The sequence below is a fragment of the Castor canadensis genome, chromosome 6 (genome assembly GCF_047511655.1).
Source record: "Castor canadensis chromosome 6, mCasCan1.hap1v2, whole genome shotgun sequence".
Taxonomy (NCBI): Eukaryota; Metazoa; Chordata; class Mammalia; order Rodentia; family Castoridae; genus Castor; species Castor canadensis.
The window spans coordinates 2,822,431-2,940,288 of record NC_133391.1 but is presented as its reverse complement, the minus strand read 5'-3'; the positions used below and the strand labels follow the sequence as shown (position 1 = coordinate 2,940,288).

The 117,858-nt window shown below is 57.0% G+C and overlaps 3 protein-coding genes and 1 non-coding gene across 19 annotated transcripts; 2 read left to right on the top strand and 2 right to left on the bottom strand.

Moving 5' to 3' along the window:
* Nucleotides 1-25,420: 25,420 nt before the first annotated feature.
* Nucleotides 25,421-31,911, bottom strand: LOC109694865 (uncharacterized). 7 transcript variants are annotated; one of them, XR_012448737.1, is made up of 8 exons: nucleotides 31,827-31,870; nucleotides 31,640-31,734; nucleotides 30,917-31,253; nucleotides 29,620-29,721; nucleotides 29,405-29,489; nucleotides 28,022-29,043; nucleotides 27,171-27,888; nucleotides 25,421-26,678 (listed from the first exon to the last, which is right to left on the bottom strand). XR_012448737.1 is itself a non-coding variant. In XM_074075491.1 (7 exons), the coding sequence occupies exons 1-4, from the start codon at nucleotides 31,536-31,538 to the stop codon at nucleotides 28,851-28,853; spliced, it is 1,002 nt and encodes a 333-aa protein (XP_073931592.1). In that variant the 5' UTR covers nucleotides 31,539-31,911; the 3' UTR covers nucleotides 25,421-26,678; nucleotides 27,171-27,301; nucleotides 27,715-27,888; nucleotides 28,022-28,850. The 7 variants fall into 7 exon arrangements, 4 of the variants coding, with proteins under 4 accessions (XP_073931592.1, XP_073931591.1, XP_073931590.1 ...); XR_012448736.1 differs by having other exon boundaries at nucleotides 31,640-31,909; XM_074075491.1 differs by having other exon boundaries at nucleotides 27,171-27,301; nucleotides 27,715-27,888; nucleotides 30,917-31,911.
* Tnrc18 (trinucleotide repeat containing 18) lies at nucleotides 28,236-98,907 on the top strand. 8 transcript variants are annotated; one of them, XM_074075487.1, is made up of 29 exons: nucleotides 28,236-28,349; nucleotides 42,788-42,943; nucleotides 44,470-44,595; nucleotides 45,348-47,051; nucleotides 52,205-52,307; nucleotides 52,592-52,797; nucleotides 53,033-53,179; nucleotides 53,655-53,845; nucleotides 55,607-56,036; nucleotides 57,332-58,330; nucleotides 63,106-63,281; nucleotides 63,815-63,951; nucleotides 64,137-64,265; nucleotides 65,748-65,919; nucleotides 67,230-67,590; nucleotides 70,500-70,772; nucleotides 75,795-76,055; nucleotides 79,418-79,845; nucleotides 81,553-81,705; nucleotides 82,286-82,427; nucleotides 84,107-84,224; nucleotides 84,646-84,721; nucleotides 84,820-84,928; nucleotides 88,417-88,533; nucleotides 89,362-89,526; nucleotides 90,298-91,634; nucleotides 96,020-96,256; nucleotides 96,907-96,981; nucleotides 97,560-98,907. In XM_074075487.1, the coding sequence occupies exons 2-29, from the start codon at nucleotides 42,823-42,825 to the stop codon at nucleotides 97,764-97,766; spliced, it is 8,700 nt and encodes a 2,899-aa protein (XP_073931588.1). In that variant the 5' UTR covers nucleotides 28,236-28,349; nucleotides 42,788-42,822; the 3' UTR covers nucleotides 97,767-98,907. The 8 variants fall into 8 exon arrangements, with proteins under 8 accessions (XP_073931588.1, XP_073931583.1, XP_020032635.2 ...); XM_074075482.1 differs by lacking the exon at nucleotides 28,236-28,349 and adding an exon at nucleotides 30,604-30,775 and having other exon boundaries at nucleotides 55,610-56,036; XM_020177046.2 differs by lacking the exon at nucleotides 28,236-28,349 and adding an exon at nucleotides 30,604-30,775 and having other exon boundaries at nucleotides 65,748-65,910.
* Trnaa-ggc (transfer RNA alanine (anticodon GGC)) lies at nucleotides 88,933-89,005 on the top strand. The gene has a single exon. It is a non-coding gene; the product is annotated as a tRNA-Ala (tRNA).
* Nucleotides 98,908-100,174: 1,267 nt separating the features above from the next.
* On the bottom strand, nucleotides 100,175-115,404 carry Slc29a4 (solute carrier family 29 member 4). 3 transcript variants are annotated; one of them, XM_020177039.2, is made up of 11 exons: nucleotides 115,248-115,404; nucleotides 111,855-112,032; nucleotides 109,896-110,027; nucleotides 109,351-109,464; nucleotides 108,856-108,984; nucleotides 107,180-107,254; nucleotides 104,737-104,981; nucleotides 103,881-104,016; nucleotides 103,590-103,777; nucleotides 102,385-102,625; nucleotides 100,175-101,178 (listed from the first exon to the last, which is right to left on the bottom strand). In XM_020177039.2, exons 2-11 carry the CDS (start codon nucleotides 112,024-112,026, stop codon nucleotides 101,036-101,038), a joined length of 1,575 nt encoding a protein of 524 aa, XP_020032628.2. In that variant the 5' UTR covers nucleotides 112,027-112,032; nucleotides 115,248-115,404; the 3' UTR covers nucleotides 100,175-101,035. The 3 variants fall into 3 exon arrangements, with proteins under 3 accessions (XP_020032628.2, XP_073931581.1, XP_073931580.1); XM_074075479.1 differs by lacking the exons at nucleotides 100,175-101,178; nucleotides 102,385-102,625 and adding an exon at nucleotides 102,653-103,339; XM_074075480.1 differs by lacking the exons at nucleotides 109,896-110,027; nucleotides 111,855-112,032; nucleotides 115,248-115,404 and having other exon boundaries at nucleotides 107,180-107,249; nucleotides 109,351-109,461.
* Between the last annotated feature and the right edge of the window lie 2,454 nt (nucleotides 115,405-117,858).

The window sequence follows — 117,858 nt, the reverse complement described above, 5'->3', positions numbered from 1 at the left end:
GTTAACTTGAACAGCTTGCATTTTTTTTTTGTGGTACTGGGATTTGAACTCAGGGCCTACACCTTGAGCCATTCCTCCGCCCTTTTTGTGATGGGTTTTTTGAGATAGGATCTCTAGAACTATTTGCCTGGGCTGGCTTTGAACTGTGATCCTCCTGATCTCTGCTTCCTGAGTAGCTAGGATTACAGGAGTGAGCCACTAGAACCCAGCTACATCGGTTATTTTTCAGATAGGGTCTTGCTTTTTATTCAGGCTGACCTGGACTGTGGTCCTCCCATTTGTGCTTTCTTGTGAGCTGGGATGACAGACGTGCACCACCACACCCAGACATTGGTTGAGGTCAGGTCTTGTGAACTTTTTGCCTGGACTGGCCTCAAACCACAATCCTCCCAATTTCTGCCTCCAGAGTAGCTAGGATTACAGGCTTGAGCCATCACTTCTGGCCCTTGTCATTTTTTTTTTTTGCAGTACCAGGACTTGAACTCAGGGCCTACACCTTGAGCCACTCCACCAGCCCTTTTTTGTGATGGCTATTTTTGAGATAGGGTCTCAGGAACTGTTTGCCCAGTCTGGCTTCAAACCGCGATCCTCCTGATCTCTCCTCCTGAATAGCTGGGATTACAGGAGTGAGCCACTGATGCCTGGCTCTGCTGTGACCTTTTGATCTGCAGACAAAGAATGGAGGCCCAAGGGGCCAGTGTCACACAGCCAGTTTGCATCACCTAGACAAGTAGCTGGGGGTGAGTGTCACTTCTGTCCCCAGCGTCAGACCTGGTCCTGCATTGGTAGAGTGGGTGGAGGCCACTGAGAGCAGAGGCTGGGCCTTGGGGAAGCCCCAGCTGGCCAGGAGGAGGAAGGACAGGCCTTGCTGAAGCCTGTCAGCAAGGACACAGCAGCACCTCAGTGTGGCCAGAGTCATAGTTCCAGGCCACCTCTGCTGCAGGCCTTGTTAAGGGCTGAGAGATGAAAGGTACTGTGTGACCCTTCTCGGTCCCCAGAGGCCACCCTACGCTATGTGCCAGACTTGGCAAGTGCATGTGTCACCTGGGATGTGGACGGGGTTGGGAACCAGGGAAGGAGTTGCAGTCTGGTTTGAGGTCAGGGGAGGCCTCCGTGGATCCCCCCACCCTCAGCCTGGGCCTTTCTCTTGCTGGGGTTTCTCGTGCTTGTCTACCCTGTGACCTATGGTGACATTCACCCTGTCTGGTCTAGTGGCTTGCTGGTCACTCTGAACTGCAGGGTCCCAGGGCTGCTGACTTTTGTGTGTCCCCAGATCTCAGGCTCCCTTGGGAGTGAGAGGAGGGTCCAGGAGTGTGGACGCCCTAAGGCCACGCTGGGCACGGCTGCCTCCCATGGGGAGAGGTGGGTGGGCTGGTGTGCGAGGTGGGCAGTGACCCTTGTGGGCAGGGCACAGGTGCTGGCCCATCCATCAGCACTGTCTTCCCTGGCCACAGACTCCTAAGGGTGACATTCTGTCCCTGCTTTGGTGGCTGGGTCCTGATTCACCTGGGACTCGGCCTTTGGTCAGCATGGGGCTGAGCCAAGGGATCCCGGGAGAGGCCGCAGCCTGCTCTGGGAGACAGTGTTCCTGCCTGGTCCAGGTCCCTGCCAGGGTGGAGGGTGACACTCAGTGGTAATGTCCCAAGTGGACTCCCAGCCTGGCATGGTTGTATATAACTATAATCCCAGCAGGAGGTTTGTGAGTTCCAGGCCAGATCCTGTCTCAAAAAAAAAAAAAAAACCAAAAAACCCAAAAAAACAAAAAAAGACGCAGGCACAAGTGGCTCACGTCTGTAATCCCAGCTACTCCAGACGCAGAGATCAGAAGGATTGCAGTTTGAAGCCAGCCTGGGCAAATAGTTCAAGAGACCCTATCTCAATAAAAAATCCTCAAATAACGGGCAGGTGGAGTGGCTCGAGGTGCAGGCCCTGAGTTCAAACCCCTCACCAGTATAAACTGAGGCAGAAAAATGTGGTCAAGCAGCAGAATACACCAGCCGGAACAGAGCGCGTCCCTGGGGTGGGTCAGGCCCTGAGTGCTGCGGGAGTGTCACAAAAGCCTGGGGGACAGTCTTTAGGAGCACCGCCTGCTTTTCAACAAAAGAGAACCCATGAGCTTTGCGGAGGTTTCGGTGGAGGAGGTGTGAGGTGTGTGGGTCCGGCCACCACCTGAGCGCAGATCTGTCACCAGCAGGGCCTGGGAAACTTTTAAACTTCTGGGAAAAAGATAAATAAAATAAACAGCTCGATGAGTTGTTAGAAAGTAACCACAGGCAGAATGTGACAGCCACCGAAGCTGCTCCAACCCCGATGTGGCCTTGCGTTCTCCGATAGCCACTGCCACCGCCTGGCTGCCTCGTGACTGTCCCCTGCATCCCGACACTGCATCTGCTGGTGCCAGTCTGCAAGGTTTGCTGTTTTTGTTTTTCTTTTGGTACTGGGGATTTGAACTCAGGGCCCACACCTTGAGCCACTCCACCAGCTCTTTTTTGTGAAGGGTTTTTCAAGGTAGGGTCTCATGATCTATTTGCCCAGGGCTGGCTTTGAATCGCCATCGTCCTGATCTCTGCCTCCTGAGTAGCTGGGATTACAGGCGTGAGACACCAGTGCCTGGCTTGATGCATCTTTGAAGTCTTGTCTGGAGGTCCCCTGTCCTCTTTCTTTCCTGAGCAGTTGATGGTTTGCAGAGCCTGGCCACTGACCTGACGTCCACATTGACTGTGGCCCCAGGTCCTGTCAGTACCTTCCTTAGTCCTCCCATGTCGCAGCTGGACTCGGTTTGGTCAGGCTCGGCCTCAACTCTTCATTTTATTTTATTTATTTATTTGTATTTTTACGGCACTGAGGTTTGAACTCAAGGCCTCCTGCTTGCTACCTCCCTAATCCGTCTGCCTTTAGTTTGTTTTTCAGATAGGGGCTCCTGGTATCTTTGCCCAGTCACAATCCTGCCTCAGCCTCCAGAGTGCTGGGATTGCAGGTATGTACCACCATGCCTGACTTTGCCCATTTTTAAATTGGGTTGTTTGCCTCTTTATTGTTGCGTTGTAAAGGTTGTTTATATATTCAGCTGGGCCGGGGATAGTGGCTCACGCCTGTGATCCCAACTACTCAGGAGGCAGATATCTGAGAGGATCTCAGTCTGAGGCCGGGCTGGGCAAGAAGTTAGTGAGACCCCATCTCAACCAACAAACCACACCCGTCATCCCCTGTGTGAGGCATACCCAGGAGAACTGAGGCGACTCCAGGCAAAAATCCAAGACCTTATTAAAAAATATTAATATTAACTAAAGCTAAAAGGGCTGGGGCGTGGCTCAAGGGGTGGAGCAGTTGCCTAGCAAGGGCAAGGCCCTGAGTTCAAACCCCTGTGCTGCCAAAATGAAGTCTGTTGTGTTGAGTCCTCACAAAGAATAAGGTAAAATAAATAAAGCTGGAGGTTTTTGAAGGGGAAATCTGCATATTAAGATTTATCACTGCTGGCAGAACCACAAAGGCCACCAAAGCCCTGCACGAAAAGGACGTCCATCACTGGTTGTGTCCCACCTTGGGCTTGCGACGCCCTTGTCATTGATCCTTGTGGCCAAGGATCGTTTCAGATAACTTATGCAGCTCGCCTAGTTTTGCCTTTACAAGTTTTCCTCTTTGAATCTGTTTACCCGTTCTGTTTGGGTTTTTTTTTTTTTTTTTTTTTTTGTGGTGGGACTGGGGTTTGAACTCAGGACTTTGCTCTTGGAAAGCAGACGCTCTACTGCTTGAGCCACGCCCCAGCCCTTTACGGTTTAGTTATTTTGGGGAGAGGGTCTTGTGTTTTTGCCTGCCCTGGCCTGCGATGCTCTTACTTGAGTTTACTGTGTAGCTGGGATGACAGGTGCACACTACTGTGCCCAGCTTTATCCTTGAGATAGGGTCTCACCTACTTTTTTCTGGGCTGGCCTGGAACTTTCATCGTTCTGATCTCTGAGTAGCTGGGATTACAGGTATGAACCACTGAGTCCATCCTTACTTTCTTAAAGACAGGGTTTCCCTATGCAGCCCTGGCTGGCCTGGAACTCTCAATCCTCCTGCCTCAGCCTCCTCAGTGCTGGGATTACAGGCGTGTGTCACCATGCCCAGCTCACACATGCATTTATGTACACAGCAATGGGGGTTGCTTAGGACTGTGGCCCCCGGGAGATGTCACACTTGGGATAAAATGCCATCTTTTGGATGTGGCCATCTAGATCCTGCCCCCATGTCACCTCCCTGACCTGGTGACTCTGGTGAGACAGGCCTTCGCGAGGCATAGGCATGTCTTCACACGGGCCTGACTATGTTGCCTGCCACTAGCCCCTCTTGGAGACTGAAGTGCTGGACACTTGAGGACAACACCCACAAGCACGCAGGGAACTCAGTTTGCCTCAGTCTGTACCAGAGGCTCTTTCTTGGCTGTGGCCCTTGGAGACCTGAGCTGGGGACAGCAGGCCGGGTGCTGGGTTGTGGCATGGGAGGTCAGCGGGGACTGGTGGGCAGAGGGGACAGGGATCCTGGCACTGTCCTGTCGGCTCACAGCACAGCCCACCAGGCGTGCGCGCAGGCCCGCTGCAGGCTGGAGGCATGGCAGGTGTCTGGTGACCCCAGAACTGGAGTTCAGCCATCTTGCTCCTCAGCACCTCGACCTTTACCCCGTCTTCTGGTAGCACCCTGTTCAGCACATGGGCTCAGTGCTGCCAAGCCAGCAGCCACCTCCTCCAGGCAGGCAGTGGGGCTGCTGGGAGGCCTGGCCCAAGTCCTTCAGTGACCGAAGCCAGGGGCTAAGGACTGGGATCTGCAGGGAGGAGGGGTCCCCCACTTACAGCTCAGCCACTGTAAGAGCTGAGGGGCCTGAGGCCAAGCGAGGGACAGAGCAGGGATGGCCACTGGGGCCTAGACCCAACTCTGATGAGCCACCTGCCCCCCGAATCATTCACTCCTGGCCCGTGTGGGCCACTTGGGGCAGATTCTGATGTGACCTCGTTGTTATATTGCGTCTCTGCAGGAACTTACTCCTGTCCCTTTTATCTGGACGTGTTTGGTAGCAAATACAGAAAACGTAGCTCAGAATGGCTCAATGAAGGGAACGTAGTGTGGTGAAAAAAATGCAAGAGTAGTGTGGGCTTCAGGTCAGGGTTGATCCAGCAGTTCAGAAATCTTTCTAAGGACTCAGTTTAGCACGGCACCACTCAAATGGGCTTTAGGATTCCTTGTTCATTCCTTCCTCTGACCCAGTTGTACCGATCGGGAGGTGGGGACTTACTTACTCTGCTGAGTCAGGGCCCAGATCAACAACACAGTTGATCTGAGGTGTTCTCAGACTTCCCACCTGTAAGCCTGCTCGTTCACAGAGGGGACAAGCCTGTGACATATCTCAGCTCCAGTGGCATCCCCTTCCCAAGTCACCCTCCGCTCTGCCAGACCGGCCTCCTTTGTTTATCTATTTAAATTTTTGGGTGCTGGGGTTTGAACTCAGGGCCTCACACTTGCTAGGCAGGTGCTCTACCACTTGAGCCCCTCCGCCAGCCCTTTTAGCTTTGGATATTGTCAAAATAGGGTTTTGCTTTCTGCCCAGGCCAGCCTGGACCTCGATTCTCCTATTTATGCTTCCCATGTGGCTGGGATGACAGGTGTGGATCACAGTGCCGAGCATTTGGTTGAGATGGGGGGGTCTCAGTAACACTTTTTCCTCAGGCTGGCCTCAAACTGTGATCTTCCCAACCTCAGCCTCCAGAGTAGCTGGGATTACAGGCGTGAGCCACTGCACCAGGCTTGGCCTCTTTTCAATTCTTCAGATTCTCTGTACAGTTAGCGCCATGCGTGCCAGGCCCCTTGACGGATTCCAGAAAACGCGGACAGCGCCAATCCTCCAGGCACTGTGTTTTTGCCTGTCATTCATTCCTTTGATAAACTTAAAGTTTTTCACACAAAGGGAGGAGCTCACGGCTCCTCTCTGGCAGATCTGAGTCACTAACGGCATTACTTTGGGGCCACCGTAGGTAAAACAAGGTGACTTGAACTTGTAGGCTGTGATACCAGCGATCGGATCACTTAGATATCTGCTACGTGAATGACGGGCAGGTAGTGTATACCAGGTGGACACGCAAGGCAAGGGGTTACACCATGCTGCTCAGAGCTGGGTGTGATTTAGAACATGCAAATCATTTATTTGTTGAATTTCAATTTAATATTTCCAGACTGTGCTTATCCAGGTGAACTGAAGCCACAGAAGGCAAAATCGGGGACGTGGGAGGACTGTTGTCTCTTGCCCAGCTCAGGGCCACCTCAGTGCCCTCTACCTGGAGGACTCCCCCCATCACCCACTCACTTAAGGACTCAAGAAAGCTGGGCGGTGGTGCTCACGCCTGTAATCCCAGCTACTCAGGAGACAGAGATCAGGACTGCAGTTCAAAGCCCGCCCAGGGAAATAGTTCATGAGACCCCATCTTGAAAAAACCCTTTACAAAAGAAGGGCTGGTGGAGCAGCTCCAGTGGTAGAGCACCTGCCTAGCAAGTGCAATGCCCTGAGTTCAAACCCCAGCACTGCAAAACAAAAACCAAAACCAAACAAACTTTGCTTGCGTTGGAGTCGTGAGCTGGTGCACGCAGGCTGTGACTGTGGGGCCCCACACAGGCTGCCCATCCCTTGGACCTCAGTTTCTCCCTCTGTGAAGTGGGACCACAGCTCCACCATGGAGGGCTGCTGGAGGGGACCCAGGACGGCCAGGCGTGCTTGTGACCCTGCCCAGCACTCTGCAAGCCAAAACGTCCCTGTTCCGGGGGCGGAATGGGTCTTCCAGGCTGAGGGTCAGCAGCCGCAGCTAAGTGGATCTGCAGATTAGCGACGCTGATCCCAGCGGATGACGAGGTTTAAGGCTCGTCCCTAAGAAGCCCGGACAAAGACGTCTCGGCTTAGAGACGTCGGCACAGGTGGGGCTGAGGCAGGGGACCAAGGCAGGCCGAGATGCCCCACAGGGCTGGTCCATTGTCACTGGCCAGATGGCCAAAGAGGACTGTCCCATTGACGATGACACGAAGGGGCCAAAGCCCGCAAGGTCACCTTGAAGACTTCTGGGAGGGCCGTGGAGGCGAGGGTGCCATCCACGCAGAGGGATTGAAAGGGCGTAGCCTTCCTGCAGACTTTGCACAAACATGAAACATCTGACCCACCTGTAACCTGATTTTTGTGGGGTCTGGGGATCAAAGCCAGGGCCTCGTGCATTGCTAAGTAAGGGTTTTACTGTCAAGCCCTTTTAAGCAAATTTTACTCTGAACCAAGTGCTGGTGGCTCACGCCTGTAATTCCAGCTCCTTGGGAGGCTGAGATCAGGAGGATTGCAGTTCGAGGCCAGCCCAGTGAAGTAGTTCTCGAGACCCCATCTCCAAAACAACCAGAGCAAAATGGACTGGAGGTGTGGATCAATGGGTAGAGCGCCTGGTTTGCAAGTGCAAAGCCCCGAGTTCAAACCCCAGTCCCGCCCAAAAAAAAAAAAATCACTTTGAGACAGGGTCTCGATATGTAGCCCGGGCTGGCCTTGAACTTTCAATCCTCCTGCCTCTGCCTTCCAAGTGTTGGAATTACAGACCAGCCTCAGACAAATTTTTTTGGCGGTACTGGGATTTGAACTCAGGGCCTCACATTTTTGAGCCAGGCTCTCTACCACTTGAGCCAGGCCCTCAGCCCTTTATGCTTTAGTTATTTTTTGGATAAGGTGTTGTATTTTTGTTCCAGCCAGCCTGGATCTTGATCCTTCTGATCTCCACCACCTGAGTAGCTGGGATTACAGGCATGCCCAACCAGGACTGGCCTCAGTGGACTTCAATCTTGTCTGATGCGAAAGAGCTATCTTAAATCGTCTTCTGCCTGTAGTTCTTATGCCTGACACCTTTGAGCCCCATAAAAAAGGAAAAAGAAAAAAAAGGAAAGCAGCAAGCAAAGTCTCCATCTTTTCTCTCGAGCAGTCAGTCTTGTCCACCTGAGGGGCTACTGCAGGAGCTCCCAGCCTGCAGGCTTCTCTCCCCGGTGTGGAATGTTCCAGAAGAGTCCAGCACAGCACATGGGGCAGGCTGGGCCTGCTGTGGGGGGATAGAGGGTCCATCAGTGACAGAAGAAGTGAAGGGGCTGTGAGGCAGGCCAGAGGCCTATAGCTGGACGGTGTGGCTGCTGTGTCCTGTGCTGTCACCCACCGCAGGACCTTCCTTCTGCTTAGGAGAAACTAGGGAACAACATGGTCCAGAGAACCTGCCTGGGCTGTAACAGCGCCTGGAGACCTGGTGGTGGCCTAGGGCATTGATGGGCTCTGTCCCTGGGGCCACATTAGCCCCCCCACCCCCGCCCTGGCTTCAAGCAGGTTTAGCTTTGGTTCAGATCTGCACCAAATGGGGTCTGGAGCTGCGGGGGCCGGAGGGCTCCCCTGAGCAGGCCCTGTGGTTCCACACCCCACAGTGGGGCTCTGGGGCCCCTTGACCCCAAGTGTCCTTGGACACCTCCACCTGCTGCACGGTGCACCCCAGCCTCATCAGTGTCCCGGCTTGAGCTGGGACTCAGCCTCACTGGCTGCTTCCCGTCCTCAGCAGGAGCCCGGCAGGGGACAGACAGAGACAGAGAGACAGAGACAGAGAGACAGAGAGAGAGAGAGACAGAACAGAGGAAGAGAGACACACAGAGAGAGAGAGAGAGAGAGAAACAGACTCAGACGCAAAGAGAGAAGGGCAGAGAGAAAGGAGAGCACAGTGGCCAGGATTGGCTTGAGGTGGGCCATTTGTCTACCATGTGCAAGGCCCTGGGTTCCAGCCCCCGCACTGCAAAATAACCTGTCACCAGCACAAAACAACAAAACCCCAGATTAATGGGTGGAGAGAGAGGAGGGGGGCGGTGCAGAGAGGGGGAGAGCCGGGCGTGGTGGTTCACCTCTGTAATCCCAGCACTCAGGATGCTGATGCAGGAGGCCCCTGAGTTCCAGGCCGACCCAGGCTTCATAGGAAGAACTTGCCTCAGTCAACAAAACCTGACAGAGGGGAGGTGTGGCGATTGTGGCTGATGGGTCACTTTGGGCTAATGTGGCTACTGTTTATGTGACTGAGTTCCTTAACACCCTGGGTCTCTCTGGGCTGGGGTGGAGGGCACTCTGTAGACAGTGAATGACAGATCGGTCACCTGCCACTGCCCCATGGAGTGTGGCTGGGAGGAACGACGGCTCTTGAGCCCTGTCCCCTTTGGGTCAGCCTCTTTTGTGGCCAGCTAAAGTTTGGGGTTCTCAGTGACATTCCCAGTACTGGTACAGAGGCTGCCACCAGGTTGCTGGGTGTCCAAGCCCCCAGGGTGAGACAAAGCTGTCCCCAGGACATGACGAACATCAGAGGAAGGGCTGGCCAGGTGTCACCCAGTGGTCTGAGTCCTGTAAACCCACTCTGGGACACTGATGCCCTGAGGCTGGGGCCAAAGACCACAGGCCACCTTGGGACAGACAGGATGGAACCAGGACTCTGGCACCCAAGCACTGTCACCCCCCAAAAAGACTCACAGCATTGATGACTAAGTCCACAGCCAGTCCACCGCCATTCTGAGGACCGCTGTGTCTCTGTCACTGAGGAGGAAGGGGACAGGCAGCGGGCATTGGGGCAGGTAATGGGAAGCCATCTTGGAAAAGGCCTGGTACCCATGTCCTTCCCCACGCCCCCAGGTCACCCTCCCAATCCTACCCTCACTGGGGGAGGTTACCATGGTGATGGGATGCATGGCCAGCAGGTGTCACCAGAGCCTGCAGAATTTGGAGGAGCCTCGAGGCTAGGCTGGGGTGTGGCCAGGGCCACCTGTGCCAGGAGGGACCCTGCAGCCTCCCCAAGCCCAGAGGGGCCCTTAGAAGCCACCTCTGCCAGGAGCCAGGGATAGCTGGCCTGTCACTGGGCACTCACAACGGCAGTGAGGAGCCCCGGGAGGAGATAGAGGAGTGGCCCCTCGGTGACTGTCCCCATGTGGGGTCCCGGGCAAGGTGCTGCTCTGGGGCTTAGTGTCGCTCGCCCTGGACATCGAGCGCAGGGTACAATGACAGCCATTGCTTTAGTGAGACTTGTGTCTGGGAGACATGGCTGGTCAGAAGCCACTTGACACAGGAAACCAGGTGCTCACAGGGCCCACGCACGTCCACGAACCTTGGAACCCAGGACACTGTTCACACTGCGCTGAGCCATTACGGGGTCCTGGGAAGGCAGGGGCCTGGTCACTCCTGACTTCTCCGTTCTCGTCCCTCCCAGCTCTCTGAGCATCAGGTGCGTCTCTGGCCTGGGGCTCTTTTCAGCTCCCAGGACCAAGGCTGTGTGACAGAAAGATGGAGAAACTGAGGCTGTGCTAGGCAGAGTAGTAGAGGAGCCCACCCTGGGCTCCCTCCAGCCCTCTTTCTCCCCTCCTATCCTCCTCCCCCTCCTTCCTGTCCCCTTCATCCTCCACAATGCCACCAAAATCCTGAAACGCTGAGACCTGTTTTTTTTATACTGGGATTTGAACTCAGGGCCTCACGCTTGCTAGGCAGGCACTCCACCACTTGAGCTGCTCCCCCAGCCCTTTGTGTGTTGGGTATTTTTTGAGATAGGGTCTCTCAAACTATTTGCCCAGGGCTGGCTCTGAACTGTGATCCTCCTGATCTCTGCCTCCTGAGTAGCTGGGATTAAGGTGTGAGCCACTTGTGCCCAGCTGTTTATTTTCTACAGAAAGCAAATCAAAGAGGTCAGAGAGGGAAGGCTGGCATTTGGATGGCACGGGTGGCCTCCAAGAGTCCGTGCCCCTACCTGGGCACATCTGTCCCGATGGCCACTGTGGTCCCTGGGATCCAGTCTGGGACAGGGAGGATCTGCTTCCTGACAGCTCCGCATCCCTCCCTGGCCTCTGCAATGGCCTCTGCTCCCATATGCAGGAGGCTCAGGCCATGTCTGTCCCCTCCCCCAGCCTCTGCCCTATACCCCCCAGGTGTCCTCATCCCCTCCCAGGGACAGATTGGGATGGTGGGGGAGGAGACAAGTCCTGCTGACAGCCCACTGGCTCCTTGGCAGGTCCCCTCCATGCCCTGTCAGCAGGTCAAGGACCCCCTGCTCCTTCTGGGTGAACTGCTGGGTGTGGAGAGAGGCCCACCCCGAAGCTTTGTCCCAGGAAAGGCCCAGAAGAGACCCAGGTGGCTCTTGGCTGCCTCCCTCTGGGCAGGGAGTGTTGGGCTGTTTCATGGGGTCCCGGCTGTCTCTGTCCACCTGGGGAAGTGGTTCATAGACCAAGCCAGGGGCAGAAAGTGCGGGTCAATCCACCCATTCACCAACCACCTGCTCATCTGCCTCATCTCATCCACCCAGCCATCCATCCATCCACTCATCTATCCATCCACCCATCCATCCATCCACCATCCACCCACCCATCCACCCATCCATCCACCCATCCACCCATCCATCCACCCATCCATCCATCCACCCATCCATCCACCCATCCATCCATCCACCCATCCATCCACCCACCCATCCATCCATCCACCCACCCATCCATCCACCCATCCATCCATCCACCCATCCACCCATCCACCCATCCATCCATCCACCCATCCATCCATCCATCCATCCACCCATCCATCCACCCATCCACCCATCCACCCATCCATCCACCCATCCACCCACCCATCCACCCATCCACCCATCCATCCACCCATCCATCCATCCACCCATCCATCCACCCATCCATCCACCCATCCACCCATCCACCCATCCACCCATCCACCCATCCACCCATCCACCCATCCACCCATCCATCCATCCATCCATCCACCCATCCATCCATCCACCCATCCATCCACCCATCCACCCATCCATCCACCCATCCATCCACACATCCATCCACCCACCCATCCATCCACCCACCCATCCATCCATCCACCCATCCACCCATCCATCCACCCATCCACCCATCCATCCATCCATCCACCCATCCATCCATCCACCCATCCATCCACCCACCCATCCATCCACCCATCCATCCACCCATCCATCCATCCACCCATCCATCCACCCATCCACCCATCCATCCATCCACCCATCCACCCATCCATCCACCCATCCATCCACCCATCCACCCATCCATCCATCCACCCATCCACCCATCCATCCACCCATCCATCCACCCATCCATCCATCCATCCATCCATCCATCCACCCATCCATCCATCCATCCACTCATCTATCCATCCACCCACCCATCCACCCACCCATCCACCCATCCATCCATCCACCCATCCATCCACCCACCCATCCATCCATCCACCCACCCATCCATCCACCCACCCACACATCCATCCATCCACCCATCCACCCACCCATCCATCCATCCACCCACCCATCCATCCATCCACCCATCCATCCACCCACCCATCCATCCATCCACCCATCCACCCACCCACCTGCCTGTCCAAGCTTGGTTGACTGCTACTGTCTTAGGTCAGAGCCCAGGAGGGAGGGCTGTCAGGGACACCCTGGCAGTGAGGGAGCAGGACGGGACAGGACAGGGGAAGAGCTCCAGCAAGAACATGACCTCAGCAGATGTCCACAGAGCCACTTGCCTCTGGGATGCTGTCCCAAACCCTGTCGGGGCTTCAGCACTGGGTGACATTCCTTGGCTTGTGGCTGCATCCTTCCAGTCTGCCTGTGTTGTCACAGGACCTTCTTCTGCTGCTAAGAAATTAGTCCTGCTTGTTGGGGCCACCCCGATGACCTCGTATTATTGATCTGACCACCTCTGAAAAGACCTTGTTCCCAAATAAGGTCACATGCATGAGAACTGGGAGCTTGCCTCTAACTTGCCTTGGAGGACACAGTACAACGCACAACTCAGGCGCTGGGCTGCCTGGGCCGGGGGTGAGGCAGGGGTTTGTCCTGCCAGGAAAAGGGCTCCCCCAGCTGAGGGCAGGTTTTGAAGAAAGGTGCCCAGTGAGGAAGGGGAAGAAGGTCAGTAGCCCCACCAGAACAAAGAGCGAGCCGTTCCAGAGGGAATTGGGACCAGGTCATGGGGTGGAGAGGCCCTGGGTGGGGTGGGTGGGGTGACCGTGAGCCAGTAGGTCCACATCTGGTTGGTGGCCGCCCACCCTCCCTCAGATGGCTCCTCTCCAGCAAAGTGGAGGGACTGCAATGTCCCCAAACCCTGACTGTGCAGAAGGCTGGTCCTGGGGGATAGCCCCCCTCCCCTGGTCAGGCCCTAGTGGGGAAATGGGGACGTGGTAGAAAGCTGGGAGTCCCAGCCTTGGGGTACCGTGTCCCGATTACATGCCCCCACCAATCTCAAAGCCTCTGAAGTTCTGGAAACAGAAACCCATTTTCAGAATCTGTGCTCATAGAATAGAGGCAGTCAGAAAGGACAGGTAGGAGCCAGGCACGGTGGCTCGTACCTGTAATCCCAGCACACGGGGCAACTGAGGCAGAAGGATCATGAGTTCAAGGCCATCCTGGTCTACATAGCAAGGCCCTGTTTCAAACACCCATTCCTCTTGTCCCCAAATAAAGGACAAAGTGTCAGAAAAGAAGGGAAAACACCCAACAAAATATCTTACATCCCTGTGCTCCAGCCAGTCTGGGCATCTTCTCCAACGCTCTTGTTTTTGGGTGAGAAAAATGAAATCCAGTTCAAAAAATTGTTTATGGAAAACAGATTCAGCGTCCAACGCAGAAGCAGCTCCGAGGGGCCCCGTCCATGTCTACTGATGGGGTCAGACGCTTCGAGGTCAAGCGTCAAGGTTAATGTCATCCCTGTCCTCTGAGAGCAGCCAGACGTCCTGGGGAGACGGGACAATTGGTGTCCCCGGACTGCCAGCCATGTGCCTGCCCAGGAACCACACACCCTCCTGTTAGCAGGACTCTGATCTCAGTGACGAAGGCTTCCTTTTCCCCTTCTTGGAGCCAAAGTCTTGCCAATCATAGGAGCCTGAGAATCAACCCAAATCAGAGACAGTGTCAGGGGAGAGAAGCTAGAACTGGGTGACATGGCAAGAGCCTGGATCAGACTATGCCTGAAGTCCCTCTGTCTTCCTCCAGACACGTGAGCAGATGAAATCCCTTTTCAAGCCGTTTTGAAATGTGTGCTTTCACCTGTATTTGTGAGAGTCCCTATGCCTGACAGAGGCAGAGGCAGGAGGATTGAGAGTTTGAGGGCAGAGGCTGGGTGCTGGTGCTCACGCCTGTAATCCCAGCTACTCAGGAGCAGAGATTAGGAGGATCGTGGTTGGAAGCCAGCCCTGGGCAAATAGTTCAAGAGACCCTATTTCAAAAAACCCTTCACAAAAAAGGGCTGGTGGAGTGACTCAAGGTGTAGGGCCTGTGTTCAAATCCCAGTACTGCAAAAATAGATAATAAATAAATAAATAAATAAATAAGGTGGACCTTACGGACACTGATCTGGGGCTGGAAATTGGGGTTTTACACACCCAGTGGTGGACAGTCCTTCAGGCTACAAGTGCTGGGGTCTGGGCAGAACATAGGGTCTCTGCTTCCCCAGGGGTCGCTCCCCCGCACCCCATGGAGGGCACGGACTAGAGACCAGGCCTGGCTCTGCCACCCGAGCGTGTAGGAGACTCCTTTTCCTTCCCTGAGCTGTGGGAGGGGTGGGTGGTGGGGACATCGGGGGACTCAGAGCTGGGGTAGCCACTTCCAGACATGGGGTGGGTGCCCGTCCTTCCTGTGGCCACCCAGGGAGATGCCTGGGGCCTTTTGGGAGCCTCCACCCAGGACTAAAAATAGTTCCAATTGAAATGGGAACTGGCACCAGAGCAGGCCAGAGCGACTTCTTCTTTGGTGGCATTGTTTAAATCCCCAGAGTGACCAGGTCTCCAGGGACCAGCGGGTTCCAGGAGGAGAGGAACCAATTCACCTCCCCAGGGTGCCCTTTCAGGTAGATGGATTCCTGGTTTTAGCAAGAGGGAGACCTGCCCCAGTTCAGGGTGAGGGACACAGCTGCCCCCTTGGTAGGGACCTTGGGAGATGTCTGTGAGGGACAAGGGTGGGACGGGGGACAGTGACTGCCGTGCTCTGTGTGAGATGCAGTGAGGTCCTGCCAGGAGCAGGCCCGTGGGGTTAGTGCTGCCCATGGAGTAGAGAGTCCTCCAGGGCTCCGGGATGCACCACCCCCTTTTTTTTGCACTTAAAATATTGTGAGCCAGGGCTGTGCGTCAATCCTTAACACTGCAAAAGAAAAAAAAGTGAGCCGGGAGTAGTGGTGCACTTCTGTAATCCCAGCACTCGGGAGGCTGAGGCACGAGGATCTCGCCAGCCTGGGCTACATGTCTCAAAAGAAAAAAAAAACCCCAAACCAAAAACATCAACTACCAAAAGCTGTAAGATAACACCTAAGTTACCATTTCAGCCATTTTTAATTGCACAATTGAGTGACATTAAGCACAGTGACACTCTTGTGAAGCTGCCACAGCCGTCCACCTCAGAACCTTCCATCTTCCCAAAGTAGGCCTCCGCACCATCACATGGTAAGTCCCCACCCCTCGGCCCGGACCCCATAACCATGGGTCCTAACAGCTCACCCTGCCCTTGGGTGACTGCAGCCATTTTGTGCTGTGTGGTAAAGCCCCACCTTCCCATCCCCCAGGGCACTGACGATGGTGTAGGAGTTGGGGAGCCTGGACAAGGTGTGGTTTGCCTGAGGCCTCCTGGTGGCAGGGCCTGCTCCACCTCCCTGTCATGTCCCCCATAACAATGTCCCCTAATGAACCTGGCGCAAGTCACCAAATGGAGTGGACCAAGTCCTGGTGGTATCTGAATACCGTAACCTGTCATTGGTTCATCGATTGGCTTAGAGCCCCCAAGCTGCCTGTCATGGAGCATTCTGAGGCCTCCTGCATCCACCCGTGGGCCTGGGATGTCTGTCCTCTTGTCACCTGATGTGTGTCCAGGTACCCAGGGGGTCTGGGATGCAGAGACAAATGCGTCTAGCCCCAGGTGCTCACAGACGGGGAGTACAAGAGTCCAGATTGCAACTGGGGACAAGGAGGGACCCATGGAGGCCATAAGAGTGTTCTGAACCTAGACTGAAGAAGGGTGATATCTGGGAGGGAATTCCGTGAGCCCCAAAAGATACACTGACCTCCTAATTCTTGGTACCTGTGAATGGGACCTTATTTGGAAATAGGGTCTTTTGTGATGTGATCAAGTTAAGATGAGGTCATTAAGATGTGCGCTGAACCGACAGGACTGCTGGCAGTTGTTTGTTTCTTTCTTTCTTTCTTTGAGATAGGGTTTTGCTCTGTAGCCCAGGCTTGGCCTGGGACTCTTCATCTTCCTACCTCCTGAGTGCTGGGATTACAGTGGGCACGACCCATGCTGGTAGGACTGGTATCTTGTGCAAAGAGAAAAAGAGAGCTCCACAGTTAAAGGGGCCGTGCACCTGTGCAGTGATGCACCTGCAGGCTAAGGTGTCTGTCACCACCTGAAGCCGGGGAGAAGTCGAGAATGATTCTTCCGAGTGTCAGAGGCATATGGCCTGACCGCCAATAAATAAATAAATAAATAACCGCTGGCCGCCCTGTCCTGACCCTCACAGCCCCTGTCCCAGGCCCCTCCGAGCAGCCCGTTTTTTGTGATAGGGTCTCAAACTCTTTCCCCAGGCTGGCTTTGAACCACGATCCTCCTGATCTCTGCCTCTTGAGTAGCTGGGATTACAGGCGTGAGCCACTGTGCCCGGCTTCTCTTTTGTCTTTCTTTTCACAATGTGGCCCATGGAAAGAAGGGGACAGACTCCCCCAGCTGGGGCAGAGAAAGGCGCTGGGACTCTGCTGGTGACCCTCCACCCTCTTAAACAATATTCCTCTGGACTCGGGGGCTGCCTTCCCCAGGACTGCTGTGCAACAAATCCCTACTAAATGTAGCGGTTTACAGGAGCGCGCCATGGTCTGAGGTTTTCCTTTCTGTGGTTTGCAACTCACAGCCTGAAGATATGAAATAGAAATTCCAGAAGTAAGCAATTCCTAAGTTTTAAGTTGGACACCGTTCTGAGCATCGTAGTCCATCCCGCCAAGATGTCAGTCACTCCTTCCCGCCGTGTTTCCGTAATGCATGTTACCCTCTCCTTACTCACTTAGTAGATACATTGTTTATAAGCTGACTGCTGTCCTGTTTGTGTTCAAATAATAATTATTACTTTTTGAAACAGGGTTTTACTATGTAGCCCAGGCTGGTCTTGAACTTGTGATTTTCCTGCCTCGGCTTCCCAAATGCCGGGATTACAGGGGTATACCATCATGCCAGCTTTCTCTTCTCTTCTTTTCTGGTGCTGGGGATGGAACGCATAGCTTTGTGCACGCTAGGCAAACACACCACCACCAAGCTACATCTCCAGCCCTGAGACATTTTATTTATTTATTTTTGATTTGGTGGGACTGGGATTTGCAGACGCTCTACCATTTGAGCCACACCTCCAGTCCATTTTGCTCTGGTTGTTTTGGAGATGGGGGGTCTCCCAAATTATTTTCCTGGGCTGGCCTTGAACCATGGTCCTCCCTATTTCAGCCTCCCATGTAGCTAGGATTACACTGGTGTGAGCCACCAATGCCTGGGCTCAAAACCTCATTTTTTTAATGGGAGTGACAACAGCGTTGGGGCCATGTCAGGAAGTCACATCCAGGATTCCTGAGGCTGTGCTGTTCCCGCCTATCTTCACCTGCCTTTCCCGCGGAGGCCTGCAGAGGGCGCTGGCATGCCGAGGTTGGCCCAGCCATGGGCGACCCCCGGGATACCAGGTGGGGATGGTCCCAAAGTCCATTTAAAACACTTTTTTTGGTCCTGTTTTGTGTTGGATACTTTTTGAGACAGGGTCTTGAAACTATTTGCCCAGGCTGGCTTTGAACTTTGATCCTCCTGATCTCTGCCTCCTCCTGAGTAGCTGGGATTACAGGCGTGAGTCACCTGCACCTGGCCCAAAACCCATTTTCCAGATTAGAAGACGGAGCCCAGAGTCAACAGATTGCCTGACTCAGATCCCAGAGGGCAAGGGACATAGGTGAGACATCCCCAGGTCACAGCCCTTGTGTCCCTTCCCCTGCTGACTTTGGGGACTATGACCCATTCGGACTCCGCCACCTCTGGCCAGACCTGACTTCTAGGACATCCAGAGGCTCGGCTGCTTGCTGCTGGGCAAAGCCCCGACTGAGGGTGAGCTCATCTGATACGTCGTCATTTGTACCTTGAGCTGGGGGAGTGGCTCGAGAGGTAAGAGCGCCTGCCTAGCAAGCGTAAGGCCTGAGTTCAAACCCCAGAGCCACCAAAAAAAAAAAAAAAAATTGTCACTCGAGTACCAAGACAACAAAAAGAGCCACAAAGAACTCCTGTGCCTTCTACAAAACAGCAGTAAAGCAAAAGTTTGAGTAAATACCACTCAACGAACAGCTGTGAATGGGAAAGAAACGTTAAAAGCAAAGCTGGGCTCCAGTGGAACAGGTCAGCAGGGCCACAGTGGGCAGCCCAGGCCACTGCTGCCTGTGTGGGTGGACAGTGACAGGTCCCCTTGTCTCTCTTGTTCCAGGCACAGGCAGACCCTGCTGTCAGCTCAGGCTGATTTTTTTTATCTGTTGGGAATGCCTTTCTGGGCTTCCCTGATTAATGAACTCCTATTCATCCCTGAAGACCCTAAAATCATGGCCCTTCGTTCAGTGAACTAATGTTCACTGAAGCCTATGCTGGGCTTGGCAATGGGAGAGTGAGGATCGGGGGATGAGTTTTGTCCTCTCCAAATTCCTGTGTTGAAATCCTAACCCCTGGGGCCCAGTGCCTGTGGCTCATTCCTGCAATCCTCCACCTCCCGAGTAGCTGGGATCACAGGCATGCACCACCACGCCTGGCTTCTCTGTTCGCATGGAGTCTTGCTAATTATTTTTTTTTTTTGCCCAGGCATCCTGATCCTGCTAGTCTCCACTTCCAGAGTAGCTGGGATTACAGATGTGAACCACTGTGCCCTACTTACATTTCACGATGTTTAAAAAGAGTGTCAGTGCTAACAAATGAGATGTCGTCCTGCAACTGCAGTAGAGACTGACAGGACTCCCCAGTGCCTGGTTCCCCCCACACAATCTTTCAGTGACTGAGGTCACCTGAACTAGGAGAGCACCCTTGACCCATGGTTGCCTCACATCTAGGTGGATGACGTGAATTCTGAGTGGCCTGGCTGCCCAGGCCCCACACGGAGGAGGCCAGCTGTCCTAGGAAGCCAGCCCAGGACGAGCAGACACCATACAGGGGAGGGGACAATTTATCTTTAGGTGGCCGGTCAGCGTTGGGGTGAGGGGGATGCTTGTCATTGCAGCGTAACCTGGTCCACTGACGGATGTGCCAGCCAGGGGATCCCTGGCTGGAGCTGCAGGGAGCTGTCCCCTCTACCTGCTTCCCAGATCTGCTCAACCTGGGACAGTACCACCGCCACGACAAAGCGTCACTGAAGGGTTGAAAGTGTAGCTAAGTGGAAGATGGCTTGTCCAGGTTCCGTCCTCAGTACCATAAAACGAAAACAAAACGGGCTGGCAGAGTGGCTCAAATGTAGAGCACCTGCCTAGCAAGCACAAGGCCCAGAGGTCAAATCCCAGGGCCAGCAAAAAAACTGAATTTAAAAAAAGCCAGGTGCTGGGGGGGTCACACCTGTAATCCAGAGATCAGGAGGATCGTGGCTCGAAGCCAGCCTGGGCAAATAATTTGAGAGACCCTATCTCAAAAATATCCAATCTAAAAAGTAAAAGAAAGAAGGGGGGGGGGCCTCGAGTGGTAGAGTAAGCATGAGGCTGTGAGTTCAAATCCTAGTACTGCAAGGTGAGCAATCTCAGCCTTCAGGAGGCAGTGGTCGGAGGATTGTGAGTTTGAGGCCAGCCTGGCTTAACAGCATAGTGAGAACCTGTCTCAAAAATCCAACTTCTGTGATGGTGGTGACAAGTGACAAATGCCGAAATACCAAGGGCTGGGGACATAGCTCAGTGGTAGGGCGCTTGCCTACTATGGGCTGGGCCACAGGTTCGATCCCCAGAACTGCAAAACAAAACAAAAACTCCAAATACTATCTGGGAGGACCCTACTTCCAAATAATGTCACTTTGTGCTGTTGGGGGTTAGGACGTGAGCAAGTGAATTTTGGGGTACACCATTCAATTCCCTAATAGATGGCCTTCCAGAGCAGGCAGCTAAACAGGGGCCCAGGGGCTCTTGGGGGAGAAGGACCCGTGGGAGGGGCTCTCTACAATGTTTTTGGGAGATTTCGGGTGACCACCGAGGCGGGCTGTGCATGCTTTGGGGGACTCCTGTCTCTGGGTGAACGCAGAGAAGACGGGAAGACAGTGCAGGAACGGGAAGGGGCCGCCAGGTTTGATCTGGGTGGCTTTGTTTTTGACTTTACGCTGACTTTGGAAATTGAGGTGGGGTGGGCGGATGGCGCAGATCGGGAGGGAAGCTTTCAAAGCTTCAGCTTGAAAGAAAATGCCAAAGAAGGATAAAAGGAAAAGAAAAAGACGAAAACAGGGAGATAGAGATTGTGTGTGTGTGTGAGAGTCAGAGAGAGAGAGAGAGAGAGAGAGAGAGAGAGAGAGAGAGGAGAGAGAACACCCAGGAGCTGGTGGCCCCCAGGAGACTTGGGCAGGGTCAGGCGCTGCTGTCCCTTCCCTCCTTGTCACCTTGTCACCTAAGCCATGGAGCTCCAGCCTGCAGGAGGGAGCGGTTGGGAGTCATGTCTGGCCTGGCTGGAGGTGGCTTTGGTTTAGTTCCCCACTTCCCTGAGTTGTGGGTGACAAGTCCGAAAACCTGGAGACAGGAAGCCAGGCGCCCCACTTTGCCCTCACCCCATCCCTAACCCCGGTATACATACGTATTTTTTGGCAGCACTGGAGTTTGAACTCAGGGCCTTGCACTTGCCAGGCAGGCGCTCTATCACTTCAGTCACTCCATCTGCCCTTTTCACTTCAGTTATTTTTCAGATAGGGTCTCGTCTTTCCCCCAGGTTGGAGGCGAGCCTCCTGTCTATGCCTCCTGTGTAGCTGGGATTACAGACATTCACCACCATACCCAACCTATCTAACACCCCATCTGCCCCAGGGTCTGTGGACCAGGATGGGAGCTCCTAGGCTCCTGAATGAACTCCAGTAGAATATGCCCTGGGGCAGCCTGGCCTCACCCCATCCCTACCCACCCCAATCCTAATCAGGGACTTCCACTGCCCTCTGACCTCCATGGTCTTACCCTCCCCCAATCAAGTTAGGAAGGAAGGTCCCTAGTGCCTGGAGTCAGGGCTGATGGGAGGGCAGCAGATGCAGCAGGAAGGTGTGTTAGAGTGGCTGGGACATTTATCTTCTTTGGATGAGGCTGTTTCTTTTTTGGCAGCACTGGGATTTGAACTCAGGGCTCACACTTGCTAGGCAGGTGCTCTACCACTTGAGCCACTCTGCCAGTCCTCATTTATCTCCTTTGAGCCGTGCTGGGGAGGTCAGTGGTACTGTGCATGTGGGGGACCCTGGGCATTGTCTCCTGCACAGCAAAAAAAACAAAAAAAAAACCCAGAACAGAGGGGGTGCTGGTGTGATAGTTTCCAAAGAACCCTGCCTATCTGGGTTGACCATGCCACCTCTGAGCTATGTGAGCCTGTCATCTCCAGGCTCATCTGTTAAATGGGCAGGCCACGACCCAGATCCTGGGTTGCCTGAGCCTGCTTTGAGCCTCCGGAGAGAGGCTGGGAGGCTCTGCGTGGGGGGTTGGGGCAGCCTGGATTTGAGGGACCACGTGGCTTGGGGGAGGCGGAGGCCAGGAGGCCATCTCTGGGGCGGGGCCAGGCCAGGCGTTGGAATTTGCTCCTGAGTTCTTAGCAAGTGCAGGCTTGCCAGGAGAGCCTCGCAGAGGCCTAGCCAGAGCTGGGAGCTGAGAGGGAGGCGGGGAGGCAGATCCTCAGCCCCCTGGGGGGCACCGACTCCCCAGCTAGGTGCAGCGCCCCGCCCCAAACACACGTGCTGCCAAGGTCTGCATTAGTCACCCTGGCACGACATACATAAATCGCATTAGTCACACCCCGCAAACTGGCTGCGGAGCACACCCGGTCACACCCAGACAAAGACTCAGGCCCCCAAAGAGGCCTTGTTTGTCTCTCGTGGTTTGTTCCCCAGGGCCTGGCACAGTGCGGGGGGGGGGGGGGGCGGGAGGGGAGACACGACTCTGAAAACCCCTGGACACAGCCCTTAGCAGAGAAGCCAAGCCCCCCACTCATCTCAATCCCCTACAACTGATCGCTGTCACCCCCAGACTCCCCCACTCCGAGCTCCCCCATTCCCTTTGGGTACGCATAACCACAATAAACCCCCACCACTGCCCCTGGCCACCCTTTTCCCCCCGCTGGAGGGGGTGGGGGTGGGGGTCTAACATGGGGTCCCCTCCTCCACTGTCCTCCGATGGATCTGGCAGGAAACATTCCCTAAGGTCACCGGAGCTCTTCAGCGGGCGGCCCAGAAGCTGATTTATTGCGGTTTATTTGGAGAAACGCTATCGCTCTTAGATTCCGAGGCGGGGAAAAAAAAAAAAAAAAAAAGCTGGCCGTGGACTTTAACCTTGGGCTGAAAGCGCAGCGCTTTGTTTTCCGAGGCGCTTCCTGGGGCCTCGCGGGGACCGCTGGCTCGGAATGTGACTCTGCAGCGGCGCAAATTCCTCTGCGCCGGCTGGAAACCTTCGGCCTCTCCAAAAAAAAAAAAACAAACAACCCTCCTCGCACGGCATCTGGCACGAGGGAGTGAATGCGCCCCCCTCCCCGCCCTTGGCGACGGTCCCCTCTAAAGCCCCCTACGAAGGCCTTTCAGTGGTGGGTGGCACCAGCGCGCACGGCTTGCTTGGCTGATGTGGGACACCAGTGCGAAGGCCTGTTTGTCCCTCTCCCCTCTGGAAAAGATAAATAAATAAATAAATAAACAAAAAAACTCGTGGCACTGAACGTTTAACAATGCTCCCCCTCTTTGGGGGCTGTCCTCCACTATTTGGGCAAAATCGTGCCACCAGATCGCGCCCCATCTTTTCCTGCCTGTCCGAAGGTCGGGGTATTCGCACCTAGGCGGGCGGCGGACCAGGGCATGGAGCTCCGACCCCGCTGCGCAAACTTTGGGAGGTGTCTGTCCTGGGCAAGAAGGGGGAGGTGGGTCGCGGGGTGGGGATCCGATGAGCCCCCTCTTCTGGGTACCGAGCCTGCAGTGATCCAGCTCGGTTCTTGACCACCCCCCACCCCTAAAAAAAAAAAAAAAAAAAGAGTCCTACGTGCGCCCGAAAAGCGCTCCAGGGATTAGGGTAGGGTCCGCGGAGGTGGGTGGCCGCTGAGTTCTGAGAAGCTCCCTCGATGGTGCGAGTAACCGAGCACCCATACCAGCCTCACCAAGCCTTCCTAGAAGGAAGTGCCCGGCTCGGGCGCCTCTATCCCAAGCGGAGATCGGCGAGGCCCAGGCCACCTCGGGGTCCGGCATTCGCAGGGATGGATGGTGGTTGGCATTCAGTGGCGAGGCCGTCCCCTCTCTTTTGGCGAACGGGGAAATTCTTGGCTTGATTCCCTGAGCGGTCTCGGGGTCCCCCAGGCCGTGATCAGGAGAGCATGGCACTTGGCGTGGCCGGGGACACCAGCGCGTGAGCAACAGGAATGAGGGCAGACGCGGAGATTTATGACCGCAGCGGGCCCCAAGCGCATCTTCATCCTCTCAGAGCCAAACAGTGGAATGGAAGACGCGACCCGGGCCGGAGGAAGAGGCCAGGGTCGGAGGCGGGGCCGGGAGGAGCTGGAATCCGCGGCGGCCCGGCCTGGCACAGCGGCCCCGGCTCTGCCCGCCGTGCGCCCGGGTCGTCGCGGCGTGCGAGGCGCGAGCGTCGCGTCCTTGGTCTTCCTGGCCGGTCCGGGAGGCTCTCGGCAGGGCTGGCTGAACCTCGGCTGGGCGCCGAACAGCCGCCGGATCAGTGGTAGTGAGAGATGTCGAGCATGGTTGTCCCGGGTGTTGCCTCTCCGGGTTTTAGTGGCGTCCGGGCCGGGAGCTCCTGGGGATGCCGGATCTAGGACCTGCGGAAACCCGCGCTTAGGTGACCCGGCCGCGGCCTTCCGATCGGACCGGAGATGCCGGCGATCCTTTGGGGTCTCCTTCACCAAGACGCTGGCAGAGAGTCCCGAGGCTTCGATTCTTGCCTACCCCACCCCCCGGGACAGGCGGCTCAAGGGCGACAGCTCAAGGGGGTGGCTTCCTTGCTTTCCAAGGAAGGGATACTTTTTTTTTTTTTTCCGGGGGAGGAGCACGGGGAGAACTGTGTCCATGCGGTCAGCGACACCAGGGCTCTGGGGGAACAGGGTTCAACCTTGTACTTGGGCAGAAGTGAAGGAGGCGCGGGCTCCCCCAAGCCGGCCCTGCCCGTGGTTCACCCGAGCCGACAAAGGCGCGGCTGGGGAGGCCGCGGGGCTCAAGGTTGGTCCGTCCTTTGACTTTACAACAAACAGGCACAGTTTGGCAGTCGGGACGTGTCCTGGGTGCCGAGGACGGAGCCGGCAGCCTTGGAGTAGACTAAAGGCCTCCGCAGGGGCGGCTCCGGGTGGCCATGGACAACTGGGCCAGGAGGAGGCCGGCCTGGCTGTGTGGCTTCTCCGGGAACTGCGGTTTGGGGCTGCGTGGAGGTTCCTCCACCCCCCGGCCGATTTTCCGCCCAGTCAGTACAAAACACACACACACACACACACCCACTGCGTCAACACAGTTTTTGGCCACCGATCCCGCCGAGTAAACAAGCACGAGGGGTGGGGGTAGGGCGCGGAAGATGGCGGCTGGACGTGTGGCCTGTGCGGTTGCCACTCCAGCGCCAGGCTCGCGCGCCTGATCTTTTTAAGTGTGGTCCACCATGGGAGAAAGGGCATCTCCCCAGACCCTGAGGCCAGGCTAGGCTGTCCAGAGGCCCACCCCCCGTGTGTGATCGTGAAATAGAGGGGTCCCCAAGGGGGCAGGGCAGCAACCTCCGCTCCTCTTGGGATGCATCCCACGCCCCAAGATGGCTCCTGGCCGCTGTTTACCCAGCGATTGTGGGGACGCCAGGGTGCGGGGCTGGAGAGGGGTCAAAGACCAGGACGCGCACCCAGCCGCCCCTTGATGATCGGTCCGCGCCCCACGCATGAAAGCAACCCGGAGAAGCAGCGCGGGCAGGATCTGTCCTGTGCGCCCTGCCGCGTCCCCAGGCCCCGCACTGGGTGTCTGCAGGGCCGCTTGGCGGCTCGAGCGGGTGCGGGTGGCAGGGGGGACGAGAGGGGGCCCAGGCGCCCAAATTCCATCGGGGAGGCAGAGCCACGTCTACACCCGGACCGCTGCCCTAATGAAATGCCGGCTTGGTTCACCACGCCGACAGGGCGCACATTTGAAAAATGCAAACGCCATTGGCAAATCCAGGGCAAATAGGCAGAATTTTTATTAGCAACTAAATGATTTATGGCACACATACCCCGCCGTCACAATTACGGCGTCTGGGAGCATCCAGGGGTGAAAACATTAAACATTTATAAAAATAGGCCTTTGTTGTTTTTTTTTTCCACCCCGCAAGCCTTTTGCGTTATTCTGCAACTCTCTCAAGATACATATTTTTTCTTGAGCTATATTAAAATAAGAAAAACATTCCAGATCCCGGGCGGGATAAGGGGGTGGAGAATCAGGGCCTGTGCTCCGAATATTGGAGAGAGATGGGGGTGGGGAAGCGATGGGACTCCGGCGTGGGAGGGTTTACTTGGAACCCACAAAGGCCTCTGGATGAGACTCAAGGGCGCTCGGTGCCCCCCTCCCCAGCCCCTTCTCCTGCCCTGGCTTCCAGCAGCCTCGCGCAGATCCAACTGCAGTCACCCCCCGCCCCTTTCCCCTAAGGCACACAGACACAATACCTCCTTTCTCTAACACCCCCCTCTCTCGGTCTTTGCTCCTTGTTGTCCCGGGGCTGCACCGGGCGCCTCCCGCCGCCCAGGTTGCCACTGAGACCCGTGCGCCCAGCTCCAAGCGCGGCCACCACCGCTAGTTCCCTTCGGCTCCGGCTATTTTCGTTCCTTTTCTCCCCTTCTCACTTCTCCCTCCTCCCCCTGCGGAGCTCCAGCTTCCAAAAGAGGGCGGCCTAGAAACCAGCGCAGGAGCTACAGAAGGGCAACTTGAAACTGCTCTCCAGAGCCCGAACTTTTTTTTTTTCCCTCAAATTTATCCTGGAATTAAATTAGACACCCCCAGTTCGTTCCCGAACCCTCCCTTTTATTTCTAAAAGTGAAGAAAATAGAACGAATGGGCGCGCTAACTAAGCTCATCCCTCCTCTCCTCCAGTAAAGTTCCCTTAAAAATGGATTTTTCTTAAAAAAAAAAAAAAAGATAGGAGCAGTGCTAAAACGCTGAGTCCGCAGAGCGGGGTGAAAAGAGCGGGCTTCTGTTTTAATTAAAACCTTATCACCACGGTTGTTCTCCAAGGCAGGATCGCCAAGGATTTGTATACTTCCAAGCGTCCTTTCGAGGGTAGGTAAGCCTAGCCGGGCTCGGGTGCCTGCGGGGCTGCGGATGGGGTGCGGGGTCCCTAGGACTTCTCCCTCTCGCAGGGTCCGCGCGCTTCCTGCGCCCCCAGCCTGGTAAGATCTGCAGCGGGCAGCTCGCAGAGACTCAACCCAGAAAGGATTTTGCTGAAAGCGCAAAATAAAAGTACAAAGTCTGGGGGATTGGAGCTCCCCTCCCCCTCAGGCTGCCATGGCCAGCCAAGCACTTTTGGGCTTGGCTGCTGCTTCCTCTGAGCTCAACAGATTTTTTTTTTTTTTCCCGGTCTCGCCCTCCCTGGAGGGGGCGCGGCGGATGGAAGGCGAGAGAGGCCCCCAGCCAAGAGGTTTTTAATATTACACTTTAATAGGTTTCAGAAGGCCCCGTGGAGAAATGCTAATAGGCTGAAATGTCAGAATCGAGAAGGATTCAGCTTGCACTCAGCCGATCTAATCCTTTTTTCTGCTCTGATTTTTTTTTTGGGGGGGGTGGAAGGAAGAGAAAGGGGACGCCCACGCCAAGAGGGGCCTTTGGGGAGGGGCGCACGGCGCAGGGCGCTGCAGCCCAGGCTGGGGCGGAGCTGGGGGGCGCGCCCCGGCCGCGTTTCTATAGGAACCCCTTTTAGAAGATTATAGACTCACCGCTGCCCGCCGCCGCGGCCTCTCCAAAATATCAACGAGTAACCATCTGACACCGCATTTCAGGGGAGGGACCCGCAGGCTGGGGCAAGGGAAACGGGCTTCTCGCCTGCCCATCCCACCCAACCGCGCTGCTGGGGGAAAGGGGGATGAATTGCTGCTTTGTTTTAAAAGGAAGGAAAAAAAAAAAAAGAAAGAAAAAGGGAAAAAGCAGCCCTTGTCCACCGCGCATTCTAGAGGCGCACCCCAGGGGAGGTGGGGGGCCCCGTCTCGGGGCGCAGGGTGCAGCCCGCCGGGCTCCAGGCCCTTCCCGGCTCTCTTGGCTTGTCACCTCCTCCTGCTAGCAGGAAGCTGACAGGCGGCCCATTAAACCGCGCCTTGCAAAGCCCTGGATTGCGGCGACAACCATCTTCCTCTATTTTGATCACTGAGCCCAGACGCTGGAGGAAGGGGGTGGGGGGGGAGGAAAAGGGAGGAGAAGGAGGAAGGGGGGGCAGAGCTGGTGGAGGGGGAGGGCTGCCTAGAAACGGCTCGGAAAAATTCTCACCACCAGTTTTGATCATTCAGCCCCGCCGAGGGGAGCCTGGAAACTGCTGGAGCCCCGAGGTCCGTAATTGGTTTTATAGGAATGGCTGAGGGCCAAGGTGTTTACATGTGCGTGATGGGCAGCGCTCTGGGCCAATCCGCAGCGGACGGGGGCCGACCCAAGGGGGGGCGGGCGCTGGGGAACAATGCGTGTTTCTTAGCCTGGTAGGGCTCCCCTCCCCCAGCCCCCCCCCCCGCTGTTTTTTTTTTTTTTTTTTTTTTTTTTAGATCCAGCGAGAGGAACTTGAAAGGGGGGTTGTGTAACGTACCTTTTCCAATCCCGGGCTGTATATGGAGATTTGGGATTCTTTAAACCGGCGCTACCTGGATTTTATTAAAAAGCTGGGAGCTCGGCGCGAGGAAAGCTGGCTTTTCCGGGGGCTGCGGGAGCCGGGCCGCGGGAGGGCGGAGGAGTTGGCGCGCCGAGCGCTCGGCCCGGGGAGCGGTTTTCTACCAAAAAAAGGAAAGGCGGTCAAAAAGTGTGAGGTGGCCACGGGATGGCGGGCGGCAAGGGCGCATAGCTGCGCCGGGAGCCGGGGCCACCACCGGAGGAGTCGCTGTTGCCGGAGCCCGGAGCTGGGAGCCCCGTCGCGCCAGGTACGCCTGCCGGCCCTGCGGGGCGCGATGGTCTCCAAAGTTCTGCAGATCGCCTCCCCCAACCCCACCCCGCCTGGCCCTCGGGTGCACGGGGTGGGGGAGGCCCCCAAAGCTCCCCAGCTCCCCAGCACGGGATCGGGGAGGCTTAGGGATCGCAGGGACCGAGCGCCCCGGGGAAGGGTTGGGGGCGCGCCGTTTGCGCCCCGGGCGCCCCATCGTAGCCCCCAGCCTGTCCCAGCTTGCGGGAGGCGGAGGACATTGGCAGAGGGGCGTCGGTTCCCCGTTCGGTTCCCGGCAGGCGGCTGGGAAAGCCAGGGACGCCGAGACGTTTTCGATTATAGGCTGTTTTTAATTAAAAGCCGGAATTCAGCCATTTTAACTGCATTTAAGAAGGGGGAGAAAAGTAGAAAGAACGCAGCGGATCCCGCAGATGGCCACGCCAGCTTCTCTGCCATTGCCAGGGTGTTCCAAAGGGGGTGTGGGGGCTTCATCCCGACTTCCCTAAAGTGGGGGCGCCCGGGCATACTTTAGGCGCTGGCTTTTAAAAGAAAGGCGCCCTAAGAATATTGTTTTCTTTTTTTTTAAATCACGGGAAGCTCCTCGCCGCCTTGAGGTCTGTATCCTCGGATGTGGACGTCTTAGATTTTTTCCAAAGTAAACGCGGATCTGGTAACCAGAACCTGATGCGAGCGAGCTGGAAAGGGAGGGAAGAAGAGTGGGTGTTTGTAACCCAAACCATGTTAAAATAGGCGCCCTTCGCAAAGTTGGGGGGGTCGGAGGCTGGAGAAGGGAGGCCCGGGTGGGTGTGAAGCTCGGGTGCTGGGCGCGGAGTTGGGGCGCAGGGCGAGCACCCTGGAGCAGGGTGGCTTTGGTGTGATCGGTGGTTCCAAGGGTGCCCGGGCCTCCCGGGGTCAGGAATCTGAGCTTCTGCGGAGCGGGCGGGCAGGTGGGCGGGCGGACAGTGAGAGAAGGGTGGGTTTCAAGACCCCTGTCCTGTCTGTCCCCACGGGAATCAGCCAGCGACAGCTTCAGATTGGAACTACAGGAGGATTTACCCAACGGCTGGGGGAGGCGCCCCATCGGCCGGCCAGCGCTGCGGTTCCTTTTGTAGGTCATTTTGGGGGTGTGTATATGGAGAAGCTAGGGTAGAAGAAAGATAACTTGATTCCCGCTTACTTCCCTCCGGACGCCCCCCCAAATCCTCAGCGTCAGGCTATGTCCTCCGGGCCCCAGGATTCCCAGGCCCGGCTGTTAGAAAACGAAAGCAAACCTTGTTTTGAAGGTTTCTTTCCAGTTCTCGGGCGACAATGCCACGTCTCTGGGTCCTGGAGCTCAAGACTGCAACTCACAGTGACCCGATTGGGGCTAGCTTCTTTAAAACAAACAAATAAATAAAATAAACCCTTTTCACTCCCTCCCACCCCGAACAACAACATCCAGCAGCAAAAAACCCCAAACCAAACACTTCTTCGGTGGCTAGCAGGGCGAGCTCAGGCAAGTCGAACTCAGGAAAGGGAGGCGAGGGCCCAAAAAGGTTAAATATTAAACTTTGCAGATCTGATAGTGACCTGGTGTTTAGGGACACCTTTCCAGCAGCTCATGGCAAGATTTCACAGGTTTGAACCCTGGAGCATGTGATCCCCTGGGAAGAAAACACTAAGAAGGTTTGTATTAAGCTGTCCGGGCGCGGCCGGCCAAGTGGATCCTTCTCCAGCTTCGGGAGGATCCGCCCGGTGGCCGCCGAGGCACAGTCCCGGCTTGGGGCGCACGGCGCGCACCTGTCACTTTCCCGAACCCGGGTCCCTGGGAGCTTGAAGCCATTAGAGGAAGAAACATGAATTTTGACTTTTCTCGAAAAGGGGCTACTCCCGATTTCATTCGTGGCTGCCAGATCTGCGCTCCCTGACCCCAAAGGGGAAAGCGACTTTGGGAAACTTGTTTATTTGTTATTTTATTATTTCCTTTTTTTTTTTTTCCTTCTCTGTGTTTTCCGTGGCTCGTCTCCTTCCCCCGTCAAGACACTGTGTGCGCCAGCTCCACCGGGCCACCCGGAGGGGCCCCACCACCGGTTGTCCCTGCGCCCCGGGCCGCGGGCCCTACGCCGAGCGCAAGCCCCGCTGGCCGCCGCCATGCCCGCCGCGGAGCCCCCGCCACCCGAGGACTCTGGGACTACGTCGAGGCCGAACTTTTAAGTCCCACTGAGCGAGGCCCGCGGGGCCGGGTGGGGGGGCTGGCCGCGGCACTCCCGCGGAGGATGGATGGCCGAGACTTCGGGCCCCAGCGGTCCGTGCACGGCCCCCCGCCACCGCTGTTGTCCGGCTTGGCCATGGACAGCCACCGCGTGGGTGCGGCCACTGCCGGACGTTTGCCCGGCCCGCTGCCACCCGGGAAATACATGGCCGGCCTCAACCTCCACCCGCACCCGGGTAAGTGTCCCGCGCCGCGTCGCGATCTTGGGGAGGGTCACCCGGGAAGTGGCCAGGACTGGACGGCCGGTCCACCGGGGTCTGTGTCGGGGGGTGGGGTGGGGGGTGGGGGTTGTGGGCTCCCAAGGCAAGGAAACAAACCCTTGGGGTCCAGGATAGGGGCCATTCCCGAGGTCCCACTGGAGAGAAGAGGTGCTCGGCTTCGCTCCCAGGTGCCCGGACCTTCCCGATCGTCCCAAGGCTCTAATGTTGGCGGAAATGAGAGCCACCCGGGGACGGTCCCCATCCTGGACAACTGAAGTTTGCAAAATCTGAGCGAGGAAAGAACATACCAGCGTCCCCCCCACACCCCGTCCCCGGGAGCCTCCAAACTCCCCGGAGCTCGGATCTTTTTCTTGGCCAAAATGCCTTTCTCTGCGTCTGATGGGCCTCGGGTTCCGTCCCCAGATTCGTCACTCTCGCAGGCCTTTCTCCAGCCCTGGGGAAATGCGGGATTATGGTGACCCTCGTCACCCCCCACTTCTAGGACCTTGGGGAGCTTTCCTTTTCCCAATAGGAGGGCGGTGATCCCAGCCCAGGGGACTTTGGCTCTGGCGGAACGAGGGCGCACGGCGCGGCGGGGTCGCCGCCATCCCCAATGTAGGGAAAGCAGGAGGCGCGTGGAGCGGATCGGCCCGGCGGGGTCCCAGCGGAGGGGACACCCGAGATCCAACCATGAGAGAGGAGGTGGCTTTCTGGAGAAGGCCTGGGTGGCATTCGCCATTTCTCTAGAGGGCTGCGTGGACGACACCGGGAGGGCGCAGCGCGGGGAAGGGAGCAGCTGGCCGGGTCCAGCCGAGCGGTGGCCGCCGGGAGCGGAGGGACCTTTGTGGGTGGCGGTGGTGGCTTCGGGAGCCCTGTCCCTTCTCCTCCTCCTTCTCCTCCTCCTCTCCTGGCTGTTGCTTGCTTCTGCATCTGGCCTTAAAGGAGAAGGGGGAAAAAAAATCGACCTTTTTAATTATTTTTGCAACCGTAAGTTTAGGACTTTTGCAGTTCCCCGGGGTGCCCCCACCATGCTCCCCTGGTCCTTGGAGTCTTGGAGAAGTCACCCCCCAACCCTCCAGGCCGCGCTCGCTGATTTTGTCTCTCTCTTTTGATTTTTTTTTTTTTTCCTGCTGGAACTTTTCAGGAACCGGAGTCTGGGGACTCGGCGGGACAAAGGGCCTTTGTGAGGCACCGGGCGGGGGAGGGGCGAGCGGAGATCCCCGCCGGCGGGGGCGCAAGGACCGGGTCGCCGCCCTGGGCGCGCGCGCGCCTGCGCCCCTTGGAACCTGGGGGGGGTCGCCTTCCTCCTTCAGGGACAGAGATTTCTCCTGAGTGGCACTTTGTGGTCGAGGTGGGGTGGGGGGAACCTAAGAACCCCGCCCTCCAGGCAGGACTGGGGATGGCCCCGGAGTACTAGGGCCCTGTCTGGGCCACCCCCTTGTGCACACCCTGGGTGGCCACAGTGATGGGGGTGCGTTTGCATGGCTTTGGGGGCTCTCAGAGCGGGTTAGTTAGTGTGGCCTAGGGTGGTGACATGAGCTCCTGTGTCCTTGGCTGCCTGGGCTTTGCTTTCCCTGTGCCCTGTCCCCAGCCTGGCAGTGTCTTCATGGAGCTGCTAGATAGCCACTTCCCTCCGGTGGCCTCTGTGTGCACAAAGCACCAGGCCTGAGTTGAACCTGACCACCTAACACCCATTTGGTGGATGGGAAGGCCAGCTTAGGAAGTCCAGCTGGAGGTGGCCGTGGAGTCCTGTGTCCAGCTTCCCTGACTGTTCTGCAGCAGAGGTCGTAGAAGAAATGGCAGGAAGGCCACTGCCACCCTCTGATGTCTTGCTCACCTGAGAGGGACAAGAGAGAATTGTGGGGCCTGCAATCCTTCACTCCTGGACCCTAGGCCAACGCCCAGAGCCAAACCCGCACTAATCTCATTAAATACAATGTGAAGGAGGAATTGTTCAGGCTGGGCTGATTAGAAATTCCTCAACCCAGTCCTCTCCCACCCCATTTTCTTTGTGGGGTGCAGGTGCTAAATTTCTGCTTCCCCCAGGCACCACGCTCTTCTGTCTTTGGCTGTCAGCTCCTTAGGTCTTGCCAGCTTTCTCAGCCCCATCTTTGTTTACTTTTGGACAGAAAAGCCCAGAGAGGCTGAGCGATTTGCCAGGGTCACACAGCACTGTGGTGTTACCTTTGGACTGGTTCCCGTGGAGAGTTTGGTGGAGACCTGGCCGTGTCTACAGGTCACTCATTGTCCCTCCTGGGCCCAGGGAACTCCCCTTGAGAGCTCGGACCGGATAGCTGCTGTGAGGGTCGGATGAAGGGGACCGTTGCTGTGCTGTGTGTCTGGCTAATTGGGTTTGGGTCCTACAACTTTGAATATTGCTGCAGTCAGTTATAAATATTCCCTCACAGCCTGTTATTAGCAGGGTTTTGTCCTTGTTCCCACACCCTGCACTGAATGGGAGTGGGGACCACGACCAGGACAGGGAGGCACCCTACACTTGGGCCCGGCCAGTGGACAGTAGGGGACCGGGGAGTGTCTACAAGGCCCATGTTGTTCATCTCTGGAATCCAGCCTGTCAGCCTACTGCGGCTGATTTAGAGAGATTGATCAGTTAGGACTGGGATTTTGGAGATAAGGACAATTTCCAGAACCCTTCCTTCTTTGGTCAGAGACAACCATGGAAGGTTCTGGAATCTGGCCTAGTTCTCCCTGGCTCTCCATGTTGGCTGCCTCCCCCTACTTTTTTCTCTTTTTTGCAATCCTTTCTTCTTTCTTCTCTTGTTCATTTGCTTAGCAAATAATTTCCAAGTGTTTCCTGTGAGCCAGGCACCGCTCCCGGGCCTGGAAGTGTAGCCAGCCGGTCAGACAGACAGACAGAAATCTCTGGCCTTGTTGGAGCTCACATTCTAGCACGGGAAGGAGGCCGTAAACACACAAGTCACGGAAAGGAAAAAAAACCTAAGCGGGCACACAGGCCGTGAGGGGTCTGGACTGGCCCAAGAGTGAGGGGTAAGGTCAAAGGGCTTGACCCCGAGGGGCACATGGAGTGGTCCCTATTGTGCGTGTGGAGAGCAGAAAAGGGCCGCCAAGGTGACGACGACACGGGACAGCGGTGGGGAGGGTGAGAGCCTGCGAGCTGCAGATCAGCCAGGCGCGTCAGGGAGGGCGCCAGGGAAGAGGCGGCCCAGGTGGATCCTGCCGTCCCCTGAAGGCCAGTAAACGAGGGCTTGGAATTTTACACGGTGAGGAATGAGGAGAGACATTTCGCAGAACTGGCCTGGATTCTTCAAGACAGAGAAAAAAAGTCCGTGGTATGCAAGGCAAAGGAGAGGTTAGAACTGCCTGTAATCAAACGAAAGTAAAAAAAAATGTAATAGCCAAAGGCCAAGTAACACCCAGCTAGAGTACCATCAGGTAGGCAATTGACAAACCAGAATATGGACTGCAGATTAGCTGATAGCGTCAGGTCAGAACCACGTCCCTGTCCCCCGTGAATTACTGCCCTGGTTATGTAAGAGTTTTTTTTTTTTTTAATTCCCTGGCAGCAGTGGGGCTTGAACTCAGGGCTTTGCGATTTTAGGCAGGCGCTCTACCCCTGAAACCACTCTCCAGTCCTGTTATTTTTCTGATAGGGTTTCAAATTTTTGCCCCCGGGGCTGGCCTTGAACCCAAGTCCTCCTACTTTCAACTTCCGTGTAACTGGGAATACAGGTTTACACCACCAGTTGCCTGTGCTGGCTGACTTCGGAACTTGGATCCTCCAGAGCTCTGCCTCCTGAGTAGCAGGGATTACAGGTGTGAGCCGCTGCACCTGGCCACCCTTGAGCACTTAGAAACAAGGGGTACCACGTCCATGTCTTGGGAGTGACTCAGAAAGAGGGAAAAAGAGTATTAAATGGTCTAGTCACACATGTGCACATGTGAGAGACAGCCACGCATCAGAATAAGGTCAAGTGACACTGAGTAGACAGTAGTTTGGAACTGCTGGACCCGGGGAAGGTCAGAGCATAGCAGCTCCTTGTACTATTTCAGACTTTTCTCTGCATTTGAAATGATTCCAAGATAAGCGTTACAAAAAAAACCTGAAACTGGCTGTCGGCCAGAGACTGGAAGACAGCACGGTGGACGGTCGTGGCAAAGAGAGAAGGCAGAGACCTGAGAGGAGGCTGGGCACTGGCCTTGGGGTCGGGGGAGGAATATCTTGAGACATTGTTTTGGGGTGCTCTGGGTTCCCCTGCAGTCTGGGGTCGTAGCCTTCTGTCCAGATTTCAGTTTACGGTGGGAGGCATCCCAGCTCAGCTTCCCTCCTGTACTGGGGTTTGAACTCAGGGCCTTGTGCTTGCTAGGCAGGCCCTCACCCCCAGCTCCCCCCATCTCTGCCTCGTGCATAGGTGGGATTATAGGAGTGAGCCACCTCACCAGCCCAGCTCAGCCGTCGGAGGCAGGGTCCTTGCGTGGGTTGACTTAACTCACCGTGTGGGGATGGAGCCTTGAACACGCTGGGCAAGCGCTGACCACCGAGCTGCACCCCCAGCCCAGAATCAGGGTCCTGGTTTCTGGCAGAGGCCTGGCGTCGTCTCGGGAGGAAGTCACCGCCGTTCCTGTGAAGGCGCCCACCGTTGTATCTGAGGTGCTGGGCTGGGGTCGAGGTCTCGCTCCTCCACTTGCTGGATGAATGTCAGCTTGGTGGGCCTCAGTTTTCCCACCTCTCAAGTGGGTCCACCTGGCTGTAGGCCGTCTAAGTTGCCGTGACACCTGGGCCTCTCTGCGGGAGTTCCAGCAAAAGTGATCTCTTAGCGGTCTCAGTTATTAGGCAATGAGTCACAAGACCCTTGAGGCCAGTCCAGGCCTCTCCCAGGGCCTCTGGAATGCCATACTCACTTCCTCTGGCTGCAGCCTGATCTTCAGCCTCAAAGGACCCAACCTGAATTAATCTTTTCTATTTATTTATTTTGGCTTGGGTGCTGGGGATCAAATGCAGTGACCTTTTTTTATACATTAAGCTTTGTACCTACCACTGAGCTATGCCCGTAGCACCTGGTCATTTTCATTTTTTACTAATTTTTTTTTTTTTTTGGGGTGGGACCGGGATTTGAACTCAGGGCTTCACGCTTGCAGAGCAGGCACTGTACCACTTGAGCCACACCTCCAGTCCATGTTGCTCTGCTTCTGTTGGAGATGGGGTCTTGGGAACTATTTGGCTGGCCTCTAATGGCAAACCTCCCAATCTCCGGATGTCAGCCTCCCAAGTAGCTGGGATTACAGGCGTGAGCCACCAGCGCCCAGGTTGGGTCTGAGGGTTTTTGCATGGGGCCACCCTCGTCACAAGGATAGGTAGGTTACAGGCATGCACCATCTTTTTTGGGTTTTGTTTTTGGTTTTAGTTATTGGACTCCCTGCCCCTGTCTTTTCTTGGCGATTTCCTTCCTGGAGTTTTCCTTCTTCCTTGTCCTGGCCGGGTTGCTTGCTGCCCAGGCCTGTGGAGCCCTCACCTGCCTGTCCGCACCTCCTGTTTCCCGTTTTCCCTCCTCGCTTGCGTAGAGTGCGCTCTGCAGTGGCTTTCTTCAAAAGAAAACGTTAAGAACAAATCTTCTCAGGCCTAGCCTATCTGAAAGATGCTCAGGTCTCACGTGGGTGGAATTTTGGGACTTTTTTTGGTTTTGTTTTGTGAGGCTGGGTCTCGCTGTGTAGCCCAGGTTTGCCTTGAATCTGTAATCTTTCTGCCTTTGCCGCCCAGGTGCTGGGATTACAGGCATGAACCACTATGCTCTGCCTTTCATGCTTTCTTTTGACCTTGTCCGTCTCACAAGCAAGAAGATCCCCCAGTTTCTTGTGTGCTTGGGTTTCAGTCAGCTGCACCTCTCCTGAGAGCTGCGTTTTAGGTTCAGACTGAAGTCTCGAACTCAGATCCTGGTCGTCCCTTTGGTACTGCACATCCCCCAATCCGAGCATCCATGGCTCCGGCCTTCCAAGTTAGGTGAGGGCTTGAGGGAGACTCCGATTACTCTCTTGGGGCTGAGGGTGTGGCTCGGAGGAAGAGCGCTTGCCTGCCATGGAAGCCCTGGGTTCAATCCCCGGCACCTCAAAGAAGGTAAAAACAACAGTCCCAGTCCTCAGCTCTGTCTTTTGCAGTCTGTCCAGGGACAGGGGCTCTGTCCTGCCGTACCTCCTCCCTCCTCCCCTGCCTCCTCCCCTCCCTGGCGCTAAGGTGGCTGGACCAGGTCGGGGGGGCATGCAATCAATGGGAAATCTCAATTTCCTTAGGAGCGAGCATCTGGGGCCTGGGGACCTGGCTGGGCGGACATGTTTGTGTGTCACAGGCCACCTCTGGGAATCCTTTCATTGAAATCCGAGCATCTGCTTTGAGAGACCTGGTGTCTGCTTTTGGAGCAAGGCAAAGTCCCAGCCCCCCAGATTTGATGAAGGGGGATAGTGGGGGACAGGAGCTGGGAGCCCTGCTCAGAGGCACGCACCGGGTGGGGACCAGGGGGGGGACCAGCTCCTGCCTCCCTGGGCCGCAGCAGGCTGGTCCCTGTGCGGTGCCAGCGGGAACTCCAGATCCCCAGCGTGGCGCTCAGATTATAAGCCTGGGTAAGCCTCCTTACCTGTCACCCCAGCCTTGCGCGCTGTCACCTGGAGAGGGAGTCTCACAAAGGGTGGAGGCACCCAACATAGCGGCTTCCTTTTATTTTCCTGCCTTTATTTTACTTGAGTAGAAAGGCACAGAGAGGTCGTGTTACCTGCCCATGGTCACACAGCCTGCAAGGGAAGCATCTGGAAGTGAGGCCTGAGCTCTGTGCCAGACACCTGGGGAGCTGTTGGGGAGCTGGGGCGGTGGTGGTCGTTGATAGAAGTTTTTGTTCCTCTGGCTTGTTTTTATTTCTTTAATTGCTTTGGCTTTTGCAGATATCAGAATGCACGGAGATTGCTTACAGTGCCTGTGTTCGTTGGTTACTGGCCGCCCTCCCCCACCTGCTGGCTTTTTTTGGGGTGTTGTGCTGGGGATAAAACCGGGGCCTCATGTCTACCACTGAGCCCCGCTTCCCCAGCCGAGGGGCCTGGCTTAAGGAAAACTTTAAATACTGCAGTAAGCGTGGCCGAAACTGCACATCCAGTTGCTAGTATGAATATCTGTCCATCCATCCGCCTCTGTCATCTGTCCGTCTGTCTGTCAACCATCTACCTTCCTGTCTTTTAACAACCTGAACCCACCAGTGTGACCGTCACCAGTGCTGGTGGCGTGGCTCACATGGTGGGCGCTTTCCTCCCGTGGGCAAGGCCCTGAGGTTCTTCCCCACTACGGCACCAGATAAACGAATAAAATAAAGTAGAAAAATACCCAGAGGCCAGAGATTGGAGGTACCTGGTTTTTTGTTGTTGTTGTTGTTGTTTGAGGCACTGGGATTTGAACTCGGGCCCTTAGACTTGGCTGTTTGTTGGGTTTGTTTTGAGGCAGGGTCTCTGCTCTGCAGCCCAGACTGGTCTTGAACTCGTGCTTGTCCTTGTGCTGGGATTAAAGGCATGCATCACCATTTCTGGCTTGAAAAGTGTGCTGAGAGCCTCAGTTTCCTTATGCGAAGAAGGAATGAGTCCTCCCAGCATGGAGGGGGGCAGAGAGACCCTGGAGTGACCCCCCCGACACAGGGGCCTCAGGCCGCACCCCCTCTTCCTTAAGCGGTAACTGAGCACTTACTGAATGCATAGTGTTGGACAGAGCCAGCCACTGCCACACAGTATGCAAACTGTGGCCAAATGTGACCCGCTTCCTGCTCTTGTAAACAAAGTGTTACTGAGCACGCAGACGCAGCGCTCCTGGAAGAGGAATGGGGTGGATCCAGGAAAGCCTGTGGTCCATGGTGGGAAGCCACGCTCGGGGAAGGAAGGCTGGGTTGCACCTTCAAATGGTGGGTCAGGGATGGCTGCTTTCCCTTGGCTGTCACAGGACCTGGGACAGGAGCGAGGGTTTGTGCAGGACGGGGTGCAGTCTTCCTTGTGTCTGGAGGGAAGGTGGATCCCAGGCTGAGGTGCTCAGGTCGTCATTCCCGCTGTACCTCAGCTACGTCATACAGCTGTGCGACCGGCGGCAGCTGACTGCCCCGGTCACGGACCCCACCTGAACTATGTGTTTTCCTCTATGTGTACCTGTGACCATTTAATTTGTAACAAATGCACAGGCAGAGTGACAATGAGTAATAACAGAGTAACTAATAAAACTCATGTGAACCTGGACTCTCAAAATACACTGACCAGGAGTGGTGGCACACGCCTGTAATCCCAGCATTTGGATGTGTTTTTCAGCATAGGAATTGAGCCCTGGCCTCATGCATGCCAGGCCAGCGCTCTCCCATGTGAGCCAGGCCCTCAGCCCTAATTTCGGCCCGTGGGAGTCTGACATGGGAGGATTTTGAGTTGGAGGCCAGCCTGGGCTCTGTAAGGAGCCCTTGTTTCAAGGAAAAAACAAACAAACAAAAAGACCAGACTCAGTGGCTCAGGTCTGTAATCCTAGCTGCTTGGGAGGTGGAGATTGGAAGGGAGTTCAAGATCAACCTTGGCAAAAAAAAGTTCGTGAGACCCCATCTCTACCAATAAAAGCCACGCATGGTGGTAACATGACTGCCACCCCAGCTATACAGGAAGCATCAACAGGAGGATCACAGTCCAGGGTGGTCTGGGCCTAACTGTGAGACCCGGTCTCAAAAATAACCGATCAGAAAGGGCTGGGGGCTCAAGAAGTAGAGCACCTGCCTAGCAAGTGTGAGGTCCTGAGTTCAAATCCCCGCACGACCTTCCCTTCCTCCAGTCCCAGGAGGCCTTCACGATGAGGTCAGCGCCTTAACGAGAGGGTGGCGTATACAGCCCAGGTACTCTGCACGGAGGGACGAACCACTTCCGCGGTGCAAAAGGCAGGGTGTAGCCTCATTTCCTCAGCTGCTCAGATCGCTTGGAATTTGAAGTTCACGCCTAGAATTTCCCATTTAATCTTCGTGGACTTCCTGGAGGAGGCGGTGCCCCAGGAGTGGAGGAGGCAGGCGGCCAGGCCCACCCTCTGGTGACCTGGCTGTGAAGGGAGGGCGAGGTCTGAGTGAGTCCTCCTGCAGGACAGCCAGGCTCCCAGGAGCCGGACGGTGGCGTCGGCGCCTGGCACGCAGCGCCTGGCACGCAGTCCGGCGCGCAGCGAGAGGACTTAAGAAAGTTCGTTACTGTTTTATGAACGTTGTTACGTGTTTGCACAGGAAGTGGAAGCATGTGAGGATGTCCTCTCTCTCCCTCTCCCTCTCTCTCTCTCTCTCTCTCTGTCTCTCTTCTTCCCTCCTTCCTCCTCCCCCCCACTCCCCTTCCTTTCCTTTCCCTTCCCTTTTTCTTATTTGTTAATTGACTGACTGCACGCTGGAGACGAGCGGAGCCCAGGGTCCCTCACGTGCTAGGCGAGCCACACCCGTGTTTCTTGTTTATATTTTTGGGGTGCTGGGGATGGAGCCCTGGGCCTTCTGCACGCTAGGCGGGTGCTCAACCATGGAGCTGCGCCCCAAGCCGCCAAAGACCTGTGTAACTCCTGCATCCCAAACTGTGACGGCCACGTGGGAGCTTTTCTGAGCCTCAGTTTCCCTGTCTGTTGGACTTGACCTGTTTGGGTTTCGAGATAACGCGGGATCCTTTGGAGCATTTGAAGGCTGTGAAGTGGGTTGTGGACTTGGGGACTCTCCTAGTTGGATGTCCCCTTCTTTTCTAGGGAAACACAGCCCTTTTGGTTTTGATGATTTTACAAATGGAGTCTTGCATTTACCCCCAGACCTTGAGTGGGATTATAAATCTGAACCAACACACCCAGCTTTTATTAGTCAAGATGGGGTCTCACTGTTTGCCCACGATGACCTCAAACCGTGATTCCTCTGATTTCTGCTTCCCAAGTAGCTAGGATTGCACACACGTGCCACCGTGCCTGGCCTTGTTCATGATAGGGTTTCAAGAACTATTTGCCTGGGGGCTGGATTCAAACCCAGATCCTTCTGACTTCTGCTTCCTGAGTAGCTGGGATTACAGGCGTGAGCACCGGCACCAGCTAGCTGCAGGTTTTATAGACATGAATAATAACAGCTGGCAGTTACTTGGTATCTCTTGCCAGACTGGGGCCCGGGCGGGGACAGGCCGGGCTTCCGCGGCCGGGCAGGAAGAGCTGGTGCCTGAGTGATGTAAGCTGTTGCGCAAAGCCGGGGCTGTGGCTTCCGGAGCTTCCACGCCTGCTGCCACCCGAGGAGGAAGCCAGGACTGGGCAGGGCTCCCGGGCCCTGCTGTCCCCGGCCCGGGCCCCATGTTTGAACCGATTGGCCACCATGGCCCTGGGGCCCGAGGGCTTGGCGCTGGAGTCTGGTGAGGGCTGTGTGTGGGGTGGGCTGGACAGGGGCCGTGGTGATGGGCAGGTGGCCCGGGGCTGTCCCTCACTGCCCTGGCTTCTGCTGACTGTTCTGGGGACCAAGGTAAAGCCATCTCCCCCAGGAGGACCCTAAAAGACCTGGGTGGACGTTGTGGGGTCCGCGTCCCTGCGTGTGTGGCTGGGCTGGGGTCCGTGAGCTCCCTGTGGGCCGGACCAGGACACCTGCACCGTCTGTGTGTCCTCTGCAAAGTCGCTGAACCTCTCAGTGCCACCTGCGAGCGTCCCCTCGAGAGACTAGACGGGGTCTCCAGGCGCTGGGCGAGGTCTCCCCCTCCCCGGCCTTGTTCGGGACCCGGCAGCCTCCCCTGGAGGGCAGAATTGGGACACCACAAAGGCACTCTGTTCACCATTACTGCCGCTGTAAAAACCGGCGTTTTCATTCCTCTGTTAAGCGTGTCCCCCTCTTTTACCTGTGGCTTTCAAATGCGGGTTTTGTTGTTTTTTTCCTTTTTTTTGAGGCAGGGTCCCTCTTGTAGCCCAGGCCAGCTTCTACCTGCCTCAGCCTCCCTGAGTGCTGGGATTACAGGCGGTGCCACCACACCAGACAAGGGGAGGCCTCTTTTTACCCAGTCTGTGTATGAGCACCGTCACCTCACTAAGGAAGGCCCTTTGGCCCAGAACTCACGCCCTGGCCTCTGACTCCTGAGGCCTGCCAGGGTCTTCCTCGGCAGGTGGATATTTAGAGGTTGGGGGTGGTCCTAGGCGGCAGTGAGGGGGTGTCCTGTTGGGTGTGTGAACCTCGCCAAATGACGGTGGAAAGAAGTGGGCTCAGTGTCCTTCTCAGTGTCCTTCCAAGCAGCTGGTCACCAAGGCTCCCGTAAGCAGGGCTCGTGTTTGTGGAGAGCCAGTTCTGGGCAGAGTACCCCCATTATTTGCTCCTGATTTGACCCCTAACATTGGTGGCTCAGGGTGGGCTCTGGGCTGTCCAGTTTTGTGAGTAACAAGAACTTACTGTTCCTTGGTTGTGCGATCCAGCTCTTCCAATCTCCGGGCCTCAGTTTCCCCATCTGAAAAGTGGGCACACGGGGCTGACCATCACTTCCAGGGCTTGTGCACATCCAGGGCTGCTCGGGGTCCTGGGAACAGCCTGTCTCTTTTGACAGTATCGCCCCAGGCCTGGGCGCTCTGTGGGGCCCAGAGTCCCCCACCTCTGTCTGACCCCCACCTCCTTGCTCTGTGGCCCTGGGAGGTCCTGCCCCACCCCTCCAGGACCCCTGACTTTAGGACTCGGTTTCCCTCTGTGAATAGGGAGGAGGCTGCCCCATGGGCCTGGCTGGTTGACAGCAGGGATGGTGCAGTCTTTGGGGTCCTGTGGGGGAACTCTGGGGATGAGGCTTGCCGGGTGGGCTTTCTTGTGCCTGTTTTTGTCCCTGAGTTTTCCCCAGCCCTGGGAGGGGTTGAGTGGATGAGACCCGTCCTGTAGCTGAGGGGCTGGGGGGTCAGGGATTTTCCTGGGGCCTCCATGCAGTTGGAGGGGGTGAGACGGGGGTCTTGGCATGGTGGGCCTGGGTGGTGGTGGCCTGTTTGGCTGCCTGACAGCCCCCTTTTCTCTGCAGGCGAGGCCTTCTTGGGCAGTTTTGTGGCCAGCGGGATGGGGCCCTCGGCCTCATCCCAGGGGAGCCCTGTATCCCTGCCCTCTGACCTCTCGTTCCGCTCCCCCACGCCCAGCAATCTGCCCATGGTGCAGCTGTGGACCGCCCATGCCCACGAAGGTAAGGAGCCTGCGTGCGGGCGGGGCTGAGGGCTGCTGGGCTGCTGTCCCTACCCTACCCCATGGGGCATTTTCTGTCCCCAGCACTTGTGGTGTCTGCCCCTTACCTCTCTTCTCCACCTCCAATGATCACCACTCTCGGTGTGGCTCATGGGTCCAGCTCTGCCCTATTATGCCTTTTTCTTGTTGCCCCAGGACCTTTGCATGTGCTGCTCGTCTGCTTGCAGTCCCTTACCCCTGCCCCTTGCTGTCTCCTGACCCTCTTAATGGGGGGCCAGCTCAGTCAGCCCCTCTCTCCTGACCGTTCTGTGGGGACCAAAGATTGACTTGTTTTATTATTCCCAAACCATTGATTTTGCGGTGGCGAGAGCTCTGAGGGCAGGTGTTTTCTGAGCCTGATGTTTTCCCCAAGCCCGAAGCTGAAGGATTTGGACAGACTGAGCACCTGCCAGCACCTGAATCTGTCACCATGGGCTGTGTGCAGCTGCATTTCACCCATGAGGAGGCATCAGATAGGGGCAGAGGTGTCCCTGGCCACAGGACCCCCACCAGGCCTGATGCCGTGGTCCTTCCAGGGCCCTGGGGCAGGCACCAAAATCCTGGAAGCTGGGGGACGGGGATGCACCCTATGTGGAGGAGGCTGTCCTTCCTCTGTGGGGTGCTAGCCACAGGCCCAGGAATGGTGGCCCTTGTGGGCTGAGACCTGCTTGAGTCCCCCTCACTGTGGCTGGCCAGAGCAAGGACTGCAGAGACTGGGAGAACACAGGCCACCTCTGGTCCCTGTGTGCCACCAACTCGTTCCTTCCTGAGGCTGCCTTTTGTCTTTTGCCCACATACCCTGGTGAATAGTAACATATGGCAAATGCTGACATGACTGTCCCCTTTGGGGCTGCATTCTTTTATTTTTTTTTTTTTGGCAGTGCTGGGGTTTGAACTCAGGGCTTCACGCTTGCTAGGCAGGTGCTCTACCACTTGAGCCACTCCCACAATTCCCCGGGGGCTGCATTTTTGAGCTCATTTATCCTCAGAACCAGCCCTGGGGCGTGGGACCAAGGTGCCTATTTTCCAGATGAGTGCAAAGGGACCTGAAGCGACCGAGTGTCGGTTTGGTGATTAAATAAGCTATTATTGCCAGGTGGTGTTTTGGGATTTTTGATTGTTAATGTCACTGTCAGGTGATTGTGTAGGGAGACACGGACGCTGGGCCAGGAACAGGTCTTGTGTCCTTGGTTTCAGAATGAGCTAGGACAGGGGGAGGGAGACCTGGGTTCCTCAGGGGGCTGCAGTAGGGCCCCAGGCCCAGGCGGAACACAGAGGACTTGTCCCTGCAGGGGTGACCAGCAGGGTTCATTACCTGTGTGCTCTTAGCTGTCCTCTTCCCGCCTGTGCCCAGCCGTCCCCCATTCTAGGCACTGCTGGCAGGTACCTTTTAGGGACAGCCACAGTGGTTTGTTACCAAAGAAAAGAAAATCCTGTAGGAGGCAAAAAAGTGGTGCAGCTCTGCTTTTTCTCCTCCCCGACCCCCAGGCTTCTCCCACCTGCCCAGCGGGCTGTACCCGTCCTACCTCCACCTGAACCACCTGGAGCCCCCCAGCAGCGGGAGCCCTCTCCTCAGCCAGCTGGGCCAGCCCGGCATTTTTGATACCCAGAAAGGTGAGGGGGCAGGAGTGGGTGGGACTGGGGGGTTTTGGTTCCTGTGATGCTTCTCTGAGCCCCCCTCCAATATCCCAAGCAGTTCCCCCTCCCCTTTCTTTGGTGGGGATTGAACCTGGGGCCTCTTCAATGCCAACTTGAGGCATACCCCCAACCTTTTTGTTTGTAGTTTGTTTTTCTGACAGGGTCTCTTGCCCTGACTAGTCTGGAACTCCTGATTCTCCTGTCTTCAGCCTCCTGAGTAGTTGAGATTACAGGCATGCCCCACCATGCCTGGTTGTAGCTTTGCTTTCTAAGACTCTGTCCTAAGATGCCTTTTTGAGCCCCTCAGCCCCTCAGGGTCCCATTGCTCAGTGGGTTTCCCATGCACTCTCACTTGTTTAAGCCCCCTGGAAGGTGCTTTAAAACCACCCTGGGAGGCTCCTGTAATCCTAGCTACTTGGGAGGCTGAGATCAGGAGGATCAAGATTTGAGGCCAGCTGTGGCAAATAGTTCTGTAGACCTCATGCCCCAAAAGAACCAAGAACAAAGTGGACTGGAGGTGTGGCTCAAGCAGTAGAGCGCCTGCAAAGCCCTGAGTTCAAACTCCATCCCACCAAAAACAAACAAAAAAATCTCACCGCTCTTGGGCATATAAGGAAACTGAGGCTTAGGGCAAGATGTCAACTTGGCATTTCTAGAGGGTGACACTTTGCCCTATGGGGAGTGTGTGTGCGTGTGTGCTTAGCTCACTTGTGTCCTCTCCTCTGCAGACGGTTTCTACCTGCCAGCCCCGGGGGCTGCAGGTGTCCTGCACTCTCATGCACCGTCCTCCAGGACTCCTGGCAGCGGTGGTGGCAGTGGCCACTCCTCAGGTGCCCTGGCCAAAGGCTCATCCCGGGAAGGAGCCACCAAGGAGCGGGTGGGCCGAGGTGGGGAGCCACCCCCGCTGTTCGGGAAGAAGGACCCAAGAGCTCGTGAGGAGGCTACAGCGACAGGGCCACGTGGCTGTGTGGTGGACCTGACCCAGGACATAAGGGTGGAGGGCCGCCAGGATCGGGGACCCCCGCGCCTGGCTGAGCGCCTGTCGCCTTTCCTAACCGAGGCCAAGGTCAAGGGCGCCCTGCAGCCATCAGCACTGAGCTTGTGTAATGGTGGTGGTGGTGGTGGCGCAGGGGACACAGGGCTGCCACCTGCTCTGGTGGCTGAAGCAGCAGGTCGTGGAGGAGGCGCCAAAGAGGCCACCCGGCAAGACGAGAGCGCACGGCTATTGCGGTTACCTGCGCCGCGCCCTGGCGGGTCCCCACTGCCACCGCCGCCACCGCCACCACCGCCCCCCAAAGGACCCTCTGCGCCCCCGTCCTCGGCGCCCGCGGGCGTCTACACCGTGTTCCGCGAGCCGGGTCGGGAGCACCGCGTGGTGGCGCCCACCTTCGTGCCTTCCGTGGAGGCCTTCGACGAGCGCGCGGGGCCCATCCAGATCGCATCGCAAGCGCGCGATGTCCGGGTGGCCGCCCGCGACCGTGAGGTGGCCCGACCTGGGGTCTTACAGGTGCCCCCACCAGGATCCCCAAGGCCTGAGGTTTTGCGTGAAAAGAACTCAGTGATCCGCTCACTCAAGCGCCCTCCGCCACCACCGCCGCCGCCGCCACCCAGCGATGCGCCCTCGGCGCCCCGCGCAGCGCGCGCCTCCCCGGACACGCGCGCCGCGTACCTGGCGACCAAGGAGCTGCTGAAACCCGAGGTGGAGCCGCGTGCCTGTGACCGTGACCGTGACCGTGACCGTGACCGTGCGCCCCGAGGCTCCACCAAGCTCTTCGGCTTGGAGCCCGTGCGCCCCCCTGCGGGACCCGAGCACAAATGGAAACCTTTCGACTTGGGCAACTTTGCCACCACGCAAATGGCCGTGTTGGCCGCGCATCACCACCACGCTGCCGCCGCCGCCGCTGCTGATGAGGCCGTGGCCACCTCCAAGAAAGCCTATCTGGACCCTGGTGGAGGGGCGCTGGCCCGGGGTGGCCGCCCCGGTGTCCCCGAGCTGCACCCCGGAGCGCACGGGCCTGGAGAGGCATCGGCCATGCAGAGTCTCATTAAGTACAGCGGCAGCTTTGCGCGCGACGCCGCCGCCGTGCGCCCTGGTGGCTGTGGCAAGAAGAGTCCCTTTGGAGGGCTGGGGACCATGAAACCCGATCCTGCTCCCACTTCTGCGGGTGTCCCCCGAACTCAGGCCCGACTCCCCCATCCCGGAGGCCCTGCAGCAGGTGGAGGCCGGCAGCTGAAAAGGGACCCCGAGAGACCCGAGAGCGCCAAGGCCTTTGGGCGCGAGGGTGCGGGTGCCCAGGGGGAGGCCGAAGTGCGACACCCGCCCGTGGGCATTGCTGTGGCTGTGGCCAGGCAGAAGGACAGTGGGGGCAGTGGCCGACTGGGGCCTGGACTGGCTGACCAAGAGCGATCCCTGTCACTGAGCAATGTCAAAGGTAGGTCCTGGGTACTTTCTTAGTTTTCTTTTTGGTGGCACTAGGATTTGCACTCAGGGCCTCAAACTTGCTAGGGAAGGTGCTCTACCACTTGAGCCACTCCCTCACCCTGTGTGGTGGTGGATATTTTTGAGATAGGGTCTCTAGAACTATTTGCCCAGGCTGGTTTTGAACCTTGATCCTCCTGCTCGCTGCCTCTGGAGTAACCAGGATTACAGATGTGAGCCACTGCACTCCTACCTTCATCTTCTCAGTCGCTGAGACTACAGGCCAGCAACACTACAACCAGCTCATTTTGCTAATTTTTTTTTTACTCAGGCTGGCCTCGAACTCTTGCACCCAGTTTTCCTTGCTTTCCTGGCACCTTTAAGTGTCCCTCTGTTGAGAGCGTCATTGCCTTCCTCAGTGTGCGTAGAGAAGGCTGTGCAAGGTGCAGAAAAGGAACAAAAAGCACCGTTTTATTTTCTTATCTTTCCTGGAAATCGTTTTCCTGGACTTGTTGCTGTTACCCGCAGAGCTGCTGGCTGGCGAGGCCCGGCAGCTGTTCCCCTATCGCTGCGTGCACGGTTTCCCCTACGGTGGCACGCGCTTTGTAAGCGTCATTCTTTTGTGGCCTCTGATTCCCTGTGGAAAGCACGCACCAGCAGACAGCATGCTTAGGTCTCCGTTCCCTGGTGGGCATTTGAGGCTTTTGAGCTCTGATGTTTTGTGTTCAGAACATTGCATGGAATATTTTTGTGCAGTGTGCACCTCCATGATATTTTCAGTCATTTTCCTAAGAATAGAGGGCCCTAGGAAGAGACTCACCTGAAGTGCTAGAGCAAGGTGTAAGCTGACCCCATCTCACTTCACTGTTCCGGTGGTGCACAGCCAGCCTGGGGGCCTGGCACCTAGTAGGTATTGGATAAATGACTGAATATGTGTGATAGGTAGAAGCTAGGGTTCCAACTGGTTTTTTGTTGTTGTTGTTGGTTTTTGGTGGTAATTACGAGGCAGGTGCTGTACTACTTGAGTCACTCACTCAGCCCTTTTTGTATTAGTTGTTTTTCAGATAGGGCCTCGCTTTATGCTCAGGCCGGCCTGGACTATGACCGTCTAAATTTTGCTTCTCATGGAGCTGGATGACAGGCATGCATCACCACGCCCAGCCATTGCTTGAGATGAGGTCTTGCGAACTTTTTGCCCAGCTGGCCTCTGAACTGTGATCCTCCCATCTCTGCCTCCTGAGCAGCTAGGATTGCAGGCGTGAGCCACTGTGTTTGGCTTTCTGTGTTCTTATGGATTGACATTCAGTACACAGAGGACTCTTTAGGTAGTTGGCTTTTTCTTTTTTTGTCTTTTTTTTTTTTCTTAAATTTTTTTTTTTCTTGTGGCGTAATGGGGCTTGAACTCAGGGCCTTCACCTTGAGCCTCTCCACCAGCCCGTTTTTTTTTTTTTTTTTTTTGGTGAGTTTTTTTGAGATAGGGTTTCATGAACTATTTGGCCAGGGTGGCCTCGAACTGTGATCCTTTTGCTCTCTGCCTCCTGAGCAGCTGGGATTACAGGCGTGAGCCACGGTGCCCGGCTAAGCTGCTGCGTTCATTCTGGAAGGGTGGTGCATTTCTTTTAACTACAGCAAGGTTGGCTGTTGTTCTGGAGCTGGATTTTGGGTTGGATTTCCTTGTGGTCTCACACATGTGCCTGTTGAGCCCCTCCTGGATTTGGGGGCCTTGATGTTCGTGGCGTGTGTTGCCATTTGGACTTGATCTGTCCAGAAAAAGGCCTGTTTGTTGATCGGACGACCCGGCCTGTGGTTCGTGGCGTCCACAGGCCGGCTGAGGGCCTGGGAAGTCTGTGTGCAGCTGAGCCTGGGTCATGTGGCTTCTCAAATCAGCCTCTTCTCCAGCTCTGGTCCCTTCCTCACCGTTGACCCCAGGCCTGGGCTTTTGTCCACCGTACCTCGAGGCCGCTCGCTCCAGCTCCCGGGCTCCACTCCTCCAGTTTTCAGCCTGTTTTCTCTTTTTTTTTCTTGTGGCTGTTTTGGGGTTTGAACTCAGGGCTTTGCGCTTGCTGGGCAGACCCTCTCTCACTTGAGCCGCACCCCCAGCCCTTTTGCTTCCGTTTTTTTTTTTAGACAGGGTCTGTGTTTTCGCCCAGGGTCTGCCTTAGACTGTGATCCTGTCTCTGTTCCTGAATAGCTGGGATTATAGGTGTGCACCATGTCGCCCAGCTGCACTGGGACCTTGTGTCCAGGTCTCCTGGTTCCTCCTGGGTCCCTGCCTCCCTTGGCCTGGCTCAGGCTGCCTCTTGAGCTCCGGGGTCTGCTTCTGTGTCTGGTCCCTGGGGTCTCCTCGGTCCTCTGTCCCAGCCATTCTCCAGATGATCCAGGAAGGCCCAGGGTACCTCACCTTTCTGCAGTCCACCCCCTACCTCTGGGTTGCCGTCTCTGGCTGATCCCTGGATGCCCCCGCATCCTCAGGGAACCTCAGAGCCTTTGGGCTTCGAGTTAGAAGCGAGGCTCTGTCTGCAAGTTCTCCTGACTAGATTGCTGCTGGCTGAGTGACGTATAGTGGATGGTTGTTGACTGACTGACTGAGCCCATTGTCTGGGCAGAGATGTCTGGATCTGAGACAGCTGGGCCTCCGACCGAGGGGGTTTTTAGGAGCACCTGCCTTAGTCTGGGCTGGAGGGGGTTGGAAGTGGCCAGCTCTGGTGGACAAGCCGTCTGCTCAGAGTTTGAGGCTGGGGACCCCAGGGGCTGTGCCACATGTAGTATTGATATGACAGCGCTCTTGGCGGGGTTCCCGCCTATCTCCGAGGGACCCGTGCCGCGGGGTCGTGGTGAGTGTGCAGCGGAGAGGGGGAGGAGATGGATGTGTGCTCCAGGTGGGTGGCTGGGCTCTTTCTGTCCCCAAGAGGAATCCTCTAAGAAGTGGCGGGTTTCTCTCTCGGCAGCGTGGCCCCAGTGCTGAGCAGCCTTGGCGGGGACTGGGTGCCCTGGGGTCCCGGTGTTTTTCTTCAGTACTGGAGTTTGAACTCAGGGCCTCCACCTTGAGTCAGTCCACCAGCCCTTTTTTTTGTGCGATGGGTTTTTTCGAGATAGGGTCTCTTTGAACCACGATCTCCTGATCTCGTGGCGTGAGCCACCAAGACCTTAAACTCTCGGTCCTCCTGTCTTGGCCTCCCAAGTGCCGGGATTACAGGTGTGTGCCACCCCTCCCGCCTTTATTGAGCGCCTCCTCTCCGTCGGGTGTAGTGAAGGGGAGACGTAGACAGCTATGACTGGGACATTTCAAAGCCGAGTAACGCAGTCTGGCAGAGCAGAAAAGAATAGCTGCTTGCCGTGGTCAGTACCCTGAGGGAGGAGAGGTGGTCAGGGAGGGCTTCCTGGAAGTGGTGGCTTTCAAAATTCTGGTTGAGTAGCCCAGGGGAAGGGCCCTGGGTGGAGGGAACAGTGTGTGGCCTGGAGGTGTGTCACGCTGAACTGCTCTGTGAGGTGATGATTTTAGCAGGGCTTATAGGCTACGGGGAGCCACTGAGGGGTGAGGGTGGAGCTGGAGCCCAGCCCAGAATGGGGTGAGGTGCGTCAGGCATGCCGAGTTTCTTTGAGAGACCAATGAATTTGAAGGGTGTAGCCTGGTGGTGGGGACAGTGGCTGTTTTGATCCTGCAGACAAGTACCTGGTGGCAGGTGGTGCCTGGGACAGGAAGTCCCTGGGACCATGGCAGGGGAAAGGACCAGGGAGGGCAGGTGGCTTAGGTTCTGGGAGTCGTGTCTGTCTGTCCGGGGGGAGAGGAGGAAGCGGAGGACTTGCCCTGATTTCTCCCCACAGCTGCTGGACTCAGGGGAGGCCCTCTGTGCCTGAGACCTGTTGCTTGTCTTCTGAGCCTCAGTTTCCCTGGGTGGTCCATGAGCAGAGCCCCCCTGGTCCTGTCATCCTGCTCATTTGTCCTGCTTGAAGGGGCTTTTATGGTTTTTTTTTTTTTTGGTGGGATCAGGATTTGAACTCGGGGCTTTGTGCTGGGTAGGCAGGTGCTTGAGTCAGGCCCGCAGCCCGGCCGACTCAGCACTGCTGGCTGCTTGTGGCTGTGTGGAAATGATCTTGCGGGAGGACCAGGACCTGCCGTGCCCTGAATCTGCCTCCCTGTGCTCCCGATGGCAAAAATGGGGATTCCCTGATCTCCCAGCTGTTCTCACCATGCCTAGCATGCATGAGACCCCGTGTTCAATCCAAAAAGAAGAAGAAAGAAGAGAAAGGAATAAAAAACGTGGCAGAGCTGGGCATGACACAGCTATAATCCCAGCAAGCTCGAGGCCCTGAGTTCAAACCCCAGTACTGCCGAAAAAGAAAGAAATTTCACGGAGGCTCCCTGTTGTCCCTGGCCTACCTCCAGAGCTTCTGGGTGGCCACTTCTCTAGTGATGGGTCCCCTTCCCCCATGCACAGCTGCCTGGCCGCGCCCCCAGCATCCTGGTTTTCATAGCTGTGCCCCCTCTGTGGGCTTCTCTCTGACTTGTGGGTCCCCACCTTCCGGGAAGGGGCCCGGCATTCCTGAGGTCGTCCTGGGGTCTCTGTGTTTTAAGGCCTCCTGATTTTGGGGGTTCAGGCAGAGAGGTGAGGATGGAAACATTCAACAGTAGCATTCCAAGTTGGATGGACACCTGGCCGGGCGTTGTGCACACGCCTGTAATCCCAGCACCTGCGAGGCTGAGGCAGGAGGATGGTGACTTCCAGGCCAGCCTGGGCTACATAGCAAGATCCTGTCTCAAAAAACCAAAACCCCATAAGGGTCCGGAGTGTGCGCTGTCATAGGCCTTGGCAGGGATGCCCTGCTGGGGCCAAGTCCCCAAGGTGGCTGGTGGTGCTGTTGGTTGGGTGTCCAGGGCCGGGGATGACCACACTGTACTGTGACTCTAGCCACAGTTGTCCATGGAGGTGACAGACAGGCTTTTGGGGGCAGGGGGAGGATGCAGGTGACGTTACCTGGCGCGGAGACCCCGTGCGGGTTTGAGGGAGCCCAGTGTGTCCGAAGGACCTGGGTTCCAGGGTAAGGAGCCACACGGCTGGCCCCGGGGGGTCCCTGGGGGCTCTGGGGTGCAGGAAAGGGAGGCCGGGGCGGTGAGAAATGGGTGAGGAAGCAGTGGGGGGCTCACGGTCACCTGGGGCCCCACAGGGCACGGCCGGGCGGATGACGACTGTGTGGATGACCGCAGTCGACACCGAGAGGAGCGGCTGCTGGGGGGACGGCTGGACCGTGACCAGGAGAAGCTGCTACGGTGAGGGTTTGGGGGGCCGGGCTGGGGGAGCCGTGGAGGCCAGGACAACTGGCAGCTTCCAGATGGGTTTGTCCCCCTTGACCACCAGACACCGTGGTCCCAAGACCTCGAGGTGTCCCCATGGAGGACTCTGATCCTCCCCGTCGGGCCAGGTGGCCCTGAGGTCCCCTCTAGCCGATGGGGAAGGCCCTGGGCTGTCCACGCCTGGGTGTCTGCCTGCTCCTGGGGTGGGTCCCCTCCTTCTTTCCCAGGTGACCCATGTCTGTCTGTCTTCTCCGTTCCAGAGAGAGTAAAGAGCTGGCGGACTTGGCTCGTCTGCACCCCACCAGCTGTGCTCCTAACGGCCTGAACCCCAATCTCATGGTGACGGGGGGCCCGGCGCTGGCAGGCTCGGGGCGCTGGTCGGCTGACCCCGCGGCCCACCTGGCTACCCACCCCTGGCTGCCCCGCTCGGGGAGCACGTCCATGTGGCTCGCAGGACACCCCTATGGTGAGTGGGCAGTTGGGCGTTTGGGGGAAGGACAAAGGAAGTTTGGGGCAGGTGCCAATGCTGGAGGCTGGTGGTCCCCCTGCAGTCAGGGGACACCTCTGTCCACTTCCCCCTGGAGGCCCCCATAGGCTCGGGCAGGGACGCTGGCCAGGTGAGGGGTTGGGCTCGACCCTGGGGTGGGACAGGTATTGGGGGGCCTCCTGGCACTGACGTGGGCCTGGGGTTCTCCTCCTAGGTTTGGGTCCCCCACCTCTGCACCAGGGCATGGCTCCCGCTTTCCCACCCAGCCTGGGGGGCTCCCTGCCGTCGGCTTACCAGTTTGTCAGGGACCCCCAGTCGGGTCAGGTGGTGGTCATCCCCAGTGAGCACCTGCCTCACTTTGGTGAGTGACTCCCGTGTGGCGGGTGGGGGGCTGTGCTGGCCTCCTGGGGGTGGGGGTGACAGCCCAGCAGAATGCGGTGGGGACAGAGGGGACAAAACCCTGGAGTCGTCATTTCTGTGACCTTGTACCCGGACTCCCACAAGGATAAGCCAAGCAGGGAAGCCCAGGGTGGGGGTGGGGTGCTGGGACCCCCATTCTGGTGTCCCCATCCCTCTGGTGACCTACTTTGCAGAGCCACGGTTGTGGCTTTGGTGTGCTTCCGCGGGTTGGTGTGGTCCAGCCGTGAGCCTAGGGACATCCCACGTGGGGGACGGGCAGGGCCGAAGTTCCCTAGGCCTGGGGTGTAGTGTTTCTGGTCCCAAAAGTGAACGGGGGCCTCAGTGTCCCCCCCCCCCCGTGAGACGAGTGAGTCAGGGAGAGGGTGTGGCGTGGATCGCACGCGTCCGTGCTGCCCACTGTCACCCTGTCCCTGCAGCCGAGCTGATGGAGCGAGCTGCGGTGCCCCCGCTCTGGCCGGCCCTGTACTCGCCAGGCCGCAGCCCCCTGCACCACGCGCAGCAGCTGCAGCTGTTCTCACAACAGCACTTCCTGCGCCAGCAAGAGTTCCTGTACCTGCAGCAGCAGGCGGCCCAGGCCCTGGAGCTGCAGCGCAGCGCCCAGCTGGTGGTGAGTCCTGAGGCCGACCTGCAGAGCCTCCATACGGTGGCAGACGGGGGGCCGGGAGAGGACCAGAGGGGCACGGAGTCAGGGAGGGCTTCCTGCAGGAGGCGGCATCTGAACAGGGATCGGGGGAATGGCATGTGCAAAGGCCCTGCAGTGGATGGAGCCCAGCAGGGGTGAAGCCAGATATTAGTGAAGACACCAAGGAAGAGGTGGCCTGTGTCCTGGCGATATGTGTGGACTGGACACTAAAGGGGTCTCAGAGGGTCTCTCGCTGTGGGACCCCAGCCTCGCCTTTTCTCCCTCGTGGCCTCTTGGAGCAGGTTAGGGAAGTCTGGCTCACCGCCTGCCTCCTGGTCCTGAGCCCCCCCACTGGGACCAGGGTGAGCCCCTTGCTTCCAGGTGACCGCGTCCCATAAGAGGGGCACAGGCTGAGCGCCAGTGGCTCACGCCTGTAATCCCAGCTAGTCAGGAGGCAGAGATGAGAATCACGGTTCAAAGCCAGCCCACGCAAGTAGTTCACGAGACCCTGTCTCCAAAAACACTTCACAGAAAAGGGCTGGCGGAGCGCCTGCCTAGCAACTGTGAGGCCCTGAGTTCAAACCCCAGTGCTGACAAAAAAAATAGAAAAAGGAGGCACAAGGGATCCCCCTGTGTGTGGCTGGACTCTCTAAGGCCCCGATCCTGTAGCCATTCTGGGACATTTGTCCTTTGCTTGGCCTTTGTCCCCTCCTCTGTCAGGCAGTGGCCTCTTTGGTGATGTCAGCTAAGAGCCACCAGCAGTTCCAGGGACTGGAACCCAGGCTGTGCATCCTCAAGCAAATGACATCCCCTCTCTGGTCTTCAAGTTGCCTGTGCAGAAAATGGAGGGTGTGTGGTTGGCAGTGTAGCTCGGTGGTAGAGCGACTTTCGGGGACCTGCGAGGCCCTGCGTTCATTGCCAGCACCGCAAAGTTAAAAAATCGGAAGAGAGGACAGTGGTGGCTGGTTGTTAGTCCTGGGAGCGGCTAACGTGTGGTCCCTGAAGGATTTGACTATTTACTTTATTTATTTTTTGGCGGTACTGGGATTTGAACTCAGGGCCTCATACTTCCTAGGCAGGCGCTCTACCACTTGAGCCACTCCTCCAGCCCTTTTTGCTTTGGTTATTTTTCAGATAGGGTCTCGTGCTTTTATGCCCTGCTCAGCTCAGGCTGAGATCCCACATAGCTGGGATGACAGGCATGCAGCAACGTGCCCGGCCTCTTGGTTCAGATAAGGTCTCACAAACTATCTGCCTGGGCTGGCTTTGAACCACGAGACTCTAGATCGCTGCCTCCTGAGTAGCTGGGATTACAGGCGTGAGCCACCAGTGCTTGGCTGAGCACTCACTGTGGTGGAGCCCACTCCCATGCATTTTGTCATCAAACGTGAAAGCCAGCTCCTTTTCTCTCTCTGAGATGTTCAGAGACCCCCCCCCCGTGACCCCCCAGGTGACACAGCTAAGCAGGTGGTGAGCACCCTGTGCCGGTAGCTGTCCCAATACTGGCAGGTGCCACAGTGAGGGTGGCCTCTGACTGTGAGGGTCCCCAGCAGCTGGGCTCTGCACCCCCCTGTCCCCTGGTCCTGCTCTCGGGTTCTATGGAACGCCACACTTGTTACACGCGGGCTGGGATGGAATGTCCTTGACCTTGGACCCTTCCTGAGGCTCTCGCAGGCCGGTGGCGGGGGGTGCCCTGGGGACCGGGCAGGTGGGGACGATGACCCTGCGCGCCCGCCCCCTCTCCAGCAGGAGCGACTGAAGGCCCAGGAGCAGCGGGCCGAGATGGAGGAGAAAGTGAGCAAACAGAGTCTGGAGGTCACGGGCAAGGCCGGCCTGACCCCCGCGGGCCCGGGGCTGCTGCCGCGCAAGCCCCCCGGCCTGGCCGCCGGCTCCGCGGGCGCCTATGGCAAGGCCGTGAGCCCCCCGCCGTCTCCCAGGGCGTCCCCCGTGACCTCCCTGAAGGCCAAGGTCATCCAGAAGGTGGGGGAGGTGTCCAAGCCACCTGGCTACACCTACCCTGCCACGCCGACCTCCCACCCCAGCAGCCCCCCGCCCGCGTCCCCGCCCCCCGCCCCCGGCCTCACCCGCAAGGAGGAGCCCCCCGAAAACGTCGTGGAGAAGAAAGACCTGGGACTGGAGAAGGAGGCACCCAGCCCCTTTCAGGCCCTGTTCTCAGGTGGGACCCCAGTCCGTCCCCTCATTGCTGCTTCATGTGTTTTTCTGCCTGTCCTGTTTGGGTTTTTTTTTTTTTGGTGGTACTGGGATTTGAACTCGGGGCTTTGCACTTGCAAAGCAGGCGCTCTACCACTTCAGCCACACCTCCAGTCCATTTTGATGTGATTATTTTGGAGATGGGGTCTCGAGAACTTTTTGCCCAGGCCTGGCCTCAAACCACAGTCCTCCCTATTTTAGCCTCCCAAGTAGTTAGGATTTACAGGCATGAGCTGCTGGCACACGGCTATCCTGGGGTTTTGAACTCGGGGCCTCAGCTGTACCATTTGAACTACACCCCCACGTCTTTTGCCTTAGTTTAGGGTCTTGTGGTTTTGCCTGGGGTTGACCTTGGAGTTTAGTCCTCTTCCCTCTGCCTCCTGAGTAGCTGGGATTACAGGCATGAGTGACCATGCACGGCCTCACTTGCCTGCTGAACTCGTGCAGTCTCCCCCCAGTCCTCTGTGGGGCATAAGCAAAGTGAGACCTGTAAAATTCGCTAAGTTATGCTGGTAGTAATAGCCCAGAGGTGTCCATTCTGGGCAGCAGCTGTGCCTCTCCCCGGCCCCATGTGCTGGGTGCACACACCTGCTCTTGACTGTTCCATGTCACCTGAGACTTGCTGCTGGTGGCCCTGGGGGCTGAGACCTGTGTCCTCCACTCTGGGGAGCTCTTGCTTGGGGGACCCAGTTTGAATGTAGGTTATTGCAGCACCTGTGCTGTGTGAGCTTGGCCAGGTGGCTGCCCTCTCTGGGACGACTGAGAGTTGGTGCTGGTGTGGAGTGCTGGGCCTGTTCCTGGCCTGTCTCTTGTGCTGCCCAACTCTGGGCCAGGCCTTGGGCGACTGCAATCTCTGCACACTGCCCTGCTCCCAGGGAGACTTCGCTCAGACAGTGGGGGGACGGAAACACGTGAATATTAAGGTTTTTTGTTTTTTTTTTTAAATGGTGCTGGGGTTTGAACTCAGGGCCTTGACCTTGCCAGGCAGGTGCTCTACCACTTGAGCCAGGCCCCAGCCCTTTTTGCTTTAGTTTGTTTTTGTGCTTTTCCTACCTCTGCCTCCTGTGTAGCTGGGATTACAGGCATGAGCCACTGGTGCCTGGCCTGCTCAGGACTTCGTGGAAGAGGTTCCAGCCCTAGAGCTGGTCAGGCAGAGGGTGGCTGTGTCCTAGGGCTTGGTCCCGGGTGGTGGGTGAGTGAGTGTTGGTGAGGACACAACCCTGGGGACCCCCAGGCTGACTTCTTGTGTGTCCTTGACAGAAATCCCACCGAGGTACCCGTTCCAAGCCCTGCCACCACACTACGGGAGGTCATACCCCTTTCTGCTGCAGCCCACCACGGCCGCTGATGCTGATGGCCTGGCCCCCGATGTGCCTCTCCCGGCCGATGGACCTGAGCGCCTGACATTGTCACCCGAAGACAAGCCCATCCGCTTGTCACCTTCCAAGATCCCAGAGCCACTGCGCGAGGGCCTGGAGGACCAGCCTTTGGTCGACCGGGAGGTGAAGGCTGAAGTGGAGGATGAGGATGAGGCTCCTGCTGAGATGCCTCCTGTGGAGTCACCGCTGGCCCTACCTGTCCCGGACACCATGGGGGCCTCCAGCCCTGCGGGTGGCTGTGGAGGTGGCCTGCTGGAGGCCCAGGCGCTGAGTGCCACCGGGCAGGGCTGTGAGGAGCCCCCAGAGGGCCCAGACTTTACAGAGGAGGTCGAAGGACCGGGAGAGTTGCCTGGCCGGACAGAACCCCACACGGCTTCCCTGGAGTTGGGGACAAGGCTGACACCAGAACCCCTGGTGGAGACCAAGGAGGAGCCAGTGGAGGTGCCCTTGGACGTGACCATGGAGGGTCCGGTGGAGGAGGCCGGACCTGAGGAAGACCTGGCCCAGCCAACCCTGCCTGAGCCGCTGCCCGGCCTGGACCCACCCGCCTGTGACCTGCCCAGTGGGGAGGGACAGTGCCCAAGCCTTGAGGCCCAGGAGGCCGCACCTGTGCCAGGCAGTGCCTGTTACCTGGAAGAGACAAACTCTGAGCCGCTCCTGCCTGGCTTGGAGGACCCCCTGGCTGGCATGAATGCCCTGGCCGCGGCAGCCGAGCTACCCCAGGCCAGGCCTTTGCCCTCCCCAGGTGCTGGAGTCCAGGCCATGGAGAAGCTGGACACGACCCAGACTCTGGTCCTGGAACAGAGCTTTCTGCAGGGCATCACCCTGCTGAGCGAGATTGCAGAGCTGGAGCTGGAGAGGAGGAACCAGGACACTGGAGGTGAGCGCCGGCCTTGGGTCCTTGAGTTGCATTTTCAAAAAGTTTAAAAAAAATTTTTTTTGACAGTACTGGGATTTGAACTCAGGGCTTCACACTTGCCAGGTGTGCTTTTCCACTCGAGCCACCACTCCACCATCCCCTCTTTGCTCTTATTTTGGAGATAGGGTCTTGCTGTTTGCCCAAGCCAGTCTGGACTGTGATCTTCCTGTTTGGACTTCCTCATTTAGCAGGCATTACAGGCACATGGCACCATGCACAGATTTTTTCCATTGAGATGAGGTCTCAGGAACTCTTTGCGCAGGCTGGCCTTGAACTATGATCCTCCTGATCTCAGCCTCCTAAGTAGCTAGGATTACAGGTTGTGATCCAGTGGAACACTGGGCCTTACTCATGGGCTGACTGTGGTTGACAGTTTTTGCTGTAGCAAATCCCTTGGCTAGAGAGTTGGACCAGGCTGGTCCTGCTCAGCCTTTGATTAGGGGTGTCACCTCTAGGGTGTAGGGTTAGATGCTCCTGAAGAGAGAACTGGGACCTGGCATTGTGCACGTGCCTTTAATCCCAGCACTCCAGAGGCTGAAGCAGGAGGATGGAGAGTTCCAGGCCACCCTGGGCTGCATAGTGAGACCCTGTCTCAAAATGACGACAACAAAACCCAGAAAACTCTTCAGCATAGAAAACAGGTTCCTGTATGTGCATACATGTATTTACTTCTAAAAATAAGACCTTTTTTTTTTGTTGAGGTATTGGGACTTGAACTCAGGGCCTACACCTGAGCCACCCCACCAGCCTTTTATTCAAGATAGGGTCTCATGAACTATTTGCCCGGGGCTGGCTTTGAACGGCGATCCTCCTGATCTCAGCTTCTTGAATAGCTGGGATTACAGGCATGAGCCACTGGTGCCTGGCTAGATCTGTGGTTTTTAATAAACACTTTTTTTTTTTTTTCTTAATAGGGATGTCCAGTTTTCTCCCCAGTGAAGGCCTTTGAGACTCAGCAGTAAACTTAGGTTGTCTGGCATTTTCATCTGCCTTAAAGCTTTTATTTTCCATTGTAGATAACATGACGATTATTATCCTTGTAGAAAAATGTCTGTCTCTGTTCCTGTTTCCCCTTGGGTTGTTTTTCCAGAGGCAGAGGTGCTGGGTCACAGTGAGGTGGCATTTTTTGACTTTTCCACCGCTAAGGCCAGCTGGCCCTCCAGGAAGCCTGGCAAGCAACACCCCCTGCTCATGGCACCTGGGTAGCGTGCTTGCGCAGTCCACTGAGATTTCCTCCTTTAAAGTCGCCGAGTGAGTGGGGCGCGAGGGCGTGTCTGTAATCCCAGCATTCAGAAGACTGAGGCAAGACGACCACAGACTCGAGGCCAGCCGGGGTTACAGTGAGACTGTGTCTCAAAAACAAAATTTATTCAGTGGGATTTTTTTTTTTTTTTCCCAGAGGACACTTAGGATGGATGCTGCAGTCAGGCAGGCGGCCAGAGCCGCCAGGACCACGGGGGTTGCCTGGTTTGGGGACCACTACCCACTTTTATTCCTTTTGCACTACTGGGGATTGAACCTAGACCCTCACCTCTTGAGCCACACCTCCAGCCCTTTTGCACTAGTTTATCTTTCAGATAGGGCTTTTGGTCAGGCCATCTTTGGACTCTGAGTCTCCCACCTCCACCTCCAGAGTAGCTGGGATTACAGACGTGCACCACCACGCCTGGCTCACCTCAGCCCTCTAGCCTGTGGATCGGCCTGGCCAGCTTGGGTTTCTGTTGCAGAGCCGGCTCCTAACAGTCACCCCTGGCGTCCGGGGCGTCCGGGTTAGCTGAGGTGACTGTTACAGTGTTCCAGAACCGGGCGTCTGGACAAGAGAATTTCTTGTCACGATGAAATTCTGAAGGCCACGAGGTCTGAGGTCAAGGTGTCTTTCTGCCAAGGGCTGTGAGGGAGACGGTGTTCCAGGCTTCTCTCTCCTTAGCTTGTAGACGACTTGTCTTCTGTCTCTTTCCTTGGGTGGCCTTGTCCCCACAGTCCCCTTTCCTGTAATGACACCTGCCACATCGGATTGATTTTGCTTTGGTCACCTCTGGAGAGAACCTGTCTCCAAAGGTCACATTCTCGGGGAGTGCGGGAGTCAGGGTCCATCTTAGTAACTTGGGGACCCACAAGGGCTGGCCTGGACGTCCGTCACTCTGGTTTCCTCAGATGTCTGTCAAGAACCTTAGCAAGGCTGGTTTGTTGGAGACGGTGGTGACACATTCTGGTCACCTCCCGTGACGCACATCAGCTGTTCCCTGCTTTATCAAGGACCTGAAGGGGCTGGGGTGCAGCAGAGGTGTCCGTCCCCTTGGTGGGGACGGAAGACTGCTCCAAGCTGGTACTGGCTCTGGGGAGCTAGTGGATCTCTGTTTCTGTGGCCTCCATTTCCCTACAAATGTGCAAACCCGGTGCTGGTGGCTCATACCTGTAATCCCAGCTACTCAGGAGGCAGAGATCAGGAGGACCCAGGTTCAAAGCCAGCCTGGGCAAATAGTTGGTGAGACCCTCTCTCAAAAAAGGGCTGGTGGAGTGGCTCAAGGTGTAGGCCCTGAGTTCAAACCTCAGCATGGCAAAACAAAACAAAACAAACAAGCAAAAACTATGAATGGACAAGAACAGGACCAGTGACTTTCAAGGAGGCCAGAGTTTGCTCCCTATGGGACAGTGCCAGTGACATAGCTGGCTATCGCAGTTGGGGGAGCTCTACTGACACCTAGTGGACAAAATCGGGAGAGTGCTCAACGGCGCCAATGGTGACCATCCAGCATGGCAGAGAATGGGGCCAGCAGATGTGGGAGTAGGGGTGAGGCTGAGGAGCCATCTAAACTCTGAGACTGCCCTGTCCCTCTTAGGGACCCAGGGACATCAATAGTAAAGAAGAACCTTTTCTCTCAAGCATGTAGGGGTGTTCACAGAAATTGGTCTATTTATTTATTTATTTTTATTTACTTATTTATTGCTGTACTGGAATTTGAACTCAGGGCATTCATCTTGAGCCACTCCACCAGCCCTGTTTTGTGACGGGTTTTTTCGAGATAGGGTCTCACCAGCTGTTTTCCCAGGCTGACTGTGAACCTCGATCCTCCTGACCTCTGCCTCCTGAGTAGCTGGGATTGCAGGTGGGAGCCACCAAATGCCCAGAATGCTTTGGTTATTTTTAATATAGGGTCTAGCTTTTGTGCCTGGGCCGGCCTGGACTGTGATCCTCTTCACTTAAGCTTCCCACATAGCTAGGATGACAGGCATGTGCTAACGCAAACCAGTAATACTTGGTTTTCTTTTTTTTTTGGTATTACTGGGGTTTGAACTCTGGGCTTTGTACTTGCTAGGCAGGTGCTGTACTATTTGAGCCATGCCCCCTGCCCTTGGTCATATTTAAGATAAGGAAAATGTCAATTTAAAAACATAAATGAAGCCAGCGCTGGTGGCTCACAGCTATAATCCCAGCTACCCAGAAGGCAGAGATCAGGAGGATCGAGGTTCACAGTCAGCCTGGGAAAATAGTTGGTGAGACCCTATCTTGAAAAAACCCATCACAAAACAGGGCCGGTGGAGTGGCTCAAGGTGAAGGTCCTGAGTTCAAGCCTCAGTACCACAAAACAAAAACAAACAAAAAACTTAAATGAAGCCCATTTCCATTTGATGAAATTTCCTGGCCTGGGGTTCTGGGTTGGAGTGGCCTGTTAATTTTTCTAACACATGGTCCCAGCTGTGCACTTCTCTGTCCTCTACAAAAAAGAAATGGAAGGAAGATGTTGAGTGTGGTGGTACACATCTATAATCCCAGCATTCAGGAGGCTGAGACAGGGCGATCGTGAGTTTTGGGCCAGCCTGAGCTACACAGAGAGACCCTTTCTCAAAAAAGAAACGTGAAATAGTGGTAAGACTAAAACACAATGGGGTATGGTGGCTCACACCTGTAATCCCAGCTACACAGCAGACAGAGGTAGGAGGATCTTGCTCCTCGGCAAAAAGTGTGAAATCCTATCTGAAAAAGAACTGGAGCAAAGCGGGGCATGGCTCAAGTGGTAGAGCACGTACCTAGCAAGCTCGAAGCCCTGAGTTCAAATCCCAGTACTACCAAAAAAAAAAACCAACAAACAAAAAAACATGTCCACACCAATGCGAGACTTGTACCCTCCTGTTGTTAGGTTTAGCCATATAAAATTGCCAGTAATTTAGTTTGGTATGTGATGTGTGTTTTTTAATATTCAAATAGGATGCCTGTGTGTCAAGACCATGTGGACACACACACATTTCTGAAAACATCAGTCCGAAATGCCTCCCAGTGGCCTCTTCAGGGAGGGGCTGTACTGGGGGGAGGAAGGCTTTGGTTTTTGCACTTTTCTGCTTGGCTTTGGGGTTTTCCCTGGGCTCTTTCTCTCTGACTACGTTAGCCATGTACAGGGAGTGTGCATCATCAAGGTGGAGGAATACAGACAGGCAGAAGGCGCCCAGATCCTAGAACAGCCACTGTTGGCTCTTGGCGACTCTCTTAAAGTATTTCTGTGATCACACAGCTGTATGCTCTGTGTTCTTGGCCTACTTTCTTGGCACTGTGTCCTCAGTCTTGGGAAGGCCTCAGTCGGGGTGGCTGGAAGTGCTGTGGCCTAGGGCGTGTGCTGGCTCTGAGCCTCAGTCCCCTCCGTGTTTGGGGCAGAGATGCCTGTGGCTGCACCTGCTTTGTGAGCTCTGGGCTGGGGCCCAGGCCCCTGGGCCTCCGTGGCTCACCTGCCTCCCATCTGCAGGTGCAGAGCCGGGCATGGCTGTGCGGCCCTCGCTGGAGAGTCTGCTGGCCGCCAGCAGCCACATGCTACAGGAGGTGCTGGATAGCCCCTTTGTGGACCCCCTCAAGAACTTGCGGCTTCCACGGGAGCTGAACCCCAACAAGAAGTACAGTTGGATGCAGAGGAAAGAGGAGCGGGTGAGCCGAGTCGGCCTGGGGTGGCGGGGTGGAAGTTGGCCTTGGAGTCGGAGTTCTGAGTGGAAGCTCAGCCTTCCACTGCTGAGCTGCTGTGTGGTTCTGGGCAAGTCCTTTCCCTTTCTGGGCCTTGGTTATCCTCTGATACCACATCAGCCTGGGAAGACAGCAGCCTGGGAGCCAGGCCTGCCTCTGCCCTTTGCTGCCTGTTTGAGCTGTGAGCCTCTGGACGTAAATAATAACATACCTTAGCACATCCACTGAGGCCCTGTGACAGGCAAAGCACTGTGTTTCACTCATGTCATCTTAGTGTTGACAGCGCCCCACAAAATCAGTATTAGGTTCCCTAGTGTAGAAAGGAGGCCAAGTCCACAGCTAGTAAAGGGCCGTGATGGAACTTGAGCTGGGGGTCTTTGCAACCCCACAGGCCTGGCTGTCGCCATCTCCATCCTGTGACAGTGACTGGCCACCGGGCAAGGTGGAGGCGAGTGGGCAGGCATCCTCATCCCTTTCCCCCTCCTCCCTGCACCCCTCAGATGTACTCCGTGAAGTCATCGCTGGAGGCCATGGACGCCTTGGAGCTAGACTTTCGGATGCGGCTGGCTGAGGTTCAGCGACAGTACAAAGAGAAGCAGCGAGAGCTGGTGAAGTTGCAGCGCCGTAGGGACTCGGGGTGAGTGTGCCTCCAGCCAGCGCCCTGGGGTGTCCGGCCCCCCATCCAGCCCTGTCCTGCTGGGCAGTCAGGAGGTCGGCTGCGGCAGCCGTCAGGTGTGCGTGGAGCCGAGTGATGCGTGTGCGCCCTCCTCCGCGCCCCGTGCCCACCCCAGGTTCACAGCCAAGCCTGTGATTCTTTTTAAGGGACAGGCACGAGGACCCCCATAGAAGCTTGGCACGCAGAGGCCCTGGCAGGCCACGGAAACGGACCCACACCCCGAGCGCCCTGTCGCCCCCCTGCAAGAGAGGGAAGAACCGCAACAGTAGCGGAAAGTAAGGCTGGCCCCTCGGTGGGTCGGGGTGCCACTGAGCTCGGAGGGAGGAGCAGGGCCCCACGTGGTGCCCGCGTCCCGGTGCCAGGGGACCTCAAGTCCCTGAGGCTCTGACCCCTGGAACGTCAGTTCCCAGGGAACCCATCAAGCTGCCCAGGCCAGGAGGGCGAGCCAGTAGAGCTGGGAACAGGCGAGAGGTCTTGCTGTGACAGCCCGAGCGTGTGCCTCACCTTTCTGCCAGGAGTGCTGTCTCACAGCCAGGGACTCATTCCTGCTCCTTTCCACGGCCTCTCCCTGCCGAGGGACCGCTGAGGTGCCAGCCCTATGGGGACAGGCTGTGACTCGTGCTGTCACTTAGTTCCCTCCGTGCTGGACAAGTCTCTGTCCTGCTGGCTTTTTCTGAGACCAGGCTGTGCTCTGTGATCAGGGCCGCTGCTTTTGTGTGCTCTGGAGACAAGCTCCCTCTGGTGGCACAGTAGCAGCTTCACACGGCACCTTTGGAGGTCGTCCAGTCCCTTCAGGGCTGGGGTTCCATCTAGAGGCCTTGGCCTTCTCTGGGTGCCTGTAGATTCTGAGCGAGGCGTGTCAAGGAAACGGGCTAGGATGTGTGTAGCCTGTGACAAAGGGACACAGGCAGCCTTTGGGGCCTTGAAAGGGCAGCAGGACAGCCATGAGTCTTCTCAGGAGAAAAACGTCCCATGGGCCTTATGTCTTGTACTTGGACATTCCTGACTGGAGAGAGGACAAAATGCCTCTGCCAGCCACAGAAGGATGGGGACAGGGCCCCTGGAGAAGAAGACAAGTAGCTGGGGCCACCAGCATCCCAGGCCTAGTAGTCAGGAATGGGGGTGGAACTTCCTGCTTTGAGCCCCAGCTCCACTCCTTACTGTGGCCCTTGGCCAGGTGTCAGTTTCCCGATCTATAAAAAAGTCACATAGAACGACGTTTTGTGACTGCAATGTTAAGCCCTAACAGTACGAGGCACAGCGTACACACCAGGCAGATTAGCTGCTTGTGTTATTTGTGGGACTTCAGTTAGAAGCGGGCATGGGAAGCCTTTGTCCATGTCCCAAGCTGGAGGCCAGCGCCTGGCTCCTTCCTCAAATTAGCTCCATCTTAATTCCCTCTCCATCCTAGTATCCTTGGCGTTTCTGATCCTTGTTCTTCGCACATTTCAGTAAGGAGGTCTCACCGTTTAAAGATGCGTGTGTGTGTGTGAGTGGAAAAGCGTGAAAGCAGGGGCCAGTGGAGGGTGCTAACTTGGTTTTTTTCCTCTTCTTTCATATCAAACCCTCATTGTGCTTCATTCACAAATACCCCAGCACTCCGGTACCATAGTTTTACAAGATCTCGTCACTCTGCTATCCGTCCTCGTCTATTCTTCCACATCCAGAGCTCAACCCTTCAGGGCCACAAGGGTGGACCTTCCCCCCAGCCCTCGAGTGTGGCCAGCGAGCTGACCGACAGTGTGTTTGGGTTTCAGGCTGAGCAGCAAGTCTCTGCTGCCCTCAGATGACTATGAGCTGGGAGCAGGGATAAGGAAGAGACACAAGGGGCCCGAGGAGGAACATGACGCCCTCACTGGAGCGGGGAAAGCCAGGGGGAGGAACCAGAGCTGGGAGGAGCGTGAGACCTCGGCTGACTTCGTAAGTCAGGTCACTGACCCACTCTTCCACATGGGCTGTGGTTCTGGGGAGGAGGGCTGGAGGTCACACCTGGGAGTACTCACGTCCCGTGCCACAGGAGTGGTGGCCTTCTTGTATGAAGGGGAGAATGAAGGCCCAGAGAACAGGGCCCTACCGATATGACACAGCCTCAGCAACAGAACCGGAACAAAGAGCTGTATCCATTTATGTGCTTCTCGACCCTTTGCTTAAGCCAAGCAAGGAGTCTGTAGGTTCTGAACCAAATAATGCAGTTTCTCTGCTGTTTAATGGTATAATTGTTTAATGAGCGCCTTGCCATTCTGTACTTCTAAGAAGCGAAGGCTGGCTGCCATCGTAATTTCCTCTGTGAGGTCTCCGGGGTCATGGTGAGAACCAACTTGTTGACTTATTTCTGCAGAGTGTTGAAACGGTCCACTTAAAGCCCTGGTCTCTAAATGCACCTTGTCATAAAGTCCTTTGCAAAGTGAGGTTATGTGGTTGATGTGGCTGCTAGGTGGTGGTGGTGGGGACGGGGAATGTTCACACAGGGAGACTGGGTCCAGAAGGAGAGATTGCCACTTTTTGAACATCAGAATTCTTTTTACTCTCAAATTGTGCTGAGGGATGCTTTTGTTGTTTAAATAACATGGTCCCAACTTCTTTCCTCCTTGTGAAATGCTACCTGATTAAAGAAAATACACACAACATGTAGAAGTGCAGGATATTAATGGCTTTGAAACCACACATTTCACTTCAGCAAATGATTGCAGTTGACGACAGACGTGCAAGCAGGAATTTAATCTGTGAAATCTCTAATCAGTCTTTCAGCTTCAGGCATCCAAGGCACACTCCAGGCATTTTCTTGGCAGCTTTGGCCCATTTTTGTTGGACAGGCTGCTTTAGACTGTGCGGCAGCCTCTGTCAGCTGCTGGAGGTAGTTGAGAGATAAGAAGATCAGCTATGCTCTGATCTTGGTTTTCAATCTTGGTTCTCTTCCTCCTCTCTTAATCCAGCTCCTTTCTCCAGGCCATTGGGCAGCTCTGCTCCCAAAGAGGCACCAGACATGGCTAAGGAAAGCCAGTGCCATCTGTAACTGTAACCACAATAACAGCTAGGGCCAGGCATTTTGATAAGGGCTGATCTTCAGAACAACCCAAACACAAAGACTCCCACTTTAGAATCTAAGGATTGAGGCTGAGTTAAGGAATTTGCCAGAAGTCACAGAGGTGGTGGTGATGGGGGCGGACTGGAGCCCAGTTGTCTTGTTTTTTTGTTCTTTCCCCAAACGTTGTCATCTGTGACCTAACTTCCCTCTTCAGCTGAAGATTAAGAAGAAGAAGATGGCCAGCGACCAGGAGCAGCTGGCGAGCAAACTAGACAAGGCCCTCTCCCTCACAAAGCAGGACAAGTTGAAGTCGCCTTTCAAGTTTTCCGACGGCGCTGGGGGGAAGTCAAAAACTAGCGGGGGCTGTGGCAGGTTCTTGACTCCTTATGAAAGCCTGCTGGGCAAGGACAGGAAAGCGCTGGCCAAAGGCCTCGGCCTGTCCCTGAAGTCCTCCAGAGAAGGTAAACACAAAAGGGCCGCCAAAGCCAGGAAGATGGAGGTGGGCTTCAAGGCCAGAGGCCAGCCCAAGTCGGCCCATTCCCCGTTCGCCTCGGAAGTGAGCAGCTACAGCTACAGTAAGTAGAGGACGCGGCGTCGCCTCCTGGCCTTTCTTGTATTTTTCTCTCTAGGACGCCTCAAGGCCTCTTTGAGCTTTGCATGGTCTGTAGACCGGAAGTGCTCCCGCCTAAAGCGGAAGTGCTCCCGCCTAAAGCGGAAGTGCTCCCGCCTAAAGCGGAAGTGGCCGTGATTGGCGGGTGTTTGGCGGTGAACGTGCCTGTGATTGGTGGGTGCCTGCGACTGGTGGGTGGGAGCGGATGTCCGCCTACTCTCGCATCCGTCTTCCGGTTGTCGTCTCAGTGGAGGTCTTTGCGCCATCGAGTTGGCGGTTGCTCGGCCTAGAGAGGCTTGGAGTGCGACTGCTTTTGAGAGGGCTAGAGGTGACAGGTTCCTCTGCCCGCAGGAAGCTTGCGGTCGGCTGACCACATGCAGCCGGGTGTTGGGGGAAGATAGTTATGGCGGGAGGACTCGTGTGGCTGCGATCGTCTTGGAAATGCTGAGGATGGGGAGACTGGAGGGGGTGAGGGAGGAGTGCGCGCGTGGGTGGGGAGAGTCCAGCTGGGGTTAAACCTGGCTGTGTGGCCCCCACCCGCCCGTGGGTTGCCCTCTGCCGCGATGGACGTGAACCACCTTGTCTCTGTCCACTGAAGTAGCATGTGTGATTCTCGAACTCTTAAAATGGAGTAGTAGCCTGTGGACCTGAGGGATGGGGTTTCATTTAACTTGAGTAGACATTTGTGGTTTCCCCAAGCCAGGTTGGCTCTCCTTGGCCTGCCAGGTAATTGGTGCTCACTTAGTCTTTGTGGACGGAGCAGCTCTGCCCAGGGCAGGTGGGCACAAAGGATGTGACAGCTGCAGGAAGGCAGGAGGGGCTTGGCCAGGCCAGTCCCTTGTCAGTGTCAAAGTCAATGTCAGCGATATTTATTCTGGGAGTCCCCAGGCCCTGGCAGGGTCAAGTACTTGGGTTGATTGTGTTGAGCTTTTTTTTTGGGGGGGGGTGGGGTGGGGTGTTGGGATGTTGATTTGAACTCAGGGCTTTGTGCTTGTAAAGCAGAAAGCACTTGAGCCACACCCCCAGTTCCCTTTTGCTCTGGTTATTTTGGTGATAAGCTCTCAGGAACTATTTGCACTAGCTGGTCTGGAACCTTGATCCTCCAGATCTCAGCCTCCCAAGTAGCTGGGATTACAGGTGTGAGTTACTGGTGCCCAACTTGTCCTGGGCTTTGGATGGGCTCTGGTTCCTGGTTGGGGGTAACAATTGGGGGGAAGGGTAATTATCAAGTGCAAGAATGTACACTTGTTATGATAAAGTGTGGTTTTGGTTTTAATTTTGAGACAAGGTCTGGCTGTGTAGCCCAGGCTGACCTGGAGCTTGTTATATAGGCTAGGCTGGCTTTGAACTCGAGATCCTCCTGCCTAAACTTTCCAAGTGCTGGGATTATAGATGTGAACTACCATGCCTAGTTTCAAGTGTGTATTCTTAAGGAAAGAACATAAAAGTGTTGATTTGTTGCTGAAACATCACTGTCTGCCTCCCAAGTCACTGGTGGTAGCAAAGAGCCCGACCAGCTTACCCATCGCAGGATTAAGCTGTTTTGTTTTAGGGGTGTGTGTTTTTGTTTGTTCTTGACCAGTAGCTCTCTAGGACTGAAGCTTTAGTGTGTGTGAGGCAAACAGCTTGTTTGGGCCTGGGACATGTGATATTGTCATAACTCGAGTGTCCTTCACGTCTCGGTGGGTGTGACCAGGCAGTGATGCCCAAGTCCTTGGCTGTGTGGGCACAGGGAGAGAGGGAGAATGACAGACGCGTAGGAAGTGTAAGACAGATGAATGTACTTCTGCTTTTCCAGTCTGGGTTGTAGGGTGCGTGGTGGGTTTTCATGGGAAACCAAGTCACTTGTCACCTGTTGGTATCCCTGGCCTGGAATGTGGCCTTGGTCACTTGTCACCTGTTGGTATCTCTGGCCTGGAATGTGGACTTGGAGAGAACTATGGTTATGTCAAAGGCTGGCCGGTTGGTTGAACCTGGCAACTGTAGGTTTGCCAGGCCGGCCTGAAGTTGGAGTCTGGGTTGAAGTGGAATGTGGAGGAGTTCGTGAAGCAGCCAGGGACACCCTGTTCCCCTGCACGTGTGTGATTTCTCATGGACTGGTTGATGGCAGGTGTTGCCAGAGCTGTAGCTGAGTGCATTAATGTCCCTCTGTTTGGCATGGATTTTTACCACATCAGGGGATTACAGGCTTGGTTGTGGTGCCATTTTGCTCAACAGCCCAGTATATAAAGCATATCAAAATGACATATGTCTGGGGAGAAGTGGGAAGGACTGGAGTTGTGTCCCCTTGTCAGGTCCTCTGCTCCATTCCAGAAGGTTTGACAACCCTACACTATAAGAAGCCAGTGGTGGTGTGCTGGTCAGATGGGAAAGAGGGACATGGAGCCCTGGCCATTTTCCCTCCCACCTGGGCCCAGCTTAGGCTGCCATGGTGACGTTTCTGGGTACAGCATCGAGAAGAGATGGCTGTGGTTGATCCTTGTGTGCCATGTCTCTCTCCAAGAGGAGCCACAGGGCTGTGTGCCATCCGTGGGGTGGAAGGCAGTGGTCACCAGGACCCAGGGAAGGTCCTTGCAGGGGGTGTGACGGCAGATGTGACTGAGGTGACTGAAATGGATGATCCTGGAAGGGCCCCTCCTACTAAAGGCTTTGGTCTGGCCCTGGGGCAGGTGACCTGACCTGGGTGATGCCCACACTTGGAGGCCTCCTGGAGCCAGGAAGAGAACTGGAGTGTCTCGAGAGCTCTCCCAGGGTCATTGGGCAGCATTTGGTCCTCTCTTCTGGCACATCCCATGTGTCCTCATGGTGCAATAGAGACCCCAGCCCCTCCTCCCGCGCCCTGTGACTTACTGTGACAAACTACTTTGACTGCAGATACTGACTCCGAGGAAGAGGAAGACTTCCTGAAGCACGAGTGGTCTGCCCAAGGCCCCTCCAGCTCCAAACTGACCTCCTCCCTCCTGTGTGGCATGGTAGCCAAGAACAGCAAGCCAGCCTCAGGCCCCAAGCTGACAAAGAGGGGCCTGGCAGCCCCCCGAACGCTCAAGGCCAAGGCCGACGCCGGCAGGAAGCAGCCTTTCTGCTTGCTGCTCCGAGAGGCCGAGGTCCACTCCTTCAGCGACTCTTCGGAGAACTCCTTTGATCAAGGTTACTAGCTCCAAACACAAAATACCTTCCTTCTTTTAGAGCGAGAGTGAGCGAGAGAGAGAGAGAGAGAGAGAGAGAGGGAGAGAGAACGCGAGCGCGCGAGAGAGCGCGAGCAGGGGAGAGAGTGAGCGAGAGAGAGAGAGAGAGAGAGAGAGAGAGAGAGAGAGAGCGAGTGCGCTGGAGTGTGCACACAGCAGAGATGGTTGCAGAAGGCAGCCGTCTTGGTCCTTGGCAGCGTAGCCTGCCCACTTATTTGTCCTGTACCAGCGTGGTCACAAACCTGGCTGGGTCTTTTGGAGCCAGCCTTACACGGACTGTTCATTTTTTTATTATTATTTTATTTTATTTTGGTGTCCATTTTTTCTCCCCCTCCTCCTCCCTCTGCGCCCCCTCCCTGCCTCAAGGCCCCATTGCCTCCCAGGTGACCACAGGCCAGGCCATACCTGGGGCTGGCTCACTCTTGGCATGGGCCCTGGTGGAGCATTTTTTTTTTTTTTTTTTTTTTTGTAAATGAACTTCTGTTGGTTGTGTGGGCGTGTGACTTGATGTTTGTATCGCGATTTTTGGTAATACCAAGCTTTATTAAACATACTGAGTTCATTTTTAACTAAACCGTGTGCCTTGTCTCTCTTGCTGTGTCCTTACTAGACGTTAGGTTGGTGCTTCTTCCATTTGTCGGTCCTCCCGCTCCTCCTCCCCGCTCCTCCTCCCCTCCCCCCCAGAGGGAGTAGACGTGGGGTGGACACGCTCCCTATTATTCAAATATCCCTGGCAGCTGTGGTGGTCATTCCATTATCAGGTGCACAGTCAGCCGTTCTCACCTCCAGCATCATCCTTTTTTGGTTTTTGGTTTTTTTTATTTGTAAAGCTGCTTGTTTGTGTCTTCTTTTCTTTTTTTTTTTTAAAGCTCTGCCTGTTGCTACCAGTGGTTTAAAAAAAAAAAAATTTACCTATCAACACCTGACTTCTAACACATAATATTTCTGTTTGGAAGGGCATGTAGGGATCAGCTCGGGGTGAAGGCCATTTGCCTTCCCTGATTTTTTGGCTATTGGATTTGAGCGTGGTGACTTTGCCACCACATACAGGACAGTGATTTTGAGTGTCCGAGTGTCCAGACCTGCAGGTCCTGGGCCTGGGTTAGACTTGGCTTAGCCAGGGGTCCTTTTAAAAAAAGAAAGGCCCCAAGTTCTCCAGTGTCAGCCTTGTGACTCTGGAATTACAAATATTAGAATCCTTCATTTCAGGCCCTTCAACCAGAAATGTCCCAAGAAGGGAAGCAAGTTGAGAATGTTGTGAATTTCAAGGGTTTGCTTTAGGGTGCATTCCCTTTAGGGCCAGGATGTGGGGATCCCCAGAGCCCTTGGTAGCAACCCGGATGTCACCTCCTCCAGGAAGGCCTGCAGGGGTGAGTCATAGCAAATCCAGACATGACCTGGGACCAGAATGCTGCTCCCACCTTCCAACCTTGTTTAGTTCCTGGGTGACTCTCTCCCCTCTCTCCCCTCCCTCCAAATTGGCAGAGATGACTATTGGGTGACCAAGAGATGGCACACAGGGAGCCTGGCACCCTGAGCCGTGGCCACAACTGAGCCAACGCAAGCTGGGGCATGAAGAGAGACCACCAACCCACCTGCCAGTGTCCTGTCTCAGGCCTCCCACCCGGGCCTCCTGTGGATGAGTGACTGACTCTCCAATTCCTTCTTCCTGACCTGGGCTGGACCCTGGCCTCTTCACACCCCTTCCTCATTCCAGTCCCTTCCCCACACACCCTTAAAAGCAGGTTCACATTTTTAAGTATTCCCCAACTCAGACCCCACAGAGAAGCAGGCAGCCCCTAGACTACTCTCAGAAAGGAGCCCAGGATGGCTGGGTACGGTAGTACCAGCAGACAGAGTCCAGATAGGGGAGGAATAAAGGGGTGAGGGGAGGGGGTCTCAGCTCCCCAGCTTGCCCCCTGCACATGAAGCAGACCATTGGTGAGGTCTCAGAGGGATATTTGGGTAATAGGGCTTTCCTGCCCGCCCTGGTACTAAAACACTTAATTGGCCTGGCTTTTCTAGTTTGCTTTCTCCTTTAGCAGCTTGACCATACCTTCACCCTTGACCCTTACCCATGATGCTTTGAGTGTCTGTTTCGGTCTCTTGCATTTACTCTCACGCTGCACTCGGACGCAAAGTGAAGGCTGGGAGTAGGGCAGACGGCACAGCGGGTCACTGATTTTGAGTCGAGCCTGGCTCGTTGCTCCGTAGGTAGGCAAAACCCTTTTCTTTTCTGTCCTCTTTCCCTCTCCTCCTTGGGCTTTGCCCCCTCCGGGTCTGGCAGTAGTAGTTTGCTTTGGCCTGTGTCATCAGGGTTTTGGGATAAACCAAACCAGACAATAGTCAATCAACAACCTTGTCCTGAGTCAAGATTTTTTTTTTTTTAATATAAAAGTTTTTCTGCATTTCTTTGGGTATCTTTATTGGGACTTTTCTCCCCCTCTGCCCTTGGCAGGCTCTGTGGACTCAGGTGTAGGCAACTTCAGAAAAGCCATCTTGGCTGTTCTGTCCCCATTCTCCCTGCCCTTTCGGATCCTGGCCCGAGCAGACCAGCTGTCCCGAGAGAGAGGCAACCAGTGAGGTTCTTTAAACGTGCTCAGGCGGGGAGGATGGCAGGAGGTCACAGGATAATCCACATCTCTCCTGCAGAAAATGCCCTTCTTGGGCTTCTGCCTCTCGAATGTTCTTCCATGTCAGGGTGCTGACGGCTTTCTGGGGTCAGATGTGACCACTGTGGCTCTCAGAAACCCTGAGCAGCCCTCCTGCCTCTCTGCCGAGGCTGCTGGCTCTTAAGAGTTCTTCCAGAAGGTTCAGACATGGGTGTTATGTCCACATCTGAGCAGCCAGGGTAGGGGGACTTTTAGAAGGAGAAATTCCCAGCCTCCATCCCAGCCAGCCGCCCTCCTACCTTGCCCAAATTGGCCAACCCCAGGGAGGCCTGATGTGGGAGACCCAGGCGCTGTCGAAAGTCTGCCTACACTTAGCCTGCTTTGCCGCTGTGGTTCACTGGGGCAGACAACCATGTGACGTCGTATCGCAAGTGTGCACTGCCTGCTGCTCCTGCCTGCCCCGCCGGCCTCCCCAGCCTGCTTCATCCATCGCTCTGGGAACGCCTCCCACCTCGCACCCCTCTTAACCAACCTCCCTGTCCCCCCCACCCCCACCCCCACCCCAGCCCCAGCTGCACAGCTCCTCCCACCTCCCCTCCCAGGCTGACCCAGAAGAAATCTGGGTTCTCACCCATAAATGAGGCAAGCCCTGGGCTGCCACTTTGAGCCACTCCTAGTTACACTGAACTGAGCGGTGGCTGGGGGTTTGGCAGGAGAACGTGAACTTGGCCACTGCTCTTCCCTCATCCACCATCTCCCCTCCAGCTCAGAGTGTGTGCATTCTGCCACTTTTTGCTGGACAGTCACCTTCCTGCCCTACCTGCCCTGCCCTGCCCTTAGCCAGAGTCCCCATTGCTCTGACTTTGGAGAGGCACTTACCCCCTTGAGCTTGTTGACTGTGGCAGGTGAGCTCTCCGTTCCTCCCATCCCTTTCCTCAGAATTCAGCTGGGAAATTCAGAAGCGAGTTAGCACCTCAAGACAGTCTCTTGTCTGTAATCCCAGGACTGGAATGTGGAAGCAGCTTGGGTGACATGGCTCGTGTGCAGAAAGCAGTGTCAGCCCAGCTGGCCCGTTCTTACTCACCCGCAGAGATTCGGGCTGGGCCTCTTCAGCCTGAGTGCTTCGCCCAAGGAGCCTGGCACCCCCGATGCGGGCTGGGCCAGCTCACCTGCCCCCAGGGCTGCCCGTGAGCCAGAGCCGTAGGCAGTTTGTAGTTCCCGGTAGCATGGATGCCGTAATTCTTTTGCAGGTCATGGGGTGGCCCTGTTTTCTTTTCTTTTCTTTTTTTTTTTTTTTTGTAGCCCTGGGGTTTGAACTCAGGGCCTCACACTTGCCAGACAGGTGCTCTACCACTTGAGCCACTCCGCCAGCCCTTTATTGTGTTGGATCTTTTTGAGATAGGGTCTCAAAACTATTTGAACTATTTGCCCAGGGCTGGCTTTGAACCTCGATCCTCCTGATCTCTGCCTCCTGAGTAGCTAGGATTACAGGTGTGAGCCACCAGCGCCCGGCTGGTCCTGTTTCTTTTTCATCCCCTTTAAGGCTGCAAACACATCTCTTACTGAATAGACCCTGTACGGACTCTTCCCTTTGCTGGGTCGGAGGGTCATGCCATGCCACGGCTGAGCAAATGAAGGCTCAGAGAGGGTGTCAACTTGCCCCAGGCTCTCCAGCATGGGGGCCTTACTGACAGTCAACTTTGAACTCCTGAGCCCTGCTCAGGGCTGGAGAACTGTGGGGTTACCCTATCCTGGGAAGTCACCAGACTTCACCTTCTCCTGCCGCCAACCCCCAGGCCTCTAGCTGGTGAGACTGCCACAGGCCCCTGGCCTGGACGCCCCCAGCCCCCAGCCCCCAGCCTGAGCACCAACCTCCCCTCTCTTCCTCTTCCTTTTCCTCCTCTCCTCTCCTGCCTCTTTCCTCAGCCTCCATGTCTGTGTCGGGGCGTGTGTGTGTGTGTGTGTGTGTGAGAGAGAGAGAGAGAGAGAGAGAGAGAGAGAGAGAGAGACCGTGGTGAGCGCTGTCTCCTGTCCTTGTCTGTGTCTGTCCCCTGCCCACAGCACAGGTGCATGTTGGGGCTCCCTTCCCAGAAGCCCACTCTGACACCCAGAGCCACTGCCCCGCTCTGGGCTGTCCTGGATGCCCAAGTGCTGGGCTCCAGTCGATAGAGGCCTTGGGCCACAGGTGGGATTGTGGGTTGATTCTGGATTCTTCCCCAGCAGCCCATTATGAGGACAGAGGGCGAGGCTGGAACTGAGTGGCCGTGCCAGCTTAGGGAGGGGATGGGGGTAGGGTGGTGGCGGAGGGGTGGGGGGGGCTGGTGTACACCCAGGCCGGGGCCCTGACTTGCTCTCTGCTTTCTGCACATCAGATGAGAGCTCAGAAGAGGAGGACGAGGAGGAGGAACAGGAGGAGGAGGAGGAGGAGGAGGAAGACAAGGCTGGCGGCAGCTATAGGCTGGTTGCCCGGGAGCGGGCACTGTCACCAGGCCTAGAGGAGAGTGGGCTTGGCCTTCTGGCTCGCTTTGCAGCCAGTGCCCTCCCCAGCCCCACAGTGGGGCCATCCCTGTCGGTGGTGCAGTTGGAGGCCAAACAGAAGGCCCGGAAGAAGGAGGAGCGGCAGAGCCTGATAGGTGAGTGTGCGTGGGGTGCTGCTGGGAGGGTGGTGCCATGGGCCCATCCCACAGATGAGAAAACTGAGGCTTAGAGCGATGTATAGGGCAGAGCAGGAGCTGTAGAGTTCCTGTCCTGTGGGCCAGGCCTGCCCTGAGCACACAGTCCTGGCTACAGTGCTGATGATTGGGGGGGGGGGGTCTGCTGTTCCCTAGCAGGGTCATTCTCTGCAAACTTGGCCCTCTGCTGGGCACCCTGAGGGCAGTGGGACTCCGAGATGCAGCCTTGGGGACCAGAGATGCAGGGCGGGCTGAGAAAAGTGTGGGAGAAGGGTGGCTGGCACAGAGGAGGAGGAAGGGAAAGTCAGCTCTGTCTGGGGCATTGGAGGGGTGCAGTTGGGGAGCCCCCCAGGACAGAGAGTAGTAGCATGGCGCTTGGACGGACAACCCGTGGGATGGCAGGTGCAGGGTCACCCTCCCACCTGCCTGCTGGGCTCACTGAGGCCTTGGACACTAACCCTGGGACAGAAGACTCTGGCTCATGCTGGCCTCTCTTCCTTTCCAATTGGGTTTGATCAGATCTGTGCACCAAGGACCTTTGACCTTGCTGTCCTTCTGTGTCCTTTTCTTGGCCATAAGAGTAGGCATGTGACCCTCCTAGCAGAGGCTGGACCCTGCTGGTCCCCATAGGCCTCCTGCAGCTGCCCCCTCCCCCTGTTCAGGGACCAAAGCCCCAAATCCAGCTGGCGCCATCTCCTGGGGCTCCATTCCCAGCATTCAGGCCTGACCCCAGGACCCCCGTCCTGTCTTCCCTCTGCCCCACCGTTGATTAATCCTGGGCTGCAGATCCACGTTTCTCGCAGCTGCAGTCTTTCCCTCAAAACTAAGGCCTGGCCGGACCACGTCTCTGCTCAGAATTGCGTTCACATTACCTTTTTCTCCGCGCCTCCTCCAACATCCTGTACACAGCCCCCCACCATAACCCCTACAATCCCAGGAGGCATCCTGATTCCTCCAGGCTTCTATACTTGCTATTCCTGCAGCCTCAGGCGGCCCGTGCCTGCAGACCACCAGACGGCCTCCCGCTATGGCCGTTTTGCATTTTTAACGTCTGTAGGGTCTGTAGCCATGTCTCCTTTGTCATTGCTGTTAAGGGTAATTTGTGTTTTCTGTCCGTCAGTCTGGCTAGAGTCTCCTGCTTCATTCATTCTGCTCTTTGTTATTTCCTTCCTTCTGTTTTCCTTGGCTGTAATTTGCACCAACTTCCCATTCTGTAAGATAGACGATTGCTCTTCTCCAGTAAAGACATCAGAAGCTGTAAATCTCTCTCTAAACACGGCTTTAATTACATCTCCGGCATCTTGATATATTTCCATATTTTCAAATAGGTATTTTCTACTTTCCTATAACTAGGCAAAATGATTGTTTAGAAAGGTTTTATTTATTTTATAATTATTCTAGGGAAGCTGCCTGGTTATCTTGTTAGTATTTTTTTTTTTTGATGGGGACTAGGATTTGAACTCAGGGCCTTGCACTTGCAAAGCAGGTACTCTATCCTTTGAGCCACACCTCCAGCCTTTTTTTGTGATGGGGTTTTTTGAGATAGGTTCTCACAAACTATTTGCCCAGGATGGCCTTGAACTGCGATCCTCCTGATCTCTGTGTCCTGAGTAGCTGGAATTACAGGTGTGAGCCACCAGTGCCCAAGTGACCTCCATTTCTGATGGAAAGTGTGCCACTACTCAGATGGTTTTTCTGTAAGCCATAGGCCATGCGTTAGTCAGCATTGTACTACTGTACACCTTGACCTCATTCTCTGAATTGATGTACTCGAACTCCATGCCTGGACGTGGGAGAAGGTAGGGGGAGCTTGTGGACAGGGGCTGGAGACCCCCTCTTCTCAGCCACAAACCCCAGTGGCTGCCAGCAGGAAGCTGTCTCACATACCTGAGACAATCAAGTTAAAAAGAGGAAAGGTTCATTTTAATCACAGTTCTGCAGGTTTCAGTCCGTGTTGCTTTGGGCCTGTGACTGCACAGTCCATCATGGTGGGAGCACTATGAGGGAGGGAGGAAGAGGGCGTTCCCCAGCCCCCTTCAAGGCCATGCCCCCAACGACCTCACTTCCTCCCACTAGGCCCCACCCCCTAGGGGTTTTCCACCACCTCCCCATTGTGCAGGGCCAGGGACCAAGCCTTCACATGTGGGTCCATTGAGAACATTCAGGTCAACTTTCTCTTGCTTCCTAGGGTGTCTTCACTGTGGCTCTCAAGGGTGACTGCCATGTACCCTGGTGTGGCCCTTCTTTGTGTCGATTCTGTTCAGTGATCATCTGACATCTTTTTTTGTTGTTGTTTGACAGTACTGGGATTTGAACTCAGGGCCTCCCACTTACCAGCCAGGCACTCTTATCATTTATGCCATGCTTCCAGCCCTATTTGGTGTTTTGTGAGGCAGGGTCTTGCTCTGTAGCCCAGGCTGGCCTTGAACTTGCAATCCTCCTGCCTCAGCCTCCCAAGGGATGGGAATACAGGTCTGTACCACCACGCTTGGCTTTTTTCTACTGTCTGAGGCCAGAGGACCCCTTTCTTTTCCATGTGGGCCCCACACTGCCTATGGTATATGCCAAGAAAAGTGCCTAGAAGCAGGATAGGAGGGGCAGGGATGAGGTCTCACCCCTCTAGCTCCATGTTCCCCTTCGAAGCAAGATTTCCTGACCCCAGGGATGCCCTGGGGTGTTGAGTGGGGTTGTCACAGTGGGGCTCATCAAGTTGAGATTGGAGGGAAACAGCGCTTAGGGTGAGGGAATGGTGGAGGCAGAAGCCTGGAGGTCAGGAGGTATGGATGAGAGCGGCTCTGCAGATGGAGGTCCTGTGTCCCTGTAGCCACAGAGTTGGGGCCCAAGATGCAGGGCAGAGGGAAGCAGGTCTCTTGGCTGAGCAGGGGCTGTGGAATGGATCTTGCTGGGGGAAGAGGGCTGGGCCTTGTGCTGTGGTCCCCTAAGAAGGGAGGCCCAAGAGGTGAGGGACCCCCTCTTAGCGCTGAGGGGTCTGGGACTTTCCTGTGGGCTTCCCCGCCTGCCTCCCCAGGGCCACCTCCCTCCCAGCACACCTGACTGGCGTCTGGGGTTTCCAGGAACCACATGGGAGGTGCTGAGGGGTGAGGGCCTGGGAGGAGGTGGGGGTGGGGGTGGGGGTGGGGACTGGGCACGACTTTGGCCTTCTCTGGGTTTCAGTTTTGTTTGGTGGTAGCAGGACAAAAACTCCCCCAGGGGAATGGGTCTATGTATGGACATCCTGCTGGCAGCCATTGGGGTTTGTGGCTGAGAAGAGGGGGCCTCCAGCACCCTGTCCACAAGCTCCCCCTACCTCCTCCCACATCCAGGCACGGAGTTCGAGTACACCGATTCGGAGAGTGAGGTCAAGGTGTGCAAACAGTCGCCCGCTGGGCTCCTGCGGCCCAAGAAGGGACTTGGGGAGCCGGGCCCCTCCCTGGCCGTACCCACACCTGGCACCCGGGGCCCAGGCCCCACCAGCCCGGACAAAACCAAGCTGGCTGTGGAAAAGGGACGCAAGGCCCGGAAACTGCGGGGCCCCAAGGAACCGGGCTTCGAGGCAGGGCCCGAGGCCAGTGACGATGACCTGTGGACTCGACGTCGCAGCGAGCGTATCTTCCTCCACGATGCCACAGCTGTGGTCCCTGCCCCCAGCAGCACCGCACCGGCCCCCAAGCCCAGCCGCTGCGGCAAAGGCGGTGCCCCCAGCCCACGCAAGGACACCGGTCGTGCCAAGGACAGGAAGGACCCCAGGAAGGTAGGGACTCTGCACGGGTGTGGGACCATGGGGAGGGTCCAGCCTTGAGAAGTGACTTTCACATTATCTGGGTGCCACCTAGCACTGAACACTCAGTGTCATCAGGAGTTTTGTCACCTCTTCCTTTTGGAGGTTACTTGTCTCCATCTCAGAATAATATTTCAAAATGTGAATAAATGCCTGGGACCCTGTGTTAGTCAGCTTCTTGTTACTATGACAAAATACCTGAGATAATTAACTTCTAAAGAAAAAAGGTTGTCAACCATGTTGGTGCACACTGTAATCGCAGCACTAGGAATCTGAGACAGGAGGATCCTGGTTCACGGGCAGCCTGGCTACAGAGTGAGACCCTGTCTCATTAAAAAAAAAAAAAGATTGGGGTCGCAAAATTGCCCTCACAGTGATCTGAGACTCTCCGTTAGGCCCCACCTCCTAAAGATGTTTGCACCACCCCAGGGACCAGCCTCCAAGGTGCCTGGGAGCCATTCGTCCTAACCATGACAGGTCCAGGGGACAACAGTGACATAAAAATGTAGCTTTGCAAATATCCAGAAACCCCGCATGTGCCCAGTGGCCTCCTGCTGGGGCGCAGTCAGCTCCAGTAAGGACTCTCAAGGTCCTTGCAGACTGCTGCGTGCTGGGGACCCCGTGGTGGTTCCTGTTGGTGGCAGTGTCACCAGCAGGTGTTGACACTGTTGTGGTTTGTGGCTTCCGCTCTTACCTGAAGGAAAACCTGATTTCTTCCTAATCAAAAATGTGAAACTAGAGGTGGGTTCTTTTGGTGTTTTTGGTGGTGCCATGGATGGAGCCCAGGGCCTCAGGCATGCGTGCCAGGCTTGTGTTGTATCCCTGAGCAACACCCCAATCCCTGCATGTCCCTTGTAACCAGCATAAGGCCATGGACCCCCTCCTCCCGGGCCCCCCCCCCCCCCGTTCCATCCACACCATTGCTCGTCTCACAGCAGCTACACAGCACAAATGGAGTCACCTCTGTGTGCAGCACCTGTGTGGGGAGAAAAGTTTCAAAGCAGGAGTTTTTTGTTTGTTTTGACTTTTCAAGATAAGCTGTTGCTTTTGCACAGCCCAGGCTGGCCTTGAACTCTTGATCCTCCTGACTCAGCCTCGCAAGTGCTGGGATTATAGGCATGCCCCATCATACCAGGCTCAAAGCAGGATTTTTGGTGAATTCCCATCCGTGTTTTTAAAAACAACAAAACGTAGCTGAGCACAGAGGCCTACGCCTGCAATCCCAGCTACGTAGGGAGCATAAGTAGGAGGATCCCTGTCCAGGCTGGCCCTGGGCAAAAAAGCGAGACCCTATCTTTAGGTATCTGAAAAATACCTAAAGCAAAAGGGCTGGGAATGTGGCTCAAGCCATAGAGAGCTGCCTAGCAAGTTCAAGTCTCTGAGTTCAAATCCCGGTACCACCACCACCACCACCACCACCAAAATGAAAGTGCATGTCCTGATTGTGTCTGTGTAGCCTTTTTGTTTACGTGACTGTGCTATGGAAGGTTCTGGAAGGACACACCACACAGGAGACCTGTTGGAGAAGAGCACACACGCATGTACACTTCAGCATTGCCTCTTTGGCTCCCCTCTGGAGTGGGTTCTCAGGGCCACAGGGCCTGAGGGGCTGAGTGGCAGGGGGGGCGGCCTGCGTCCTCTGTGTCCTCTGAAGGCCCCACTTGCTGCTTCCTCCTGCAGAAGAAGAAGGGGAAGGAGGCCGGCTTAGCAACCTCGCTGCCATCACCCCGGGTTCCCGCGCTTCCCCCCGAGGCCAGGGCCCCTCATGCCGGACCCCTGGCGCCTGCCAAGAGAAGCAAGGCCAAGGCCAAAGGGAAGGAGGCGAAGAAGGAGGTGAGGCTCAAAGTGGGTGTGTGAGGAGGGACTGGGTTAAAATCCTCTCCCCAGGTACAGAGGTGCTGCACCCCGAGTCTGCCCTGCCCCATGTCTGCCTGAGGCCAGCGTGGGCATCACAGACCCGAGGGTCTGCCATGTGCCGCTGTGTTTACCCCCAAGGCTGAGAGAGGAGGAGTGACCGCCGACAGTCCTTGTGCCCTGCCCACCTTAGCAGGACCAAAGACCCTAAACTCTACCATAAGACCTCCGGACCACAGGAGCACAGGAGCAGCCCCTTGGGGTCCCCTGGGTTAAGTCCACTCGGCAGAGGAGGACATGCCAGCTGTGCTGCCACCCCCACACTAGGCCATGTTCCTTCAAATCTGTTGTGCATGGCTGGAAAGCCGTGTGCAGTGACAGGGCCAGCACTGGCCACCGAGTCATCCATCAAATCCATGCAGGCCTTCCTTAGCCACTGTGCACACAGCAGGTACCACTGTGGCCTGACTGTGGCCCTGGTTTTCTGGAAGGTTCCCCAGCATGGCAGAACCCCCCATGCCATTTCCTAAGCCACTGGTCTGTTCTGCTCTGTGCCCAGAACCGGGGGAAAGGAGGGGCCGTGAGCAAATTGATGGAGTGCATGGCTGCTGAGGAGGACTTTGAACCCAACCAGGACTCAAGCTTCTCAGAGGACGAGCATCTGCCGCGTGGAGGGGCTGTGGAGCGGCCTCTGACCCCAGGTGAGTGGCCATAAGGCTGTGTGTGTGTTGGGAGGAGCTGCAGGCCTGAGATTTGGGCAGGGAGGAGCATGTGCAAAGGTCCTGAGGCAGGAGCTTAGCACCTGAGGCAACTGAGTAAGCTGGAGGTTGGGGGTGGGGATGGGGCAAGAGAGCAGCTTTGGGCCTGGGAGGAGTTAAAGGCAGTCACCATCGTCCCCTGGGCCTCAGCACAGAGCCTGGTTTCTATCCCGAGTGACATGAACAGCTGTGCCACGCCATAACTGGGGAGCATTGTGGTCAGATGGTGTTGAAATGAACACCTGACTGCTGCACAGAGGCCTTGCAGGCCCCCAGGGAGGCAGGGTGCCCAGGCTGCCCCCATCCGGACACAGCAGGCTGGGGGCCAGGGTCAGCACAGCAGCAGCAGGGAGAGAAATGGGGTGGGGGCTGGCTGGGCACGGTAGGAGAGAGGGTGGACAGGACGTGGGGACGGACAGGACATGCAGATGAGCAAGGAGACAGGAACAGAGGAGGACCAACTTTGGGAGTCCCAAGAGCAGGGTCCCAGGGTCGGGAACCACGCACGGGGCTTGGATGAATACAGTGTGGGGTGACCGTCACACCCAGCAGGCAGTGGGACCCAGGGCTCCGAAGGAAGAGGGATGGCAGATAGGAATGGGAAGAGGCTGGGCCGGCCCTAGAGAAAGGGGGCCCAGGTGGCCATGTGGCCTCTGTGGGCTTGCTCCCACGAGATGGGGTGGTGAGGGATCCAGGCCATGACTCTCGGCTCAATATGTCATGCACAGTGCTGGACTGTGGCTTGGCAGGTGCAGTCGCCCCGCGGTGTTCCTGGAGGCTTAAGTGGGATCCTGGAGGCCTCTCATGGCCTTGCTACACAACTCTCATTTGGCCATGTCTCTCTTGGCAAAAGCAAGTGACACAGCCAAGCCTGATGTCAATGCCTGGGACATCCCCCTCTGCCCACAAGAGGCTGTAGGGGGTGTGGTGCAGGTGGGGATGGAGAGGGGGTTCATTATTCCTGGACCCCAGAACTGTCCAGGTGACAATGGGAGAATGTGTGACCTAGAGGGAAAAACAGGCCAGGTCCTGGAGTGCATCTGAGGAGGGCAGGGCGGGGAGGCTGGGGAGGAGGCTGGAAAGAAGGGGCCACAGGTGGAGGAAAAGTGGATGGAAAGGCCAGAGCTCCAGCCAGGCATGGTCACTCATGCCTGTGATCGCAGCTACCCCAGAGACAGAGATCAGGAAGATCACAATTTCAGGTCAGTCTGGACAAAGAGTTGGTGAGACTCCATCTCAACCAATAGGCTGGGCGTGGTTGTGCACACTTGTCATCCCAGCCACTCAGGAAGCGTAGGTAGGCAGACCATGGTCCAGGCAAAAATTCGAGACCCTATCTGAAAAATAACTAAAGCCAAAAGGTCTGGGGCCGTGGCTCAGGTGGTAGAGCACCTGCCTAGCAAGTGCAAAAAACAGAGAGGGAGAGAGAGTCAGTCCTATAGGTCTGGCCGAGTGGCGGCAGGATGGGAGATGCCCAGAATATGGGGGTGGTGGCTGGATGTTGGGGTGGGGGAGGCTGTGTGTCCCCTGATCCACAGGGGCCACCAGGCAGGGCCTGGGAGAAGGGAGGGTCTCCCTGATGCCCTGCGGCCCGGCTTGGCCTCACTGCCTGTCCACTGCAGCACCCCGGTCCTGTATCATCGACAAGGATGAGCTGAAGGATGGCTTGCGTGTCCTCATCCCCATGGATGACAAGCTGCTGTACGCGGGGCACGTGCAGACCGTCCACTCTCCAGACATGTGAGTGCGGCCCAGAGCCACACCCACTTCTGCCCAGGGCCACTTCGCTGTGCCTCCCTCTGCAGGTCACTTTCCCTCTCTGGGCTGGGGCAGCTCTGGGGACTTGGTGGCACAGGTGCACCAGGGTCAGCTCTGCTGGTGAAGGGATTTGGTTGGGCACAGCCAGAGGACCCAGCAGATAGGGGGAGAAAGTGTGTGTTGGCCTCTCTTGGACACTGGAGCCTGGCCCAGAATGCTCTGTGTCCCCTTAGTTTCACAGATGGGGAAACTGAGGCCAGAAGGGAAGAGAATTTGCCGCACATTTGTATAGCAAAGTCAGCAAATCTTACAATGCTAGCAGCCTGGGAGGCAGAGCTGAGAATGCCCAGCTGGCGTCTCTCTGGCCACTGTCACCTCACGCATGTTCTCCTTGGCCTCGCAGATACCGTGTGGTGGTGGAGGGTGAGCGTGGGAACCGGCCCCACATCTACTGCCTGGAGCAGCTGCTGCAGGAGGCGGTGAGCGGGGGTGGGGAGGCTGGGCACGTGTGGCAGAGGGTACTCACCCTGACTTGGTCCCTGGTCACCGATTGGCACTCAGTCCCACATTCTCTCAGATCATCGATGTGCGGCCGGCCTCCACTCGCTTCCTGCCCCAAGGGACCAGGATCGCAGCCTATTGGAGCCAGCAGTACCGCTGCCTGTACCCGGGCACCGTGGTGCGAGGTGAGCGTCCTGTTGCCCCCAGAACTCCCGTATCTCTGAGCGAACGCATCAGGATGGATTCATGGGGTCCCTAAAACCAAACTCTAACTGGCTTACCATAAAGACTTTTATGGAATCGCGTAACTGACAACTGTAGGGCCTTTCGGTATGGCTGGATCCAGGTGCTGTTTGAGTGAGGTCAGCCAGGACTCAGGCTCTTGGTATCCTGTTGTTGGAGAATGGCTCATTTTCCAAGTTTCCCCACCTGAGTTGTAGGGTGAACTGATGCTGGCGGGAAGCTGAGGAGTGAGGATGAACGCACATGGACTGTGTATTCATCAGACTTTATTGCCATGACAAAAGACGTGAGCAGCTTAAGGGACCGGGGGCATTTATCTTGGCTCACGGTTTTGGAGGCTTTGACAGCCCTTGGCTGCGTTGATTCTGGGCCTGTGGTGAGGCAGACTGTTACGGCAGTGGGAGCTTGTGGTCTAGGCTGCTCACCTCATGGTGGGCAGGAAGCAGAGGGAAGAGGAAGGGACCTGGAGGTCTCCAGTCCTCGCCCATCTGTGTCTCTCCATTCTGCCTGATTCTTTAGTGACACTTGAGCGGGGTATAGAACAAACGCACAGTGCCAGTGAGACCTACTTCCTGCAGTGAGGCCCCACCCTTTGCATTTTCCATCACCTCCCAAAATGGCACCACCAGCTGGGGACCAAGCCTTCAACTCATGGCAGACATCTCACACTCAAACCTTGACAAGGGCAGATGGTTTTTTCCAGGAAAGCTGGGATTTTGGTAACAGAACAGAGAGAATGGGAGGTTGGCAGAAAAAGTAACAGGTACCCCAGAAGACCAAGTAGGCCTGACACTCAGACCAAAAATGCAGATTCCCAGTGGTCCCCACAGCCATTGTAGAGTCAACATAGCTGACATACTTTGGTTAGACCAAAAAGACAACCAAAAAAAAAACTCCACTATGTGCCAAGAACAGCCCATCTTTTTGGCACCTGGAAATAGGGACTTTGGGCAGTAAAACAGTAGACATCTGCTATAGGCTGAATCATAGGACATTGGACTAGAATGTTGGGTCATCTGTTAGTCACTCAGTTACCATTAAAACCCTGGAAGTCCTGTTAATATGGGAAGAGTTTGTCTAGGATTTCAGTCTCCTGGATCTTTCCATCCTCAAGTACCATGGGGGGTGGGCGGCTTTTCTAGGCCTTCCTCAGGGTGCTTTTTAAGTCCTGCTTACTCCTACCAGCATCCTGAGGCTCCATGATCTTCCTTAGGTAGCATCCTATGTCTTTGTCTTTCTTTGTTTGTCCCTTCATTTTGGTAGACGATGCATCGGTAGCTTTCCGAGAAAGTCCGCAGAACTTGCTCAAGCCCTCCCTGGCTACCTCCTCCTCATTCTCTCTTGTTCCTCAGCCAGTTGAGCTGGGTGTAAAATCTCGGTTGGAAATACTTTCTTGTTACCATTTCACAGTCATCGTTTGAATCTTTTTTGGGGGATGGAATTGGGGTTTGAGCTCCCTACTGCTGGAGCCACACCTCCAGTCCAATTTGCTCTGGTTATTTTGGGGATGGGGGTCTTGAGAACTATTTGCCTGAATGGCCTCAAAGCTTGAGCCTCCTGATCTCAGCCGCCCAAGTAGCTGGGATTACAGCCATCTAAGAACCGTTCGATTCTTATTTAGCTGTCAATACTGTTCAAAAAGTTTAATTCCGTTAGTATTTCCAAGTCTTTGTAGGAGATTTTTTTCTTTCTCTCTGAAATAGTTTATGATTTTCTCTTATCTGTGGAGCTGGAAATCCATGTGCTTTTCTTGCACGCGTGTGTGTTTTCCTTATGGGATATTTGGGGAAGTTGAGGGCGCTGTGATTTTATAGCAGATTTCTTGAATTCTGTAAGACTTTTTTCTGGTGTGGACCACTTGGAAAATTTCTCTTGCTTATTTCATCTGTCATCCCTAGAACTCACACTAGAGAGGTGGCCCTCAGTGTTTCTACCTTTCTTTCTCTATTTTTTTGTCTATTTCTTTATGTTTTTGTTCAGTTTTTCTGGGAGATTTCCTCCACTTTTTTTTTTTCTAAGGAGACATTCTTGCTATGTAGCTCAGGATTGCCTTAAACTCACGATCCTCCCACCTCAGCCTCCCAAGTAGCTGAGATTATGGACGGGTGTGCACCACCACGCCAAGCTTTTCACTTTTACCTTCTAACCCCTTCTGATCTTTTGAATATTTAAAATTTACACTAGCATTTAAAAAACTCAGCTGGGCACTGATGGCACATGCCTGTAATCCCAGCTACTCAGGAAGCAGAGATCAGGAGGATCATGGTTCGAAGCCACCCTGGGCAAATAGTTCATGAGACCCTCTCTTGAAAATAAACGTATCACAAAAAAGGGCTGGTGGGGTGGTTCAAGGTGTAGGCCCTGAATTCAAACCCCAGTACCACCAAAAAAAAAAAAAAAAAAATTCCCAAGACTTCTTTCTCATTTTCTGAGTGTTCCTTTTCAAAACAAAATCTGTTTAATCCATCAACACATTGTCTTTTTTAAAAAGTATCTCTGAGAATGCATTTTTCCATCAGGTATCCTCTGCTCCCTTAGTCTCCTCGTGATGGGGGGTGGGCAGGGGTGTTTTACAGGGGACCCCAAGTACTGGCACGTGTAAGTCTTTCCCTGTGGCTGGTCGGTTTCCCAAGACCCGTGTCCTTGAGGTTGTTAGCACAGCGTGTATGCTGGGAGTGGTGTCCCCTCTTCAGTGTGCAGGTCATCCATTATAGAAGCCTCAACCCCAGCTTGGTGGGGGTCACCCACCTCCTCACCTGTGCCCCAGATCCTTCGGTCCAGAGCCGAGCGACCCTCCAGGGTCGTGACACTCGGTGGCACCCCGCTGTTCAGTGTTGGGGTCTCCTGCACCTGTGCCATGGCAACCTCGTCAGCATCAGCTCTCAGAACGGCAACTGAGGGCAAAATCAGTTCTCTTACAGCACTGGGATTTGAACTCAGGGCTTTCACCTTGAGTCACTCCACCAGCCCTGTTTCGTGTTGGGTTGTTTTGAGATAGGGTCTTGTGAACTATTAGCCCAGGCTCGCTTTGAACCTCGATCCTCCTGATCTCTGCCTCCTGAGTAGCTGGGGTTACAGGCGTGAGCCACCACACCCGGCCCTTTCATCCACTCTTGATGACGTCTTCTGGATGTGGGCTGTTGCTCCTCTCTCTGTCCTTCAGAGCTGACATCCTATGGTCCCTGTCTTGGTTCTGGGGAGGGTCTCGGGCACGGCACCACCACGCGCAATCAGCTGTGCATAGCACCTGATGTCCAGACACACATTCAGAAATGAGTGAGCTGGCTTTGCGTCCCCGGCCCCTGTGCCTCTGATGACCACATGGGCACCGCATGTGTACACAGCGGTGTCCTCATGGCTGTGTCTTAGTGACCCGGGCTGAGCACAGGCTGGCGCCCTTGGGGATCCCCTGACCTGCCCTTCCCCACAGGGCTGCTGGACCTGGAGGACGATGGTGACCTGATCACCGTGGAGTTTGACGATGGAGACACGGGCAGGATTCCCCTCTCCCACATCCGCCTCCTACCACCTGACTACAAGATCCAGTGTGAGTAGTGAGCCTGTGACAGGGACTGGGGTCACTGCTGTCCTGATGGTGAGTGCCACTCCCAGAACAGGCCAGGGAGAGTGGATCTCAGGCCTCCTGTGACCCGTGATGGCAGCCACAGGCCCATCAGTCAAGGCTGTGGGAGGCTGGTCAAGTGTCATTGTCACTAAATTGTTATTATTACAAACTCAGGGCCTTGTGCTTGCCGGGCAGGCGCGCTACCCCTTGAGCCACACCCCCAGCCCTCTTTTTGCTTTAGTTATTTTTCAGGTAGGGTCTTGCATTTTTGCCTGGGGCAGGCCTCAGACCAAGATCCTCCTAACTCCACTGTTCTGGTAGCTGGGATTACAGGCATGCACCACCATGCCTGGCCTTGATCAAGTATTATTATTGAATACCTGGAGATGTAGCTCAGTGGTAAAGCGCTTGCCTGGCGTGCAGGAGGCCCTGGGTTCCATCCCCAGCTCTGCAAAAGAGAACAGGTATTATTGTTGCCTCCAGGCCCCACATGGTGTTGAATTCTTGCCTCGGCCCCATGTGTGCCTGGTGCACCTGTCCCCTCTGATTGACTAGTGACTTAACTAGGGCTCAGAAGTTAATGAGTCATAAGAAACAGAGGCAGGGCTTGACCCCACCGTGCCTGACTGCTGGGGGTTGCTAAATCTGAGGTCTTAAGTGGATTGTCACAGCACCAGGCAGCTTAGTCGGTCACTCGGGCCATTCTGTGCACCCACCGATCTGCAGCATTGGGATCCAGGGTCCCCACTCGCTGTGACAGACACAGACCTGGACGCTTGCAGGCCTGAGCTCTGTCTTCTCCCCCTGCAGGTGCTGAGCCCTCCCCGGCACTCCTTGTGCCCAGCGCCAAACGCCGCAGCCGGAAGACCAGCAAAGACACCGGGGAGGGGAAAGAGGGGACCGTGACGGGGGCCGAGGAGGCGGGGGCCAAGGCGCGGGGGCGCGGGCGGAAACCCAGCGCCCAGGCCAAGGGTGGTAAGTTGGCCCTGTCGGGGTGGGGACCGGGCACTGCAGGAGTCCGAACCTGGGGCTCAGGGGCCGCGCGGGTGACCTGTCCCCATGCCTGTGGGATCTCTGCAGTGCGGGGCAGTGCTGCCCTGTTGACAGGGTAGGGAGCGGGCCCAGGGACGTGAGTGCAGACATCAGAGGCAGAGCTGAGATCCAGCGTAGGTGTATTTCACACCCGAACCCAAATAAAAGAGTTTTGGGCTCCAAGCTGAGGACCTGCTGTGGGGTCAGCACACCTCGGATGATTGGTACACACGAACCACTCATTCTAAGAAGTCTGCCCAGGTTTCATGGGGTGAGGGTTGCTACCAGGGCTTTCTTGTTTTCCTCTTTTGGTAGCACTGGGATTTGAACTCAGGGCCTTGTGCTTGCTAGGCAGGCGCTCTACTACTTGAGCCCCACCCCTGGCCCTTTTTGCTTTTAGTTATTTTTTCAGTTAAGGTCTCACACTTTTACTCTGGACCAGCCTCAGACCATGATCCTATTTACCTCTGCCTCCTGCTTAAATGGGGTTATAGGTGTGTGCCACCACGCCTGGTGTGTCTGTTGAGATGGAGTCTCACTAACTTTGCCCACGCCGGCTTTGAACTGTGATCCTCCTGATCTCTGCCCTGAATAGCTGGAATTACAGGTGTGGGTCACCGTGCCCAACTGCTACCAGAACCCTTAGCCTGTCTCCTGCCAGGGAGCCCCTGCCTTGGCTCGCCCAGGCCTCATTTTTTGTCTTCTCTCTTCTAGACAGAGCTGCTGCCCTGGAGGAGGAGACTGCCACAGATGAGGTCACCAGTACCCCCTTAGTGCTGGAGCCCATCAGTACCCCAGGTTCCAAGAAGAGCCCCTCAGAACCTGCGGACAAGAGGGCCAAAGCCACCAAGACTCGCACGGCCCCCCCGCAGCCCAGCCCTGCACAGCCCGCCTTCACCAGCTGCCCAGCTCCCGAGACCTTTGGGGAGCTGCCGGCCCCTGCCGCACCCCTGGCCCAAGCTCCCCTCGTCACCATGCCTGCCACCCGGCCCAAGCCCAAGAAGGCTCGGGCCACCGAGGAGACAGGCGCCAAAGGCTCCCGGAGGCCAGGCGAGGAGGCCGAGCTACTCGTGAAACTGGACCACGAGGGCGTCACATCCCCCAAAAGCAAGAAGGCCAAACAGGCCCTGCTCCTGCGGGAGGACCCCGGGGCAGGGGGCTGGCAGGATCCCAAGGGCCTGCCAAGCATGGCCAGCTACCCCCCAGCTGCAGGCGGTGGAGACTCCAAGGCAGCCTGGCCCAAGGCCCTGGAGGGGGACCTCGCCCAAGAGCCCGGATCGGGGTTCCCCCTGGAGGATCCTGGGACCCCCAAGAGCCCGGACAAGGCCCAGGCCGAGCAGGACGGGGCCGAGGAGTCAGAGTCCAGCAGCAGCAGCAGCAGCGGCTCTGAGACAGAGGGCGAGGAGGACGGCGAGAAGAATGGGGAGGACGGCCGGGGGGCAGGGGGCAGGAACTGCAGCGCCTCCAGCTCCAGGGCCTCCTCCCCGGCCTCCTCGTCCTCGTCGTCCTCCTCATCCTCTTCATCCTCCTCCTCGTCCTCCTCGTCCTCCTCGTCGTCTTCGTCCTCCTCGTCCTCGTCCTCGTCCTCGTCCTCCTCCTCGTCCTCCTCCTCCTCCTCGTCCTCGTCCTCCTCCTCGTCCTCGTCCTCCTCGTCCTCCTCGTCCTCCTCCACCACAGATGAAGACTCATCCTGCAGCTCAGAGGACGAGACGGCCCCAGCCCCCGCAGCCGGTCCCTCTGCGCAGCCAGCGCTCCCTGCCAAGGTGCCCAAGCCAGCTGGCAAGGTGCGCTCCTCAGGCCACTCCCCGGGCAAGAAGGCGCCCGCTGCCCAGCCACCTGTGCCACCATCCCAGCCGCCGCAGCCTCTGCAGCCCAAGGCCCAGGCCGGGGCCGGGGCCAAGAGTCGACCCAAGAAGAGAGAGGGCGTCCACCTGCCCACCACCAAGGAGCTGGCCAAGCGCCAGCGCCTGCCATCCGTGGAGAACCGGCCCAAGATCGCCGCCTTCCTGCCCGCCCGGCAGCTGTGGAAGTGGTTCGGCAAACCCACCCAGGTAACGGCCGGGCCCCCAGGCGCTGTCCTCTGTCTGTGACCTCCTCAGAGCCGCCAGGACCCCCGGGGCGGACGTGGCCCCGGTGACAGGCTGCACCCTGGGTTTCAGGGCACCCTTGTCCCCTGTGCCAGAGCCTCCGTGTGTGGGACCCGAGGGAGTTTTACATTTCTGTGACCAATACCAGAAGAAAGAACGTAGCTGAGAAAGGATTTCTTCTTATTTTTTTGGAGGGACTGGGGTTTGAACTCAGGGCTTCATACTTGCTAGGCAGGTGCTCTGCCCCTTGAGTCACTCCTCCAGCCTATCTCGCTCTGGTTATTTTGGAGATGGGGTCTCACAAACCATTTGCCCAGGCTAATCTTGAATCAAGACCCTCCCGACCTCAGCCTCCCAAGTAGCCAGGATTACAGGAAGGATTTATTTTGGCTCACAGTTTCAGAGGTGTCATCCATCGTGGTGGGGAGGGTGTGGTGGAGCATAGCACCCCAAGTCATGGCGGCCAGGACGCAGAGGAGAGGGATGTAGAAAGAGGCCAGGGCAAGATACAACCCGCAGTGACACCCCAGGAGCTACCTCCTCCAGCCAGGCCCACCCCCTGCCTTTCAGCAGCACCAGTACCGCCATGAATCCATCAAGGGATTAACCCATCGACTAGTCAGAGCCCATGATGTAGTCCCTGGAGCCCTCTCAGATGCGCGCGTTGCGAGTGTCCTAGGCGTCCCCTGTGCACACACAGTGCACGACGCACACAGGTGTGCAGCGCACGTTCACGTGCACTTCTCAGTGCAAGCCGTTCTGGAAGCTTCCGTGTGGAGCACGGGAAGAGCCCTGGTGGTCAGCAGTCCACCCCACACCCCTGGGTGGGAGGAGCAAGTGTTTGGCTGAGTTTTCCATCACTGGAACAAAACACCCGGGGTAATTAGTGTGCAAAGGGAGAAGGTTTGTTTTGGCTCTTGAGTGGAGCTGTTAGGCCTCCGGCAGGGATAGGAAGCAAAAGGGAAAGAGAGGAAGAAGCCTGGGTTCTGCAGTCCCCGTCAGGGCACATCCCCAGTGACCAAAGGACCTCTGGTGACACCCCTCCTACTCTCTCTTGGGACCCTCTGGGCTCAAGGGCATCGCGTCAGCTCCCGGTGCACATCCGTGAGGCTGGAGAGGTGGAGAAACTTCTGAATCACTTCTTGGGGTTCTCGCTCTCCCTGCCCCCCGCCCCGATCCTCATGCATGCTGGGCTTGGGCTCTCGCTGTGCCTGCACGGTCAGTTAGAACCCCCCAAGGTGGCTGCACCCCTGGGGGCTCTTTAGAGCTGGGGTATTCTGACACAGGGGGCTTATGGCCACTTGAGCCCCAGCTCTGGCTGCCCCAGATCTCCCCACCTGGGGAACCCTAACTTGACCCTGGCTCCCCCCACCCCGTAGCACACAGCAGCCTCTGTGGATAGCCAGCTGCGGGCCGGAAGGGGCTCTCGGCTGCGTCACTTCTTGACAGGCCAGCCCGAGTGCCAGACTCTCATGGAATCTTTCCAGAAGGCTGCGGGGCCAGGCCTGCAAGTGCCCTATTCCAGCAGGTGCTTTAATCTGAGGACCAGGTCAGAGCTCTGAGCCGAGGACAGAGCCGTCCATCGTCACCATCCTTGGCTTTCCCTCATTTTAGCTGTTCGCTGGTTCCAGTTTAATGTCCGTGAGGGCCCTCAGTTCTGTAAAGAAAAGAAACCAAACCACGCTTGGCTTTAGCACAAGGGCAGACTAAATTGGTCTCTTAGCAGAACCGTTCAGGAGTTTCCAGCTTCAGGTTCAGGTGGATCCAGGTGCTCGAAGGCTGTCTTCAGAGCCATGCTCAGTCTTTGGCTTCTTTCAGCTTCCTTGTGCTGCTCTTGTCTGGGCAGCAGGAAGGTCCAGTGGCTTTCTGCTCACGGGACAGAAGGAAAGAAATTCTCTCCCAGATGGTGGAATGTCTTGCCTGGGTCTTGGGCTGCTCCTGAGCCAGCACAATGGCCCATAGGAGGACGGGATGTTCTGATTGGCTAGACCACGTCCTGTACCCGCCACAGGGGCAGAATCAGCCCCACAGGAAACACCATTGGACAAGAGGGTTGTCTGTTACTGTTAGGAAGGGGAAGCTGCTGGGTGCCAGAGAGTCACTTGGTGTCTTTGGCAGTCCAGTATTCCCTGAGCTGAAGGAAATTTGAGCAGTTTACAGCCCCCACACAGAAATTAGCTATTTAAAAGTCTGTTGTTACTCACCTCTATAATCCCAGCTTGGGGGAAGGAGCAGAGGCAGGAGGACTGTGGTTTGAGACCAACCCTGGGCAAAAAGTTACTGAGACCTCATCTTAACCTAGGTGTGGTGGTGCAGGCCTGGCATTCCAGTAACATGGAAGGTGTATATAGGATAATTCTGGTCCAGGCCAGGACAGTCAAAAACACGAGACCCTACCTGAAAAATAACCAAGTTTAAAAAAGGCTGGGGGTGTGGCTCAAGTGATAGAGCACCTGCCTAGCAAGTACAAGGCCCTGAGTTCAAAACCCCAGTACACTCCCTCCCAAAAAAGTCCTACTGCCAGAGCCCCAGAGGCTTCTGGATAAGACAGAGGGTCCACACAGAATCCCTGCTTAGGCAGAAAAAGTGACATAGAACCTGGCCACCAAAGCGAGAAGGGAGAAGTGAGTCTTAGACTAGTTCCAGGTGAGAAGGAATTTCTCCCCCAGGCGTGGCCACGACGGAGGCAGGCAATCTAGGGGCACCCGGGCATGGGTTTGTGCCTGGAGCACTGCAGAAGTGTTTGTTGAGTGAATAAACAACTCCAAGCACAGTAGGATGCCTGACTGCCTGTCGGTCAGTTGGCAGCGGGGCTGAGGGGGCAGTGGAGGCCATGCAGGGTTGATGTCCTCCTGGTTACAACCCATAGCCCACTCAGCAGGGTGGAATGTGGCCCCAGCCCCTCACCCTGCTCAGGCCACATGACACCTGCTCTCCCTTGTCTTGATGTCTGTTTGGGGGCCAGGGATCGGCAGCTAGTGACAGGCACTGCTCCAAGGTGCTGAGTGGACATTGGACCCCAAATCCCCCCCAGTAGGAGGCAGCAGGGGACGAGTGGTCTTGTCACCTGGGAGGTGGCCTGGGCCTCACACCCCCCTCCTAGAAAGTGGGGGTCACAGGGACCTGGCCTGGCTTCTCAGGGAGGTAGCAGCCCCATGAGGGACAGTGCTGACCCTCTTCGGCCTGCAGCAAGCCCCAGGGACAGCAGGGGTCCCCACATGTCCCCACGGGTCTGTGTTATGTGCCAATGGTCCCCATGGCTGCTGAGCCCCCTCAATTTATAAATAAAGCCTCTCTGGGGCTCCCCGTGTCAGCGAGTTGAAGAGGACTGTGATGGTCAGCTACAACAAAAACGCCTGAGGCAGTCAGCTTATAAGGAAGAAAGGTTTATTTTTATTTATTTACTGGTGGTATTGGGGTTTGAACTCGGGGCCTTGCACTTGCCAGGCAGGCGCTCTATCACTTGAGCCACTGCCCCAACCCTTTTCGCTTTAGTTATTTTTCAGGTAGGGTCTCGAATTTTTGTACAGAGCCGGCCTCCAACTGCCATCCTCCTACTCTGCCTCCTGCGGAGCTGGATTGCAGGCACATGCCACCACGTGTAGCTAGTTTGTTGAGAAGGCGTCTTGTAACTTCTTGCCGGGGCTGGCCTTGTGCGGACTGCCATGCCATCTCCACCTCTTTTGAGCAGCAGGGATTACAGATGTGCACCACTGTGCTCTCAGTTCACAGCCACTGGGCTCCATTGCTTTGGGCTTACGATGAGGTGGGAGGAGCAGAGCTGCTCTCCTCATAGTGAGAGAGAGAGGGAGAGAGAGAGAGGACAGAGAGGAGAGAGGAGAGAGAGAGAGAGAGGACAGAGAGGAGAGAGGAGAGAGAGAGAGAGGACAGAGAGGAGAGAGGGGGAGAGGAGAGAGGAGAGGGAGAGAGAGGAGAGGGAGAGAGACAGTGAGGAGAGAGAAAGAGGGAGAGAGCAAGAGAAAAAGGAGAGGGGGAGGGAGAGAAAAAAGAGAGGAAGAGAAGAGAGGAGAGGAGCGGGGGAGAGGAGAGGGAGAAAGGGCGGGGGTCCTTATATACCCTTTGAGGACACGCCCCCTGACGTCATTGCTCTCGCTAAGCCCCGCCTCTTAAAAAAGGCTCCTCCACCTCCCGGGGGGCAGCCGCTGGCGGCCAGGCCTCCCGGCTCCTGACTTCTTGCAGTTAAGGGACAGGGACGACACGGGGGCTTCGTCGCCTCCACCCCTAACTGCGGGATGCCCCAAGGCTGGCTGTCGGGCCGGGCGCGGGGTGCGGGCTCCGGGGGTCCGGGGGCGCCGGGCGGTGGGCTGAGCGCCTGGCGTGTCCCGCAGCGCCGCGGCATGAAGGGCAAGGCCCGCAAGCTCTTCTACAAGGCCATCGTGCGGGGCAAGGAGATGATCCGCATCGGCGACTGCGCCGTCTTCCTGTCGGCCGGCCGCCCCAACCTGCCGTACATCGGCCGCATCCAGAGCATGTGGGAGTCGTGGGGCAACAACATGGTGGTGCGCGTCAAGTGGTTCTACCACCCCGAGGAGACCAGCCCCGGCAAGCACCTCCGCGACGGCCAGGTGAGCCGCGGGCCCCCCCGCCCGGCCCCCGGCCCCGCCCTCCGGCGCCCCCCGGCCCCGCCCCCCGGCGCCCCCGCCCCGCCCCCGGCACCCCGCCCCCCCCGCCCCGCCCTCCGGCGCCCCAGCCCCGCCCCCGGCACCTCGCCCCCCCCCGCCCTCCGGCGCCCACGCCCCGCCCCCCGGCACCCCGCCCCCCCCGCCCCGCCCTCCGGCGCCCCAGCCCCGCCCCCGGCACCTCGCCCCCCCCCGCCCTCCGGCGCCCACGCCCCGCCCCCCGCCCCCGCCCCCCGGCACCCCGCCCCCCCCGCCCCGCCCTCCGGCGCCCCAGCCCCGCCCCCGGCACCTCGCCCCCCCCCGCCCTCCGGCGCCCACGCCCCGCCCCCCGCCCCCGCCCCCCGGCACCCCGCCCCCCCCCGCCCCGCCCTCCGGCGCCCCAGCCCCGCCCCCGGCACCTCGCCCCCCCCGCCCCCCGGCACCTCGCCCCCCCCGCCCCCCCCGGCACCCCGCCCCGCCCTCCGGCGCCCCCGCCCCGCCCCCTGCACCCCGCCCCCCCCGCCCCCCGGCACCCCGCCCCCCCGCTCCGCCCCGCCCCGCCGCGGGCTGAGGCGGGACCCAAGCCCACCCGCGCTCCCTGCCTGTCCCCACCGCAGCACTGGGACCAGAAGGCCGGCCGCAGCCTCCCCGCGGGCCTGCCCGCCTCCAGCCAGAGGAAGGACTTCATGGAGGTAGGCGACACCTCCGCGCTGGGCTGGGGCAGGTGGGGTGGCCGCCGTGGCCTGGCCGCCCCGGCTCTGCTACTGAGCTGCCCGGTCCCGAGCTCCGTCCCCGCCTCTGTCCGCGGGTCCCCCGCCTCTGTAGGTCCTGCTGTGTCTGCTCTGTGCTTCTCTCTCTCTCTCTCTGGCTCTGGCTCTCTCTCTCTGTCTCTCTCTCTCTCTCTGTCTCTCTCTCTCTCTCTCTCTGTCTCCGTCTGTCTCCGTCTCTCTCTGTCTCTGTCTCTGTCTCCGTCTCTGTCTATCTGCCTCTCTCTCTCTCTCTGTCTCTCTCTCTCTCTCTCTCTCTGTCTCTCTCTGTCTCTGTCTCTGTCTCCGTCTCTGTCTATCTGCCTCTCTCTCTCTCTCTGTCTCTCTCTCTCTCTCTCTCTCTGTCTCTCTCTGTCTCTGTCTCTGTCTCTCTCTATCTCTGTCTCTGTCTCTGTCTTTCTGTCTCTGTCTCTCTCTGTCCTCTGGGTCTCTGTCTGTGGCCTGGTCCTCTGGGACAGGACGGGGTCCCCTGCCAGCCCCTGACGAGGCCACCATGCCCGCAGCGCGCCCTGTACCAGTCGTCGCACGTGGACGAGAACGACGTGCAGACGGTGTCGCACAAGTGCCTGGTGGTGGGCCTGGACCTGTACGAGCAGATGCTGAAGACCAAGAAGTACCAGGACAGCGAGGGGCTCTACTACCTCGCGGGCACCTACGAGCCCACCACGGGCATGATCTTCTCCACGGACGGCGTGCCCGTGCTCTGCTGAGCGCCGCGGGCGTGTGCGCGTGTGCGCCGTATGCATGCACGTGTGTGCACGTGTGCACACGTCTCCAGCCCCCGTCCATCCCCTCGGCGCCCCACACGGGGGTGGGGGCTCCTCTCTGCTATCAGGGTACGGCTCTGTGTCCCCTCTGGGTGGCCCTGGCCGGACAGGCCTGGCTTCCTCCCAGCACCTTGTTCCCAGTTGGCGAGGTCCCCCCGGCCCTCCCCGGGTCCCCATGCAGACTACAGTGCGGATTTCCAAGGAACCAAACGCAGGCCTGCTCTGGGTTTGGTCACCCCCAACGTGGCGTCCATCCCCAAGGCCCCTCCCAGCATGGGTTTGGGGCTCCCGACGCCAACCAGCCTCAGCCGACCAAGCCGGGCACCTGGGCACCTGCCCCGCCTGGCCTCCATCCTCTCAGGACGGCCTGGACTTGGGGAACAAGCCAGGGGGAGGGGGGGGAGGAAGGGCAGCCCAGGCATCCAGCGGCACCCCCACCCCCAGCCCTGACCCTTACACTACAGAGACCCCCCCCAAAATGGTGCTGAAACCCGCGGCCGGCCATGCCCAGCCCCTCCAGCCGTGAGGGGTCTTCTTACTGTACAGTTTTATTGTACCAAGAGTCGCCTGCCTCTGTATCATACACTTTTAAATGGAGTCGACTTTTTAATTATATATATAAAGATAAATATATATAAATATATATAAATATAAACTTTTTAAAACTGTGAAAAAATAGCTATGAAATTATAAAAAAAAAACACACATTCTGACGTGCAGAATATTTTTTTTTATTTCCTGTTAGATTGTGAGTGTCTAGCACCCGGCTTCATGAGCCCCACCCCCACCCTGCTCCCCAAGTCCCCAGCACCCCCTTGCTCTCCCATGTGTACTGTATGCCCCCCCCAGGTGAGAAAGAGAGAGGGAGAAGGGAGGGCGCCCAGGCCCAGTTCCTGCTGGGCCCAAAAGCACTTAGCCAGCCCCCGTGCCTTCCGGACCGGCCGGACCCGGAGGCCTCCAGCAGACAATCTAGAGGAAAGGAAAAGCCAGACTTTTGGTTTTTGTTTTTTTGGGGGGGAGTTATTGTTTGCTTTTTTTTTTTAAGTTTCTTTTGGAATTTTGTTTGTTGGCAAAAATTCTGTGTGATCTTTTTCATAAAAAAAAAAAAATTTAATTCGAAAAATACTGTTGCTTGGAGTGAGTTATTTCAGGGGTGGGTGGGCTTGGGGGGGTCTGGTTATGGGGGCGGATCCACGGCTTCTCGTTATGGGGCTGTGGGGTGGCCAGAGGAGGAGGACTGGAAGCTGAGGCTTGTAGCAACGTGTGGTTATTTAAATTTGAGCTCATTTAAGGAGAGGACAATAAAAAGCCAAATTTCTCAGTGGCACCAGCGGTGGCTGGGGTATGGGATGGGGAGGAGCGGCTGTGTCCGGAAGTTCAGGAAGTTCTTGGGCTTGAGGGCTGTGTCTCCTTTCCCTTCCTTTAAAATGCCACTTGAGAGGCTGAGGTCAGGAGGATCGAAGTTTGAGGTCAGCCCACACATACAGTTCATGAGACCCCCATCTCCAAAATAACCACAGCAAAATGGGCTGGAGGTGTGGCTCAAGCGGTAGAGCGCCTGCTTTGCAAGTGTGACATCCTGAGTTCAAATCCCAGTTCCACCAAACAAAACAAAAACCCCACAGTGCTATTAACTGTGCTAAGCAGCAAGCCCCAGCCCTGGGGCCCTGGAGAAGACGCTGATGGTCTGGGTGGGCCTGAACCCACACATGGATGGGGCAGGAAAGAAAAGTCCTATAGCTGGGAAGGGTGGCGGTTCTGGCCCCAGCCCTTTGGGCCCCGGGGAACCTGAGTGGGAGACTGGCTGTCCAGTGACAGCAAGCATGGGTCACCGGATAGCTGCAGACGTCAACCCTGGCTTTGCTATTTTGCAAAGAGGGCAAGGACGTTAACAGGCATTTGCACAGGGGAGGCAAAGCCTCCATCGCGGTTCCGACGGCCCTGAGCTGCAGAGAAACTGAGTCACGGGTGGGCAGGGGCCCGCCCCAGCTCCGAGGCTCAGGAAGCGCGGCGCGCCAGCACCACCTGGTGGCTGCCTCTGGCATTGCGCCCTAGCCTTGGCCCACGTGCTTGTGCCTGAGTCCCTGCAGAGTGGGACTTCCTCACCCTTACAGTGGGTTGCACATGGCTGTGCTCAGGCCACCAGGCCACTACGACCCCCAGGGGCAAAGCTCCCCTCACGTGCGCAGGCAGGGCCACATCACAGAGAGACCAGCTAGTGACCCAGCAAGCCCTGCGGGCGGGCTCGCCCCCCCTCCCCCCTCCCCATCTACCCCCCTCCAGAGCCCATGTGGCCGTCCGTCGTCCGTCCGTCCCCACCCCCCCAAGCATGTTCCAGGAGCCAGCATGGCAGTCCCTCTGCCGTCATCTTTAATGGCCAGTGCGGTAGTTAGAGGACACGCAGGTGGACGGGACACAGCGGGAGGTGGCACAGGGAGGTGTCTCCCCCTGGAAAAGCTGTCCTTGGCAGGATGCCGGGAGCCAGCAGCAGCGGCCACCAGCCGCCTCCCTACTTGGCCAGGACTCGTGGTGCTGGGCGGGGCGTGGGAGAGGAGGCTCAGGTCGAGAGCGGACCTCGCTTGTCCCCGCCTGGATGGTGAGCAGGTGGACAGAAGGGAGGCCAATGCAGGGTGGGGGTACCGTCGGGCACAGCGCAGGCCTGAGGCCGGGGGGTCAGGGGATGGTCCCAGCATGGGGTGGGCAGTGGACACACCCAAGCCAGCTCCCAGGCTCCCCCGTGTTTGGGAAGATCGGTGTGTAAGGCCCGGGTGGGGGACAGGAAGGGACAGCTAAGGGTGAGCAGGCTGGGGACGCCCCTCTGCTCCGAGGCGCTTGTGCCCATGAGGAAGGGTCCCCACCCCATCAGTGGCTTCCACATCAAAGCAGACCCTGCAGTGGGGTGACAAGGAAGGGACGTGCGGGGCACGGCGTGAGTGCTGGCCTGGCTACCGCTGAGGCCACGGGACACAGAGTGAAGGGCGGGCGTGAGATGGAACATGGGACACGGGGCTGGCAGAGCCCTGGTGGCAGAAACACACCGTGGCCGGAGAGGATGGCTGGACTCAGAGAGGTGACCATATTGGCACAGGAGGCAGCCGGGGCCCCTCAGGCACTGAGGCGGGGGTGGGAGGGGACCTCAGGCCTTGGGGGCCCCCATCCACCCCAGCAGCTCTCCCTGGGCAGCGGGCAGGGCCAGGCTGGGTGGCGCGGGCTCAGGGGCCGGCGGGGACAGAGCTGTTGGTGGTGGCCGTGTGAAAGCAGCTGCTGTGCGCCTCGCGGGTGAGACTGTAGGTGCAGTAAGCCACAGCGGAGCCCAGCGTCAGCCCCGACATGTACGACACGGTCATGGTGTTCCCTGTGGACAAGACTGGCCTGAGGGCACAGCGGAGGGGCGGCCACGGGCGTCAAGGCACATGGTGCTGGACAAACCCGATGGCTGTCGCCTCTCAGTTGTGCAGTGTGGTGACAGTCCCCCGCTGACCCTTCTCTGGGTCTCATCCTCCCTTGGCTGCCCAGTCCCACTGGGGGTCCCAGGCCTGGCCTGCTCTCTGTCCCCCCCCAACACCCCGTTTCTACCTCCAGCCTCTGTCGGGGACGACTTGGGACGTGCGTCACACCCTCTGATGCCCCTCCCCAGTCGATGACAGTGCCGACCTTCCTGCCCTGAGCAGCGGACCCCGGATCTGGGGAACCCCTCCTTGACGCTCACAACCCGCCTCACAATCTGTCAACCGGCCCGTGAACTCTACCATCAAAATAGATCCAAGGCTGGGCACCGTGGCTCACGCCTGTAATCCCAGCTACTTGGGAGGCTGAGATCTGGAGGATCGTGGTTCAAGGCCAGCCTGAGCAAAATGTTCACAAGACCTCATCTCCAAAATAACCAGAGTAAAACAGACTGCAGGTATGATTCAAATTCCAGTCCCACAAAGAACAACAACAAAAAAAACACCCAAAATCTACAAACTTGTTCCAACTCCATGGAACCCTTCCTCAGGCCCGGACAGCTGCAGCGCCTGTCGTCCCTGGTTGTGCGCTCACGCTGAGGTCACACACCTTCTGTTTCCACTCCCTGGCCCCAGCCTGCATTTGTGTTCCTGCCGCAGGACCTTTGCCACGTGGCTCCCTCCACGTGTCCATGTGTTCCATCTTCACTCACAACCTCCTCCAGGGTTTTGCTCGAAAGCCACCTCCTCAGTGAGGCCTTCCTGCATTACAGCACCCCTCCACCTCCCGCCCCACTGGTGCTTCTCTCTGTGCCCACCACCGTCCAACACAACACCGTTGCTGTCTGGCTGTTCGTTGGTGTAGGGACAACCCCTAGGACAGTGCCTGGCATATAGGAGGTGCTTGCCGAGCAGAAGGTGGATAAATGAATGACTGGCTGACAGGTGTCCTCCCATCTAAAACCCTCCTGACTGACATCAACTTGATCCCCAGAGGAGTCGCGTGCACCTTTCTGTTGGCTGTCCTTGGCTTCTCCTGGCCTCACTGGGGGGAGGGGAGGCATTGGGCTTCTGGGACAGAGCCCCCTGCTGTCCCTGGGGCCAGGTGGCCTTACCTGCCAGCTCCCGCTGCTTGGGGCTCACTTTGCCAGCCGCCAGGATCATGGGCACGCTGCCGAAGTAGCCATTGCTGATCCCCATGAGGAGGGAGAAGACGCAGGGCCAGGCGGGGTGGCGCAGTGCGGGCGTGCCGCTCGGGTACACGCACAGGATGAAGAGGGGGATGAAGACCACGCGCAGACAGGAGCAGGCCAGCAGGTGCGTGCCCCGCCAGTCCACGGGCAGGGCCGCCAGGATCTACAGGGGAGCCAGGCGTGTGGGTCCCCTGCCTGCGTCCACTGCAGCCCGCAGCCACACCTGGCTCTGCCCAACTCGGCCTGGTCCACGCATCATAGCGGATTAATGCCCTCTGGCTTTTCGTTTGTTTTTTGGTGGTCCTGGGGTTTGAACTCGGGGCCTCACGCTTTCTAGGCAGGCGCTTTACCACATAAGCCACGGCCCAAACCCTTTTCGCTTTAGTTATTTTTCAGGTACAGTCTTGCATTTATGCCCAGGCTGGCCTCAGACCATGATTCTCCTATCTCTGCCTTCTGTGTAGCTGGGATTACAGGTGAGAGCAACCATGCCCGGCTCCTCACAGTGGTCTTGCCTGATAGGGCCTGGAGATTGTTTGACTGAGGAAGACACCAAGGCCCAGAGTCTAAGGGCATGGAGCAGCGGGGTGGTAGCGGGGTTAGGGTTTCAACCCACTAACAGCTTTGCTACCTCTGGAACCACAGACTCACTTCTTGGACCCTTCACCTCTGTGACTCCAGCTCCCCCTCTGAGCCTCACACTCTTCAGTCATTAAGACAAGGCCCATCCCAGATCTGCACAAAGCATCCGAAACGGCAGTGTAGACTCCACTGCTCTGACCACCAACCTTGTCTGCACATGTGCCAGACGTTGCCTGGGTTCTTCCGATCCCCGAGTCACTTCTGGGTGCCTCCCACCCTCTCTGGTTGGCTGAGCCTGTGTCATCCCAGGCATCCAGCAAACAGTGACCATGACAGGGAGGAGGATGAGGCTGAGCCCACCCTGGGATGCTGATTCTTGGGAGCCTTCCTGGGGACCATGCAGGGGTTTCCCTCCACAGGGCAGCGGTGGGGATGGTGCCGCTGCATGGCTGCCACTCTCCCAACCATGGACCCAGTGCATCCTCAGCCTGGGGACACTCCCAGACCTCCCCGAGACGGCCACCACCGGCAGGCAGCCCACCCACCTTGCCCACGAAGTCCGAGAGGTTGAACACGGCCATGACCAGGATGGGCAGCCACTCGCCCAGCACACAGTGGCGGATCTCAGACTCCAGGCCGGGGAACAGGCACAGCGTGATGAAATACGTCACCGCGATGGACAGCATGTCGGCCCAGATGACCCGTGCCACCACATAGCGGTGAAGCATCAGGGCTGGGGGACGGGGGGCGCAGGTCAGAAGGCAGCAGCCCGAGGCCCTGCTGTCCCGACCTGGGTGTGAGCCTCATGCAGCCAGGGCCCTGGGGCCCACGCTCACCTCTGAAGGTGGGCCAGCTCCTCTCGGCTCGGGGCCGAGGCACGTCAAAGCGCATATAGGCCCCCCCGCCCGCGGGCTCATGGGCCGGACTGTCCTTCGGGGACCCACTGCTGGCCAGGACAGGGCCTTGGTGCTCCTGGACCAGGAAACAGGGAGTTGGGGTTTGGTGGAGGGAGGGATGAAAGGCTTGGCCGGGCGGATGGGAGAGTGTCACACTCAGGCAGGCATCCAGCCAGCGCCTACTGTGTGCAGGCAGCCTCTCCATCCTTATCAAGGTCTCTCAGAGTTCTGAGATTGCCAATCCCGTCTTGTCCCCCCTCCACTTAGCCTGCGGTCACTGCAGGTGTCCCTAGGTGACCACGCCTGGCCCTGAGGGCGCTATGCAGCCCCGATGACACCAGAGGGCACCCAATCCCCCAGATGGCCGCGCTGCCCCTAGAGTGGCACCAGGGTCACCCCAGCCAGGGGTGTCTGTGCTGGGGACCCCACGGGGGAGGTGGAAACCACAGTGTGGAGTCCCTGGCCACCATGGCCTGACCGTGGCTCTGGTGTCCTCCCTGGTGGGATCCTGGGGGCCCTGCCTCGTCTGTCCCCTCGTGTCCCTCCTAGGTGGTGTCTCTAGTTGGAGCAGGAGCAGAGTGAGCTGTGGAGGTCACTGTCAGGCTGAGTCGCAGGAAGGAGTCCCACTGGGTCGTCCTTAAAGGATGGCGACTTAGTTCGCAGAACGTCACCGCGGACAGGGCCAGGCACACAGCGGGTGACCTGGGACACCGCAGCCGCAGGGAGCCGCAGGCCAGGGGACGATGCCCGCTCGGGCGGCTCCCCTCGGCCGTCCTTACGTAAGTGTCGCACTTACGAAGTGGACGTCCCCGGCGGCGACGTCGTGGTGCACGCGGTAACCGGCCGGGCCCCGGCGGCTGTCGCGCGGCCGCGTGGTGTAGTAGAGCACAAAGCGGCTGCGCCGCACCAGCAGGTGCAACAGGAAGCACAGCAGCTCCAGGCCCACGGACACCAGGAAGAAGATGAGCGTGCTGGCGCGCTCGTCCGGCAGCAGCAGCTTGGTGAGGATGCGGCTCAGGGAGATCATCACCCCCGCCGTGCCTGCGGGAGGCGGCGGGGCGACCTGGGGCTCAGGTCTGGCCCCGCCCCCAGCTCCTCCCAGGCCCCGCCCTCCACGAGCCCCGCCCCAACCCTCATCCTGGCCCCGCCCTCCACGAGCCCCGCCCCACACCCTCATCCTGGCCAGTCTCCCGGCCCCGCCTCCAGCTCCTCCCTGTCCCTGCCCAGCCGAGCCCGCCCCACACTCTCAACTTGACCAGTATTCTGGCCCCTCCCACCAAAGCCCCGCCCCACACCCTCATCCTGGCCAGTCTCCCGGCCCCGCCCACCTCGGAGCCCCGCCCCACATCTTCATCCTAGCCAGTCTCCCGGCCCCGCCTCCAGCTCCTCCCTGGCCCCTCCTACCAAAGCCCCGCCCCACCATCGTCCTGGACAGTCTCCCGGCCCCGCCCCCTTCATCGGCCCCTGCCCACTCTGAGCCCTGTACCTCCATCCTGTCCAAAGACACCCCCAGCTCTGCCCACCCCACCCATCCTGGCCAGTCTACTAGCCCCGTCCCCACCCTAAGCCACACCCTTAGCTCTTTCTAGGCCCTGCCTACCCCCTCCATCCTGTCCAAAGTCCCCCACTGAGTTCCACCTCAACTACTCCCAGGCCCCACCTCACCACGTCCATCTTGGCCTTTCTCCCAGCCCGGTCTCATTCTGTGCAAAGCCCCCTACACTCATTCCCAGCCCTGCCCACCTTGTACAAAGCCCCCTAGACCCCCAGCCCCTCTCACTAAGCCCCACCCCATTCTGTCCAAAGGCCCCTATTCCTCCCAGTCCCCCCACTCTATGGAGTGCAAAACCTCCCAACTCCCCCACCCCTGCCTCCATGAGGTCCCCCTAGCTCCAGCCTGTCCCACACCCCAGCTGGGTTGGATCTGGTCTCACTACCTACCCCAACTCCAGGCTGTTCACCCATCCATCAGGCCCACGCTCCCCAGGAGCTGCCCCCAGGGGCTGTGCACACTCGGGGTGCCCTGCCCTGTGCCGGCTCACACCCACCCCAGCATTTCCTGAGCGCCAGCCAAGTGCCCAGCACCGTCCTGCCCTGGGGACCCAGGGGGAGTACATGCCACCCCAGGGCTTGGTGGGGGGAGGCAGCAAAGAAGTTGCAGAAACGGAACAACTGTTCGGGACACAGGCTGGGGCATGGAAGTGTAACGGGTCTGCCAGGAGGCTGGCAGAGCCACCTGCTCAGGAGTGAGGCCCTGAGAGAGGGCAGGGGGCTGGAGGGAGGGGATGGGGTCAGGACCAGACCGGCAGGAAGGCTGCAGCCAGCGGGTGGAGTTTCACCTAAGCTCAACCAAGAACCACAGGACGGGGAGGCAGGGGTGGGTTGTGGCCACTCTGAATCATTTTGGGGATGGGGGCTCTGAGCAAATCTTTCTTGTGAGGACCTTGGCTGCACAGTCCCCCAGATTGGCCCGCTAGCCTCATCCATCCCCACCACAAAATGGTGTCCTGCTGCCAGGCCACCTTCCGGGAACCAGGGCTCTAAGGACATCTGGTCAACCTCAGCACAAGGCAGAGGGCTGTAGAATGTAGTCAAGGGGGAGCAATGGACCCTGGCTGAGGTCAGCTTCCTGCCCACCTGTGACCAACCCCAGCCCAGAAGGAGGACGAGACACATGTAGGATGGCAGGACAAGAGGGAGTCAGCTGCCTGGACTGGGTGCTGGAGAGAAGGGGACAGACTGGGTGGATTCTTCCTACAGACAGATCCAGATGACCTGGAAGCAGACTAGGTGCTGGGTAAATTCGGGGTGTGAGTGAGCAGTGCTGTTTACCAAAAAGGGGTGCCTTGGTGATCAGGAGTGTCTGAGAGGCCTGAGGCCCTCAAATGTGTGTGCCCAGCAGGGAGGAGGCTGGTGGATCAGGGTCCCTAGGAAACCCTAGGTGCTGAGGGGCACCTGACATCCCGGGTGCCCCAACACACACACCCAGAACGCCTATCACACCAGCCTCACTGGGACAAGACTCCAGCCATGCGGTGTGTGCCCCTCACTCCAAAACCACAGCATACAGGTGTCCCCTGCCTCTCTACTCCCACCCACGCCGGGTAAGGAAAAACAGCAGTCATGGATCCCGGCTGCTCATGCCAGAGCTTCTGAGCCTCCTCTCTATCCACAGCACAGCACACCGCGGAGGGGTCCCCAGGAAGACGCCCGGCGCCCCCGGGGGTCTTAGTACTCACTCTCCCCGGTCATCACGCCCTGCGTGTATCTCTTGGGCAGCATTCCCGTGTACCCATAGAAGCTGGATTGCTGCACTTGAGAGAGAGGGGGGACCGTGAGACACCACTTGTCACCTGTCACATGGAGCACTGAGCTGGTAGGCAGGGTGCAGAGGGACATTCACACCACAGGACAGCAAAGCTGGACACAGGCACCCTGCAGCACACCGTAAAAATGCTGCTGCCCCAGTCAGGTGCCACCAGGATGAGCCTGGTGGATGGACCAGGGCAGAAAGGACGTACGTCACTTCTGGGTGATGCAGTGCAAAATGACGTGGACTTCCGGCCTTTCTTACACCAGCAGGGACAGAGAGGGCATGGGTTGAGGTGGGATTGTCGCCTGAGTCCCCCATTGGCTGCGTGGAACATGGCCCCTGTCCCCTCCCCCTGATTGGGGGGTTGGACATGCAGCAAGGACAAGAAATAAATCTTCATTTGTGGTGCCACGGAGAAGTTCCGGGTCATTTGTTACTATGAGAGGTAACAGCCTCCTGTCCTAGCATTGCCTCTCTCTCTCTCTCTCTCTCTCTCTCTCTCTCTTTTCCTCTGGGCTTTTTGGTTGCTGGGCTTTGCACTTGCAAGGCACTTCCAAGCCCAACACAAAATTTTTGGGGGGATTCTAGGATTGGAACTCAGGGCTCACGCTTGCTAGGCAGATGCTCTCACACTTGAGCCACGCCCTCAGCACCCCAGCATTGTTTGTTTGGTGGAACTGGGATTTGAACTCGGAGCTTTGTGCTTGTGGCTACTGCTTGAGCCACACCTCCAGTCTATTGTCCTCTGGTGATTTTGAAGATGGGGCCTTATTAACTATTTGCCCAAGCAGGCCTTGAACCTCGATCCTCCCAATCCCAGCCTCCCAAGTAGCTGGGATTACAGGCAGGAGCCACTGGCACCCAGCTTGCAGCATTGTTTTTTAACCATACAAGACCACAGCCCTGACACGCTGCCTGTGTGGGGAGGGTGAGTCCCAGAAGCCTTGATTCCATGTACACAGATACGTACATGCACGTGTTTATGGGGTCATTATGTCAAATGTCTTCCTTCTTGGAATTCATGGTCCCCCCCAAAAAAGTTTAAAGGCTGACAATGTAGCCTAGTGGTAGAGCACCTGCTTCCCTAGCAGTACAAGGTCCTGAGTTCCATCCCCAGCACCGCAAGAACAAACAAAAAACAATAAAAAAAGTTTAAAAGTCTGCCAGGGGGCCAGTGGCTCACACCTATAATCCCAGCTACTTAGGAGGCAGAGATCAGGAGGATCACAGTTTGAATCCAGACCAGGCAAATAGTTCTCAAGGCCTTATCTCGAAAAACCTTTCACAAAAAAGGGCCGGTGGATTGGCTCAAGGTATGGACCCTGAGTTCAAACCCCAGTGCTGCAAAAATTTTTAAAAAGTTTAAAAGTCTACAAACAACATGCCTGGACCCTCCTAAAATGTCACTGGCAAGAGCAACAGTGACATGGTAACATGGCAGGACAGTCCTTGAAGGCTAGTTTGTGTCAGAGAACGGGGGGGATGCAGGGGTGACATGGGGGGTCTCTGTGCACACGCACACATGTGCACACGTCACCACCCGGCCTGGCTCACCTCCTTCAGTGTGCCCTCGACCCCAGCCACCCCGCCCCCACTCCCTACCTGTGCAGCCGAAGGCCACAGTGCCCACGGCGGCCAGGTTGATGGCGTAAGCCTGGTCGTGGGAGAAGAGCTGCAACCACACATCACAGACGCTGATGAACAGCAGGGGCCCCAGGGCCAGGAGGTAGCCTGCAGGGGGAGGTCATGAGGGGCATCAGGCAGGCCGGGGGCTTCCCCCATCATCCACCCCACCCTGCTGTGCAGCCAGGTCTCAGGCTGTCTCTCTGCCCGTCCCCCTTCATGCTGGGCAGGCTAAGGACTCTTTGGAGGTCCAGGGAACACCCCAGAGGGCCTCCTGGAGGAGGTGCCATTTGAGCCAAGCCTTGTAGCTGGATATTGCCATGAAGAGGACACAGAACAGCATGCTAGGCACGGGAAGAGCTCATTCAGGAGTCTGGGGAAGTGACATAGGGCCCCATGGGAAATGCACCCATTTTTCAGAGGGGCAGCAAGGCTGGGAAGCCGGGTGGGGAGCAGGGAGGCTGGGCGGTGCACCTGCGGTGATCCTGGTATGCAAGCTCAGTCTCTCCACCAGCACGTTGTTCAGAAGCACGGCTGCCAGTGCCACCAGGATGTAGGTAAGGCTCATGTCGAACACGATGGAGGTCCCTGCAGGGGCGGGCGAGCAGCGCTCAGCGGGGGCCCTGCCCTCCACACCCAGTGCCCTGCAAGCCCTCACTTCTCTGTCCCCAACGAGCTGACTGCAGAAAGGGTGAGTGGCTGCCCTCAGGTCACCCAGCAATTCACAGTGGAGCCAAGATCATTCTTTTTTTCTTTTTGTGGGGCTGGAGATTGAACCCAGGGCCTCCACCTGCTGGGCCTCCCAGCCCTTTGGTTTGTAGGTGTTTTTGAGATAGGGTCTGGCTAACTTTGCTCAGGCTGGCCTTGAACTTGAGATCTTCCCACCTCTCCCTCCTGAGTAGTTGGGATTACAGGTATGTGTCACCATGCTCGGCTAAGGAGCCAGTGTTTGAGTAAGAAGGGTCTTCAAGCACGACCCCCTGTCCCGGGTCACCTGGGCTGGCCGAGGAGGGACCCACCTGGGTACTTGTGATGCAGGTAGTCCACGTCGGTGATGAAGCTGTTGTACGGCAGGAGGAAGCCCACACCGGCTAGCAGCATCGCGAAGTAGATGGCATGGTAACGGTCATCCGGCACTGGCTCTTCCACCACTAAACCGCAGACACCAGGAGAGACTTGGCAAGGCCCACTCAGGCCACGGCCCCTGCCTGCGTGTGCTGTCCAGCACCACGGTCACTGTCCACTGTCACCACAGCACCCCCGTCATGGGCACGGGAGCAGTGGTGTGGCCTTTTGAAGATGCGGCCAGCTGGGTGGTGACACCTGGGGGGCTGGGCCACGTCTTCCAGTGTGTTATGCTCTAACACACTGTCCATAGTCGGGATGAATGGTCAGTAGCGCCTGTCATCACCTGCTTCCTGGCTCTGTGGCTCTGAGATAAATGATTCCATTTCCCCCGGAAGTTAAGATGGCACCTGACAGTGATCCTCCTGCCTGTGCCTCCTGCACAGACGGATTACAGACCTGAACCACCAAACCTAGCGTGTTTGCTGCTATGCAGTCTTCCTGATTTTTTGCCTGGACTGGCCTTAAACTGTGGTTCTCCTGTCTCTGCTTCCCAGTAGCTGGGATTACAGGCATGAGGCAGCATGTCCGGGCCTCAGTTCTTTTTCTTCGTGCTTGTATGAAGAAGCTGTGTTCATACTGTCAGGCTGAGGATTAGGGTTACAGAAGAATCACGAACAACTCGCAAAGACGTGGGGAAGGGGTGGCATGGTTTTGGGGACACGCACTTTAATAAGCCAGTTTCTTTCTATCTATCGATCTATGTACCATCTATCATCTATCAACTTTCCTTCTGTGTTCTAGTATTTATCCGTCTATCTATCTGTCTATCTGTCTGTCCGTCTGTCCATCTATCTAGCTATCATTTTCTATTGATTCTGTTTCTCTAGTTGAACTCTGACCAGTCCAGCTACCTTCATCAACTCCATCGTCACCATGGCTGTCACAGTTAAAAGCACTGCTACCACCTGACCACCACCCTCTCCTGCGGCTATAGCTGGCAGGGCTCCCCACCCCTACTGCCTACTGCCACCCCTGGGGGACTGACAAGGTGGTTCTGTTGACCCACATGGGACAGAAGCCCATCCTAACCCAATTCAGGGCTCAGCCGGCAGAATCTCCCCTGTGCTTGTGCAGACTGGGGACAGAGAACAAACCCACCTCTGAGCCAGAAGTGGTACTGGCACAAAAGTGGCACCCGAAGTGCCTGAGTGCCAGGGACAATCCTAAGCAACACTGTGGGGATTCTGCTGTGACCGCTACTGCTTCCCAAGTTCCAGATGATCAAAACAAGCACCAGACAATGGTGACATGCCCACGGTCTCCGAGCAGGCCAAGGATGGGAGGCAAGGCCAAACCTGGGCCGTCCAACTCCACACCTGCCCTGCAAGTCCGATCTCACTCTCAGGTGGCCAATTCCTCAGTCTGGGACAACTGAACCTCAGAGAGGATTAGGTCCTTGCCTCAGGTCACACAGCGGGGCGGACAACCAGCTCTTTAAAGCTTACATCCAATCCTCCTTCTGGGCTCTTTCCTCTGCTCTGCAGTTACGCATGGCCTGCTGTGTCACACAAATGTGACCAAAGGGTCCCGGTCACTTCAAGACAGACACATCTGGGTTAGTGCATGATTTCCTGTGTGCCCCTCACCTGCCCGGAGACCTGGAAGCTCAAATGAAGATGGAGCCTCCACAGCCCGGATGTCCCAAGATGGCGACTCACACAGCTCTGGCAGCACGGGGTGGAGACCCTGCGCTGGGTTTGTTTGTTACTGAAGTGGGCCTAACGCTTCCTGACCAGGCTCCCTCTGCAGCTGATTCTTCCCAAGGTCCCCGCTCCCCCCAGGCTGACCACAGGCCACGCACCACTCCCTGCTGTGGAGCAGACACACACCTGACCCACACCCTCACTCACCAGCATCCATGAAAGTGGGGACACTTCTGACCCTGACACCCTCATCCTGAGCGGCCTCCATGGTGGTGGCCTCCAGCTGGAAACTGTCAAAGCTGAAACTTGTCACCACACTCCTGTCAGGCGTGGCTGCCACACTGGGCTCCTTGAGACGCTGGCTTCCCACGGAGCCCATGGCAGCCTGTGCAGTGGGAAAAGAAGGAGAGGTGAGGGGAAGAGACAAGGGGACACCCTGATACCATGGTCAATTCGCCAAACTATACTCCTGGGAGCCATCTTGTCCATTCACCCCCTCCCTTTTGACATTCGCCCTAAAGGAAAAACTTAGTAGTAAGGGGATGCCACCTTGGTTCTATGGCAACAGGGTGGAAAGGGCAGAGGCTGTAGCCCCAGGGGTAACCACAGTGGCACACCTGGAGGTGGCAGTCGTGGGCAGGGGAGACACAGATGGACTGGAGAAATATTTTGGAGGTGGAATGCCAGGACACGGTGAGGAATCAAAAACGGGTGACATAGCCAGGCACCAGTGGCTCACAGACACCTGTAATGCCAGCTGTTCAGGAGGCAGTGATCAGAAGGATCGTGGTTCAAAGCCAGCCCCAGTCAAATAGTTCTTGAGCCCCAATCTCAAAAATACCCATCACAAAACAGGGCGTGGGGGGGAGTGGCTCAAACGGTAGATCACCTACCTAGCAAGCATGAGGCCCTGAGCTCAAATCTCAGCACCCCCCCCCAAAAAAAAAGTCCCATTATGGGACATTTGGTGTGCCAGCACCAAGCTGTAAGTGTCTCACACAGTGTCTCCCTTTGGGAGGGAAGGTGTGCTGATGTTCATTCATCTTCCAGCTGACGAAAACGAGGGTCACAGGTGAGGAACTTCCACTGTGGTTTTTCCAAGTAGAAAGTGTGGAACCCCAGGCTCCAATCGAGGTCTGTTTGACACTCTGAGCCACAGTGGCCCTCAGCTCTGGGGTCAGCAGCTCATGATTGAGAGACCCCACTGGGGAGGCTGCCCCTGCGTGCCCAGGGAGTCTAACTTCGCCTCCGAAAACAGTTAACTCCCGATCTTCCTAACAGCAGACCGCACAGAGATGGAACCAGCATCAGGCTCTGGACTGGACAGCTCCCTGTCCCCATGAGCACGCTCAAAAGAAGCTGGGAGGGGCTATTCTGATTATCTCTATGACTGGCCCACTGGCCTGCCCTGCACCAGGCCTCCCTGCTCATGTTCCCTCCCCAGGCCTCGTTTCTCCAGCTTTCCTGCCTCAGTTTACCCCCGTCCCAGCCTCTAGGCTGACCAGTTACTGAGTCCTCCTCCTGGCCCAGTGTTCCCCCTTTGCTAGTCTCTAGAGAACTGTACTGGGGCAGGGAAGCCAGCTGTACCCCATTTCCAGGCTCAAAGCTGTCCTGATGGCCCCTCGCCAGCCTCTCTGTCCACCTTTGGAGTTGAGGGAGGAAGCAGGTCTTAGGAAGCAGCGGGCTTGAGCTTAAGCCATGGCAGCACACTATGCTCCTGCCCTGGCCTGTCACCGGCCATACCATACTGACCTCAAGAGTTGTTGAGCTGGGGGAGGCTTGGAGACCCTTGCTTAGGCCCCTCATCAGGCTCCGCCCCCCCAGGCGCCTCCTCTCCAGATATGAAAGGTGGGAGGTGGGGGACAGGGGAGAGGACAGTGATGTGATGATATTCCACAAAGATCAAACACAGCTCCTACAGATCCACTCAGAACACAGGCTCAGCCCTGGAGGGCACTGAAACCCAAGTGGCCTGGCTCTTGTTCAGCAGGGACAGCCAAGGCGAAACCCCCACCACACAGCATCCCGGCTGTGCCTGGCCAGCAAGCGTGGTTTCCGCCCCACAGAGGCCACGGCCATCCGGGAAGGCGGACGTGCTCAGCATCCAGCCAGGCAGTGCTCCCTGGCTCCACTGGTGTGGCGGGCAGCTGCCACCCACGCTGTCCGCCTCAGCCACTGTCCCCATAGCCTTCAACTCTCTGCTCCCTGGCCCCTCACACTCCTGCTGTGTCTGCTTTAATTACAATTTAAGGAAATGCCATACAGGCTCAAAGCCCCAAGAATTTACAGGTCTCTGCTCCTCCACACCTAACAGCTGGCTGGGATTCCTCAGGGCTTGCTCTGCTGAAATGACACAGGCCACTTCTTCAGTCTTGACTATTTCTTGGGCCTCAGTTTTCCCCTCCTCACTCTTATAGGATTGGGTGTTCGGTTAAAAAAAAAAAAGGCGTGGCTGTACACAGTCAGTGTTCAATAGTTGCACAGGCTGCCAGTTAGGGAGTGCCATGTGGGCCAAAGAGGGTTCCTGACCCTCAGCATTTCCCACCAAGGAGGACTCATGCCCCCAGCTTGCACAAGGGGTGACAGAAGCCCAGAGAGGTCAAGTTCAGTGTCAGGCAGCTGCACCTGGCTGGCTCCACCCGGCCCCTCCATTGTGGTTGGGACAGAGAAAGCCCCCTGGCAGTGTGGGGGTGCTGGGCCCCTGGACCCCAACTCCAGGCAGGCCTGGATCCCGGCTGCTGGCTCCACCTCCAGCCAGCAGAGGGGACAGAGGACACTGAATTCCACTTAACAAGCCAGCATGCCCACCCACCTCTGGCCTTAAACTTCTGGCTCTGCCACAGCCCTGCTTAGCCGGATGCCCTTGGATGCCCCTGTCCCTGTGCTCAGGCTGGCCTGGGGTGTCTCCCTGCTCAACCCGCAGCCCAGCTTCCAGGCTGCTGGACACCCTGCTTTGAAGTCCAGCCTCCTTCTTGGCGCCCCAGGGGACAGACAAAGGCAGTACCCAGGCTACAGATGGGCCAGGGTCTGGGATGACCAGTAGTAGACTTAGGGACAGCAGAGGCCCACTGCCCTGCTGTGCCCGAACCTTCTCGGACCATGGCTTCCCCACGAAGTCCCAGCAGTTGCAAAGTTGGACCACAGGCCGGTGTCCCCAGGCCAGTGCCCCCAGCAAAGGGAGGACCCTTTGGGACAACCACGAGGTGACCCCTGGGTGACCACTAGGAGGGGACTGGCTGGGGGAAGGGGCGAGAGGGACAGAGGGGGTCCAAGAGGAACTTGGGGTGGGAGGACCTTTGAGAAGGTGCGCCGAGGGGACAAGGCGACGCCAAAAGACCCTGCTCGGTCAGAGCCACCGGCTGGCGCCTGTCCCTTTCCGAGGTCCGGGTCCTGCGCTCGCAGCTGGGGGATGCAGGGGGCTGGCCAGCTGTGATGCTGAACAAACTGGGGGACCCCACTTCCCGGGGTAAAAAGGGGTGCGGCGGGGACTCGGTGCCCAGGCCGGCGGGAGGGGGAGGGGGCGCGAGTGGGGCTGCGCGCCGCAGACAAAGGCTCCGACAGGTCCCCGCGGGCGTCGGCCACCTCCACGGCGACACTTACCTCGGCCGGCCCTGGGCCTGGGGTTCTCGGTGACCTCCCGTCCGCCTGCCCACCTGCCCGCGCCCGGACCCGGACCCGGACCCTGCGCGCTGCGCCCCGCTCCCCGCGGCTCGGGCCGAGAGCGGCCCGCGTCCTCCGCGGGTGACCGGGACCGCCGGCCCCGGTCCGCGAGCGCGTGCGGGGGGCGCAGCGGCGGCGGCGAGCAAAAGCCCGGCCCGCGCTCCGCCCCGCCCCGCCCGGTCCGGGCCCGCCCACCACCACGCCCCTGCTCTAGCTCCGCCCACCACCACGCCCCCGCTCGAGCTCTAGCTCCGCCCATAGACACGCCCACAGAACTCCCGTCCATGACCACACCCCCGACCCACCACCCGTGGCCACGCCCCCCGCGCCTCCGCCCCGCCCACACCTAGCCCCTTCCCCATCCCGCAGCACCGGCCCAGGCTTGTGAAGTCTTGATCTCTAACACTCCGGGACGGGGAATGGTGGCCCTGGCGACCCCACGGTGGCCTGCACATTCTCACTGTCCACCCCTCAACCTAGGATGGGTAGGAGTTTTCTGAGGACCGTAGTTCCCAGCCTGGGATGTAGCTGCCGCCTTTCTTTCCTTCCTTCCTCTCCTTCCCTCCCGTCCCCTCCTTCCTTCCTTCCTTTCTGTGGAGTTTGAACTCAGGGTCTACACCCGGAGCTACTCCACCAGCCCTTTTTTGTGATGGGTTTTTTTGCCTGGGCTGGCTTCAAATCTTGATCCTCTGATCTCTGCCTCCTGAGTAGCTGGGATTACAGGCGTGCACCACCAGAGCCCAGCGAAGCTGCTTTCTTGTGACACCCTGGTTTGGTCCCCAATTCCACCCACATCTTTTCTCTCAGCTTGGAATCCTGACTGGTGCCACACCTCTGGCTTCATCCTTGCCAGGGAGTCCCACACCTGCTTCCACCCATGGTTGGAGCCTCTCTCAAGAGTTGAGCCTAGACAGGGCATGCTGGTGAATGTCTGTAATCCCAGCTACTCAGGAGGTGGAGACTGGAGATCAGAAGGCCAGTTCTAGAGACTTCATCTCAAGCAACAACCAGCCATGTCTGTCAATCCCAGTGACATGAGTGCAGCCTAGGCAAAACCCAAGACCCTATATGAAAAGTAACTCAAGCAGAAAAGGGCCAGGGTGAGGGCTCAAGTGCTAGAGTGCCTGCCTAGTGAGTGCAAGGCTCTGAGTTCAAATCCCAGTACAGGTATCATGAGTTCAAGAGCCTCATGTGCCTGCAAGACCACGAGACAGCGTGACAGAGAGGAGGGGAAGGAGGTGGCAGTTATGCAGGTGGTCCACAAAGGCTGCTCTGAGAAGGGGACTTGTGAGCTGAGAGACTTGAGTGACAACTGAAAAGGAGTCCAGGGGGAGGTTTGTGGCCCGGTGCTCTGGGCAGGAGGAAGGAGCCAGCGCCAAGCACCGAGGCCAAGTTAGGAAGGCAATATGGTGGTACAGGAGGGAGGGAAAGTCGGGAGATGGGGTCAGAGATAGAAATTAGCCACAGGGGATTATTATTGGCCACAGGAAGAGGTGGAGTCCCAGGGAGCTTTTGCCAGTGGAGAGAAGAAGAGATCTGTGTTTTTATTTATTTTGGTGATAATGGGATTTGAACTCAGGGCCTCGCACTTGCTAGGCAGGTTCTCTACCATTCGATACACTCCACCAGCCCTTTTTTCTTTAGTTTACTTTTTAGATAGGGTTCGTGCTTTTGCCTGGGTCTGGCCTTGGACCAAAAGATCCTCCTGCCTCTCCCTCTCTGTAGCTGAGATTATAGGGGTGAGCCACCATGCTGGGCCCTAGAGCCAGTTGTATTTTTTTTTTTAATTTCCTTTGTTTCTGGTGCAAATGCTTGAGCCACACCTCCAGCCCATTTTGCTCTGGTTATTTTTGGAGATGGGGTTTCAGGAATTATTTGCCTGGGCTGGCCTCAAACTGCAATCCTCCCTATCTCAGCCTCTCAAGTAGCTGGGATTACAGGCGGTGCCTGGCATCCCACAGAGAAATCTTAAATCACTAGGATGTGTGGTTAGGAAGGATTTAGAATAATCTGGAAGCCTGGCAGTGGAGAAGTGTTCAGTGACACAAAAATAGGCAGTGGGACAAAATCCAAAAGATAACTTCCACGCTATACCAAAAAAAAAAAAAATGGGAGCAGCTGAATTTCTGAGAAACTATAAATGAGCAGAAAGCTGCTAGCACAAAATAAAAAAAAAAAAAGTACGCAGAACGATCCCCGGAGAGGAGAGAGCTCTTCCCATCACCAGGCTTCGTGAAATGACAGAATTCTACTTAAGGGATTCCAGAAGTCAGGAAAGAAAAAGTCCCTAAACCTGACAAAGCAAAGAGCAGACCCGTCTCATCTCTGATATCTGTATAAATCCTAAATAAAATATTAGCAAAAGGAATCTAGCAGCTTATTAAAAGTAAGAGTGGTTCACAGTGTTCCAAATGAAAAGATGGTCTCAGAGAAGAAAGCTATCAGCCAGGTGCTGGTGGCTCACACCTTTAATCCCTGCTACTCAGGAGGCAGAGATCAGGAATATTGTGGTTCCAAGCCAGCCCAAATAGTTCATGAGACCCCATCTCGA

Bases quoted from the DNA above. Each gene is read 5' to 3' on its own strand.
- Tnrc18 (XM_074075481.1), top strand. From the start codon at position 30,604: ATGGATGGCCGAGACTTCGGGCCCCAGCGGTCCGTGCACGGCCCCCCG. The intron at 65,920-67,229 runs GTCACTGACCCA...TTCCCTCTTCAG, and splicing joins CGGCTGACTTCGTAAGTCAG to CTGAAGATTAAGAAGAAGAA. The intron at 84,929-88,416 runs GTGAGCGTCCTG...CCTTCCCCACAG, and splicing joins CCCGGGCACCGTGGTGCGAG to GGCTGCTGGACCTGGAGGAC.
- LOC109694865 (XM_074075489.1), bottom strand. From the start codon at position 31,538: ATGGCGAATGCCACCCAGGCCTTCTCCAGAAAGCCACCTCCTCTCTCA. The intron at 29,490-29,619 runs GTTTGCTTTCGT...CTTCTACCCTAG, and splicing joins AAAGAAACCTTCAAAACAAG to CTTCTCCATATACACACCCC. The intron at 29,044-29,404 runs GTAAATCCTCCT...CTCCCTTTCCAG, and splicing joins GCGCCTCCCCCAGCCGTTGG to CTCGCTCGCATCAGGTTCTG.
- Slc29a4 (XM_020177039.2), bottom strand. From the start codon at position 112,026: ATGGGCTCCGTGGGAAGCCAGCGTCTCAAGGAGCCCAGTGTGGCAGCC. The intron at 110,028-111,854 runs GTGAGTGAGGGT...TCTGCGGTTTAG, and splicing joins CCCCACTTTCATGGATGCTG to TGGTGGAAGAGCCAGTGCCG. The intron at 109,465-109,895 runs GTGGGTCCCTCC...CCGCCCCTGCAG, and splicing joins CCTGCATCACAAGTACCCAG to GGACCTCCATCGTGTTCGAC.